Source organism: Simochromis diagramma, unplaced genomic scaffold (genome assembly GCF_900408965.1).
Source record: "Simochromis diagramma unplaced genomic scaffold, fSimDia1.1 OVJJ01000388.1, whole genome shotgun sequence".
NCBI classification, from domain to species: domain Eukaryota; kingdom Metazoa; phylum Chordata; class Actinopteri; order Cichliformes; family Cichlidae; genus Simochromis; species Simochromis diagramma.
In genome coordinates, this window is record NW_024387093.1 from 138203 (window position 1) to 275184 (window position 136982).

The 136982-nt window shown below is 39.2% G+C and overlaps 7 protein-coding genes and 2 long non-coding RNA genes across 10 annotated transcripts; all 9 read left to right on the top strand.

Moving 5' to 3' along the window:
* The first annotated feature begins 2943 nt into the window (after window positions 1-2943).
* LOC120742796 lies at window positions 2944-6916 on the top strand. Of its 2 annotated transcripts, none has more exons than XR_005697959.1 (3): window positions 2944-3351; window positions 3694-3726; window positions 6786-6916. It is a non-coding gene; the product is annotated as an uncharacterized LOC120742796 (long non-coding RNA). The 2 variants fall into 2 exon arrangements; XR_005697958.1 differs by lacking the exon at window positions 6786-6916 and adding an exon at window positions 4620-4935.
* Window positions 6917-7478: 562 nt separating this feature from the next.
* On the top strand, window positions 7479-27791 carry LOC120742786 (Fc receptor-like protein 5). Its single transcript, XM_040046228.1, has 16 exons — window positions 7479-7658; window positions 10753-11034; window positions 12226-12492; window positions 13470-13736; window positions 18497-18760; window positions 18863-19138; window positions 19287-19595; window positions 20605-20862; window positions 21420-21668; window positions 24775-24894; window positions 25054-25069; window positions 25149-25240; window positions 25468-25515; window positions 26287-26302; window positions 26893-26984; window positions 27637-27791. Exons 2-16 carry the CDS (start codon window positions 11022-11024, stop codon window positions 27789-27791), a joined length of 2442 nt encoding a protein of 813 aa, XP_039902162.1. The 5' UTR covers window positions 7479-7658; window positions 10753-11021.
* A 17-nt stretch (window positions 27792-27808) lies between these two features.
* LOC120742798 lies at window positions 27809-32140 on the top strand. Its single transcript, XR_005697961.1, has 3 exons — window positions 27809-27871; window positions 29504-29543; window positions 29652-32140. It is a non-coding gene; the product is annotated as an uncharacterized LOC120742798 (long non-coding RNA).
* A 13202-nt stretch (window positions 32141-45342) lies between these two features.
* On the top strand, window positions 45343-50962 carry LOC120742792 (high affinity immunoglobulin gamma Fc receptor I-like). The gene is made up of 4 exons (XM_040046233.1): window positions 45343-46440; window positions 46797-46829; window positions 49290-49553; window positions 50638-50962. Exons 1-4 carry the CDS (start codon window positions 46404-46406, stop codon window positions 50940-50942), a joined length of 639 nt encoding a protein of 212 aa, XP_039902167.1. The 5' UTR covers window positions 45343-46403; the 3' UTR covers window positions 50943-50962.
* A 12427-nt stretch (window positions 50963-63389) lies between these two features.
* Window positions 63390-73811, top strand: LOC120742791 (low affinity immunoglobulin gamma Fc region receptor II-like). Its single transcript, XM_040046232.1, has 12 exons — window positions 63390-64152; window positions 64710-64958; window positions 67765-67908; window positions 68043-68058; window positions 68138-68229; window positions 68457-68504; window positions 69277-69292; window positions 69883-69974; window positions 70628-70675; window positions 70797-70859; window positions 72491-72530; window positions 72639-73811. Exons 1-11 carry the CDS (start codon window positions 63882-63884, stop codon window positions 72514-72516), a joined length of 1065 nt encoding a protein of 354 aa, XP_039902166.1. The 5' UTR covers window positions 63390-63881; the 3' UTR covers window positions 72517-72530; window positions 72639-73811.
* Window positions 73812-75636: 1825 nt separating this feature from the next.
* LOC120742790 (syncytin-A-like) lies at window positions 75637-79001 on the top strand. Its single transcript, XM_040046231.1, has 2 exons — window positions 75637-76017; window positions 76128-79001. Exon 2 carries the CDS (start codon window positions 76614-76616, stop codon window positions 78174-78176), a length of 1563 nt encoding a protein of 520 aa, XP_039902165.1. The 5' UTR covers window positions 75637-76017; window positions 76128-76613; the 3' UTR covers window positions 78177-79001.
* Window positions 79002-84442: 5441 nt separating this feature from the next.
* Window positions 84443-88767, top strand: LOC120742794 (low affinity immunoglobulin gamma Fc region receptor II-like). The gene is made up of 3 exons (XM_040046236.1): window positions 84443-84721; window positions 85062-85094; window positions 88152-88767. Exons 1-3 carry the CDS (start codon window positions 84685-84687, stop codon window positions 88307-88309), a joined length of 228 nt encoding a protein of 75 aa, XP_039902170.1. The 5' UTR covers window positions 84443-84684; the 3' UTR covers window positions 88310-88767.
* Window positions 88768-88848: 81 nt separating this feature from the next.
* Window positions 88849-115558, top strand: LOC120742788 (Fc receptor-like protein 5). Its single transcript, XM_040046229.1, has 18 exons — window positions 88849-89026; window positions 92072-92353; window positions 95858-96139; window positions 96986-97252; window positions 106702-106968; window positions 107068-107343; window positions 107492-107791; window positions 108811-109068; window positions 109627-109875; window positions 112090-112209; window positions 112369-112384; window positions 112464-112555; window positions 112948-112998; window positions 113117-113179; window positions 113301-113360; window positions 114722-114784; window positions 114865-114927; window positions 115028-115558. Exons 2-18 carry the CDS (start codon window positions 92341-92343, stop codon window positions 115033-115035), a joined length of 2448 nt encoding a protein of 815 aa, XP_039902163.1. The 5' UTR covers window positions 88849-89026; window positions 92072-92340; the 3' UTR covers window positions 115036-115558.
* Window positions 115559-132688: 17130 nt separating this feature from the next.
* LOC120742799 (leukocyte immunoglobulin-like receptor subfamily A member 5) lies at window positions 132689-136918 on the top strand. The gene is made up of 4 exons (XM_040046237.1): window positions 132689-132781; window positions 133137-133169; window positions 135551-135817; window positions 136659-136918. The coding sequence occupies exons 1-4, from the start codon at window positions 132745-132747 to the stop codon at window positions 136913-136915; spliced, it is 594 nt and encodes a 197-aa protein (XP_039902171.1). The 5' UTR covers window positions 132689-132744; the 3' UTR covers window positions 136916-136918.
* The last annotated feature ends 64 nt before the right edge of the window (window positions 136919-136982 follow it).

Below are 136982 nucleotides of genomic sequence, written 5' to 3' on the forward strand. Positions count from 1 at the left end.
AAAATAAAAAATTACACCTTTACTGTAACAGTGTCAGAGCTGACAGGTGGGGAGGTCCAGATTAGGAAGAAGAAATTAACAGAAGGAAAGAGATTTAAAAAAAGAAAAAAGAGGAAATGACACAGAAAACAAACAGAACCTGAAAGAGAGCAGAAGGAAGACGGAGGGCTGAGGACAGGGCCCAGAGCTGTGATCACATGCACATAATATACAAGGACAAACCACCATCCACATCAACCCACTGCTCTAAAACACTTCAAAAACTCTGGTGTGAATGTGGTGTCGTCTTATTCTTGTTATCAAACCTCAGTAAGTGTAAAAAGGAACTGGAAGTTTGGTCCAGTTATAAGTGAACAGTTCAATAGTGGTTTGTTGCAATGCTTTGTGCATTTTCTCAGCATGCTTTCAAGATTTAACCTGTGGCGTCCACATATGTGGACATCACATTTTGTCTTGTCTAGACCACAGTACTCCACAGGACCTGATATCCACTCACGAGCACATTATTCTGCCACTGTTCTATCAAATTTTCAAACAAATGTCCCCATATGTGGATATCAGGCCCTTGTACAGCAAAATCAAGTACAAAGTAATTCTTTGTTTTTACATTCATCAGGTCCCAATCAGCCCAAATAGCAAAGAGAAATAAAAATGCTATGAAAGAGTTCAGGTCTTCGGAGGTTAAAGTTACTATGGCAACATGAGTAAAAATAAAGGTAAAAGTCTTTCAGGAATAATTATGATAAGATCCGTCTACAATCATGCTGTAGGTAATACACCACAGTATCTTCTGATCTATTAGTCTACACATCACTGCATGATTTGGACAGATTAACATTTGTGGAATCACACAGTGTTTAAGTCTGTTATTTATTTATGTTGACTGGAAAGTGTAAGTTGACACTTTTGTGACCTCAATAGAGATTTTGTGATGACCCACAGGTAAGTCTCTGTGTTCCTGTGATCAGTTATCTGCAGTGTTGGGTAAGTTACTTTAAATTAGTAAACTTATTTACATTACTACTTACTTCTATCAAAAGTAACTCAGTTACTTCAAGTTACTCGTTACTTTCAAAGTAACTAGTTACTAGGGAAAAGTAACTTTGGTTCTACGCAGAATTCTCTTGTTAACCGTGTTGTGCTTCCATAACTTTTACAGTCTTCTAGCTTCCTTACTTGCAACAAGTGCACTGTGCCACCTACCAATAGAAAAAATAATAATAATGTGCATATTTACACAGAGAAATCCCACGCCTGTGACCGTCATTGACCGCGGCCATGATTCTAGCCTACGTCACAGCATCATGTGCGCTTTTTACATCCAACACAAAAACTGCAGTCCGGGACAAACTGTGTGTCTTTTCACCTCAATACGAAACGCGTAATATCTTCTCTGAATACGAGACGATTCTGTTTTTACGGGACGGTTGGCAACTCTAATAATTAACCTTATGAACAAAATAAAGTTCAACATCTTCATAGCACCACACCCAGCTGTATAGAAACCCCGTCATGCTAGCTAGTACGCAGTATGGAAAAAGTCAGAATAACGAAAATAAACTCCACCTAAACTTGGTTTATATCTGACTCAGATAGACTGCAGGTCATAACTTCTTACCTGAAGTTCAGTTTCACCTGACACTCGGACCAGCGGCTGCCTCGGGTCTCTGCTCCTCCTCCTGCCTCCCCTTTCCCTCAGCCACCTGCTGCCTCCACCACTTGCTAATGTTACTGAATCTGTGGAAGCTCTGCGATAGCCACCACAACGAAGTAACGAGTAACGAGCCTATCTAAATCCCAGTAACGACTAACGCGTTCCTGATTTTGGCATAATAACTAGTTACCGTGTTCGTTACCACAATAAAAACGTAGTTACTGTAACGCGTTACTTAATAACGCGTTAGTCCCAACACTGGTTATCTGTAACTCAGTTTTCTTCATTTGTTACCATCGAGGCCTGAAACTATCAGCTTCATAATAAAGGTCACCTTTGTTTGGTACTCTGAGTCCTGCTTTGCATGGGTGGCTGTAGTTCAGGTGGTAGAGCTGAGCATCTACTGATCAGAGGGTTGCTGGTTCAATTCCTGGCTTCCCCTAGTCTGCTTATCACATATTCTTGGGCAAGATACTAACCCCAAATTGCTCTCCGAGGCATCCATCGGAGTATGAATGTGTGTGTGAATGTTTGCCACAAAGCACCAAGAAAAATGTGCTAGGTGAATGGGTGAATGCACGAGTTGTGTGAAGCGCAGAAGAGTAGAAAAGTGCTGTATAAGAACCATTTAGCATGTGGGTCTGCTTTTTGAACTGACTCTGAACACAATCACATGATCTGTGTTGGTAACATGTGGTGTTCAACACAAACATCATTATTACAGTGTTTCAATCATTATTTCACATCATCAGTTTGTTTTATTTTATTGTGTTTACATGTAGTCAGAGGCTGAGGTCAGTGTGCATCTGCACAAATACATGTCAAAAGCAAGACAAAGAACAGTCTGGCAGAATAAATGAGTTCCTGCTTTACTTTGAAATGACAACAGATAATAAATATAACTTTGAATTTATCTATGAATTTAATTGTTCTTTAGTTGGTGAAACATAAAGGTCTTTAGTCTCACGTCAGCCACACACTGAGTCATTTCCTGTGTTTGGTCTCCACCAAACTTAAAACCAGAATTTAACCACAAGGTGGAAACTTTCACAGGTCTGAGGTCAAAGGAGCCTTTTCACACTACTATTACTGCATGATGATTGTTTCAGCTAAGAGTCGAATAAAAGAAAAACATTTTAATGCAGCCTAAAGTAAGAATTTAATTTTAATTCAGCAGTTAAACATCAAAAGGAGAATTTTTTTTTTTTTTTTAAAGGCTTTAGTGAAAATACAGGCACCAAAGTAGAAAAGCTGTTTGGTATATTCACTCTCAGTGACTCCCAGTCTGCAGAAACCTGCCAGGAGACAAATATTAGTGGATATTGCACCCAAAAAATACCCCAAAAGGGCAAAACATACTTACATGAAGCAACACAACAACTTTGTATATTATAGAAAAAGGAAACAACACAACAAAAGAAACAAGCTTCTATGTTTGCAGTGGACAGGAAATATAAACATGTCAACCAACTGCTGCGGTCAAAGCTACAGGAGCTGTTTGAGTTTTGTGTGTAACGGCAGGAAGCACAGAGAGACCAATCAGAATAAGAGCCTGTAGAAAAACTCTTGTTGTATCTATATTAAACACAACTTCTCTTTATCTGCAAACTAAAACTGTTTGATTATCTGAGGATCAGAGTGCAGCAGGCTGGATGTGACGATGGGGCACTCTTTGCTCTGCATGATGGGCTTTTTCTGTAAGTACACGTCTGACATTGTTTTGAACGGCAGCGATTAATGAAAATGTTTCTGATCTGTGAGAATTACAGTGAGTCACTGCTTTAACCTGTTTACCTGAGAGCTGGAAACAAAGCAGACTGTGATTCTTTAAGTGTTTTAAATGTTTGATACGCTGCTTCTTTTTGCATCACTTATAGTTACACGCTGTGTTACAACAGTTTGGATTTTTATGTTTATTTCATTTTATTGACAAACAGATTACTGGTTATTACTGTTCATCTTTAATAAAGTCTTAATTTATTTTTGTTTTGATCTTGTCAGTTGTATAATGTCTGATGAGGTTTTATTCATTATTTTAGTGCTCAGTACTGTCATCTGTGGAAATGCTGAAGGTAAGAAATGATTATTTTCTTCCTGTTCATATATGTAGCTGTTATCTCCTATAATGCGCTCAATAATATCCTCCCTGTGTTTACATGTTATCTTCTGCACAGACTCAATGCTTCTATTCAGCCTGTGCAGTTAAACATAAATGGCTTCAGTAAGCGCTCCACGTGGAGACTGTGGCGTTCTTCAGAGCTTTTACTGATGTACCATTTGTACCACTTTCAGTCTGTAAAACTGTAACAACAAAACAGAGCAGGTACATTTAATCTCAGTGTAGATGCACACATGTCACATGACCAATGCAAGATCATAACATCAACAATAAATGGACAAAGCCTGTCAAGTGACGTAAATACAAATACCACATGCTGACATGTTTTATGTTAACAGGCAAAACAAAGCACTAACAGTTAGCTTACAGTAGTAATGTAACAAACTTCACAGACCCACAAGAAGGACAGAGCACTAATATGTAGAAACAATCCATCATCTGCCCAAACTTACACTTTATACCATCTCAAGAGCAGCAGATGCAGAACTATCACAGACACGGAGCTCTAGCCATTATTACTCGGCACTTCCTCCATTTAACCACTAGATGGCGGACTTTGACATGAGCGGACCAGGAAGAAGCGGATGAATAAATGTGACCCGTCATATAACAAACTTGAAACAAACTATATTTCAGGAATAACCTGAGGGACAAAATATTGTATATGATACAGCTCACACTCCACTGCATTTATTGGTTAAAATATTAAAATGATCATATCAAGAGTGCAACCATGTGAGCAGATGTTTCACTCAGCCGATACACAAACTTTATATTTACTAGAGTTTGTTGCCTTGAAACTGACTGATTTCCTTTTCATGAGTATTTATCTGTCCATCCTCACAGATCACAGTTATGATTCACAAGATGCTGATGAACTGGAGGATCAATCTAATTTATTACAGCACAGCGTGATGAGTTTAGGGTAAATGCAGGTAACTCTAACCTGAAAACAGACTCAACCACAGATCAGCCAGTTAAAGTCCTGCCTGAAGACTTTAATCAGTCTTATTATGAGTTTTTACTCTCAGTTATTTATAGTGTCATGGTGTGCTGCCTGCCTCAGTGTCCTCTTGAAAAAACCTCTAAAAGTTGTTAAAGTCATAAATGAATAAGACTTCACAAGAGTAACAAGTAAAACAAACTGGACAAAGTGCCATCGATATAGATTTATTCATTTATGACTGTCATGGTCTTTCATCATTTTACTCTGAGTGCTTCTTCCTCATCTTTGTTTAGCTTTTAAAAAAAGTATTTCCTCTTTAATTTAAAGGTTGTTTTCTTTCCTCCTTTGTGTTATTTTTCTCCTCTTTTATGATTTTCCTGTTGTTTTTAACTGTTTCTCATTCCAGTCCTGTTTAAATAGTCCGGCTGTGTCTTTTCAGTCTTTGTCAGAGCATCTGTGAACACTCAAGTGTGTTCATCTCTTAGTTGTTTCTATTAGTTTTACATTTGATTCTTTGTATGTTTCCATTTTTAGACTATTTAGATATTAAAGTTCAGTTTTATTTCAAGTTATTTTGCTTCCTGCATTTGAGTTCACACCTCTGCCTCCACTCATTGTTACAGAGACACATATTTACAAGTCTGTGGACTCTACTGGGAAGAATGGACACAAAATACTTTTTCTCAAATTTGGTGTTTCTATGATAGTAGCTTAGTTTGGAGATTTTACTGTAGCAAAGTCATGTGTATATATATTAACCCTCGTGTGCATTTTTATTATCTCTGTGTGTGATCAGGTTGTAAATAAGTCAACACATCTGTGTGCACAGATATTATCAGCTGGAAAGTCTTAAAGTTTTGCCTGAAGCACTTAAAATACAGAGATGTGGTCAAGTTTCAGCTCACCTGCTCTCTTTGTTGTCTGTTTTATTACTTGTGACCTTTGCTGCACTTCTGCTGTGACAGATCCACAGATGAGTGTGGAAGGTTTTCTGTAATCGAGGGTTCATTAGCCCTGAGCTCAGGCTCACAGCTCAGGTTTCTGTCACACTCAGAACAAACCACCAGGTGGCGTATTACTCAGCCAGGCTCACCTGCTCTTCACCTTGTAATTGAGTCTCAGTTGCAGTAGGAAATAAAACTGCAGCTGGAACATCTGTGTGGCAGATGTGGTGGGTTTTTCCTTCTTCCACTAAAAGGACCACAATAATAGCCTCATATTTTCTAACTTATAGAAGTTAAAATCAAGGCCATTCTGACAGCAGACAGCACAACCACACCAGCAGGGGGCAGTGTGACACTGACCTGTGATGTGAATTCCTCTGTTCAGAAAAAACCTCATCTGAAAAATGAGATCAATCTCTTTTAGCTCTAAGAGTGCAATCTCTGTCTCTGATGGAGGCATCTACACCTGCAGAGGAAGGAGAAGAAACACAAGTTTAGTCACAACTAAAAGCGATTCAGTCATTATTCAGAAAACTGATGAGTTTAAAAAAAATTTGATAGTTGAAAAAGGTCTTCTCCAAATTGTAATGGAAATCAGTATTCAGTAATCACCAGTACTTAAAGCACTAAATCTGTCAAATTATTAATTATTAGGCTCAGTACAATCGTTTCACCTTTGTTCAGTCTTCAGATCACTTACAGACACAGAGGAGTTCATGGTGCTGTTTTGTATTTTTAGAGTGATTTAAAAAACAGTTTGTGCTCCTTTCCTGGTTACTGAACCTTTACTCTTAGTTTTTCTTTGCCAGTGTAATTTTGACTTTGGTGCCACATGAAAACTTTGTATTTCACCATTTATGAACTAATAATCAGTTTATGAGAGCAGAGCAGCCTCCAGCTTTGAATCCATCACTGGAGGTTTAACAGCATTGTTAGGAAACAACAGTTAACTGATGACTCATGGATTATATGTTTAGAAATGTGTAATATGTAATGTAAAGATGTAGAAAAAAGCGAATAGTGAAACATAAAGATCATTAAATTACCTGGTTTAATGTATTTTTTAAAATGTATTCAAGTCAAAACTATCAGTCTGCTAATGATATATTTGTATTTGATCAGCTCCTCCGAAGGTCACTGTGTTCCTGCAGCCATCCTGGACTCAGATATACAGAGGTGAGACAGTCACTGTCACATGTGAGATTCAGGGAGGTGAAGGAGCTCAGTGGATGTATGAATGGAGACGAGGCCAGTCATTGTTGTTGAAACACCTTGGCTGAACAGATGCTGCCATCAGCTGCTTCTCTGCTGGAACATTTTGGACAATAGAAAAAAAAATAAAAAATAAAATTCAGGAGTAAAACTCAGCTGTATTACTGTCATGTCCTCTCTAGAAGACCCAACATGAAAAGACATCCATTTTCTCTGAGTCACAATCAGCCACAGAAAAAAAAAACCTTGTCTATAGAGAATAGATGTTTTGATTATTCCACAGATTTATAAAAACAACATTAAGACCAAAACACACAAAGTGAGACAGAAACAGAAAACTCGGGGTTATGGATTGTTGTCATTCACTCTGCTGATTCTAAATATCATCAAATCACCTTTTTAATTTTCAAATAAAAATGATTAAAAATTATAATAATCATTAAAATCAATAAAAACCAGGACAGTTTCAATGATGATTTTCTATAATTCTGCTAATGATATGTTTTATTTGATCAGTTCCTCCCAAGCCCACTGTGACCCTGCAGCCATCCTGGACTCAGATATACAGCGGTGAGACAGTCACTGTCAGATGTGACATTCAGGGAGCTGAAGGAGCTCAGTGGACGTATGAATGGAGAGCAGCCAAGTTAAACACACCTCCAACATCCAGCGAATACAGCACCATCACAGTTACTGAGTCTGATGGTGGAGGATACAGCTGCCGGGGCAGAAGAAGCTCTTCCTGGACAGAGTGGAGTGATGTCATCACACTGAATGTAAAATGTAAGTTGGAGATATTTCACTCACACTATGTGTTTTAATTTATATTCCAGAATGTTTCATTAAAAAAGATTAAAAAAATGTCTTAAGGCTTTTTGTTTATTATCAAAAGTAGCAAAAAAAAAGGTTTGATGTACTTATAGAAATAAACAGTTATCACTCAAAATTAAACATCTGAAGACTGAAAAACATTTTGTTAGTATGAAGAAAAAATTAAATACAAATGTAATTTTCCCAGTTCTTCACCCCAGTAGCTTCACATGTGCAGCTACTGAGATCAGTTAGTTCCTTTGTTTTTAGCATTTTTGAAGTTAATTCATTGAAGTTTCAGGTTTGACTGTAATTTGGCCTCATTTTATCAGAGACTGGTTTGCTACATTAGCCTTTCTCATTAGAGGTTACGCTTAGATTGATTCCACTAACTGATGTTCATGACATGAATTTATTTATTAATTTTAAATGAATCACAAATAATGGTTTGTTAGAACATAATTTCTTAAAGACCTGCTTCATAAGGTTTTTATAAGTTATACATTTTGCTGTTTCCTGCCACACGTTTACATTATGATTATTTTACAAAGTCTCAGTATGAAGACACTGCTAAAAAAATAATTTATATCAAATGTTGTAGAAAACAAATGGAGACAATCTACTACTGTGTAGACTAGAAGGGGCTCAGTCTTATTTATGCTTCCTCTTGGACATATAATTGAGACACATGCTGCATCTTTTCATGTTCATGCTAATGACACACATACGCAGTACTTGCACTTAGATCATGTGACCTATGATGATTTCTCTTAATGACTGTCTGTGTGAGGTTCAAACTAAATGTCAGCTAATGTCCTCCAGCTAAACTCAGACAAAACTGTAAACGCTGTCATTGAATCTCCTTGGCTGAACACATGCTGCCACCAGCTGATCTCTGCTGGAAGAGATTTCAAGACAGCAACAACAACAACAACAAAAATTCAGAAGTAAAGAAAAATAAATTTTGTCTCCTTGTCACAAGACAAAAGCAGTCATGTGTTTATCTTTTTAGGAAATAATTCAAAAGAATAAAAAATGTTTTATCATTTTAAGACAAAGACACTATTTACATGTCTTATGTCCTCACACCTGGATTCAGAGGAACCACAGAGACCACGTTAATATTGCAAACCATGCTAATCCTAAAAATATAACACTGTGCAGGCATGGATAAATATTATGATTAAATATACTGTTTTATTTTTCATTTATTTTTAAATTTTGCACAAGACTCATGACATGTGTACAAACTATTTATTACATTTTTATATTTTTAATGATTGAAATTTAAGTTCTTATCTATAAAATGGTGCAGAAGACATTTTTACTGCTTAAAGGTTTGTAATTATGCTATTAAATAGTGGCAAATATAACCTAAGTAAGTCTTTGGATATACATTTTTAAACAAAGCAAAGCCAATTAAAATATGTCTCTGTGCTGAGACCTGGTGGAACTAAAAAGGTTTTAATTCTTTCAGCTGACTTAAAGCTCTCACCACCTGCAACAGTCACAGGCAGCTTCCTGCAGGAAACTGGTTACAGCAGAGGTCTTGCATCTGTTTTAAAACCCCTTTAATATGCCAACACCTCACTGCTGATATTTATGGCAGCTCTGAACTATAATTATTTATGGTGGATCTGTCTCCTCTTGTGCTTGTTTATCATCCCCTCAAGTTAAACAAGGATTTTATTCCCACCCTTTTCTTTGGAATCACATAAAGATTTGACTGCATTCTAACTCTTGGGGATTTTAATGTTAGCTGCCCCTCAAACTCCTATAAAACATCCTTCCAAACAGATGACATTAAAAAAATTTTACAGTCTATTTAAAAGTTTTGCTAGACTGCTGTGATGACATAAAATCATGGTTGCCAATAAATTTTTAAAATATGTAAACAATCAAAAAACAGATTGCATTATTTGAACCTTCTGAACCTCGGTTTGCTCTTAATCTAACCTTGTTCCTCTGAAAAAGTTCAGAACTCCCTTTGTACAAACTCTGGGGGTGATCGTTGATGACAGTCTCTAGTTTGAGAAATAAATAAATTCTGTTGTAAAAGCCAGACTCTGCCTCCTGAGGGCCTTTGCAAAAATGACGTTCGTTATGGGTCAACGACCCAGGCATCCTAACAAACACACCTTTGTGATTGTTTTGCCTGAACTTTGGCACAGTCTGCCTTCAAATTACTCTTTGATTACCAAATAAATAGTGTAAAAAATACAATTCCCAAGGGGCCTCCCTCAACTAGACACATTAACATAAAAGACTCACCTCCTCCTTCAGATATCAGTGGGCTGGTTCAATTTCACATTCAGAGTATTATGTAAGTTGGACACAGTTCACTCATTTTAATTTATACTACACAATGTTTCATCCAAAAACACAACAAAATACTTTGTATTTCAACAACACTGCAGGTTTTGTTTTTCATTTTGTATCAAAAGTAGCATAAAACAGTGTTTTAATTTAATTATAACAACATACAGTTGTAAGAAAAAACATATTCAGTACATTTGTTGAAAAACTAAATTCAGATTTAATTATCCCAGTTTATTCAGCTCAGTTTCTTTTCATCACTGCAGCTCAGTGTCATGATGCAGATCTTTAGTTTTAGCATTTTTACTTTTTCTAATTCCTCAAAGTTTCCCTTTGACTACAATTTGGCCTCATTTTAGGAGAGACTGCTCTGCTATGTTAGCCTTTCTCTAACTGCTGGTATGTTTACTCATAGCAACAGTTTTTTGATTTGTTCATCTTGTAATTCCCAAATTAAATATCATGAATTTATGGAAAAAGAAAGAATTATTTTTTTTTCTGAATGAAGATTATTTGGATATATTGGAGGTTTAACAGCATTGTTTGCAAACAACAGCTAACTTACAGCTCATAGGTTACATGTTCATAAATGTATAAATAAGTAAATGAAAATATGTAGAAATAAGTAAACAGTCAAATATAAAGATCAGTAAATTACCTGGTTTAATTTATTTAATAAAAATAAAAAGTTTTATTGTTGATTTTCATGTCAAATTATCAATCTGCTAATGATATCTGTTTATTTGAACAGCTCCTCCTAAGCCCACTGTGTTCCTGCAACCATCCTGGACTCAGTTAAACAGCGGTGTGATATACAGCGGTGAGACAGTCACTGTCAGATGTGAGATTCATGGAGGTGAAGGAGCTCATTGGACGTATGAATGGAGACCAGCCAAGTTAAACACACCTCCAACATCCAGTGAATACAGAATCATCACAGTTACTGAGTCTGACAGTGGAGGATACAGCTGTCGGGCCACAAGAAGCTCTTCCTGGACAGAGTGGAGTGACATCATCATAATGACTATAATATGTAAGTTGGGCATATTTCACCTTTGTTTTTAATTCTATTGCACAACGTTTGATGCAAAAACACAACAAAATATCATGTCTTTCAATAAAACTGCAGGATTTGTTCTTATTTTAGTATTAAAAGTACCGTAAAACAAATTTTAAAGTTTTACATAAAATCCACAGCAATCACTCACAGTGAAACTGTTATGATACGGCTGTGTGGCAGGGAGGATGTAGGACACAAACGCAAAACAATCATCAGAGCAATGAACTTAAAAGGCTGCTTTACTGCAGCGGTTAATTTTCAGAAAAGAAAAAAAACTTGCAAAAAACAAAATGAAACAAAAAACTGGGAACTAATAACAAAAACACTGGGAAACCTGTAAACTAGTGACAGATCTCAGGGAGCACGGAAACACGCAGCATGGTGAGGGGACGACGTGACACTGACAGAGAGAAACACAGGTCTGAAATACACTGAGCGAAATGAGGGAATGAGACACATGAGGGGAGAACAGTCTGTTGTTGGGATGGCTGAGGTCCTTCACGATCTTCCTGGCCTTGGTCCAGCACCGCCTGCTGTAGATTGAGTGCAGGTCAGGGAGCTCGGAGCGGATGGTGCGCTCAGCTGACCGCACAACCCTCTGTAGAGCTCGTCTGTCCTGCATGGTGCTGTTCCCGAACCAGGTTAAGATGTTTCCCGCCAGGATGCTCTCTATGGTGCAGGAGTAAAAGTTCCTGAGCACCTTGGAGGGCAGTTGGAAGTCTCTCAAGCGTCTGAGGTGGTAGAGACGCTGACGGGCCTTTTTCACCACGGTGTTGATGTGACAGGACCATGACAGGTCCTGCGTGATGTGAACTCCGAGGTATTTGAAGCTGTCCACTCTCTCCACTGGGCACTCGTTGATGACGGGGGTCTGGTAGTTCCTCTCCTGCTTAGTGCTGAAGTCCACTATCAGCTCCTTTGTCTTACTGACGTTTAGAAGGAGGTTGTTCCTCTGGCCCAGTTCTCCAGATTCCTAATCTCCTTTAAGGTTTAAGGTTTAATCTGATTTTTTTTATTACCTTTTTATTGTTGATTTTCAGTCAAATTGTCACTGGGGTGAAAAAAATGTTGTTACCACTAACAAGAGCAATAAAACCAGGAAAGCTTTAATGATCATTTTATATTTCTATAAGTCTGATGATGGGATATTTTCTCTTTGAACAGCTCTGCCTAAGCCCACTGTGACCCTGCAGTCATCCTACACTCAGATATACAGCGGTGATACAGTCACTGTCAGATGTGAGATTCATGGAGGTGAAAGAGCTCAGTGGACGTATGAATGGAGAGGAGGCCAGAAAAACATACATGAAACATCCAGTGTATATACAATCAACAGAGTTACTGAGTCTGACAGTGGAGGATACAGCTGTCGGGGCACAAGAGGCTCTTCCTGGACAGAGTGGAGTGACAGCACCTCATTGAGAGTAATAAGTAAGTTGGACATATTTCAGACATCTTAATTTGTACTGAACAATGTTTCATCAACTCAACCAAACACTTTGTCTTTCAACAGCACTGTAGGTTTATTTTGTTGTTTCGGATAAAAAGTAGTTTCAAATATCTTTTCGTATCATTATAAAGATATTTAATAATCACTCAGTGAAACATCTGAAAAAGATTTTGTTAGTTTGATGAAAGATTTCAGTCCAAATGTAATAATCCCAGTCTGTCCCGTCTTGACCTCATGGCTGCACATGTGGAGTTTATCACTGCAGATCAGTTACTTCCCTTGTTTTTAGCATTTTTACATTAATTCCTCGACGTTTCAGGTTTGACTACAATATAACCTCATTTTATTAGAGACTGTTCTGCTACATTACAGGTTCCACTTAGATTCTTTCATGTAATTATTGTTAATGGCATTCAGTTATTTTAATTAATGAAAAATAAAGGTGTTCATGAGCGTCATAATATGTTTAATGATACGACAGCTAGAAGAACCTCCAGTGTAGAACAGATGCATTAGTGGATCAGTGGTTTAAGGTTCAGTTCATGGAAAATCAGTCAGAGCCACAAGAACCTGTTTGTTATACAATAACTACAAGTGTGACACACTCCAATGTCCCAAATCAGCAACTGCACCAGTTTCACATGATGACCTCATCACAACTTTTAGAAAACATTTCTCACATGATGATTTCTTCCAGTCTTCTTAATCTGCTGTCAACTCATGAAAAAAATAATCTGTAACTTTTTGGAATCTAAACAAAAACTAAAGTAAAGACTTAACCTTTAACATTTTACTGAAAATATTGTGTTACAGTTTGAAACTTTTGTGTTGTGACTTTTTGTTATGTTTAACTTGTTTCTCTGTGAACCAGCGGTTTTGCAATGACTCTACTCTTATGTTATAAACAGCAGAGTTTTTATGTTTCTCTTCTCTAACTGGATCATTCTTCTGTGAACAGTTCCCAGTAAGCCCACTGTGACCCTGCAGCCATCCTGGACTCAGATATACAGCGGTGAGACAGTCACTGTCAGATGTGAGATTCAGGGACGTGAAGGAGCTCAGTGGACGTATGAATGGAGACCAGCCAAGTTAAACACACCTCCAACATCCAATGCCTACAGAATCATCACAGTTACTGAGTCTGACAGTGGGTTGTACAGCTGCCGGGGCAGAAGGGACTATTTGTTAACATATTGGAGTAAAGTTCCTGGACTGACTGTATCATGTAAGTTGAAGATGTTCCGTACAGATAATTTGTTTTGTTAAAATAAGTGAAAACTTGCTTTCTTGCAGATTTGTAGCTGATTCTTTTGTGCTGCTCACTAAAATATTTTGGTTTCAGTTTGACAACAAAAAAACATGAAAAGCAACTTTTTACTCACAGTGAAGACAAAAAACATATCAGAGTATCGTCTCTGCTGTGCAGCTCTACAGAACAGGAAAACAGTGTTTGTCCCAGTTTGGTGATTTTTGTGTGACAGGTTTACGTGCTTACACAGGGGCCTCCAGAGCCTTTTCAACAGTGCTGCGGACCTCGGGGGGGAAAGCAGTGCTGTGGAAATGACAGTCTTCACTAGTGGGGAGAGTTACAAAGCTTTCTTCGTTATGAATTAGCGATACATGTTTTTATTAAACAATTAAAGATAAAACACCACAAACTCTAGTAGAGGACATAAAGTCAGAGCTAGAAACTACAAGGAGCAGGTGCATTTAGTACAGGTAGAGCTCAGTGGCCAGCGCAACAAATTCTGGATCCTTTGCTTTTAGTTAGCATTTAGCATTAGTAGCGCGTGAAAGGGCCTTTATGCTGCGCACTGTGACTCACAGCAATAGTCCCGGGTCAACACTGACTTTGTGTTAAACTAATCCTAAAGTAATAATGGTATTTCTAACCACTGACATACCACAACTTTATTATTTCAACAGCTACCGAAGGTTTCTGGACCTAGCTTGTATGGGATATTTATATAGAGATCCTCCAGCTTTAAACTTTATTAGTGGTGTGCGGATCGATATTGAAATATCAATTCTTCCGATACCTGTAATTTATGTTCTAAAACAAATTCTCATATTAAAATATCGATATTTTAAATATGATATTGATATGATATATATTTCTATATGATTTGGATCGTCTAAATTGGAAGGAATTACTTCCTCTTATGCCTTTCATAATAGTATTATTACAATTACATAATACAATTTAAATATTGCATTATGAAATACAATGAAACATTAAGTTTTTGTACAAAGTATCGGATCAGTATCATCGATACCACCCATAACTTTACTTGGTATCGGATCGGAAAGGAAATCAGTGGTATCGCACATCACTAACCTGTATTACCCTTCCAGGACCTGAAGCTCAGTAAAGCACGACAAGCAGCCAAATCCGTTTTCTGATTGGATTGTTACATTTGTGATTGATATGACATTAACCAATCAGCTGAAAGGAAGAAAAATTAGGTCAAAATTACTGTGTGTAGTATAAAATCACAAATAGTTTTTGCTTTGTTTCAGTAAGCAGACCTTAACAAAAAAAATTGTAACTCGTGTAAATATTTTTATACAAACACAAATCTTTTTCACACACTCACTCACTCACTCACTCACTCTCATCTGTAGATGCACAAACATACAATTTTCACATATTTTGGTTTACAAGGTTACAAAACAAACCTCAGTTCACAAATACACATTTGATTTACAAGTACAAAATATTTATGACCACAATTTGAGCCCGTACATGTTGCCCATTGTTGAAATCAATCTTAGAGGTTTAAGGTTTGAGTTAAAGAGTCTGGTCTCATGATCAACACACACTGCATGTTTTTCACTTAATGAACTATGAACTGCTGTTTCTGCGCAAAGAAAGTTAACATAAGCAGTGCAGCAGTGCATTCACGGTACATGGGAAAACTCAATACTTCACTAAAGGTAAAACAACATTAAAATAAAAATAAAATACCAACCAATAACCAATAATACATACCAGGATCAGGGTGAACTTTGAACTTGTAGGTGAGAAACAGAAGACACGGAAATATACAACAATTTCCAGTTTACATTAAGTTATGCATCCGAAAACCAGAATAAAATATTTAAATAAAATTAAACAACAATATGAATAAATGTCTCTCTCTCTGTCTAGTTCAGGTTAGTTTGACTCTTATCTGTGTTAACTACTTGTTAACCTGTGTTAGCTCCTACAGGGTTAACCAGTTTTCTTTCAGCTGCTCTTCAAACTTTGATCAATATAAGTCGGCTCAGTTTACTCACTAGACCTGCAGAGTGGCTGGTTAGGAATAATCAGTAACACAGTGAGTTACCAGTACAACACCAACACAATGAATGGAATTACAACACTGAACGCACAAAATCAGCTGTCCACAGATTTACAGAGAAACCTTTCACAGTCAGTCTGGTGTGGAATCAGTTCTTGTTAAATCCTCTGTGTGTCGCAGTAACAGAGTTTATGGTGGAGTCGTGTCACAGTTCAGAAGTGTGAGTCAGTTTCCTGATCTCTGGAATATGAGTTGATCCATCAGGAACAGAACCGTCAAGATTCAACAGTCTCAGATTTCAGTTCTGAGATCTGCTCTCGGCTAATAAACCTGATCTGTTTTGCAACACAAACACTGGAGTCTTATTCCAGCATTCCTAACAGCTCAGCTGGAAATCACATCCAAACTGCTCCCTGCAATGTCAGCAGTAGAGTTGACCAGAGGTGGGACCAAGTCATTGTTTTGCAAGTCTCAAGTAAGTCTCAAGTCTTTATCCTCAAGTCACAAGTCAAGTCTCGAGTAATGTCAGGCAAGTCAGAGTCGAGTCTCAAGTCACTGGTGTAAAAGTCCGAGTAAAGTCACAAGTCTGAAATTTTGAATTTCAAGTCCTTTTGAGTCTTTAAAAAAAAAAAAAAAGAAAAAAAGAATGTTGCAGTTATATGTAAATGTAAATATTAGACCATGTAATTTTTAAATCTGTGTTTTTCTCAACGCATGACAAAATAGTGAACTTAGAAAATATACACAAATTGTGAAATTACACCTCTTTAAAATGCAGCTCAATTAAACCTAGCTCCAAGAATAATTTTCACCGACAGTTCTGAGATAAGCTGCATGTTATTCTTGGATGCGGTTGTAGGACCGGCTTTAAAATCGCATGACAAAAATATCATACATATTAAAAAAAAAACTGCATCACCAACGTAGCCTGGACAACATTTGCTAGTTAGATGAAGTCAGCTATCTCATCGTAGCATATTTATATGCATATTTATAATTATACGGTTCTTGGAGTGAGTGCATACACTCGTGAAGTTTAGTAACTTCCGGTCACTGCAACAAGCCCAGGTACAGTTTACCGACGGATGGGTGCAGGACCTTGAAATGCACCGTGTAGAAAGTAAAGACCATCGTACGTATCATAAGTTTACCAGTCTCACAAATCGTCGTCATAAATACACATTCCTTGACCGTTTATTAATAGGACCTTTGAGCTCAATGGTAATTAATTAGTAGTGGAAATAATTTCTGGTAGCATCAGAGAAATGTAGCAGTGACAATAATATTGTATGCTGTAATCGTACTGGACAATTAGTGATACAAAAAACCTGTTTTATCCTGTGAATAAAAGTATATGTTTTTGTCAATGTACCATAATAATAGAAGCGAAACACAATATTGTGTCAGGACAATTTACTATTTATGCACAATAAACAAAGGAGCGACAATTTCTGTTCAGCGCCAGACTTGCTTGTAACCTATATCACCAATTATGTTAAGAAAAATGACGCATTAACTACAACAGCAGACTGACCTTTGTGGAAATGTTTGGAGCAGACTAACCTGTGAGCTGGAGTGTTCTGGGACGTTATATTTGATCTTTGAATGGCTGCAATCCAGGCCATCCGTCGCCTCTTTGTTACTTCGGAAACATGGCTCGAACAATTTCTCTTCAACGACGTAATCCGATAACAACCGATCTCTTTACCCGTCGGCTTCCCGTGGCTGTCATGCGACCGGCTATTGCAGTTAATAATACAACAGCTTCTTGACATTTTTGTGTTTCTTTTTATCGCTGTGTGACTGATTTCAATTGAAAGCCTGCGTGCGCTAGTACCTCTTGCCACGAGTTCCCAGAATCCTTTGTGGTTCTACCCCTGAATGACGTCACATTTTCAATCTCTATATAATATGCATGTTAAATTTTATATTTGGGGTGAAATATCAAGTCTTTTCAAGTAAACCGGTTCAAGTCCAATTCGAGGCCCAAGTCATTGGTGTAAAAGTCCAAGTCAAGTCACAAGTCTTAGAACATTTTTTCAAGTCAAGTCTAAAGTCATAAAATTAATGACTCGAGTCTGACCCGAGTCCAAGTCATGTGACTCGAGTCCACACCTCTGGAGTTGACTGTGCGTATTAGTGTGGTCTAAAGACATCTGTGCGACAGGAAATGTCAGCTTCCACAGCAAAAGAATATAAAACACAAATACTAGGTCTCATCTTAGCTATCAGAGGCTTCAACATCAGATTTAGTAAAGAACACAATGACATAACGTGCTAACTGACACCAAAGAAAACTAACTGTTACTCACCAAATCCCAATACACCAAAAACAAAAGTAAAGAACAACACCAATGAAATGATAACTGCTCACACTCATTTAGGAACAATTCTCACATGTTCAAAATACAATCAGATCATATTAACCTGGGTTACTTCCTCATTATCGATCAATAAACTCAGTCATGCTTCAAATTAATTATTTGAAATGTGCATGTATGTAATAAATGAAAATACACAAAAGTAAATAAAAAAATTCACTGTTTTGATCAAAAGAGTATTACAGAATATTTTGTGTGACACAGTTTGTTTTATCTCAACTATGGTTTTGTGATATTTGATCATTCACATGTTTCCATCTTTAAATTGTTCTGATTCAGTCATTTTTACTTTTATGTTCTTGTTCTAAACTGAACTGCAGCGAAACCAAAGGCTGAACTGAGAGCTGATAGGACAGCTGTTCCAGTAGGGGGCAGTGTGACCCTGACCTGCTCTGTGAACCCATCATCATCATCATCATCATCTGGATGGAAATACTACTGGTACAGAGATGGGAAATCTTATCAACCTGTGACAAATGGACAAATCAGTGTCTCAGAGGGAGGACGCTACAGCTGCAGAGGAGGAAGAGGAGAACCAGTTTACTACACAGAGGACAGTGAGTCAGTCTGGATTGACACAACTAGTGAGTTTAAACTTTAAATTTCCCCACAAAGCACTACATCTGATGGTAACTGAACCTTTTTTCTTTCATGTGTTTTTATTGTACTTTCTTGAACATTAACAGTGTCAAACAGGCCTGTTGTGACTCTGCATCCAAACTGGTCTGAGATATACAGAGGAGAGACGATCACTGTCAGATGTGAGATCCATGGAGGAGACACTGAGTGGGATTATGAGTGGGAAACAAACAGCATCAGAAAACCTCCAAATCAAAATGAATACAGGATTATTTATGCTTCATCATCCAACAGTGGAAACTATCTCTGTAAGGGCAGAATGAAAAGTTCACAGAATAAAACAACAGAGTGGAGTGATTCAGTCACACTGACAGTTTCTGACAGTAAGTCATGTTTGCTTTAAGCTGTTTGAACACTTTGTAAAATGTGTTTCTGTTCATATAGACTGAGATTATTATTCTTTGTATAAACTGAGCTCACTGTTCAGAGACTGTACTACATGTTCACTGAGAGAAAATCTTTGTTGAACAGATGAACCCCGTCCTGTCCTCACTGTGTCTCCATCATGGCTGAGTCCTGGAGCCTCAGTAACTCTGAACTGTGAGGTTGAACATCCGTCTGCAGGATGGAGCTTCTACTGGTATAAAGCTGTTCCTGATCTGAAAACATTCAACTATAAATCCTACAGTTATGAGCTGCTACCTGATGGCAGTGGGACTGCACAGGACTCCTACATCATTCATGGACAGACACACACAGCAGGATATGTGTGCAGAGCTGGAAGAGGAGACCCAGAGTATCACACTGATCACAGTCGACCAAAGTTTGTCTGGTCTGCAGGTCAGTTTGATTCTCTCTGTCCTTTCAATAAGCTCATGTTAGCTCATCATTTTTATTCACCAGGATTTAGACCATTAAAATCTCATCTCCATGACAACCATTTATCTCCGTTTATATCAAAACTCCCCAAAAGAAAAAATGAACTGAATGTTTTCCTTTCTCTCTGTAATCAAACCAAACTGAATTTATTTTCCTTTTCTTATTTTTCAGTTTTATTTAATGTGATAACATGAAAAAAAGACCTCTATGAGGTTTTAAATGTTTTCTATTTAAATACTTTTACTTTGATATTTAAACTCATGTTACTGTTTGTACTGATTATTTTTACTTAGTGCACAGACAGGACTTACACAGTTAAGACTCTTTGTTTAGTGCTCAGGTAGGTGTTCAGATAAAAAAGTCAAATATAGTTAATAAAGAAACAAAGATGTCAGCAGGCAGGTTAACAGCTCTGACAAATACAAGTCAAACACTGACTACAGATGGACGCTAGAAGAAGACGTCACAAATAACAGCTGCTGTTATTGTTCATTTAAAATATACTTCAAAGGTTTTTAGTTTTGGTCCTGCTGCTGCAAAATATCTCACTGTAGAAGGAATCTGTGAAACAGACAATATCACAGAATTATGGCAGAAACATTACAGCAAATGACTGAAGTGTGTTCAGAGTGATCTGTATCAGGTGGATGATGCTGAGAGTGATGACTCAAAGCTCATGATGTCACATGACCTGTACCAAGCTCTACATGAGCTGCCAGCAGATAAAGCATGTGGGTTAGATCATCTTAAACATGTCAGTATTCGGCTCCTTTGTTTTCCATTGATTTGACTGTCTGTGTGATTCAGGGCTTGTTGTCAGACTCAGTGTTGTCTCACCAAACAAACTCTTTATCATATTGAACTATTAAATTTGATCTTCAAAACAAAAGCTTCAAACAAATATTCTCACTGTGATATTTTGAATCCTAACATCTGTGAGCTTTGTCTCTTCACTGCATGTTGTTTCCAGATGTTCATTCAGCAGCGTCTCTCACAGTGAGTCCTGACAGAGTGCAACACTTCACCTCTGACTCTGTCTCACTGACCTGTGAGGGAAACTTCACTGAGTGGAGAGTGAGGAAGTTCTCTGAGGACGGCCGACTCTCTGACTGTAGGAGAATGACTGGATCCACATGTAACATCTACACATCAAAGTCAGATACTGGAGTGTACTGGTGTGAGTCTGGATCAGGAGAGTTCAGCAGTGCAGTCAACATCACTGTACAGAGTATGTTATTATACATTTCCTTCTTGGATCTGAATGATTTAGACGTCACATGAACATTTGTCCCAGCTTTGCTGTATGTGAAGTAATTCTATGTGGCAACACAAACAAAACTGAGAATTTCAGACAGTTTCAGGCAACAAAGCATCAAAATATTCTTGGTTGTTGGTCTAATTTCTCTTCATCCTTTCATAATCCAGTTTGTCATAATTTGCCAACAGTATTTTTTATTTTCTCTGTCAGAATAAAACTCAACAAAGCTCAACATCTCTGTCATCAGATTAGATGAACCTTTAATGTCTCAATTCAGAGAAATTTGTGAAACACATCATGCAAAATAACACAAACATACAAACATTTACAATTTCACCTTCAACCATTCAATAATGTCACCGTCAATAATTTGACTCCTGCTGGGAACATCCCAACTATATTTCCAGTCCTCATAATCACTCAGAAAACCAGGTCTGCATGTAGATCATGAGACACGACTCACAGCTTTTTCTAAAAGTGTGCACCAGCTGATGTGACTGAAACAATTGTGTGTGATTGTTTCACAGATGATGATGATGTTCCTATCCTGGTGAGTCCTGTTCATCCTGTGACTGAGGGAGCTTCTGTTAATCTGAGCTGCAGTTTGAAAACACAAAAAATACTTTCCAATGTGTTTTTCTATCACAATGACAAACTTATTCAAAATGATCCCCGAGGGGAGCTGAAGATCTCTGCAGTGTCAAAGTCTGATGAAGGTTTCTACAAGTGTCAGTACTCAGGAAGAGAGTCAGCACAGAGCTGGATGTCAGTTAAAGGTGAGCAGGATCAAAACAGTGTGTCTTTCTGTAAATGAGTTTCATGACTGAGAAATAACATCATATTATCTCTTTTAATGTTTTGAAGCCACCTGAGTCTATTTAGTCAGAACTTTATAAAACTATTATGTAATATCTCTAAATTGTCAGGTTTGATATCGTTGTGATTCAGGACTCAAGTGATGGACTCAGGTGGAAACAGCAGAGGAAGTAATGAGTCAAAGTTTACTCAAACAAAGGATAAATAATTTAACACAACAGATTGTGAGCTTTGACTCAGTCAACAAGAACAAAACATAAATGAACCTAAACTTAAGGAGTGAGTCCTACAAAAACATCTTAACTGAGGTGAGAGAGACAGGCCAGAGGAGCGGACATAACAGTGTGAGGGCGGCAGATCTGTGGGAGAGGAGAGAGCAGTTCAAATTCAAATTCAAATTCAAATTTTATTTGTCACGTACACAGTCATACACAGTACGATATGTAGTGAAATGCTTGGACAACTGCTCGTGACCTAAAGAAAACAAAAAAGGAAAAGGCTATGAATAAGATAGGAAATAAGTATGAAAAATTAAAAAGGATAAATTTAACTAGGAAGGAATAAAATATAAATTAAGGTTAAAAATGAAATAACTGTACAACACAAATTAGAATGAAGGGTAAATTTAACTGGGAAAGAATAAGATAAAATATATAAATTAAAGTTGAAAATAAAATAACTGTACAACAAAATACCCAATATAGAACTATATAAGAATGTATGAAGAAATATATGGTAAATGGCCTGTACTTGTATAGCGCTTTTCTAGTCCCTAAGGACCCCAAAGCGCTTTACACAACCTGTCATCCACCCATTCACACACACATTCACACACTGGTGATGGCAAGCTACAATGTAGCCACAGCCACCCTGGGGCGCACTGACAGAGGCGAGGCTGCCGGACACTGGCGCCACCGGGCCCTCTGACCACCACCAATAGGCAATGGGTGAAGTGTCTTGCCCAAGGACACAACGACTGAGACTGTCCAAGCCGGGGCTCAAACCGGCAACCTTCCGATTACAAGGCAAACTCCCAACTCTTGAGCCACGATCGCCCATAAATAAATATATACACAATAACAGCAGCTGTACAAGTATTAACTGGAAATGAAGAATATAATGTCCAGTGTTGTGCAATCCACATTATTTAGTAACTTGTGCAGTGCAAATATGCTTAAAGTGATTTAAGTGATGAAGTGAAAACAATGTCCAGAATGTCCAGTGTGTGTGTAAGAACTGTATGTGTGGGTCAGTACTGTGTGGTGGTGTAATTGAGAGACCGTATCGCCTGCGGGAAGAAGCTCCTCCTCAGTCTCTCTGTGTTGGTCTTCAGGGAGCGGAATCGCTTTCCTGACCTCAACAGAGAGAACAGTCTGTTGTTGGGATGGCTGAGGTCCTTCACGATCTTCCTGGCCTTGGTCCAGCACCGCCTGCTGTAGATTGAGTGCAGGTCAGGGAGCTCGGAGCGGATGGTGCGCTCAGCTGACCGCACAACCCTCTGTAGAGCTCGTCTGTCCTGCATGGTGCTGTTCCCGAACCAGGTTAAGATGTTTCCCGTCAGGATGCTCTCTATGGTGCAGGAGTAAAAGTTCCTGAGCACCTTGGAGGGCAGTTGGAAGTCTCTCAAGCGTCTGAGGTGGTAGAGATGCAGTTAGGGCAGGAAATCTGAGGGAATGTGACAAGACAGAGAGTGTTCATAAAGTGGCTGCAACTATGCCTTACTTGGAGTCCAGACTAGCTGGGTTTAGTGGATGAAGGCAGAGGTCTGTGGAAACTGCTGAACGATGGGCAGGCAGGCAAGTGAGGAAGAGGCTCCGAGGGGGGCAGCGGTGGTGGTGAAAAGGGGGGCAATGATCCAAGGTGGCAGGCGTCTGACTGGAGGTGAATGATGGCATGAAAACGAATCTTGAAGCATGAAGAAACTGAAACAAGGGGAAAATCTGTTAGCATACTGTTAGGTTTTGTATTGTTGATTGTCATTTATGCTTAGAAATATTTAACCATATATGCTTAGAGGTGTATAATCAATTGTGCAGTGATAGGACTGTGATCTTTAGCAGGCTGCAAAGGCTTGGTGTGCATTCTAGAGTGGAATGCACACCCACATCCTGGGAGCATAAGAGACATCCTATCTTCTCTTTGTTGATATAGCAAACACACGTATATCTCTTTAAGTATAAGAGCCTTTTGTTCAGATGGACCCGCTAGACTCCTGGCACCAGCTTTGGGGAGTCTTCACAGGGTCACATCTTGACCTCACACACACACACACACACACACACACACACACACACACACACACACACACACACACACACACACACAAAGGCAAGGTACTCTTTGTGTGTATGTAGACGTCATATGTTAATGAACCTATGCATATTCATGTAACCTCAATAAAAGAGCAGAGTTACGGGAGAACGGACGAGAGCAACTGGGGTCAAGCGAAGGAACGGCGTTTGTCCGGTTCTCTCCCGTGCACGAGAAACTTGAAGAACTTTGCCTACTTCGTGTCTTGCTTGCTGTGTAATTATATTGCCTTCAACGTTCCAGCGAATAGGTTCAAGCTACAAACCTATCACATACAAACCTTATTTTCCTAGAAAGGATCCCAGCAGACCTGCCTGGTTACCTCACTGACGAGCTGCAGTCATGTTAACTATCCATTAACATTTGGCTACAGCCACCGAGGTCTTCAAGGTCAACTTTATGACTAAAAAAATCCTTATAACATAAACTATAATTCTTACAAAGGTGTTGTGTATTGTCAACATATAGAAAATACTTTATAAAGATTTAAATTATAATTTGTTTGACCTCTGACCTCACTTTTACATTTCACATCTCCCCTTGTTGTCATGTTGAAACAAATCTGCTTTTGGACTTATTTTACTGAACTACAAACTTCTCACAGTACAAATAAAAAAAAAAAAAATACACTGAAAATACAATTTTTTTTTCTTTGAAAGTAAATGCTGTCAACAGAGTGAGCTGCCTTAGCAGAGATTTGTGCTCTCAGAGTTCTTCTTTTACAGTTTATTAATAATTAATTATTGTTTGTTGCAGTAACTGTGTCAGGAGCTGACAGCTCTTCATCTCCTGTGTGGTTGATGGTTGGACTGGTTTGTGGAGTCTCTCTCATTATTATTCTCCTGCTCTTGTTGTGTCGCTGCAGACAGTCCAAGTGTAAGAGCCCCTTCTTTTCATGCTGTATTAGAGAGTTTATTTACTACATACACTTTAATTATTCACACATATACATGTATTCTGATCTCATGACACTAAATATCAGTGGAACAATTTATACATGACAAACATGTGTAATAACATTTGTCTCTTTCACAGATTCCTGCTTCACCAGGTTGGTAAAATACTTTTTATTATTATTTTAAACAAACATCAGTTACTTTTAAGTTTATTGTGTTTATTTCCTGTTTTAGGTCGATCCAGTCTGAGAGTCACAGTCCGGGCTCCTCCACAAATCATGGAGTCAACCAGAATGAAACTCATGTGTACGGCTCTCTTCAACATGGTCAGCATTTAAACTGATCTTTATTATTATTATTAATATTGACTTTTATTAAACCTCCATTAACATGAACATTTATCAGGTTCAGTTTGAGTTCACGAGTTTTTTAAAGAACATTTAAAGATCTTACAGTCCTGGTTTTGACTCACACAGTGTTTCTGTTTTTGCTCTGATCTTTAGTGTAACTGTAATAAAATGATTAATGTGAGCCTGGCTTGTTTTTTCTTTAGGTACTGCTGACGTCTATGAATCAGTCACACAAGTGACAAACAGAAATGGTCAGTATATGTGCTGAAAATCACAGAGCAGTTAGAGATGAAACTTGTTTTTGATTTAATGAAACTAATTTCATGTGATATGTTTTTACAAACCTTTAAATAAAATATGAACATTTCACTATTAGATAGTTTTACAGAGTTTATTTACTACATTCACTTTAAATATTCAAACATTCATTCTGATCTGATGACACAAAATATCAGTGAAACAATTAAACCTAATAATTGTAATTGAAAGAATCTGAACAGTCTGATGAAGAAGACCAGCTCTGTTCTGGGACGTCCTCATGACCCAGTGGAGGCAGTCAGTGACAGGATGGTGGCTCAGCTGTCACCCCTGTTAGATAACACCTCCCACCCCACGCAGGTCACTCTGACAGCACTGAGCAGCTCCTGCAGTGACAGGCTGCTGCACCCACAGTGTGAAGGAGAGATTTAGGAGATCTTTCCTTCCAGCTGCTGTCAGACTCTACAACATACATCATCATGTGAAAGCACACATGCACACACTGGTGTCTGTAAATATCTCAATGTGCAATACTCTATACTTGCTGCTACTAACATCCATCGACTACACGGTGAAATGCTGCCATTTGCAGCTGGTACAACAGAATTGAACTTCTCTACTTTTTGTGGTGTGCATTATTATTCATACTTTGTGATATATTATATTATTTAGTTTTAGTCAGTTACTGTTCTTACTGTCTTTGAGCCACTGTGACCACTTAGTTTCCTCTGAGATTAATAAAGTATTCTTATCTTATCTTACAGATTCCTGCTTCACCAGGTTGGTAAAATACTTTTTATTATTATTTTAAACAAACATCAGTTACTTTTGAGTTTATTGTTGTCACGTCTGCCGTGGCAGATGAGTGGAGGCTGAGAATTAGGACCCAAGATGCAGGCAGCTGAGATGCAAATGAGTTTTATTCATAAAGAGGTGAAACAAACAGAAACAGCAAAGGCAAAATGATGACGCAGGGAGACACGGGGGACGACACAGAATGATGCAGGGAAAGAACACAGACGAACCAGCAACAAGAACACGAGGACACACACTATAAATACACACAGAGGAAAACGAGGAATAGCAAACAGGAGGAAGACACAGCTGAACCAAATTGAACTGACGAGACAGGGGAAAACATAAACTGAACACACTAACAGAAGACATGGATCTTCACAATAAAACAGGAAATGCACAGAGACACGGTGCAGACTCTAAACAGAGGGAACACAGAAACCAAACTCTAGGAACTAAAAAGTCTAAACCCCAGTACACAAACAGAACAAACACAAGATCATAATAATGAAAAACACAAACCGTTGGGTCAAAAGACCGAGGACCATGACAATTGTGTTTATTTCCTGTTTTAGGTCGATCCAGTCTGAGAGTCACAGTCCGGGCTCCTCCACAAATCATGGAGTCAACCTGAATGAAACTCATGTGTACGGCTCTCTTCAACATGGTCAGTATTTAAAACAATCTTTATTATCATTATTAATATTTACTTTTAGTGGGGAAAGGCTAATTGATCAATCTAAATTGCCCATAGGTGTGAATGTGAGTGCGAATGGTTGTCTGTCCCTGTGTGTGAGCCCTGCGACAGACTGGCGACCTGTCCAGGGATAGCTCAGTAGGTAGAGTGGTGGCCCCATGATCGGAAGGTCGGGGGTTCAACTCCACTGAACGGCTACCCTGAGGTACCCCCGAGCAAGGTACCGTCCCTACACACTCCTCCCCGGGCGCTGCATTGGTGGCTGCCCACTGCTTCACTGGGTGAATGGGTTAAATGCAGAGGAACTATTTCCCTATGGGGACTAACACATACACACACATTAAGGGTGTAGCCTGCCTCTCGACCTATGACAGCTGGGATAGACTCCAGCGCCCCTGAAAAGGATAAGCAGAAGCGAATGGATGGATGGATACTGACTTTTATTAAACCTCCATTAACACGAACATTTATCAGGTTCAGTTTGTGTTCAGCAGTTTTTTAAAGAACATTTAAAGATCTTACAGTCCTGGTTTTGACTCACACAGTGTTTCTGTGTTTGCTCTGATCTTTAGTGTAACTGTAATAAAATGATTAATGTGAGCCTGGCTTGTTTTTTCTTTAGGTACTGCTGACGTCTATGAATCAGTCACACAAGTGAAAAACAACAGAAATGGTACAGTATATGTGCTGGAAATCACAGAGCAGTTAGAGATGAAACTTGGTTTTGATTTAATGAAACTAATTTCATGTGATATGTTTTTACAATCCTGTAAATAAAAATATGAACATTTCAGGATCAGATGAATACGATGACGTCACCTCCTCTCTTATTGAGTTTAAAGAGCTTAGAACTAAGAGTGAGTACACCAAAGTTAATTTTATAAAAAGAAAACCTGGTTTGGAAAGTTTTTTTAATTAGTATGAAATTAATTTTGGGTGGACTTATTAATATAAGTTAGGTCCAGCGGCATTTTTCTCATGTTAGAAAACACAGACATTTATTCAAATGTATTATTTTGTTCTTTTCACCTTTTTAAATCTGTGTATTTAGTGAGATGGGAAAACAGTTAAACACCAAACAAATGAAGAATTAAAACATATGTTCATCGTTCTTTGTAAGCTACACGTTTGCTTTGCAAGCCAAAGTAATCTATTACTGGCATTATTAGCATGACAACACATTACAGTGATATCAAAGTGCCACTGCACTAAGAGCCAATTATTAGTCTGGACCAAAGCTAAGTGGATAATAAAGCTGTATTTTACTCTGATCACTTCCTTCAACATTAAACTCGTCACTTGGACATTTCTGATCAATCTGAACAAAGCATGAGCTTACAGTACCTTGAAAAGTATTCATACCTGTTGCACTTCTACACATTTTGACACCTTTTTTTAAATTGAGATTTTCTGTGATAGACCAACACAACGTAGCACATAATTATGAAGTGGTATGAAAATGATACATGGTTTTCAAAATTTTAAACAAATAAAAATCTGAAAAGTGTGGCGTGCATTTGTTTTCAGCCACCTGTACTCTGATATCCCTCATTAAAATCCAGTGCATTCATTTACCTTCAGAAGTCACCTATTTAGCTGCTCTGTGGAGGCCTCAGTGGTTTGTTAGAGAACATTAGTGAACAAACAGCATCATGAAGACCAAGGAACTCACCAGACAGGTCAGGGATAAAGTTGGAGATAAGTTTAAAGCAGGGTTAGGTAATAAAAAAATATCCCAAGCTTTGAACATCTCAAGGAGTATTGTTCAATCCATCATCCAAAAATGGAAAAAGCATGCTACAACTGCAAACCCAGGGTGATCTCTAAAACCTGCAGGACACCAGCCGACCCCTGGTTTAGATCAAAGAATATTCTTGTGTTAGAATGGCTCAAAGTCCAGACCTAAATCCCACTGAGCATCTGTAGCAAGACTTGAAAAATTGCTGTTCACAGTCTGGCTGAGCTTGAGCCATTTTGCAACAAATAATTGTCAAACATTTCAGTCTGTAGATGTGCAAAGCTGGTAAAGACAAACCCCGAAAGACTTGCAGCTGTAAATGCAGCGAGCAGTGTCTCTACAAAGTATTGACGAAGGTGGGTTGAAAACAAATGCATGCCACACTTTTCAGAGTTTTATTTGCTTAAAATTTTGAAAACCATGTATCATTTTCATACCACTTCACAGTTCTGCACTATTTGTGTTGGTCTATCACAGAACATCCTAATAAAAACATTTAAGTTGGTGGTTGTAAGGTGACAAAATGTGTAAACGTTCAAAGGGTATGATACTTTTTCAAGTCACTGTCAGTTCCCAGGAGAGGTCTTAATGTTTTTTTACTGATACAGAAGAAGATAGAGAAGTGTTTCAGCTTCACATGTTTTGCAAAAAAAATCTTTACAACACAGAACAAATTACAAATGATAAGTTATGTGTCTGAGGCCAGATGTTTACATGAAAGTAAAACCAGATGCTTTCCTCGTCCACACAGATACAGAGTCTGTCTCCGCCTTCTGAACAAATCCTATAAGGTACAGTAACATTACACACCTGTAAAGACTCAAACACAAAACAGAACTTCACTTTGCATCAAGGGGAGACAATGCTTTCATAATAAACCTTATTGTTCTCCAACACAGGTGGGACAGACACAGGGGCAGCCAGTGACCCCTCACACACGTCCTTATGCTGATATCCAGGCAGGTTCTCAGTGTTTGTAGCTGCTGATTTATGCAGCAAACATTTCCACAGTCCTCTGCAGCAGATTATAGAAACACTTCTTCTCTCAGCTCACGACAGAAGATCTACAGCTGGGACACTGTTAAGTGGTTCTACGTGAAAAATAGTTAAATATTTACTCAAACATGTTCTTGTATGTAAAACAGGTTCAAATGCATGAAATTATATTTGTCCTTTATAGTGGACATTAAAAAAACACCACATGTATGAACGATAATTTACATCTTAGAGCCCTGCTCTCAAACACTGACTCAGATGTAACTGTCTGTGAAACTGGATTTAAGAAATAAGAACGTAAAGTTCACAAAACATGTCAAACAGACTCTCCTTCATGAAGTCCTCGTTCATAAAGTGCTTCACAGACCTGAACATTACAGCTAACAGCTGGATTTTCCTGTGTCAGTGCAGCTAACCAAACAGCGCAGAACCTCTTACTGCTAAAGAGACAGACGGTGAAAGCAGACAGTATATCCTCCGTTTTAACATAAAACTCATTGTTGCAGCTGAGAGCAGCACAACAGTGACCCCATTAAACTGATGTTTAGTTTAAGTGTCCTTATTTTCACTGAGTTATTGGTTCTGCTATTAGTTACTTAACATAAACTGATGTGAGTCTTTGACTGAAACGAACCAACTGACCTGGTGATGTGATGCTCTGTACTGACAGAAGATGGCGCTGAACATCTTTTTATAACTCTAAGCACTTATTTCTTAAATTAAGCTTCACAGTCAGAGTTACATCTGTGTCAGTTTTTGAGAGCTGGGCTCCATGATGTACATCAGCATTTATACATGTAGTGTTTCATGTCCCCTTTAATGCTGAACACCTGATGTGACATTTCCACACTTTAATTCTGCTCAGTACCTGATTGTTTTCCATGTTTTCCATCCTCCATCTTCCAGTTTTTGTGATTTGGTTCATGTAAACATTTATGATTTTTTTTTCATCAAAATATTTTAATTTGCACTTAAGTTTGAACTCTTAGAGATTACACTCACTTTGTTTTCACAGACTTGTGACCATGACACAAAACTACAGACAGAAGTGGATAAAATCTCAGTGTTACTGGTTTTAGAAATGCTTTACGATAATAAAAAATACATCATTTAGAGTCAAAATATCATAAATTGTAACAAATATAACTGTTATCTTCGGGTTAGTCACAGTCAAATCATCATCTGCATCAATGAATGTCAGTGAGGCGTCCTGAAAGTCGTCACGTCTCCTGTTCAGTGACCGTCTCTGAGAATCACTCTCCTCTCAATCAAATCACTTTTCTTCTGTTTATCCTCTGAGTTGCTCTTTGATGGTTATGAATCATCGCTCTTCTTTAAACTGTGAAGTCGTTGCTGTTCTTGGGAGACATTTCTCTTTTGTTCTGGTATCAAATTGCTTCGTGTTTGCTGAGCTTCACCATCTTTCTGGTCACCTGTCAAACTGTTGCTCCTGTTTCCAGAGCAGCTTTTCTTCTGCTCAGACTGCATGTGTGTGTGTGTGTGTGTGTGTGTGTGTGTGTGTGTGTGTGTGTGTGTGTGTGTGTGCGTGTGTGTGTTTCCAGCTATACCATACATAGACACGCGACCTTTCAATGAACTTAAACCGTGTGTATGAGGTATGCAGAAAAGCAGAAACAAGCACCTTGCTAAACTATAAAAACAGGAACTTGTAATAAGTCATGTCTCAAACAAACATTTAAAGGTGTGAAGTCTTGCACTTTAGAAGAAACTGAACATGGTGCTTTCCTAATGTATAACATAGCTCATCTCTGGACTAAGCTGCACTCTAAATAAAGAAAGCACATTTTGTCAGCACAGACACAGATAAAGGAAATAGTAGAAGGTTTAAAATAAATCCTCTGACTGTCTGACTTCTTCATAATTATAGCCATATTAGGACAGATAAAGGCAATGATTATATATCTATATATTTTAGCACAAATGACAATATAAAAAATATCAATGCCAACAGAATCTGCCTCTGTTTAGTTTTTCTGTTCATTTGTCCAGACTGACACTTCTTTTGCTCTAAGAAATAAGAACACAATGATCGGGACGGTGTAAGCTACAACCCTATAATCACTTTCTGTCACCGACCTCTCAGCTAAACCTGTGTAGAGTCATCCAATAATAACAACTGGGGTTGCCACGATTCGCTGACTAGTCACGATCAGGTCAGCTAGTGTTCAACACAAAAACAAGAAGAAGCCGTCTCCAGTATCGTAGCTGTGTCCAAATTCAGGGGCTGCATCCTTTGCAGGCTGCATTTGTAGGTCGATAACGTTACAGCAACGCAACGAAGACTGTCCAACCTCAAAGACTCCTCCAAATGTGTCCTTTTCCCTAGATTGGAAGGATGGGTCGGGTGTATTCTTTGTGGCCCGATCTAACCCAGAATTCTAGTTTCCAACAATGGCGGCAGCTACTTTGTTTTAATATTACTCTTTCTTGGTCACAAAATAAATGCTTAAGATATTTTCAGTCGAGAATGTAGCTGTGTAAACTTCAAATATCTGCTCGATTTATCAGGACATTACATATTTGCAAAAGTGCAAAAGTGTTGCGATCTACCCTCATTCATGTTGTGTGTTCTGTCTGCCTGCGTAAGTTTATTTTGTATTTTACTTCAGCCAGTTTTCTGTTTTGTCGTCCAGCATTAAAGCTGTATTTAAGTTCACCTTTTGCTTCCATCTGTGTGCATTTTGGGTGCCACCGGAAGTAGCATATGCTAAGGTGCACATAGTCTTTTCGCATTACCTCAGTAAGACCATGTGAAAATGAAAACAAATCATCCTGGGTGAACTTAAACACATTTGTTCCCCTTTTGTTAAGACAGAAAAACGCAGCACACAAAAATACTGCAAAAGGACGGTCGCCTTATATACATGGTGTATAAACAGAGAATGCACATTTCACTTAAAAATTAAGATGTGAACAAATCAACTTGTTAGAGATATTCTTCTCCTGTTGAACCCCCCCCCCCCCCACCCCCAAAAAAAATAAATAAATAAATAAATAAATACATAAATACGTCTTATCAGATATTGATGCTTCTTTCCTGTGTGATAGAAAATAGGAGACTGATGTTTGTTTGTTTTTTAAGTTGATTCCCAATAAAACTAACTGCTTTGTTGCTAACTACATTGCTGTCTGTATTATTGCTGAAGTCCTAAATGATCACTTTTAAAGTGTTTGTGCTGATAACATCATGCACAGTCAGACAGTCATGGAGAACAGCACTGACTGGGAGGCTTTGAACAGATCACATAGTTCAATTCAACATATGAGACTTTAAGAATGCACAAGCATCTACTTAAAATCTATTTAATTTATCATCTATGATATTATTATGTGCAATTCCAATGTACTTTGTTCATCTCGCTTAAATAAACAGGCACCCTTAAAGTATGAAATATTCATGTACAAACACATATAAATGTGTGAACTGTCTCAGTGGCTGATTGTGCCCCACAGGCCTCAGTGTGAGCTTGAACACATTTATAATGTTTAAGTAGTTTAATGTGTCGGTGCTGACGATAAACACATTTTGAATGAAAGCCGGGGAAACAAGTGGCTATTCTTTGTGAGCATATGGATCAGTCATATTACCATTATTTCACCCAAAGGCACCAAGTTAATACTTAAAAAAGCTGCAGCAATACACACAAATATAAACAGTACTTGGTGACAACTTTGCTTTTAGCCTTTAACCCTCTGGGGTCCAGGGTATAACTGGCCGTTTTTGACTACTTTTGATTCGGCCTCTATATTTCACCTTTAAAAACTGTTTATCTTGCCAATCTGTTATTTACCCATTTTGATATAATGTATCAGCACAATTTATCTAAATTCAGACAAAGTGATATTTTTGACTGTAAAAACCAAAAGCATGTTTAACGAATCATTTTCATAACTTGAAATGCAAATACAAATTGTACATTTTTTAAAAATATGCACAAGTTTTGCAAACAACAAAGTTATATGGTACTATTTACCTAAAAATGCAGCCAAGGCTCAGACGTTTTTTATATAACCATTTAAAACTGTTTACAGAACAATCAGGTGTTCTGCATCAAATAAGAAGAGAACAAATTATTTATGCAACTCCAACAAATAGTTTGTGTCACTATAACACAGATGAGAACAGCACAGGGATAAATCCTGCAGGTCTGACAGCAGGTGTGTTACTCAGCGTTTACACTGCAGTCTGCCTTTGGTGGCTTTAAGACAGCAACTGTGACGTTCACTAGTAGAACTGACACACAAAACAAAACAACGACTACACTACACACTAACTACACAAGACAACAAACTAACTTGAGACTCCAAACACGGTAAACGTCACAAAGCTCTCACCAGTGTTGACTAACGCGTTACAGTAACTACGTTATTATTGTGGTAACGAGCACGGTAACTAGTTATTATGCCAAAATCGGGAACGTGTTAATCGTTACTGGGATTTAGATAGGCTCGTTACTCGTGTGGTGGCTATCATGGAGCCTCCACAGATTGAGTACCATTAGCAAGTGGTGGAGGCCAGCAGGTAAGGCAGGAGGAGCAGAGACCCGTGGCGGCCGCCGGTCCGAGTGTGAACTGAACTTCGGGTAAGAAGTTATGACCTGCAGTCTATCTGGGTCAGATATAAACCAAGTTTAGGTGGAGTTTATTTTCGTTATGCTGACCTTTTCGTACTGCGTACTAGCTAGCATGACGGAGTTTCTATATGTCATCCAGGGAAGGACGGATGTTGTTTTGCTGTGCTGTATTTTAATGTGAAGTGTACTTATTTATTTTTTATATTGCATGTATTGGTTATATTTTGTGCAGTGTTTTATTTAGTTTGCATGTTTTAGTTACCGTCAAATTGTCCTGGAGAGACTCCGCCCTTTCCCCCGTTTTTACTAGTTGGACACACCTGAGAGGAAAGGCAAGGTAATTTACAGAGTGCTCAATGACACATAAGAGGGTTGGAGTTGGCGTTCGACAGCAGATGACCAGCGACTGGGGACGCGCCACCACCAGCGACTAGGGGCGCGGAGCGAACAGGCGGACGGCAGTAGTAACGAGAGCCCAGCTTGTGCACTGCGGGAGAGCAGAGGCGGCGAGACAGCTGGTGCCGATTTGCAGTTTTAAAGAAGCGGCGGGCGGAGTTGAGAGCTCTGCCCACCCGGGGTAAGTCTTCGACTTAGCCCCTTTTATTGAATGAAAATTGCCGAAAAGAATAGTGACTGCCGCTCCCTCCCTTTGTTCAGCGTACCAGGACGCGGAATGCGGGGAGGAAGGCGAGGACTCCGCTGGGTTTCCCTTTTACATCACTTCGCTGGACTTTTTTAGTTCTTTGTGACTTTTATATCGTGGCGGATGCCACTGGACTTTTAATGTGTTTTATTGCTTTTTATTGTGTTACCCCTTGGCCAAGGTTGTTTTAATTCATTTTACATTTTTAACTATTTAAATATAATAAATTATATTTTTAATCTTACAGTTTAAATTGTGTGCTTTCCCTTGGCGGCTCCACTGCTCTGCCCGTTTTGAGGAAGGTTTCCTTCCTTTTAAAAACACAAAACATCTTGGAAATAAAATTCAGCCTTTCCGCTCCGTTACATAATTGGCGTTGTCGACATAGGATACGGAGCCAAGAGCAGTTGGGTTAGCCAGGGGAATAGCAAATATGATGATGCCTGTATATCCCGGAGCCCCGTGGCTGCCAAAGTTTAAAGGGCCTGATCAGGATGTGCAATATCAGGAGTGGAAGGAGCAGATGCGGGGGCTGCTGGGATCTCAGGACTTGCCTGAAGTGAGGAAAGTTGCTATTGTGTTGGGAGCGCTAGCAGGTGAGGCTAAACGTCAGGTCAGTGTTCTTGAAACCAGTGAAAGAGACCAAGTACAAAAAATCTTTTCTTTTTTAGACTCTTTATATGGTGATCGTGTCCCCACCCCAGTTCTTAGGTCACAGTTTTTTAGTTGCACTCAGAACTCAAGTGAAACTGTATCTTCATTTATTTTGCGGTTGAGAGAATTATACTGTAGGTTGCGAAAGCATGATCCAGATAATGTCCCCTCTGATGCAGCCCTGCGAGATCAATTGTTGCTAGGATTGCGGGAGGGCCCTGTAAGTCAGGCACTGAAGGTCTATGTGCGGCGTAATCCAGACCAAGATTTTGCTGCCATACGCCAGGAGGCACTGCTCCTAGACTCAGAACATGTACAGCCCCAGTCTGAGGTAACCTGCCTGTCTGTAAATAAGTCTCATGCTCCTTTTAAGGTTGAACAGAAAGAAGATTGGAGGCAGGTGTTAAAACAGGAGATACTGGAGGATGTTAAGGCACAAATGAAAGGATTGGCACAAGAGCTAGTAAGGGAAATTAGAGGCTCCACTCAGCCAGCTGTAGCTACTCTTCCACCTGCACCTCAGTTTAGGAGAAGACCGCGACAATCAAATGCTAGCTGGGATGCACAAGGTCGGCCTATCTGTCGAAGGTGTAAACAAGCAGGACATATAGCTAGGTTTTGCCAGACCTCCATGTCTTCCCAGCCAAGTTTAAACTAGTTGACCCTGCTGCTGAGGTCCGAGGGGCAGGGGTTTTTGGTTCACCTAAGGAATTAAGGGCCACAGAAACATTTATTGGGCAGTGTCCAACAGTGAAGATAGTGATCGAAGGGGTGGAGCTGCAAGGCTTGTTGGATACCGGGTCACAAGTGACTTTGATACAGGAGAGTCTGTTTAATGAGTATTTTTCCCAGGCTAGGCTTGAGAAAACTCCAACCGCCTTTAGGCTGAGAGCCGCCAATGGTCTGGAAATTCCCTATACCACCTATGCTGTCCTGGACATGGAAATAGAAGGTGTTAAGGTTCCTGGACGCGGGGTTGTGGTGGTAAAAGATGACCATTGCACTCACCCACTGATTATTGGTATGAATGTTGTGACTGCCTGTTGGAATGTATTTAAGTGGCCGGAAAAGACTACTCCTGCCCCACAGCAATTAACGAATCAACAGGCCTGGAGGACTGCCTTCGCAACATGCAGACAGATAGAAGCAAGTACAGTGGAGGACGGAATGGTGGGGTATGTACGGCTAGCTGGCCGACGCAAAGTTAAAGTTCCCCCGAGGAGTGAAATAATGGTGTGGGGCCGGACTCAGGCGGGTCCGCAAGGAACAGATTATTGTGCCCTGGTGGAGGCACTGCCTGAAACCCCTGATGTGGGGGTGGCGAGAACCCTTGTCATGGTAAGGGCCGGGAGAGTGCCAGTGAGGATTTGTAACCCACACCCCTATCCTCTTTTTAATAGGTCGCTACCAGAAACTGGGAAAGCTGTCCTGCGTGGATGAAGCTGACGTACATGGCTCACAGGACCTGAGCCTGTCCCTTGGGACGGACGGTGTGGTGGAGGTGGCTCTGGTCGATAGTGGCGCCCCCACGGAGGAGGAGAGATTACCTGAGGAGATGAGTAAACTGATTGAAAAACCTGATCTGTCTGAACTGCAACAGGGCGAGCTACGTGCTTTATTGCTTAAATGGGAGAAGGTGTTCTCTAAAGATGACGAAGATTTCGGGAGGACTGACCTGGTGCATCATTGTATCCCCACAGGTGATGCAGCTCCCATTAGAGAGAGGTATCGTCCTTTGCCCCCCACAATGTATAAGGAAATGAGGAGTCTCTTGGCAGATATGATGGCAAAGGGAGTTATCCGGGAAAGCTGTAGCCCGTGGGCTGCACCCATTGTTTTGGTGAGAAAAAAGGATGGCGCCTGGAGGTTCTGTGTGGACTACAGAAAATTGAATGCGGTGACGCATAAAGATGCTTTCCCCTTGCCACGAATAGAAGAGACATTGACAAGCCTTACTTGAGCGAAGTGGTTTTCCACCCTGGACTTAGCCAGTGGATACTGGCAGGTCCAAATGGACCCGACGGACAGAGAAAAGACTGCTTTTACGACCCCAGTTGGGTTGTTTGAGTTCGAGCGGATGCCGTTTGGTCTGTGCAATGCACCCGCTACATTTCAACGCCTGATGCAGCACTGTTTGAGTGGACAGATTGCAGAGTCTTTATTGGTGTACTTAGATGACATTATCATTTATTCACCTGACTTTTCGTCTCATTTACAGCATCTAGATGAAGTGTTTCAGAGGCTGTGGCGTCATGGGTTGAAGTTACAGCCGAACAAGTGCGAGTTCCTGCAACAGGAGGTGAAATTTCTGGGGCATGTAGTGGATAAGTATGGTGTAAGACCAGACCCTGATAAGATTTCTGCAGTGATGGAGTGGCCGGTCCCTGATACCATCAGACAAGTCAGATCCTTTTTGGGCCTGGCTGGCTACTACAGACGTTTCGTGTCCGGCTTTGCTAAAATCGCATGCCCTTTAAATGCATTATTGACAGGGGTCCCTGTGAACAAGAAAACAGACCGTCGCAAAGTACAGTGGTCCCCAGAATGTCAAATGGCATTTGAGGCCCTCAAAGCAGCATTAACGCGAGCACCTGTTTTAGCATACGCAGATTACTCCCTTCCCTTTATGGTGTATACTGATGCCAGTGGGTGCGGGTTGGGAGCCGTTCTGGCGCAGGTTCAAGAAGGTCAAGAAAGGGTAATAGCGTACGCCAGCAGAAGCTTACACCACACGGAACGGAATGACGCGAACTATAGTTCCTTCAAGTTGGAGCTGTTAGCCCTTAAGTGGGCAGTTACCGAAAAGTTTAAAGACTATCTGACTGGTGCACGATTCGTTGTGTATACTGATAATAACCCTGTGGCCCATTTACAGACTGCTCGCTTGGGCGCAGTAGAACAACGTTGGGTTGCCCAGCTGGCCTCTTTCGACTACGAGATCAAGTATCGTTCGGGTAAGAGCAATATTAATGCTGATGCCCTTTCTCGATTCCCCACTGTCCCAGCAGAGCACCTGGAGGGGGCTGGATCAGAGCGTGGAGTCACTTCAGCAGCCATTGAATTGACCTGTGAGGTAGAGGGGAGTGACTGGGCAGAAGCACAAGTTCACGATCCGGATATTCAAGTGGTAAAACAACTTCTGGAAGGCCAGGTCGCACCCACAAAGTCAGAACGGCAGGCATTGTCACATGGTGTGCGGCGACTCCTGCAGCAGCAAAAAAGACTTTTTCTTAAAGACAGAGTACTGTGCCGTAAAGTGTCGGACGAATATACCCAGGAGACTCGTTATCAAGTTGTGTGTCCTAGTTCCAGGTGCCATGAGGTGTGGCGGAAGGTCCATGAGGCTGCTGCCCATGCGGGGGTAGATCGAACCCTCTCTCGGATACGGCAGCGGTTCTATTGGGTTAACATGGAAGCGCAAGTACGTCAGTTTCATCTGGGTTGTGTCCCCTGTAGTCTACAGAAGGAGAGAGTAGAACCTAGGGCTCCACTGCACCCTATTTCAGTCTCATACCCTTTGGAGGTTGTAGGCATGGATTTTCTGTCCTTAGGCCGACCAACTGACACTTATCAAAACATACTTGTGGTGACTGATCTGTTTACGCGGTTCGCTTGGGCTATCCCGACAACAAACCAAACAGCAGAGACCACAGTAAAGGCTTTATGGAAGTATGTGATACAGCCGTTTGGTTGCCCAGGCCGACTCCACTCCGACCGTGGGTCTAATTTTGAATCTGCATTAATGAAACAACTCTGTGATACCTATGGTATAACTAAAAGCCGCACGACACCTTACCACCCTGCGGGGAATGGTAGTGTAGAACGTTTCAATCAGACCCTATTGAACATGCTTCGCTCACTAGAATCAGTTAGGCAGAGCCAGTGGGTAGGAAATCTGCCGGAACTTGTTCATGCTTATAACAATACTATCCATAGCTCCACCGGTTACGCACCTGCCTACTTGATGTTTGGTCGGCATTTACGTCTGCCTGTGGATGTGGTGTTAGGTGTGGGCCCCCAATAGGCGAGGCAGGGTTTGAGTGAGTGGGTGTGTTCCCATCATCAGAAGCTCTCCCTAGCTTATCGATTGGCTGGGCAGAAGATGTGTAGTGCAGCCTCCCAACACAAAAACCAGTATGAGAAAAGAGGCTGTACCCTTCCATTGTTGCCCGGGGAGAGAGTCTGGGTACGTGATCGAAACAGACAGGGCAAAGGAAAACTGTGTTCCTGGTGGTCTCCTGAGCCGTATGTGGTGTTGGAACAGGTGGGAGGTACGGGCTTAGTGTATAAGGTCAAACCAGAAAAAGGGGGTAATATACAAACTTTACATAGAAATGCCTTAAAAGTGTGCCTTGCTCCTCAAACAGACTTTACCCCTCCTACGGAGGAGCCGACCACAGGCCCTTCAGATTTCCCAGCGCCAGTGTTTTATGGGTTTTTACCCCTTACTGACTGTGTGTCACCTCACCAGAGTGATTCAGGTATGTCCCTTAGACGCTCCATTAGGACCACGCGTGGGATTCCACCAGAGCGTTATAGAGAGGTAGAGCATTAGCAGGGACTGCTAATGTTTCAGTGTGGGGGGATGTCATCCAGGGAAGGACGGATGTTGTTTTGCTGTGCTGTATTTTAATGTGAAGTGTACATATTTATTTTTTATATTGCATGTATTGGTTATATTTTGTGCAGTGTTTTATTTAGTTTGCATGTTTTAGTTACCGTCAAATTGTCCTGGAGAGACTCCACCCTTTCCCCCGTTTTTACTAGTTGGACACACCTGAGAGGAAAGGCAAGGTAATTTACAGAGTGCTCAATGACACATAAGAGGGTTGGAGTTGGCGTTCGACAGCAGATGACCAGCGACTGGGGACGCGCCACCACCAGCGACTAGGGACGCGGAGCGAACAGGCGGACGGCAGTAGTAACGAGAGCCCAGCTTGTGCACTGCGGGAGAGCAGAGGCGGCGAGACAGCTGGTGCCGATTTGCAGTTTTAAAGAAGCGGCGGGCGGAGTTGAGAGCTCTGCCCACCCGGGGTAAGTCTTCGACTTAGCCCCTTGTATTGAATGAAAATTGCCGAAAAGAATAGTGACTGCCGCTCCCTCCCTTTCTTCAGCGTACCAGGACGCGGAATGCGGGGAGGAAGGCGAGGACTCCGCTGGGTTTCCCTTTTACATCACTTCGCTGGACTTTTTTAGTTCTTTGTGACTTTTATATCGTGGCGGATGCCACTGGACTTTTAATGTGTTTTATTGATTTTTATTGTGTTACCCCTTGGCCAAGGTTGTTTTAATTCATTTTTGCATTTTTAACTATTTAAATATAATAAATTATATTTTTAATCTTACAGTTTAAATTGTGTGCTTTCCCTTGGCGGCTCCACTGCTCTGCCCGTTTTGAGGAAGGTTTCCTTCCTTTTAAAAACACAAAACATCTTGGAAATAAAATCAGCCTTTCCGCTCCGTTACATATACAGCTGGGTGGGTGCTATGATGTTACTGATGTTGGACTTTATTTTGTTCATAAGGTTAATTAGTAGAGTTGCCAACTGTCCCGTAAAAAACTGAATCATCTCATATTCAGAGAAAATATTACGCGTTTCGTGTTGAGGTGAAAAGGAACAAAAAATTAGCAATATAAGGAAAAAATTGTCCCCATCAGCATCTGCACTGTCAGTTCCTACGCCAGTTCGGCCTGTTGTTTTAGAAAGATTTTTACCTGTTTCACTAGCCGAACTGGGAAAAATAGTTAGTGCAACAAAAGTATCCTCTTGTTCACTCGACATTTTACCCGCATCGTTATTCAAAAATCTCTTTTACTCTATTGGTCCCTGTATGCTCACTATAATTAACACCTCTTTGGGATCTGGCAAAGTTCCTGCCTATTTTAAAACTGCTGTTATATACCCTCTGTTAAAAAAGCCTATGCTGGACCCATCTCTCACTATCAACTACAGACCGATCTCAAAAATACCGTTAATTGCTAAGATTTTAGAGAAGATTGTGGCTAAGCAGCTTACAGCAGTTTTAGACAAATATAACATCTTTGATAAATTTCAGTCTGGCTTTCGTAAAGCTCATTCTACTGAAACAGCCCTTCTTAGAGTTTCTAATGACATTCTGATGCAAAACGATGCGGGTAAGTGTTCTGTTCTTTTAATGTTGGATCTCACGTCGGCCTTTGACACCGTTGACCATTATATTTTGCTTGATAGGCTGAAATACTGGGTCGGTGTATCTGGGTCTGCCTTAGAGTGGTTCTCCTCGTATCTCTGTGAACGATACTCTTCTGTGGCAGTTTCTAAGTACAGGTCATCTTCTACGTCCCTGTCCTTTGGTGTGCCACAAGGCTCTGTGCTGGGGCCATTATTGTTTCTAATTTATTTACTTCCTCTCCAGCATATTTTGAGCCCTTTTGAGGATATTTGTTACCACTGCTACGCAGACGACATCCAACTATATATATCTTTTAAACCTGAAGATGCTTCTAAACTGCGGATTTTAAATGTGTGTTTGGAAACCATCAAAGGTTGGATGGCCGACAATTTCCTCCAACTAAATGAAAATAAAACTGAAGTCCTGTTATGTGCTCCAGACAGACATGTACCCAGCATAATGAATGCTCTTGGTCCCCTTTCAACGTTTATGAAACCATCTATCAGGAACCTAGGGATAACCTTCGATCCTGCTCTTACATTGGATACTCACGTCAAATCTCTGGTTCGGTCTTGCTTTTATCATTTAAGAAATATTTCTAAATTGAGCCCCATAATAGCTCATACTGAACTGGAGATTGTTATTCATGCTTTTATTTCATCACGACTGGACTATTGCAATTCACTGTTTACATGTCTAAACAAGAGTTCCCTGGAGCGTCTGCAGACTGTCCAAAATGCTGCAGCAAGGCTTCTGACGAAAACATCGAAATACTCACATATAACACCGCTGCTTATACAGTTACACTGGCTCCCTGTCGAATTCAGAGTCCACTTTAAGATTCTGGTTCTCACATTTAAGGCTCTTCAAGAACAAGCACCATCATACATCATTGAACTCTTACAGCCCTATGCCCCTAGTAGGTCTCTGAGGTCTTGTGGTCAGGGCCTACTTGTTATTAAGTATACGAGACTGAAAACTAGGGGTGATCGAGCTTTTGCTACTGTGGCAGCCAGACTGTGGAATTCTCTTCCTCAGAACTTAAGATCTGCTGATTCACTGATTACTTTTAAAAAACAGCTAAAAACACATCTTTTTAAAATTGCATTTTGTTAACTTTTGACTGTACTTCGTCTTTTTAATCTGTGTCTATACCTTGTAAAGCACTTTGTGATCTCTTATCTAGAAATGTGCTATATAAATAAAATTTTACTTACTTACTTACTTTGTCCCGTACTTCAGCTACAATGAAAACGACACAAAGCTGGAGTTATTCTGTGTCTTGGTTACAGTAACTAAATTATTACATTATTACATTATTATAAAAAAAAAAAAAAATAGGGCAGGGATAGCTCAGTAGGTAGAGTGGTGGCCCCATGATCGGAAGGTCGGGGGTTCAACTCCATTGAACGGCTACCCTGAGGTACCCCTGAGCAAGGTACCGTCCCTACACACTGCTCCCCGGGCGCTGCATTGGTGGCTGCCCACTGCTTCACTGGGTGAATGGGTTAAATCCAGAGGAACTATTTCCCTATGGGGACTAACACATACACATTATTACATTATTATTATTAAACTAAGTACAACAATCCAGCAAAGCCTAAAGCTCAGCCATCACCTTAAGCATCGGATGAGGATGATGAGCAGCAGTTGCTTTGGCCAAAGGCAGGAACCTGGAATGGTGCACCACCCAGGTGGAGAGGACAGCAGGAGAGAGAGAGAGGAACAACAACAGCACTGACAGGAAGTCAGAGAGGACTGGAGGACCATGACATCTGTTTGTGTATGAAATTTAAAGGCATTAAGATCAAACCGCAAAAATGACAATGCAGAATAGCTACAGTGCCGATATGTGTGTGAAGGGTTGTTGGTGGTTACTGTCTGTTCTGCCACAGGTTTATTTTTAATCTACTGAACGGCCTCATTTTCGTCTCGACCACATGCAAAAGAGGAAATGCAGCCTGTGGTTTGAGACAACAGTTTTGTGTGTAGCAGTGTCTTATTTTAAGCCATCAGTATCCAGCAAACATAAGGTCCTAAAGCACACTGCACTTTATTGTCCTCTTCATACCCTGATGAGGAAAATACTTTATAATATTTACATGTCAGTAAGATGTAAAGGTTTAATGATTGAGACCATGAACATATGCAGAAAGTGTTTAGACTCTGACCTGTAGATCAGACTGTGACAGGAAGGATCACTTCTCAAAATGACGTGAATGATGGAAAATATTGTGTAAACATTGTTATTTGTATAACTGCAAGTTCACACGGAGCTGCAGTCTTATGTGCACCATCTCTGCACTGAAACAAACCTCAATGATCTTTTGTTGTTTCCTTCATCAGCCTGCAGAGTTAAAATGAGGAAGAACATTTACACATATGTGGACATCACATTTTGTCTTGTCTAGACCATACTAAATGTTGCTCTACAAGGACCTGATATCCACTCACGAGCACATTATACTGCCACTGTTCTATCGAATTTTCAAACAAATGTCCCCATATGTGGATATCAGGCCCTTGTAGAGCAAAATCAAGTAAAAAGTAATTCTTTGTTTTTACATTCATCAGGTCCCAATCAGCTCAAATAGCAAAGATAAATAAAAATTCTATGAAAGAGTTCAGGTCTTCGGAGATTAAAGTTACTATGGCAACATGAGTAAAAATAAAGGTAAAAGTCTTTCAGGAATAATTATGATAAGATCCGTCTACAGTCATGCTGTAGGTAATACACCACAGTATCTTCTGATCTATTAGTCTACACATCACTGAATCATTTGGACAGATTAACATTTGTGGAATCACACAGTGTTTAAGTCTCAGTTATTTATTTATGTTGACTGGAAAGTGTAAGTTGAAACTTCTGTGATCTGGAAGACTTTGTGATGACCCACAGGTAAGTCTCTGTGTGCCTGTGATCAGTTATCTGTAACTCAGTTTTCTTCATTTGTTACCATCGAGGCCTGAAACTATCAGCTTCATAATAAAGGTCACCTTTGTTTGGTACTCTGAGTCCTGCTTTGCATGGGTGGCTGTAGCTCAGGCGGTAGAGCTGAACATCTACTGATCGGAGGGTTGGTGGTTCAATTCCTGGCTTCCCCTAGTCTGCTTATCACATATCCTTGGGTAAGATACTAACCCCAAATTGCTTTCCAAGGCATCCATCGGAGTGTGAATATGTGTGTGAATGTTTGTCACAAAGCACCAAGAAAAATGTGCTAGTGTGAATGGGTGAATGCACAAGTTGGGAGTTCGCCTTGTAATCGGAAGGTTGCCGGTTCGAGCCCCGGCTCGGACAGTCTCGGTCGTTGTGTCCTTGGGCAAGACACTTCACCCATTGCCTACTGGTGGTGGTCAGAGGGCCCGGTGGCGCCAGTGTCCGGCAGCCTCGCCTCTGTCAGTGCACCCCAGGGTGGGTGTGGCTACAATGTAGCTTGCCATCACCAGTGTGTGAATGGGTGGATGACTGGATATGTAAAGTGCTTTGGGGTCCTTAGAGACTAGAAAAGTGCTATATAAATACAGGCCATTTACAAGTTGTGTGAAGCACTCAGAAGAGTAGAAAAAGTGCTGTATAAGAACCATTTAGCATGTGGGTCTGCTTTTTGAACTGACTCTGAACACAATCACATGATCTTGGTTGGTAACATGTGGTGTTCAACACAAACATCATTATTACAGTGTTTCAATCATTGTTTCACATCATCAGTTTGTTTTATTTTATTGTGTTTACATGTAGTCAGAGGCTGAGGTCAGTGTGCATCTGCACATACATGTCAAAGCAAGACAAAGAACAGTCTGCAGAATAAATGAGTTCCTGCTTTACTTTGAAATGACAACAGATAATAAATATAACTTTGAATTTATCTATGAATTTAATTGTTCTTTAGTTGGTGAAACATAAAAGTCTTTAGTCTCACTTCAGCCACACACTGAGTCATTTCCTGTGTTTGGGTCTCCACCAAACTTAAAACCAGAATTTAACCACAACGTGGAAACTTTCACAGGTCTGAGGTCAAAGGAGCCTTTTCACTATATTACTGCATGATGATGTTTCAGCTAAGAGTCGAATAAAATAAAAACATTTTAATGCAGCCTAAAGTAAGAATTTAATTTTAATTCAGCAGTTAAACAATCAAAAGGAGAAAAATGATTTAAAAAGGCTTTTGTGAAAATACAGGCACCAAAGTAGAAAAGCTGTTTTGGTATATTCACTCTCAGTGACTCCCAGTCTGCAGAAACCTGCCAGGAGACAAATATTAGTGGATATTGCAGCCAAAAAATACACCAAACGGGCAAAACATACTTACATGAAGCAACACAACAACTTTGTATATTATAGAAAAAGGAAACAACACAACAAAAGAAACAAGCTTCTATGTTTGCAGTGGACAGGAAATATAAACATGTCAACCAACTGCTGCGGTCAAAGCTACAGGAGCTGTTTGAGTTTTGTGTGAAAGGGCAGGAAGCACAGAGAGACCAATCAGAATAAGAGCCTGTAGAAAAACTCTTGTTGTATCTATATTAAACACAACTTCTCTTTATCTGCAAACTAAAACTGTTTGATTATCTGAGGATCAGAGTGCAGCAGGCTGGATGTGACGATGGGGCACTCTTTGCTCTGCATGATGGGCTTTTTCTGTAAGTACACGTCTGACATTGTTTGAACGGCAGCGATTAATGAAAATGTTTCTGATCTGTGAGAATTACAGTGAGTCACTGCTTTAACCTGTTTACCTGAGAGCTGGAACAAAGCAGACTTGTGATTCTTTAAGTGTTTAAATGTTTGATACGCTGCTGCTTTTTGCATCACTTATAGTTACACACTGTGTTACAACAGTTTGAGTTATTATGTTTGAGCCTGTTTGACAAACAGAAGCACAGAAATTTGGTGATTACTGTTCATCTGGAAATGTATCTTTAGAAAGTCTTACTTTATATTGTTTTTGATCTTGTCAGTTGTATAATGTCTGATGAGGTTTTATTCATTATTTTAGTGCTCAGTACTGTCATCTGTGGAAATGCTGAAGGTAAGAAATGATTATTTTCTTCCTGTTCATATATGTAGCTGTTATCTCCTATAATGTGCTCAATAATATCCTCCCTGTGTTTACATGTTATCTTCTGCACAGACTCAATGCTTCTATTCAGCCTGTGCAGTTAAACATAAATGGCTTCAGTAAGCGCTCCATGTGGAGACTGTGGCGTTCTTCAGAGCTTTTACTGATGTACCATTTGTACCACTTTCAGTCTGTAAAACTGTAACAACAAAACAGAGCAGGTACATTTAATCTCAGTGTAGATGCACAAATGTCACATGACCAATGCAAGATCATAACATTAACAATAAATGGACAAAGCCTGTCAAGTGACGTAAATACAAATACCACATGCTGACATGTTTTATGCTAACAGGCAAAACAAAGCACTAACAGTTAGCTTACAGTAGTAATGTAACAAACTTCACAGACCCACAAGAAGGACAGAGCACTAATATGTAGAAACAATCCATCATCTGCCCAAACTTACACTTTATCCCATCTCAAGAGCAGCAGATGCAGAACTATCACAGACACGGAGCTCTAGCCATTACTTGGCACTTCCGCTTTTTAACCACTAGATGGCGGACTTTCACATTAACAGACCAGGAAGAAGTGTATTTGCTGAGCAATAGAATCATTTACTTACGGGATGAATAAATGTGACCCGTCATATAACAAACTTGAAACAAACTATATTTCAGGAATAACCTGAGGGACAAAATATTGTATATGATACAGCTCACACTCCACTGCATTTATTGGTTAAAATACTAAAATGATCATATCAAGAGTGCAACCATGTGAGCAGATGTTTCAGCTGCTACACAAACTTTACATTTACTAGAGTTTGTTTCCTTGAAACTGACTGATTTCCTTTTCATGCGTGTTTATTAGTCAATGCTAACAGATCACAGTTATGATTCACAAGATTGCACTTCTGCTGTGACAGATCCACAAGTGAATTTGGAGAGTTTTCTATAAGTAAAGGGTTCATAAACCCTTCGCTCAGGCTTACAGGCTCAGGCTTTTTCTCACGCTTAGAACAAACCACCAGGTGGCGTATTACTCACTCATTTAAGTGACGTTATTCTGCTGGTGGTGGTTATGTCAATAGAAACCAGGCTCACCTGCTCCCAGTCATTTCAAACTATTTACAGAACAATCAGCTGTTCTTTATTCAATAAGATGCCACACAAATTATTTGTGCCACTCCAAAAAAATAATTTCTGTCCACTATAAAGGAGAACATCACAGCCTGATACCTGCAGGTCTGACAGCAGCAGGTGTATCACTCCTGTTTTCTACCTGGAGACAACAGTCGCCTCATTGTTCTGACACACAACACAAAACTATCCACAACACTACACACTAACTACACAAGACAACACTAACTACACGCTCCAAACACGCTAAATGTCACAAATCTCTCACATCTTAAAACTCGCGTGCAACTGATATAAGATGCCGTAAGCTGAAGACAGCTTCAACCGTCTGTTTGTTACGTCGTTACTTATAATGCCGTTATGCCGAAAACTGCAGCTGGAACATCTGTGTAGCAGATGTTGTGGGTTTCTTCTCCTTCCACTAAAAGGATCACAATAACAGCCTCATATTTTTCTAACTTACAAAACTTAAAATCAAGGCCACTCTGACAGCTGACAGCACAACCACACCAGCAGGGGGCAGTGTGACTCTGACCTCTGATGGACTGTGCAGACAGAATCTGATTTCAGAAAAAAAACATCTGACAATGAGATCATCTCTTTGAGCTCTAAGTGCAATCTCTATATCTGATAGAGATGTCTACACCTGCAGAGGAAGGAGAAGAAACACAAACTAAAAGTGATTCATTCGTCATTCAGGAAACTGATGAGTTTAGATATTTTTTCCAAGTTTAAAATGGCCTTCTCCGAATTATGGAGGGAATCACTGTTCAAACCAGTACTCAGAAAACTAAATATGTCAAATTAATAATTTTTAGGCTCAGTGCGTCCTCAATGAAAACAAAACTTGTTTTTGTTGATTTTCAAGTCAAATTGTCACTAGAATACAAAATGATGATTCCCATTAACAATAGCAATAAAACCAGGACAGATATTTATAATGATTTTAGATTTCTATAATTCTGTTTATGTTATATTATTTTATTATTTTATTTTATTTTGTTTCTACCAGAGGGTGCTGTGACACCATCAGCGTCTCTATTTCCCAAGGCCTTGTATCAAAACGAGCTTCATGTACTGACTGTGTATTAGCATAAATCTGTGCATAAATCTATCCGGTGAACGTTTTATGCACCAATCATTATGTTTTAATGATTGGACACTAATTTAAAAACTGAAGTTGTTTGTACTTTAACAACTGCTGGCTGTTTTGTTGTGACTCTACTCTAATGTCGTGAATTTTTATGTTTCTCTTTTCCTAACTGGATCATTGTTATGTGAACAGTTCCCATTAAGCCCACTGTGACTGTGGAGCCATTCTGGACTCAGATATACAGTGGTGAGACAGTCACTGTCAGATGTGAGATTCAGGGAGGTGAAGCAGCTCAGTGGACGTATGAATGGAGTCCAGACAAGTTAAACACACCTCCAACATCCAGTGAACACAAAATTACAGTTACTGAGTCTGACAGTGGAGAATACAGCTGCTTAGGTGGAAGAAACTCCACCTGGACAGAGTGGAGTGATGTCATCACATTGAGAGTAACAGGTAAGTTGGACACATTTCTCTCATTTTAATTCCAAAAAGATTGCAAAATAATTTCCACAGTACTGTGCGTTTCTTTTTTTAGTTTGATATCTAAAGTCATGCACAACAGCTTTTAATGTTATTATATTAATATTAAGTAATCACTCAGGGTAAAAACGAGAAAAAAAATTGTTTCTTACATGAAAAAAATAAATGCAAATGTAATTGTCCCAGTTTCTTCATGTCTGTGGCTGCAAACACACAGTTTTCACCACTATTTCAAAATTGAATGAGAGCTGACGTCCTGCAGCTAAACTCAGACAAAAGTTGTCACTAAATCTCCTCAGCTGAACACATGCTACCATCAGCTTCTTCTCTGCTGGAAAGTTTCAAGACAATAACAACAAAATAGAATTCGAAAAAATAGAAAATAGAAAACAAATGAAGCCATTTGTTTATCTTATCACAAAATAATTTATTTCGTGATAAGATAAAGACACGTGATCATTTAAAGACACAGACACTCGTTTACATGTTTTTATTTCTTCACACACAGATGATTGAAACAGTCTCTTTACTGGCTTTGGAAAAAATCAGTTGAATAACTGCAGACCGTACAGAACTCAACTATATTACTGTTTTGTCCTCTGTAATGGGCTGAGTCCTGACATGAAAACACAACCAGCCACAGAAACAACTTTTCTATATGGAACCAATGTTTTGATAACTCCACAGATTTATAAACACAACTTTAAGAGCAAAACACAGAGAGCTGTCTACACAAAGAGTTAACTCTCTTTGTGGAACAGAAAACTCAGTTTCCCTCATTTCAGGATTATTTGTATGTTTGTTTTCATTCACTCTGGTAGATTCTAAATATCATCAAATTACCTGTGTGTGTGTTTTTAAACAAACCTCCTGAAAGTTGATTTTCAAGGGAAATTTTCACCAGGATGCAAAATTATGACTACCATTAACAAGAGCAAAAAAAAAAAACAACCCAGGACAGCTTTAATGATGATTTGATATTTGTATAATTCTGCTATTGATTTTCAAATCAAACTCACAAGTCAATCTCCTAATCATATATTTTTTATTTAAACAGCTCCTCCTGAGCCTACTGTGACCCTGCAGCCATCCAGGACTCAGATATACAGCGGTGTGATATACAGAGGTGAGACAGTTAATGTCAGATGTGAGATTCATGGAGGTGAAGGAGCTCATTGGACGTATGAATGGAGTCCAGACAAGTTAAACACACCTCCAACATCCAGAGAATACACAATCAGCAGTGCTACTGAGTCTGATGGTGGAAGATACAGCTGCCGGGGCAAAAGAGACTTGTCCTGGACGGAGTGGAGTGACAGCATCACATTGACTGTATTATGTAAGTGGGATTCACTCATTTAAATTTATTTTGCACAATGTTTCATCGAAGAACACAACAAAATACTTTGTCTTTCAACAAACCTCAAGCTTTTGGTTTTTATTTAAATATCTAAATATTAAATCTGATGTACAACAGCTTTTAATGTAATTATAATAATACACAGCAATCACTCACAGTGAAACATCTGGAGATAAAAACATAAATTACCTGATTCAATTAGTTTAATACATACATGTCACGCTCCTGGGTCTTTTGACCCAGTGTTCAGTGGGTTTTCTAAGTTCATTTGGTTATTAGTTTCCCCTTGTGTTTTCAACCCCTGCGTTAAGTCTCCCTTGTTCTTATGTGTTTTGTGTCTGCATGTCTTTTGTTGTCAAGTTCACGTTGTCATGTCTGCGTTTCATTTTGTTTCCTGTTTTATTTTGAAAAAGATCCTATGTTCCTGTGTTTAGTGTGTTTAGTTTTGCACTTCCCCTTTGATGTCGTTATGCTCATGTTTCAGCTGTTCGTCCATGTGTTGCCACTTCTCCTGATCACCTCGTGTGTGTATTTAAGTCCTCCGTCTTCCTGATGTGTTCAGCGTTGCGTCCTCCCTCATATATGTCTGTGTGTTGTGTTTGCCATACCTACCAAGTTTATTTTGAATTGCCAACGTTAGTTTAATTTTTCCAGTGTTCAGCAATAAAGCTCCCATTTTGAGTTTCAGCCTGGCCTCTACGTTTGAGTCTGCATTGTGGGTCCTTTCATGCCTCCCTCCACACAGACCGTGACATTTATTGTTGATTTTCAAGTGAAATTATCCATCTGCTAATGATATATTTTTGTTTGACCAGCTCCTTCTAAGCCCACTGTGACCCTGCAGCCATCCTGGACTCAGATATACAGCGGTGAGACAGTCACTGTCAGCTGTGAGATTCAGGGAGGTGAAGGAGCTCAGTGGACGTATGAATGGAGTCCAGACAAGTTAAACACACCTTTAACATCCAGTGAATACAGAATCACAGTTACTGAGTCTGATGGTGGAGGATACAGCTGCCGGGGCAGAACAGACAGGTTCTTCACAGAGTGGAGTGACATCATCACACTGACTGTATCATGTAAGCTGGACATATTTCACTCTTTTTAATTTACATTGCATGATGTTTCATCCAATGACACAACAAAATATTTTTAATATCAATACTTTCAATAATACTATTTTTTTTAGATTAATATCCAAATGTATCTGGAAGGCAAAACGATTTCCACATGTGGATTCTATTGCTGCAGTTCCATCAGGTCTTTTTTTTTTTTCTTAGCATTTTTACATTAAATCCTCGAGCTTTCAGGTTTGACCAAAATGTAGTTGAATTATATCAGACGCTGGTCTGGTATTTAAGCCTTTCTCATTACAGCTTTCTTTTGGATTCATGTTCAAGATGACATTTTGAAATTGATGAAAACATAGTAGTTGTAGCACTCTGCCACTTGTCCCTGGCACCACACCCCCAAACACACACAAGTAGAGAGCTTTTGGATTCTGTTCTCACTTTTTATTTCTATTTCCGCACACACACACACACACACACGCTGGAGCCATTTGCTCCATTCTGCTCCACTCTGACTCTCAGTCTCAGTCTGACTCCCCTCCTCCAGACCCCAGCAGCTACTAAAATAAGGGAAAAGGTCATTAGTGCGGCTGGGATCAGCTGTTTCTGCCACCCACCCCTGATGCTGTCCCCTCAACCTGCTGCTCCACCCCTGTCCTGCAACTGAGCTCCAAACCACACCCACCACAGGTGTTCACGAGTCTCACCTTCAATGACACAAGAAAAACCTCTAATGTAGAACAGCTCCATATGTGGATCAGCTGTTTATGGAACATTAGTGAGAGTTACCTTGATCTGCTGCTGATGAAGTTTTTAGTAAACTTGTGATTTTTGTTGAGCCCACGTGCTTGTTGTTGTAAACAGTTTCCTGTGACACGTTTACATTCCCGATTATCTTTTTAAAAGTTTGTATGAATTGACTGGTTCAGAAAAGTTTGGACTTGGACTATAAAATTACAAACAGATTTTGGCAAAACTACTGTTGTGTTCAGCACAATAGAGTCAGTCTGATCCTGCTCTCCTTATATGTCCTTAGTATTGGACATGTAATGGAGACACATGGTGCATCTTCTTATTTTGCATATGCTGATGACACAAAGATATGCTGTACTTAGACCATGTGACCCTGGCATGTTGAGTTCTCTTAATGACTGATGACTTTGAGGCTCAAACTGAATGTGAGCTAATGTCCTCCAGCTAAACTCGGACAAAGCTTTAAATGTTGTCACTGAATCTCCTCGGCTGAACACATGCTGAACACATGCTGCCATCAGCTGCTGCTCTGCTGGAAAATTTCAAGGCAATAACAAAAAAAGTAGAATTTGAAGAAACCTACATTTCAGACTCATATGACATCAGAAATGCAATCATGTATTTATCTCTTTAAGTAATAATTAACATGTCAGAACTTTTTATTGCAAGTCATATTTACAACACGATGCAAAAATATTATTCCCATTAACCAGAGCAAAAAAGGCAGGACAGCTTTAAATTTGTATTTCTGTAAGCCTGCTCATGATATATTTTTAACAGCTCCTCCTAAGCCCACTGTGACCCTGCAGCCACCCTGGACTCAGATATACAGCGGTGATACAGTCACTGTCAGATGTGAGATTCAGGGAGGTGAAGGAGCTCAGTGGACGTATGAATGGAGACGAGGCCAGTCAAACATACGTGAAAAATCCAAGGAATACAGAATCATCAAAGCTACTGAGTCTGACAGTCGAGGATACAGCTGCATAGGAAGAAGGGGAAATTTCTACACACAGTGGAGTGACATCATCTCATTATCTGTATCATGTAAGTTGATCACATGACAGGATATTTTAATGTTAATTTATTTCACACATTTTATACAAAATAACAACAAAAGTAGTGTGAATTAATTTTTAATGTAACAGTAATCATTCACAAAAATATATATTCAGTAAATTTGATGAAAAATGAAAAACAAATGTAATGATCCCAGTTTCTTCACCTCAGTTGTTGCACATGTGGAGTTTTCATCACTGCAGCTCAGTGTCATGATGCAGTTCTTTTGTTTTAGCATTTTTATTTTTTCTAATTCCTCAAAGTTTCCATTTGACTACAATTTGGCCTCATTTTAGGAGAGACTGCTCTGCTACGTTAGCCTTTCTCTAACTGCTGGTATGTTTACTCATAGCAGTATTTATTTTATTTTTTTTACTTTATTTATCTTTACATTTTCCAAATTAAACATCTTGAATTTGGGGCAAAAGAAGAATTTAATTTTACTCTGAATGAAGATTATTTTCTGTAAAACTGAACTCAGATAAATGTTTTTACAAAGGTTTTGTGTAGTTTTGTCCTTGTTGCTACATGAAAACTTTGTTTTTCACCATTTATGAACTAATAATCACTTTCTGAGAGCAGAGCAGCCTCCAGCTTTGAATCCATTGCTGGAAGTTTAACAGCATTGTTAGAAAACAAGAGCTAACTGACGACTCATGGATTATATGTTCATAAATGTCTACATATGTAAATATGAAGATGTAGAAATAAGTAAATTGTTAAATATAAAGATCATTAAATTACCTGGTTTAATTTATTTATTAAAAAAAAAGAACCTTTTGATTTTCAAGCCAAATATCAGTCTGCTAATGATATATTTTTTTTTTTTTGGAACAGCTCCTAAGCCCACTGTGACCCTGCAGCCATCCTGGACTCAGATATACAGCGGTGAGACAGTCACTGTCAGATGTGAGATTCAGGGAGGTGAAGGAGCTCAGTGGACGTATGAATGGAGAGCAGCCAAGTTAAACACACCTCCAACATCCAGAGAATACACAATCAGCAGTGCTACTGAGTCTGACAGTGGAGGATACAAATGCCGGGGTAAAAGAAGCTCCTCCTGGACAAAGTGGAGTGATATCACCAAATTAACTGTATTATGTAAGTTGGACATATTCAGTAGGTTTGATGAAAAATGAAATATAAACTGTAATGATCCCAGTTTCTTCACCTCAGTTGTTGCACATGTGGAGTTTTCATCACTGCAGCTCAGTGTCACGATGCAGTTCTTTTGTTTTAGCATTTAGCAAGTTTCGATTTGACTACAATTTGGCCTCATTTTAGGAGAGACTGCTCTGCTACTTTAGCCTTTCTCTAACTGCTGGTATGTTTACTCATAGCAGCAGTTTCTTTTACTTTATTTATCTTTAATTTGCCAAATTAAACATAATGAGTTTGGGGCAAAATAAGAATGTAATTTTTTTCCAGTCTAGTTTCGGTCAATATTTGACTATAAAAATTGTTTATGCAATGTAAAATCTGAGAAACTGAAGTTGTTTACATGATATTGTGTGTTTATGCGTTGATGTTCAGTGTCACACTTTAGATTTGTGCACACCTGGTTGTTTTCAGTCACTTTGCTGGCAGAGTCTAAATATCAGCAAATTACCAGGTTTAATCTGTTTGTTTTTATTAAAGTTTTTTTTGTTGATTTTCAGTCAAATTGACACTGCGATGAAAAAAATGTGATTACCACGAACAAGAGCAATAAAACCAAGACAGCTTCAATGATCATTTCATATTTCTATAAGTCTGATGATGTTATATTTTTTATTTAAACAGCTCCTCCTGAGCCCACTGTGACCCTGCAGCCATCCAAGACTCAGTTAAACAGCGGTGTGATACACAGAGGTGAGACAGTCACTGTCACATGTGAGATTCAGGGAGGTGAAGGAGCTCAGTGGACGTATGAATGGAGACCAGCCAAGTTAAACACACCTCCAACATCCAGTGAATACAGAATCAACAGTGTTAATGAGTCTGATGGTGGAGAATACAGCTGTCGGGCCACAAGAAGCTCTTCCTGGACAGAGTGGAGTAATAGCACGCCATTGAGAGTAATAAGTAAGTTGGACATATTTCACACATTTTAATTTATACTGAACAATGTTTCATCAACTCAACCAAACACTTTGTCTTTCAACAGCACTGTAGGTTTATTTTGTTGTTTCGGATAAAAAGCAGTTTAAAATATCTTTTCGTGTCATTATAAAGATATTTAATAATCACTCAGTGAAACATCTGAAAAAGATTTTGTTAGTTTGATGAAAAAAAATCAGTCCAAATGTAATAATCCCAGTCTGTCCCGTCTTGACCTCATGGCTGCACATGTGGAGTTTATCACTGCAGATCAGTTACTTCCTTTGTTTTTAGCATTTTTACATTAATTCCTCGACGTTTCAGGTTTGGCTACAATATAACCTCATTTTATTAGAGACTGTTCTGCTACATTACAGGTTCCACTTAGATTCATTCCTGTTATTGTTGTTCATGGAATCAATTAATTTTTTTAAATAAATGAAAAATAAAGGTTCTGATGAGGTCATCATGTGAAACTGGTACAGTTCAGTTCATGGAAAATCAGTCAGAGCCACAAGAACCTGTTTGTTATACAATAACTACAAGTATGACACGCTCCAACGTCCCAAATCAGCAACTGCACCAGTTTCACATGATGACCTCATCAGAACTTTTAGAAAACGTTTCTCACATGATGATTTCTTCCAGTCTTCTTAATCTGCTGTCAACTCATGAAAAATAATCTGTAACTTTTGGAATCTGAACAAAAGATGATAACTGTGCAAAGTAAATACTGCAGACTTTGTAAAAAATGTTGTGTTACAGTTTGAAATTGTTATGATGTGACTTTGCTTTAAAGTTTAAACTGTTTGTCTGTGAATCAGCTGTTTTGCAGTCACTCTCCTCTTATGTTATAAACAGCAGAGTTTTCATGTTTCTCTTCTTCTAACTGGATCATTCTTATGTGAACAGTTCGCATTACACCCACTGTGACCCTGCAGCCACCCTGGACTCAGATATACAGAGGTGAGACAGTCACTGTCAGATGTGAGATTCAGGGAGCTGAAGGAGCTCAGTGGATGTATGAATGGAGACAAAACAAGTTAAACACACCTCCAACATCCAATGAATACAGAATCACAGTTACTGAGTCTGACAGTGGAGAATACAGCTGCCGGGGCAGAAGGGACTATTTGTTAACAGAGTGGAGTGATATCATCAGACTGACTGTATTAAGTAAGTTTCATCCACATTATTTGCCATCAAAATAAGTGAAAACACTTGTTTTGCAGCTTTGTTGCTGTTTCTTTTGTGCTGTTAAGTAAAATATTTTTCTTTTATTCTGATAACAAAAAACTGTAAAAAGCAGCGTTTTATTCACAGTGAAGAGAACAAAACATATCAGAGTAACTTCTCTGCTGTGCAGCTCTAATACATGAAGTGCAGAACAAATGCTGAACCTGTTTCAGCTGCTCCACCACATCCACTAAGAACAACAGTTACATCCAATATTTTCTCTTCTGTATTTGTCTTATTTTTATTTTTTACCTGTTGCACCAACATATGATGCAGTTACTTCAGTTGTTTTTAACATGTTACCTCTTTTAAATGAATCTTAGAGGCTTTAGTTAAAGAGTCTGCTCTCATCAGAAACACACACTGCATCTTTTTCACTTAATGAACTCTGAACTGCAGACAACAATATGGCCTCATTTTATAGAGATTGACAGACCACGTGACTTTCACGCATTGCTTTGTGGGTACCCGTGGCAACAAAATCAAAACACTGCATCAAGCACTAGTATTTCCAGCACCGGTAATCGTTAATTCTGCGGTTTTAATCCCTACTTGCATTTTATTTGCCCCAAAAACAGTTATGCACAAAACGACGGACAACACGGCAGGTCCGTACAAAGACAGACTTGACGAAAAGGCAAAAAAAAAAAAGGACAAGGAAAAAATCAAAGGAGAAAAGGGTCAGACCCATACGAGCATACAGAGTGAAGTAAGGACGTTAGCTGCTGCCCAACTTTCATCACGCATATTTTATTATTATATGGTCCTAAGTTTTAATGCATACACTCACAAGATGTTTATTAACTTCAGATCCCTGCAACAAGCCCAGGTCCAGTTTACTTTGGTGATTTGGACTATTCCATTTCACAGCTGTTGTTAAATTATTTTCCTCTATCTCCTGTACAGGCAAACGCAATCTATTTGTCGTTTCAGGTTGTAGTATTACACAACATTTTCCAATCTAATAGAAAAAAAATGAGTGTTTCGTAATTCATTCAATTTATTGTCTTTATTTATAACTGGCATTATTGTTTCATTCTATTATAGAATCTTACAAGAAAGATGCAAAATTGTATTCCATCATGCTTTATTAGCTGCTTCGCTGACTAACAAATCAACAATGCAAAAAAAAAAAAAAAAACCACAACATACTGGAATACAGTTATTCATCACTTGATTGCTTCAATACAACCCTTGGGCACATATATGCGGGACGTTTCGTGGCTGTTTTGGTATCACTCTCTCTCTTAACCGATCAAATCTCGCTGTGATAGCAGCTTTAAACTCGGTATGACCAGGCTGATAGAGGTGCCCAGTCTGGATCGCATTCCAGCATTTTGTAGGCTGGTTTTCCTACAAAACACAACAAACATTAGCCCGCAAAGCCACAGTGAACAAAGCAGCGTAGCGCAACTAATTCAATTCAAATCAATATAAGACTTATTTGTAACCTACATCAACAATTATGTTATGATAAATTACATAATAACTACAACAGAAAACCTATCTTTGTGGAAATGCTTGGAGCAGACTAACATGTGAGCTGAAGTGTTCCTGGACGTTATATTTGGTCTTCGAATGGCTGCAATCCAGGCCATCTGCCTCTTTGTTGCATCGGAAACATGGCTTGAACAATTTCTCTTCCACAACGTAATCCGATAAAAAACTATCTCTTTACCCGTCGGCTTCTCGTGGCTGTCATGCGTCACTATACGGCTAAGCTACTCACCCAGAGAAGAACGGCTGCTGCTGCCATCATCATCCGTCATCATTTCTGCTACCCTGGCAGGGCTACGGGCCAGGACTCTCCTCTTCGGGTTCTTGGGGATGTTGCTAGCTCCGGGTCCGATAACAGGCACCACACCCGCAGTAGATGCGCTGCTCGGTGTGAGGTCTTGCAGCAAGCTATCAAATACGGCGCATTTCTCGGCTTTTAAAAAAACGGTATTCTTCGCCAGGTGTTTCATCAGATTCGAGGTGTTACCTCCTTTGCACAGTATCACAGTATCACCTTAAAGCACTTGTTGCAGGCTGCTGCGTTTGCATATTTTGCTGTGAAGTACAGCCAGACTTTTGACTGCTTCGCCTTGGGCATTTTTAATCTGTAGCTCTGCTCTAAAAGAACATACGTACCTGGGCCCGCCTTCTATCCTTGGAAAGGAAAAATGATTGGCTAGAGTCCAAAGTGTATGACATCTCACGAATAAAAAGCACCAAAATAAAGCACCGAAATGTGCGCTGCTTTTCGGTCTGGTTACTACTGTTTATGTCAGAACCGATACCGGTACCCATCCCTAGTCCTTAGATCGCACCGCTCGGTCCTTGCAGCAGATTTCTACCAAAAAGATCTGCTGCAGGCCGTTTTTTTTTTTTTCTTTAAAATAACGGCCTGCACACAAATCTGCGGAGCAATCACTTCTCTTGTAATAAAGCACATATTTCTACCGACTAATCTTCCCTGTATCCCATTTGTACAAATTTTAAAAAGTAAAATCAAATTCCTCGAAGTGTCTTTACATATCATACATCTATACAGTTCTTACTGGCCAATAACAATGTTATACATTTTAGTGCAAATCAAGTGAACCATGAAAAGTGTCTCATGCAAGCGCATTAGCCCAGGGAGCACATGTGGGTATGCTAGCATACTTCTCACAGGGCTAACACAGCTAAGAAATCCTTAACAGCTTCTGCAATCACATTTCCAACAAAACATCATATCCTGACCGATTTTATAACTTTGAAACCAGACTGTGAATCACAATTCAATTTGCATAATTCGAGACTCACCAGGATATTCTTCACACAATACATTAACTCTGTAGCTCAACAGGATTGAAAGCTCCACAACAGCTTTGTGCATCTACAAAACAAAATCACTGCTCAAAACAAAGTTTCATGGAGCTCTTTTACCCATTAAACACAGTGCAATATACAGAGATGTACCTTGCTCCGCGCAGACAATATGGAGCACATATAATGCACACCGTAGAGCAGCGCTGAGGTGCATTCAAGGTACATAGGAAAACTTAAACTTAACAAAAAGCAAAACTTAAAAAACAAATACCATTTACAATAAAAAAAATAACCATGGGTTACATAGACATTTACAGATAACTAGGACCAGAGTCTTTGTTCTCACCAGCAGTTTATACTTAGCTGCCCTAAAATAACAGACCACAGATCAGGGTGAACTTTGAACTTGTTTTTGGGAAACAGAAGGCACGGAAATATACAAACAGTTTCCAGTTTACATTAATTTATGCATCCAAAAACCAGAGTAAAATAAATAAAAGTAAAACAATAATATAAATAAATGTCTCTCTCTCTGTCCAGTTCAAGTTAGTTTGACTCTTATCTGTGTTAACCAGTGTTGGGACTAACGCGTTATTAAGTAACGCGTTACAGTAACTACGTTATTATTGTGGTAACGAGCACGGTAACTAGTTATTATGCCAACATCAGGAACGCGTTAGTCGTTACTGGGATTTAGATAGGGTCGTTACTCGTTACTTCGTGTGGCGGCTATCGCGGAGCTTCCACAGATTCAGTAACATTAGCAAGTGGTGGAAGCCAGCAGGTGGATGAAGGAAAAGGGACGCAGAAGGAAAAGAGACCCGAGGCGGCCGCCGGTCCAAGTGTGAACTGAACTTCAGGTAAGAAGTTATGACCTGCAGTCTCTCTGGGTCAGATATGAACCAAGTTTAGGTGGAGTTTATTTTCGTTATTCTGACTTTTTCCGTACTGCGTACTAGCTAGCATGATGGAGTTTCTATACAGCTGGGTGGTGCTATGAAGTTAATGATGTTGAACTTTATTTTGTTCATAAGTTATTAGAGTTGCCAACCGTCCGGTCTGGTATTCAGAGAAAATATTACGCGTTTCTTATTGAGGTGAAAAGGAACAGTTTGTCCCGTAATTCAGCTACAATGAAAAAGGCACAAAGCTGGAGTTACTCTGTGTCTTTGCTGCACAGCTGCCTCTTCTTTCATTCTCTCACCCTCCCTCTCCCGTTTCTACTTCAATCCTGAAACTGATCAGTGATCAGCTGATCGGCTCTCTTGTTTGTTTATCGCTCACTTTGCGCCAGAAAGAGGAAACCAGCGGATGTCGCGCTAAACAACAGCAGCACGTTTAAGCTTGATCAGCTGTTGTTAGAATTTATTTAATATTAATTTCTAGTATCAGCTGATGTTTGGTGGAGCCACAGCTGTAAAACTGCTGGTCATGATATGGTTTGGTTATCTGGTGAGAGGGAAACATGAAGATGAAACCAGGAGATGTCCTTACTGGATCATCAGAGCTGAACAGGTGATGGAGAAACAGGTTTACCTTTTAGGTGACATGAATGAGTTGAAGGGAAGTTATGAACTGTTTCTGAGAGACAAATAACACCAGGATCCTTTTTTAGGTAGCTGACAGCTGGTTACTGTGCAGGTGCGGATCTAGCAAAGTGTTGCCAGGGGGGCATGTAGGGCATTAACAGGGAGAGGGGGGCACAAAGAAATACTTTTCTTTCTTATTCTCATTTAAAATGTCTAGCTTTTAAAAAATAATTATCTGAATCTTACAACAAACGATTGATAGATTGATGCATATATACCATCAAAACAGTGTACATCACTGTCACAACAGTGTTTATTTTCATTCAAAGGCTTTATGATTTTTCCTATAATGGTGGGCCGGTCTCTAGTCAAAATGCCCGGGAGGATTTTTTTGTCCCAGTCCAGCTCTGTATGCAGCTCATCTGCAGTCTGGTGTTGCCTTCATCTTCCTATTCAGAAGGCAGAATTTCCGAGTTCTGAGTACAATCGAAAGCACCACGACTGCAGTTTTTGTGTTGGATGTAAAAGGCGCACATGACTCTGTGACGTAGGCTAGAATCATGGCAGCAGTCAATGACGGTCCAGGCGTGGGATTTCTCTCGTGGAAATATGCACATTATCTTTTCCTTTCTATTGGTAGGTGGCACAGTGCACTTGTGGCAAGTAAGCAAGCTAGAAGACTGGCAAAGTTATGGAAGCAACACATTAACAAGAGAATTCTGAGTAAAACCAAAGTTACTTTCCCTAGTAACTAGTTACTTTGAAAGTAACGAGTAACTTGAAGTAACTGAGTTACTTTTGAGAGAAGTAACTAGTAATGTAACTAAGTTACTTTTTTAAAGTAACTTACCCAACACTGGTGTTAACTACAAGTTAACCTGTGTTAGCTCCTACAGGGTTAACCAGCTTTCTTTCAGCTGCTCTTCAAACTTTGATCAATATGAGCCGACTCAGTTTACTCACTAGACCTGCAGAGTGGCTGTTTAGGAATAATCAGTAACACAGTGAGTTACCAGTACAACACCAACACAATGAATGGAATTACAACACTGAAAGCACAAAATCAGCTGTCCACAGATTTACAGAGAAAACCTTCCATAGTCACACTCTGGTGTGGAATCAGTTCTTGGATTAAATCCTGTGTGTGTCGCAGTAACAGAGTTTATGGTGGAGTCGTGTCACAGTTCAGAAGTGTGAGTCAGTTTCTCTGGAATATCAGTTGATCCATCAGGAATCCAGGGGTTTTGTTAAGGTCTTAAGGTCGGGGGCTCTAATCCACTGAACGGCTACCCTGAGGTACCCCTGAGCATGGTACCATCCCTACACACTGCTCCCCGGGCGGCTAGTGGCTGCTAACTGCTTCACTGAGGAGTTTCCCCATGGGGATCAATAAAGTATACATTATTATTAGGAACAGAAGATTTCAGTGGAAGTTCAGATCTCCTAGAGGTGGATCATTAAGGTTCAGCAGTATCAGGTTTCAACGCCAAGATCTGCACTCGGCTAATTAACAACCATTGATGACTGTGTACAATAAAACTCCCCAAAAGAAGAACTGAACTGAATGTTTTCCTTTCTCTCTGTGATCAAACCAAACTGAATTTATTTTCCTTTTCTTATTTTTCAGTTTTATTAAATGTGATAACATGAAAAACAAAAGACATCTATGAGGTTTTAAATGTTTTATCTTTGAATACTTTTACTTTGATATTTAAACTCATGTTTCTGTTTGTACTGATTATTTTTACTTAGTGCACAGACAGGATTTACACAGTTAAGACTCTTTGTTTGGTGCTCAGGTAGGTGTTCAGATAAAAAGTCAAATATAGTTAATAAAGAAACAAAGATGTCAGCAGGCAGGTTAACAGCTCTGACAAATACAAGACAAACACTGACTACAGATGGACGCTAGAAGACGACGTCACAAATAACAGCTGCTGTTATTGTTCATTTAAAATATACTTCAAAGGTTTTTAGTTTTGGTCCTGCTGCTGCAAAATATCTCACTGTAGAAGGAATCTGTGAAACAGACAATATCACAGAATTATGGCAGAAACATTACAGCAAATGACTGAAGTGTGTTCAGAGTGATCTGTATCAGGTGGATGATGCTGAGAGTGATGACTCAAAGCTCATGATGTCACATGACCTGTACCAAGCTCTACATGAGCTGCCAGCAGATAAAGCATGTGGGTTAGATCATCTTAAACATGTCAGTATTCGGCTCCTTTGTTTTCCACTGATTTGACTGTCTGTGTGATTCAGGGCTTGTTGTCAGACTCAGTGTTGTCTCACCAAACAAACTCTTTATCACATTGAACTATTAAATTTGATCTTCAAAACAAAAGCTTCAAACAAACAAATATTTTCACTGTGATATTTTGAATCCTAACATCTGTGAGCTTTGTCTCTTCACTGCATGTTGTTTCCAGATGTTCATTCAGCAGCGTCTCTCACAGTGAGTCCTGACAGAGTGCAACACTTCACCTCTGACTCTGTCTCACTGACCTGTGAGGGAAACTTCACTGAGTGGAGAGTGAGGAAGTTCTCTGAGGATGGCCGACTCTCTGACTGTAGGAGAATGACTGGATCCACATGTGACATCTACACATCAAAGTCAGATACTGGAGTGTACTGGTGTGAGTCTGGATCAGGAGAGTTCAGCAGTGCAGTCAACATCACTGTACAGAGTATGTTATTATACATTTACTTCTTGGATCTGAATGATTTAGACGTCACATGAACATTTGTCCCAGCTTTGCTGTATGTGAAGTAATTCTATGTGGCAACACAAACAAAACTGAGAATTTCAGACAATTTCAGGCAACGAAGCATCAAAATATTCTTGGTTGTTGGTCTAATTTCTCTTCATCCTTTCATAATCCAGTTTGTCATAATTTGTCAACAGTATTTTATATTTTCTCTGTCAGAATAAAACTCAACAAAGCTCAACATCTCTGTCATCAGATTAGATGAACCTTTAATGTCTCAATTCAGAGAAATTTGGGAAACACGTCATGCAAAATAACACAAACATACAAACATTTACAATTTCACCTTCAACCATTCAATAATGTCACCGTCAATAATTTGACTCCTGCAGGGAACATCCCAACTATATTTCCAGTCCTCATAATCACTCAGAAAACCAGGTCTGCATGTAGATCATGAGACACGACTCACAGCGTTTCCTAAAAGTGTGCACCAGCTGATGTGACTGAAACAATTGTGTGTGATTGTTTCACAGATGATGATGATGTTCCTATCCTGGTGAGTCCTGTTCATCCTGTGACTGAGGGAGCTTCTGTTAGTCTGAGCTGCAGTTTGAGAACACAAAAAATACTTTCCAATGTGTTTTTCTATCACAATGACAAACTTATTCAAAATGATCCCCGAGGGGAGCTGAAGATCTCTGCAGTGTCAAAGTCTGATGAAGGTTTCTACAAGTGTCAGTACTCAGGAAGAGAGTCAGCACAGAGCTGGATGTCAGTTAAAGGTGAGCAGGATCAAAACAGTGTGTCTTTCTGTAAATGAGTTTCATGACTGAGAAATAACATCATATTATCTCTTTTAATGTTTTGAAGCCACCTGAGTCTATTTAGTCAGAACTTTATAAAACTATTATGTAATATCTCTAAATTGTCAGGTTTAATATTGTTATGATTCAGGACTCAAGTGATGGACTCAGGTGAAAACAGCAGAGGAAGTAATCAGTCAGTTTCTTTATTCAAACAAAGGATAATTCATTTAACACAACCAATTGTGAGCTTTGACTCAGTCAACAAGAACAAAACATAAATGAACCTAAACATCTTAACTGAGGTGAGAGAGACAGGCCAGAGGAGCTGACATAACAGCGTGAGGGCGGCAGATCTGTGGGAGAGGAGAGAGCAGTTCAAATTCAAATTCAAATTCAAATTCAAATTTTATTTGTCACGTACACAGTCATACACAGTACGATATGTAGTGAAATGCTTGGACAACTGCTCGTGACCTAAAGAAACAAAAAAGGAAAGGCTATGAATAAGATAGGAAATAAGTATGAAAAATTAAAAAGGGTAAATTTAACTAGGAAGGAATAAAATATAAATTAAGGTTAAAAATGAAATAACTGTACAACACAAATTAGAATGAAGGGTAAATTTAACTGGGAAAGAATAAGATAAATATATAAATTAAAGTTGAAATAAATAACTGTACAACAAAATACACATATAGACTATATAGAATGTATGAAGAAATATAAATAAATATATACACAATAACAGCAGCATATACACAATAACAGCAGCTGTATAAGTATTAACTGGAAATGAAGAATATAATGTCCAGTGTTGTGCAATCCACATTTGTCTTGTGCAGTGCAAATATGCTTAAAGTGATTTAAGTAATGAAGTGAAAACAATGTCCAGAATGTCCAGTGTGTGTAAGAACTGTATGTGTGGGTCAGTACTGTGTGGTGGTGTGATTGAGAGACCGTATCGCCTGCGGGAAGAAGCTCCTCCTCAGTCTCTCTGTGTTGGTCTTCAGGGAGCGGAATCGCTTTCCTGACCTCAGACAGAGAGAACAGTCTGTTGTTGGGATGGCTGAGGTCCTTCACGATCTTCCTGGCCTTGGTCCAGCACCGCCTGCTGTAGATTGAGTGCAGGTCAGGGAGCTCGGAGCGGATGGTGCGCTCAGCTGACCGCACAACCCTCTGTAGAGCTCGTCTGTCCTGCATGGTGCTGTTCCCGAACCAGGTTAAGATGTTTCCCGTCAGGATGCTCTCTATGGTGCACGAGTAAAAGTTCCTGAGCACCTTGGAGGGCAGTTGGAAGTCTCTCAAGCGTCTGAGGTGGTAGAGACGCAGTTAGGGCAGGAAATCTGAGGGAATGTGACAAGACAGAGAGTGTTCATAAAGTGGCTGCAACTATGCCTTACTTGGAGTCCAGACTAGCTGGGTTTAGTGGATGAAGGCAGAGGTCTGTGGAAACTGCTGAACGATGGGCAGGCAGGCAAGTGAGGAAGAGGCTCCGAGGGGGGCAGCGGTGGTGGTGAATAAGGAGGTAATGATCCAAGGCGGCAGGCGTCTGACTGGAGGTGAATGATGGCATGAAAACGAATCTTGAAGCAGGAAGAAACTGAAACAAGGGGAAAATCTGTTAGCATACTGTTAGGTTTTGTATTGTTGATTGTCATTTATGCTTAGAAATATTTAACCATATATGCTTAGAGGTGTATAATCAATTGTGTAGTGATAGGACTGTGATCTTTAGCAGGCTGCAAAGGCTTGGTGTGCATTCTAGAATGGAATGCACACCCACATCCTAGGAGCATAAGAGAGGTCCTATCTTCTCTTTGTTGATATAGCAAACACACGTATATCTCTTTAAGTATAAGAGCCTTTTGTTCAGATGGACCCGCTAGACTCCTGGCACCAGCTTTGGGGAGTCTTCACAGGGTCACATCTTGACCTCACACAAATCTCACACACACACACACACACACACACACACATGCACACACACACACACATGCACACACACACACACACACACACACGCACACACACACACACAAAGGCAAGGTACTCTTTGTGTGTATGTAGACGTCATATGTTAATGAACCTATGCATATTCATGTAACCTCAATAAAAGAGCAGTGTTACGGGAGAACGGGCGAGAGCAACTGGGGTCAAGCGAAGGAACGGCGTTTGTCCGGTTCTCTCCCGTGCACGAGAAACTTGAAGAACTTTGCCTACTTCGTGTCTTGCTTGCTGTGTAATTATATTGCCTTCAACGTTCCAGCGAATAGGTTCAAGCTACAAACCTATCACATACAAACCTTATTTTCCTAGAAAGGATCCCAGCAGACCTGCCTGGTTACCTCACTGACGAGCTGCAGTCATGTTAACTATCCATTAACATTTGGCTACAGCCACCGAGGTCTTCAAGGTCAACTTTATGACTAAAAAAATCCTTATAACATAAAAAACTATGATTCTTACAAAGGTGTTGTGTCTTGTCAACATATAGAAAATACTGTATAAAGATTTAAATTATAATTTGTTTGACCTCTGACCTCACTTTTACATTAAACATCTGCCCTTGTTGTCATGTTGAAACAAATCTGCTTTTGGACTTATTTTTACTGAACTACAAACTTCTCACAGTACAAATAAAAAAAAAATACACTGAAAATACAAATTTTTTTTCTTTGAAAGTAAATGCTGTCAACAGAGTGAGCTGCCTTAGCAGAGATTTGTGCTCTCAGAGTTCTTCTTTTACACTTTATTAATAATTAATTATTGTTTGTTGTTACAGTAACCATGTCAGGAGCTGACAGCTCTTCATCTCCTGTGTGGTTGATGGTTGGACTGGTTTGTGGAGTCTCTCTCATTATTATTCTCCTGCTCTTGTTGTATCGCTGCAGACAGTCCAAGTGTAAGAGCCTCTTCTTTTCATGCTGTATTAGAGAGTTTATTTACTACATACACTTTAATTATTCACACATATACATGTATTCTGATCTCATGACACAAATATCAGTGGAACAATTTATACATGACAAACATGTGTAATAACATTTGTCTCTTTCACAGATTCCTGCTTCACCAGGTTGGTAGAATACTTTTTATTATAATTTTAAACAAACATCAGTTACTTTTGAGTTTATTGTGTTTATTTCCTGTTTTAGGTCGATCCAGTCTGAGAGTCACAGTCCGGGCTCCTCCACAAATCATGGAGTCAACCAGAATGAAACTCATGTGTACGGCTCTCTTCAACATGGTCAGTATTTAAACTGATCTTTATTATTATTATTAATATTAACTTTTATTAAACCTCCATTAACATGAACATTTATCAGGTTCAGTTTGAGTTCACGAGTTTTTTAAAGAACATTTAAAGATCTTACAGTCCTGGTTTTGACTCACACAGTGTTTCTGTTTTTGCTCTGATCTTTAGTGTAACTGTAATAAAATGATTAATGTGAGCCTGGCTTGTTTTTTCTTTAGGTACTGCTGACGTCTATGAATCAGTCACACAAGTGACAAACAGAAATGGTCAGTATATGTGCTGAAAATCACAGAGCAGTTAGAGATGAAACTTGTTTTTGATTTAATGAAACTAATTTCATGTGATATGTTTTTACAAACCTGTAAATAAAATATGAACATTTCACTATTAGATAGTTTTACAGAGTTTATTTACTACATTCACTTTAAATATTCAAACATTCATTCTGATCTGATGACACAAAATATCAGTGAAACAATTAAACCTAATAATTGTAATTGAAAGAATCTGAACAGTCTGATGAAGAAGACCAGCTCTGTTCTGGGACGTCCTCATGACCCAGTGGAGGCAGTCAGTGACAGGATGGTGGCTCAGCTGTCACCCCTGTTAGATAACACCTCCCACCCCACGCAGGTCACTCTGACAGCACTGAGCAGCTCCTGCAGTGACAGGCTGCTGCACCCACAGTGTGAAGGAGAGATTTAGGAGATCTTTCCTTCCAGCTGCTGTCAGACTCTACAACATACATCATCATGTGAAAGCACACATGCACACACTGGTGTCTGTAAATATCTCAATGTGCAATACTCTATACCTGCTGCTACTAACATCCATCGACTACACAGGTGAAATGCTGCCATTTGCAGCTGGTACAACAGAATTGAACTTCTCTACTTTTTGTGGTGTGCATTAATATTCATACTTTGTGATATATTATATTATTTAGTTTTAGTCAGTTACTGTTCTTACTGTCTTTGAGCCACTGTGACCACTTAGTTTCCTCTGAGATTAATAAAGTATTCTTATCTTATCTTACAGATTCCTGCTTCACCAGGTTGGTAAAATACTTTTTATTATTATTTTAAACAAACATCAGTTACTTTTGAGTTTATTGTTGTCACGTCTGCCGTGGCAGATGAGTGGAGGCTGAGAATTAGGACCCAAGATGCAGGCAGCTGAGATGCAAATGAGTTTTATTCATAAAGAGGTGAAACAAACAGAAACAGCAAAGGCAAAATGATGATGCAGGGAGACACGGGGGACGACACAGAATGATGCAGGGAAAGAACACAGACGAACCAGCAACAAGAACACGAGGACACACACTATAAATACACACAGAGGAAAACGAGGAATAGCAAACAGGAGGAAGACACAGCTGAACCAAATTGAACTGACGAGACAGGGGAAAACATAAACTGAACACACTAACAGAAGACATGGATCTTCACAATAAAACAGGAAATGCACAGAGACACGGTGCAGACTCTAAACAGAGGGAACACAGAAACCAAACTCTAGGAACTAAAAAGTCTAAACCCCAGTACACAAACAGAACAAACACAAGATCATAATAATGAAAAACACAAACCGTTGGGTCAAAAGACCGAGGACCATGACAATTGTGTTTATTTCCTGTTTTAGGTCGATCCAGTCTGAGAGTCACAGTCCGGGCTCCTCCACAAATCATGGAGTCAACCTGAATGAAACTCATGTGTACGGCTCTCTTCAACATGGTCAGTATTTAAAACAATCTTTATTATCATTATTAATATTTACTTTTAGTGGGGAAAGGCTAATTGATCAATCTAAATTGCCCATAGGTGTGAATGTGAGTGCGAATGGTTGTCTGTCCCTGTGTGTGAGCCCTGCGACAGACTGGCGACCTGTCCAGGGATAGCTCAGTAGGTAGAGTGGTGGCCCCATGATCGGAAGGTCGGGGGTTCAACTCCACTGAACGGCTACCCTGAGGTACCCCCGAGCAAGGTACCGTCCCTACACACTCCTCCCCGGGCGCTGCATTGGTGGCTGCCCACTGCTTCACTGGGTGAATGGGTTAAATGCAGAGGAACTATTTCCCTATGGGGACTAACACATACACACACATTAAGGGTGTAGCCTGCCTCTCGACCTATGACAGCTGGGATAGACTCCAGCGCCCCTGAAAAGGATAAGCAGAAGCGAATGGATGGATGGATACTGACTTTTATTAAACCTCCATTAACACGAACATTTATCAGGTTCAGTTTGTGTTCAGCAGTTTTTTAAAGAACATTTAAAGATCTTACAGTCCTGGTTTTGACTCACACAGTGTTTCTGTGTTTGCTCTGATCTTTAGTGTAACTGTAATAAAATGATTAATGTGAGCCTGGCTTGTTTTTTTCTTTAGGTACTGCTGACGTCTATGAATCAGTCACACAAGTGAAAAACAGAAATGGTACAGTATATGTGCTGAAAAGCACAGAGCAGTTAGAGATGAAACTTGTTTTTGATTTAATGAGTCTAATTTCATGTGACATGTTTTTACAATCCTGTAAATAAAAATATGAACATTTCAGGTTCAGATGAATATGATGACATCACCTCCTCTCTTCTTGAGTTTAAAGATCTTAGAACTAAGAGTGAGTACACCAAAGTTAATTTTATAAAAAGAAAACCTGGTTTAGAAAGTTTTCTTAATTAGTATGAAATTAATTTTGGGTTAACTTATTAATATAAGTTAGGTCCGGCGGCATTTTTCTCATGTTAGGAAACAGACATTTATTCAAATGTATTATTTTGTTCTTTTCATCTTTTTAAATCTGTGTATTTAATGAGATGGGGAAACAGTTAAACACCAAACAAATGAAGAATAAAAACATTTATTCATCGTTCTTTGTAAGCTACACGTTTGCTTTGCAAGCCAAAGTAATCTATTACTGGCATTATTAGCATGACAACACATTACAGTGATATCAAAGTGCCACTGCACTAAGAGCCAATTATTAGTCTGGACCAAAGCTAAGTGGATAATAAAGCTGTATTTTACTCTGATCACTTCCTTCAACATTAAACTCGTCACTTGGACATTTCTGATCAATCTGAACAAAGCATGAGCTTACAGTACCTTGAAAAAGTATTCATACCTGTTGAACTTCTACACATTTTGACACCTTTTTTTAAATTGAGATTTTCTGTGATAGACCAACACAACATAGCACATAATTGTGAAGTGGTATGAAAATGATACATGGTTTTCAAAATTTTAAACAAATAAAAATCTGAAAAGTGTGGCGTGCATTTGTTTTCAGCCACCTGTACTCTGATATCCCTCATTAAAATCCAGTGCATTCATTTACCTTCAGAAGTCACCTATTTAGCTGCTCTGTGGAGGCCTCAGTGGGTTGTTAGAGAACATTAGTGAACAAACAGCATCATGAAGACCAAGGAACTCACCAGACAGGTCAGGGATAAAGTTGGAGATAAGTTTAAAGCAGGGTTAGGTAATAAAAAAATATCCCAAGCTTTGAACATCTCAAGGAGTATTGTTCAATCCATCATCCAAAAATGGAAAAAGCATGCTACAACTGCAAACCCAGGGTGATCTCTAAAACCTGCAGGACACCAGCCGACCCCTGGTTTAGATCAAAGAATATTCTTGTGTTAGAATGGCTCAAAGTCCAGACCTAAATCCCACTGAGCATCTGTAGCAAGACTTGAAAAATTGCTGTTCACAGTCTGGCTGAGCTTGAGCCATTTTGCAACAAATAATTGTCAAACATTTCAGTCTGTAGATGTGCAAAGCTGGTAAAGACAAACCCCGAAAGACTTGCAGCTGTAAATGCAGCGAGCAGTGTCTCTACAAAGTATTGACGAAGGTGGGTTGAAAACAAATGCATGCCACACTTTTCAGAGTTTTATTTGCTTAAAATTTTGAAAACCATGTATCATTTTCATACCACTTCACAGTTCTGCACTATTTGTGTTGGTCTATCACAGAACATCCTAATAAAAACATTTAAGTTGGTGGTTGTAAGGTGACAAAATGTGTAAACGTTCAAAGGGTATGATACTTTTTCAAGTCACTGTCAGTTCCCAGGAGAGGTCTTAATGTTTTTTTACTGATACAGAAGAAGATAGAGAAGTGTTTCAGCTTCACATGTTTTGCAAAAAAAATCTTTACAACACAGAACAAATTACAAATGATAAGTTATGTGTCTGAGGCCAGATGTTTACATGAAAGTAAAACCAGATGCTTTCCTCGTCCACACAGATACAGAGTCTGTCTCCGCCTTCTGAACAAATCCTATAAGGTACAGTAACATTACACACCTGTAAAGACTCAAACACAAAACAGAACTTCACTTTGCATCAAGGGGAGACAATGCTTTCATAATAAACCTTATTGTTCTCCAACACAGGTGGGACAGACACAGGGGCAGCCAGTGACCCCTCACACACGTCCTTATGCTGATATCCAGGCAGGTTCTCAGTGTTTGTAGCTGCTGATTTATGCAGCAAACATTTCCACAGTCCTCTGCAGCAGATTATAGAAACACTTCTTCTCTCAGCTCACGACAGAAGATCTACAGCTGGGACACTGTTAAGTGGTTCTACGTGAAAAATAGTTAAATATTTACTCAAACATGTTCTTGTATGTAAAACAGGTTCAAATGCATGAAATTATATTTGTCCTTTATAGTGGACATTAAAAAACACCACATGTATGAACGATAATTTACATCTTAGAGCCCTGCTCTCAAACACTGACTCAGATGTAACTGTCTGTGAAACTGGATTTAAGAAATAAGAACGTAAAGTTCACAAAACATGTCAAACAGACTCTCCTTCATGAAGTCCTCGTTCATAAAGTTCTTCACAGACCTGAACATTACAGCTAACAGCTGGATTTTCCTGTGTCAGTGCAGCTAACCAAACAACGCAGAACCTCTTACTGCTAAAGAGACAGACGGTGAAAGCAGACAGTATGTCCTCCGTTTTAACATAAAACTCATTGTTGCAGCTGAGAGCAGCACAACAGTGACCCCATTAAACTGATGTTTAGTTTTAGTGTCCTTATTTTCACTGAGTTATTGGTTCTGCTATTAGTTACTTAACATAAACTGATGTGAGTCTTTGACTGAAACGAACCAACTGACCTGGTGATGTGATGCTCTGTACTGACAGAAGATGGCGCTGAACATCTTTTTATAACTCTAAGCACTTATTTCTTAAATGAAGCTTCACAGTCAGAGTTACATCTGTGTCAGTTTTTGAGAGCTGGGCTCCATGATGTACATCAGCATTTATACATGTAGTGTTTCATGTCCCCTTTAATGCTGAACACCTGATGTGACATTTCCACACTTTAATTCTGCTCAGTACCTGATTGTTTTACATGTTTTCCATCCTCCATCTTCCAGTTTTTGTGATTTGGTTCATGTAAACATTTCTGATGGGTTTTTTTTCATCAAAATATTTTAATTTGCACTTAAGTTTGAACTCTTAGAGATTACACTCACTTTGTTTTCACAGACTTGTGACCATGACACAAAACTACAGACAGAAGTGGATAAAATCTCAGTGTTACTGGTTTTAGAAATGCTTCACGATAATAAAAAATACATCATTTAGAGTCAAAATATCATAATGGTAACAAATATAACTGTTATCTTCGGGTTAGTCACAGTCAAATCATCATCTGCATCAATGAATGTCAGTGAGGCGTCCTGAAAGTCGTCACGTCTCCTGTTCAGTGACCGTCTCTGAGAATCACTCTCCTCTCCAATCAAATCACTTTTCTTCTGTTTATCCTCTTGAGTTGCTCTTTGATGGTTATGAATCATCGCTCTTCTTTAAACTGTGAAGTCGTTGCTGTTCTTGGGAGACATTTCTCTTTTGTTCTGGTATCAAATTGCTTCGTGTTTGCTGAGCTTCACCATCTTTCTGGTCACCTGTCAAACTGTTGCTCATGTTTCCAGAGCAGCTTTTCTTCTGCTCAGACTGCATGTGTGCGTGTGTGTGTTTCCAGCTATACCATACATAGACACGCGACCTTTCAATGAACTTAAACCGTGTGTATGAGGTATGCAGAAAAGCAGAAACAAGCACTTTGCTAAACTATAAAAACAGGAACTTGTAATAAGTCATGTCTCAAACAAACATTTAAAGGTGTGAAGTCTTGCACTTTAGAAGAAACAGAACATGGTGCTTTCCTAATGTATAACATAGCTCATCTCTGGACTAAGCTGCACTCTTAATAAAGAAAGCACATTTTGTCAGCACAGACACAGATAAAGGAAATAGTAGAAGGTTGAAAATAAATCCTCTGACTGTCTGACTTCTTCTTCATAATTATAGCCATATTAGGACACATAAAGGCGATGATTCTATATCTATATATTTTAGCACAAATGACAATATAAAAAATATCAATGCCAACAGAATCTGCCTCTGTTTAGTTTTTCTGTTCATTTGTCCAGACTGACACTTCTTTTGCTCTAAGAAATAAGAACACAATGATCGGGACGGTGTAAGCTACAACCCTATAATCACTTTCTGTCACCGACCTCTCAGCTAAACCTGTGTAGAGTCATCCAATAATAACAACTGGGGTTGCCACGATTCGTTGACTAGTCACGATCAGGTCAGCTAGTGTTCAACACAAAAACAAGAAGAAGCCGTCTCCAGTATCGTAGCTGTGTCCAAATTCAGGGGCTGCATCCTTTGCAGGTGCATTTGTAGGTCGATAACGTTACAGCAACGCAACGAAGACTGTCCAACCTCGAAGACTCCTCCAAATGCGTCCTTTTCCCTAGATTGGAAGGATGGGTCGGGTGTATTCTTTGTGGCCCGATCTAACCCAGAATTCTAGTTTCCAACAATGGCGGCAGCTACTTTGTTTTAATATTACTCTTTCTTGGTCACAAAATAAATGTTTAAGATATTTTCAGTCGAGAATGTAGCTGTGTAAACTTCAAATATCTGCTCGATTTATCAGGACATTACATATTTGCAAAAGTGTTGCGATCTACCCTCATTCATGTTGTGTGTTCTGTCTGCCTGCGTAAGTTTATTTTGTATTTTACTTCAGCCAGTTTTCTGTTTTGTCGTCCAGCATTAAAGCTGTATTTAAGTTCACCTTTTGCTTCCATCTGTGTGCATTTTGGGTGCCACCGGAAGTAGCATATGCTAAGGTGCACATAGTCTTTTCGCATTACCTCAGTAAGACCATGTGAAAATTAAAACAAATCATGCTGGGTGAACTTAAACACATTTGTTCCCCTTTTGTTAAGACAGAAAAACGCAGCTTGTTTCCAGTTTCACAAAACAGGCGGCTTGTAAAGGGCCCACAGGAGAAGGAGAGGTCCCGGACGCGAAGGCAGTGTGGCTGAGAGTCATCAAACGCAAGTGAAGGAACCCCGCTGGATTGGTCCATATGAGGTATCGGCTCGGACGGCGACAGCGGTCCAACTGAAGGGGAAAGGCGACACCTGGTACCACTGGACGCAGTGCGCAGCCGCGCACGAGGGCTTGGTGGGGAAGGATCAATCTCCACCCAACACAGGTGAAATTGAGAGGCAGAATAAACCCTCACACCTGTGCAACGGGCCGACCGGTGGTCTACCCGGAAGGTCGAAGAAAGAAGAGCAGCCTAGGAGGAGATCGCCGCGCCAACGAAAAGGAGCGGTACCACACTGAACACCTAGAACAAGAGAGAGGCTCTGATAAAGGGCTTTGAACTTTTTACTACACCATAACATTCACATACCACCATGCCATCACAACAATCAGACACTGGTGATGAAAGAAGAGTTTCAAAAGTCATCACAATGTTCAAAATTATTATGAGTTTGATGTCGATTATGTTGCTAATCATGGCTATTTGTTTTTTGATTTGTTTGTTGCAGACCGACCCGGGAAACCAGTCTGAGCACGGAGGCCATGCCAGTCCGGCGTTGTTTGATACACCAACTACACCACGCGTGATCCATAGTGATTTAAAGCTGCGGGCAAGAGTGAAGCGCGAGGTCTCTGGTAAAAAGGATGAGTGTCTCAGCACATATGGTGGTTTAGAATTAGATTATGTTATTGGCTCTACAACTTCTTTTACATTTGATCTGTGTGATGTTGTCAATTGTAGGGACGCCGGCAGTGCTTGGAGGGGATATAATGTGTGGCTCTGTTGGGATTATTGAGTGAGTACACACTGCGAGAGGGGAAATCGTCCATATGACAGCTGGTGCCGTAACTGGGACCAGGTAAGGGGTTACACTGGGCAAAATTGGGAACCGTTAGAACTAGGATCAGAAAACGAGCTTAAACTACAGAGGGATTTTAGCCCCTCTGGAAACGCGTTAACCTTATCATTGGGGAATTGGCATCGCAAACAATCTATGTATTTGGTTCTGGGGGTGGAAACAGCGGGGGTTGATCCAAAAGGGTTAATTAAAGTTAATTTCTTAGAAAAAACTAATCGCGTACCGTCAGGTAGAGAAGACATGATAACTCGTGTGATTTCCAGTCCCCCCAGCTCTGTTGCATCTTTTACAGGGCAGGAGGGGAGTGGGTCGTCGGAAGCTACACCAGAGGAGCACGAACCAAGGGAGAGGCGAGTAGTGTCGGTGGACTACACCACCTTGAAACCTCAGGATTTGATTGAACGCGCTACCGGGTTCAGTGACAGTAACATCTGGCTGGACTGGATAGCTCAAAATGCTAGAGAACAAAAAGTGGCTAATTGTGTAGCTTGTGCTTCTGCAAGGCCGCGTTTATTTATAGAGCCTGCACCTCTGCATCCAGAGGATCAGTGGGGCTATGATTGTATGCTGCGGATGACTAGAGGAGCTGTGAATACGGGGAACTGCACTGTGTTGTCCAGTCTATTTCCCCCTATTGGCAAGCTCACGCAAGTAGGGCCGTTTATGCCCCGGAAAGATAATTATACGTGCTTTAAGTTTTCCACAGATAAAGTTAAATATCGGTTGGGGGAAATTGACCCCAGTTGGTGTTCGGTCACCCAGACGGGGAGGACCACCAACAATGTGAGTGATGCAGCCACCCTAATTGGGACTTGGGCTAGGAGCGGGCTGTATTACTATTGCGGGCACAGGACTCTACTGGTCAGTGTTCCTCTTGGGAGCGTGGGGACGTGCGCGATGGTGAGACTAGGAGCGCCACTTATGCTAATCGGAGATAAGGTAAAATCAATTCCCCCACACAATACGCGCACATTGGCAGCCAGGCGTAAAAGACACATTTTGAGGAGAAGAGGAATTCATGACACATACGCCTATGACCCTAGGATGAATTCCCCCACCTGGGTCGACTCCATTGGAGTGCCCAGGGGGGTTCCAAACGAATTTAAACTTGTTGATCAAATAGCAGCCGGGTTTGAAAATATTCCAATAATTTCTGCTTTCTTTCCAGTGACCCCAAACAAGAACGTAGATAGGATCAATTATGTTCACTATAATGTACTGAGACTCTCTAACCTCACCAGAGACGGCATGGAGGGGTTGGCGGAGCAGGTGGGTCCGACCTCGTTAATGGGAGTGCAGAATAGAATGGCCCTTGATATGTTGTTAGCGGAAAAAGGGGGCGTTTGTGCTATGTTCGCCGATCAGTGTTGCACCTTTATTCCAAATAACACTGCTCCAGATGGGTCGGTAACCAAGGCTCTGGAGGGCCTAAAGAGCCTTTCTGAAACTATGCATGATCACTCCGGTGTTGATAGTCCGTTGGAAGGCTGGCTGACCTCAGTGTTCGGACGGTGGAAGGGGGTTATCGCTTCGGTCATGTTTTCTTTATCTGTTGTGGTGGGTATTATGGTTATTTGTTGTTGTCTCATCCCTTGTGCCAGAAGAATGTTCAAAAGTATGTCTGTGAGGGCAGTGGACCCTGGAGTCATTACTCCAATGTCCATGATGCCAATGATGCATGTGGAACTGAATGTGTAGGCCACGGAGGGAAACAACTGTTTGTGACCTCTGGATTCTCCAGAGGTCAACAGAGGGAATTGTAGAAAAAGGAGGGGATGTTTTTCTCATTTTCATTCAATATTTTAATGTGGCATTATTAGTTCATTAGAAGTATATAACCAGCTTTGCATTAAACATAAATTGAAGTTTTTGACCTTATATTATTCTTTGCATTACAGTGATTGTTATAACTTTAGTTTGAGCTTCTCTTACAGGTACCAGAACAATAACATGATTTTCCATTGCAGGTGTAACTATGATCATTCCATACACATTGCAGTTTGTTGCTTATTCTAGAGTTGTGCTCAAGGTAATTAAAGGTTAAAAGCTACAGCCAGCGTGATGTCTGGCTGATCTATGGAGGGCAAAGGCTTTGAGCTTGGAAGGCCGCACCCGCTTACACAGCACTTATAAGATGTTATTCTTGGTGATTTTGTGCTTAGTCATGTTCTAATATGTTTTAAGTAGAAGTAGCTGATCCAGCAATATTCATTTAATATTATATGCTTGATTTAGAGCAATACACACTGATGGTCTTAATAAATGAAAGAGTCCTTGTAGCTGCCATGTTGTGTCTTAGCAGGGTACAGATGGTTCCAGGAGACGGGGGGCAGTCAGCGTCTGCCCTCGGGAAGGAGACAATGTTATTCTTTGTGTTAAATAAAATTGTCAACATTGATTGTATTACACCTGTCACTACGCATGAAGGGGCGTTCTAATACCCTGATTTTACAAAACTATGGTGATGTGTTTTTTTGAAGAGAGATCTGAGACTGTCTGCATACAGTGTCCATCTCCCACGTGTGTGATCATTAAATCATCGTTTGACTCAACCCGACCGGACCAGTGTTGTTATTGTGGGTTTTTCCTATGGTGTCCATCCCCAATATTTTGAACTCGTAACAGTGCTGACGATAAACACATTTTGAATGAAAGCCGGGGAAACAAGTGGCTATTCTTTGTGAGCATATGGATCAGTCATATTACCATTATTTCACCCAAAGGCACCAAGTTAATACTTAAAAAAGCTGCAGCAATACACACAAATATAAACAGTACTCGGTGACAACTTTGCTTTTAGCCTTTAACCCTCTGGGGTCCAGGGTATAACTGGCCGTTTTTGACTACTTTTGATTCGGCCTCTATATTTCACCTTTAAAAACTGTTTATCTTGCCAATCTGTTATTTACCCATTTTGATATAATGTATCAGCACAATTTATCTAAATTCAGACAAAGTGATATTTTTGACTGTAAAAACCAAAAGCATGTTTAACGAATCATTTTCACAACTTGAAATGCAAATACAAATTGTACATTTTTTAAAAATATGCACAAGTTTTGCAAACAACAAAGTTATATGGTACTATTTACCTAAAAATGCAGCCAAGGCTCAGACGTTTTTTATATAACCATTTAAAACTGTTTACAGAACAATCAGGTGTTCTGCATCAATAAGAAGAGAACAAATTATTTATGCAACTCCAAAAAATAGTTTGTGTCACTATAACACAGATGAGAACAGCACAGGGATAAATCCTGCAGGTCTGACAGCAGGTGTGTCACTCAGCGTTTACACTGCAGTCTGCCTTTGGTGGCTTTAAGACAGCAACTGTGACGTTCACTAGTAGAACTGACACACAAAACAAAACGACTACACTACACACTAACTACACAAGACAACAAACTAACTTGAGACTCCAAACACGGTAAACGTCACAAAGCTCTCACCAGTGTTGACTAACCGCGTTACAGTAACTACGTTATTATTGTGGTAACGAGCACGGTAACTAGTTATTATGCCAAAATCAGGAACGTGTTAATCGTTACTGGGATTTAGATAGGCTCGTTACTTCGTGTGGTGGCTATCATGGAGCCTCCACAGATTGAGTACCATTAGCAAGTGGTGGAGGCCAGCAGGTGAGGCAGGAGGAGCAGAGACCCGAGGCGGCCGCCAGTCCGAGTGTGAACTGAACTTCGGGTAAGAAGTTATGACCTGCAGTCTATCTGGGTCAGATATAAACCAAGTTTAGGTGGAGTTTATTTTCGTTATGCTGACCTTTTCGTACTGGGTACTAGCTAGCATGACGGAGTTTCTATACAGCTGGGTGGGTGCTATGATGTTACTGATGTTGGACTTTATTTTGTTCATAAGGTTAATTAGTAGAGTTGCCAACTGTCCCGTAAAAACTGAATCATCTCGTATTCAGAGAAAATATTATGCGTTTCTTATTGAGGTGAAAAGGAACAGTTTGTCCCGTACTTCAGCTACAATGAAAAAGACACAAAGCTGGAGTTATTCTGTGTCTTGGTTACAGTAACTAAACTAAGTACAACAATCCAGCAAAGCCTACAGCTCAGCCACCACCTTCAGCATCGGATGAGGATGATGAGCAGCAGTTGCTTTGGCCAAAGGCAGGAACCTGGAATGGTGCACCACCCAGGTGGAGAGGACAGCAGGAGAGAGAGGGAGGAACAACAACAGCACTGACAGGAAGTCAGAGAGGACTGGAGGACCATGACATCTGTTTGTGTATGAAATTTAAAGACATTAAGATCAAACCGCAAAAATGACATACAGAATAGCTACAGTGCCGATATGTGTGTGAAGGGTTGTTGGTGGTTACTGTCTGTTCTGCCACAGGTTTATTTTTAATCTACTGAACGGCCTCATTTTCGTCTTGACCACATGCAAAAGAGGAAATGCAGCCTGTGGTTTGAGACAACAGTTTTGTGTGTAGCAGTGTCTTATTTTAAGCCATCAGTATCCAGCAAACATAAGGTCCTAAAGCACACTGCACTTTATTGTCCTCTTCATACCCTGATGAGGAAGATACTTTATAATATTAACATGTCAGTAAGATGTAAAGGTTTAATGATTGAGACCATGAACATATGCAGAAAGTGTTTAGACTCTGACCTGTAGATCAGACTGTGACAGGAAGGATCACTTCTCAAAAAGACGTGAATGATGGAAAATATTGTGTAAACATTGTTATTTGTATAACTGCAAGTTCACACGGAGCTGCAGTCTTATGTGCACCATCTCTGCACTGAAACAAACCTCAATGATCTTTTGTTGTTTTCTTCATCAGCCTGCAGAGTTAAAATGAGGAAGAACATTTACTATAGAAACTGTGCTTTAACTGCTACATTAACTATTTGCAGGTATTAAAGTAAAATAAAATAAAAAATTACACATCTTTACTGTAACAGTGTCAGAGCTGACAGGTGGGGAGGTCCAGACTAGGAAGAAGAAATTAACAGAAGGAAAGAGATTTAAAAAAAGAAAAAAGAGGAAATGACACAGAAAACAAACAGAACCTGAAAGAGAGCAGAAGGAAGACGGAGGGCTGAGGACAGGGCCCAGAGCTGTGATCACATGCACATAATATACAAGGACAAACCACCATCCACATCAACCCACTGCTCTAAAACACTTCAAAAACTCTGGTGTGAATGTGGTGTCGTCTTATTCTTGTTATCAAACCTCAGTAAGTGTAAAAAGGAACTGGAAGTTTGGTCCAGTTATAAGTGAACAGTTCAATAGTGGTTTGTTGCAATGCTTTGTGCATTTTCTCAGCATGCTTTCAAGATTTAACCTGTGGCGTCCACATATGTGGACATCACATTTTGTCTTGTCTAGACCACAGTACTCCACAGGACCTGATATCCACTCACGAGCACATTATTCTGCCACTGTTCTATCAAATTTTCAAACAAATGTCCCCATATGTGGATATCAGGCCCTTGTACAGCAAAATCAAGTACAAAGTAATTCTTTGTTTTTACATTCATCAGGTCCCAATCAGCCCAAATAGCAAAGAGAAATAAAAATGCTATGAAAGAGTTCAGGTCTTCGGAGGTTAAAGTTACTATGGCAACATGAGTAAAAATAAAGGTAAAGTCTTTCAGGAATAATTATGATAAGATCCGTCTACAATCATGCTGTAGGTAATACACCACAGTATCTTCTGATCTATTAGTCTACACATCACTGAATCATTTGGACAGATTAACATTTGTGGAATCACACAGTGTTTAAGTCTAGTTATTTATTTATGTTGACTGGAAAGTGTAAGTTGACACTTTTGTGACCTCAATAGAGATTTTGTGATGACCCACAGGTAAGTCTCTGTGTTCCTGTGATCAGTTATCTGCAGTGTTGGGTAAGTTACTTTAAATTAGTAACTTAGTTACATTACTACTTACTTCTATCAAAAGTAACTCAGTTACTTCAAGTTACTCGTTACTTTCAAAGTAACTAGTTACTAGGGAAAGTAACTTTGGTTCTACGCAGAATTCTCTTGTTAACGTGTTGCTTCCATAACTTTTACAGTCTTCTAGCTTCCTTACTTGCAACAAGTGCACTGTGCCACCTACCAATAGAAAAAATAATAATAATGTGCATATTTCCACAAGAGAAATCCCACGCCTGGACCGTCATTGACCGCGGCCATGATTCTAGCCTACGTCACAGCATCATGTGCGCTTTTTACATCCAACACAAAAACTGCAGTCCGGGACAAACTGTGTGTCTTTTCACCTCAATACGAAACGCGTAATATCTTCTCTGAATACGAGACGATTCTGTTTTTACGGGACGGTTGGCAACTCTGATAATTAACCTTATGAACAAAATAAAGTTCAACATCTTCATAGCACCCACCCAGCTGTATAGAAACCCCGTCATGCTAGCTAGTACGCAGTATGGAAAAAGTCAGAATAACGAAAATAAACTCCACCTAAACTTGGTTTATATCTGACTCAGAGAGACTGCAGGTCATAACTTCTTACCTGAAGTTTGGTTCACCTGACACTCGGACCAGCAGCTGCCTCGGGTCTCTGCTCCTCCTCCTGCCTCCCCTTTCCCTCATCCACCTGCTGCCTCCACCACTTGCTAATGTTACTGAATCTGTGGAAGCTCTGCGATAGCCACGACACGAAGTAACGAGTAACGAGCCTATCTAAATCCCAGTAACGACTAACGCGTTCCTGATTTTGGCATAATAACTAGTTACCGTGTTCGTTACCACAATAAAAACGTAGTTACTGTAACGCGTTACTTAATAACGCGTTAGTCCCAACACTGGTTATCTGTAACTCAGTTTTCTTCATTTGTTACCATCGAGGCCTGAAACTATCAGCTTCATAATAAAGGTCACCTTTGTTTGGTACTCTGAGTCCTGCTTTGCATGGGTGGCTGTAGTTCAGGTGGTAGAGCTGAGCATCTACTGATCAGAGGGTTGCTGGTTCAATTCCTGGCTTCCCCTAGTCTGCTTATCACATATTCTTGGGCAAGATACTAACCCCAAATTGCTCTCCGAGGCATCCATCGGAGTATGAATGTGTGTGTGAATGTTTGCCACAAAGCACCAAGAAAAATGTGCTAGTGTGAATGGGTGAATGCACGAGTTGTGTGAAGCGCTCAGAAGAGTAGAAAAAGTGCTGTATAAGAACCATTTAGCATGTGGGTCTGCTTTTTGAACTGACTCTGAACACAATCACACGATCTTGGTTGGTAACATGTGGTGTTCAACACAAACATCATTATTACAGTGTTTCAATCATTGTTTCACATCAGCTTGTTTTATTTTATTATGTTTACATGTAGTCAGAGGCTGAGGTCAGTGTGCATCTGCACATACATGTCAAAGCAAGACAAAGAACAGTCTGCAGAATAAATGAGTTCCTGCTTTACTTTGAAATGACAACAGATAATAAATATAACTTTGAATTTATCTATGAATTTAATTGTTCTTTAGTTGGTGAAACATAAAGGTCTTTAGTCTCACTTCAGCCACACACTGAGTCATTTCCTGTGTTTGGGTCTCCACCAAACTTAAAACCAGAATTTAACCACAAGGTGGAAACTTTCACAGGTCTGAGGTCAAAGGAGCCTTTTTCACTATATTACTGCATGATGATGTTTCAGCTGAGAGTCGAATAAAATAAAAACATTTTAATGCAGCCTAAAGTAAGAATTTAATTTTAATTCAGCAGTTAAACAATCAAAAGGAGAATTTTTTTTTTTTTTTTTAAAGGCTTTAGTGAAAATACAGGCACCAAAGTAGAAAAGCTGTTTTGGTATATTCACTCTCAGTGACTCCCAGTCTGCAGAAACCTGCCAGGAGACAAATATTAGTGGATATTGCACCCAAAAATACCCCAAAAGGGCAAAACATACTTACATGAAGCAACACAACAACTTTGTATATTATAGAAAAAGGAAACAACACAACAAAAGAAACAAGCTTCTATGTTTGCAGTGGACAGGAAATATAAACATGTCAACCAACTGCTGCGGTCAAAGCTACAGGAGCTGTTTGAGTTTTGTGTGTAACGGCAGGAAGCACAGAGAGACCAATCAGAATAAGAGCCTGTAGAAAAACTCTTGTTGTATCTATATTAAACACAACTTCTCTTTATCTGCAAACTAAAACTGTTTGATTATCTGAGGATCAGAGTGCAGCAGGCTGGATGTGACGATGGGGCACTCTTTGCTCTGCATGATGGGCTTTTTCTGTAAGTACACGTCTGACATTGTTTGAACGGCAGCGATTAATGAAAATGTTTCTGATCTGTGAGAATTACAGTGAGTCACTGCTTTAACCTGTTTACCTGAGAGCTGGAACAAAGCAGACTTGTGATTCTTTAAGTGTTTAAATGTTTGATACGCTGCTGCTTTTTGCATCACTTATAGTTACACGCTGTGTTACAACAGTTTGGATTTTTATGTTTATTTCATTTTATTGACAAACAGATTACTGGTTATTACTGTTCATCTTTAATAAAGTCTTAATTTATTTTTGTTTTGATCTTGTCAGTTGTATAATGTCTGATGAGGTTTTATTGATTATTTTAGTGCTCAGTACTGTCATCTGTGGAAATGCTGAAGGTAAGAAATGATTATTTTCTTCCTGTTCATATATGTAGCTGTTATCTCCTATAATGTGCTCAATAATATCCTCCCTGTGTTTACATGTTATCTTCTGCACAGACTCAATGCTTCTATTCAGCCTGTGCAGTTAAACATAAATGGCTTCAGTAAGCGCTCCATGTGGAGACTGTGGCGTTCTTCAGAGCTTTTACTGATGTACCATTTGTACCACTTTCAGTCTGTAAAACTGTAACAACAAAACAGAGCAGGTACATTTAATCTCAGTGTAGATGCACAAATGTCACATGACCAATGCAAGATCACAACATTAACAATAAATGGACAAAGCCTGTCAAGTGACGTAAATACAAATACCACATGCTGACATGTTTTATGCTAACAGGCAAAACAAAGCACTAACAGTTAGCTTACAGTAGTAATGTAACAAACTTCACAGACCCACAAGAAGGACAGAGCACTAATATGTAGAAACAATCCATCATCTCCCCAAACTTATACTTTATACCATCTCAAGAGCAGCAGATGCAGAACTATCACAGACACGGAGCTCTAGCCATTATTACTCGGCACTTCCTCCATTTAACCACTAGATGGCGGACTTTGACATGAGCGGACCAGGAAGAAGCAGATGAATAAATGTGACCCGTCATATAACAAAGTTGAAACAAACTATATTTCAGGAATAACCTGAGGGACAAAATATTGTATATGATACAGCTCACACTCCACTGCATTTATTGGTTAAAATATTAAAATGATCATATCAAGAGTGCAACCATGTGAGCAGATGTTTCACTCAGCCGATACACAAACTTTATATTTACTAGAGTTTGTTGCCTTGAAACTGACTGATTTCCTTTTCATGAGTATTTATCTGTCCATCCTCACACATCACAGTTATGATTCACAAGATGCTGATGAACTGGAGAATCAATCTAATTTATTACAGCACAGCGTGATGAGGGTAAATGCAGGTAACTCTAATCTGAAAACAGACTCAACCACAGATCAGCCAGTTAAAGTCCTGCCTGAAGACTTTAATCAGTCTTATTATGAGTTTTTACTCTCAGTTATTTATAGTGTCATGGTGTGCTGCCTGCCTCAGTGTCCTCTTGAAAAAACCTCTAAAAGTTGTTAAAGTCATAAATGAATAAGACTTCACAAGAGTAACAAGTAAAACAAACTGGACAAAGTGCCATCGATATAGATTTATTCATTTATGACTGTCATGGTCTTTCATCATTTTACTCTGAGTGCTTCTTCCTCATCTTTGTTTAGCTTTTAAAAAAAGTATTTCCTCTTTAATTTAAAGGTTTGTTTTCTTTCCTCCTTTATGTTATTTTTCTTCCTCTTTTATGATTTTCCTGTTTGTTTTTAACTGTTTCTCATTCCCAGTCCTGTTTAAATAGTCCTGCTGTGTCTTTTCAGTCTTTGTCAGAGCATCTGTGAACACTCACGTGTGTTCATCTCTTAGTTGTTTCTATTAGTTTTACATTTTGATTCTTTGTATGTTTCCATTTTTAGACTATTTAGGTATTAAAGTTCAGTTTTATTTAAGTTATTTTGCTTCCTGCATTTGAGTTCACACCTCTGCACTCCACTCATTGTTACAGAGACACATATTTACAAGTGTGTGGACTCTACTGGAAGAATGGACACAAAATACTTTTTCTCAAATTTGGTGTTTCTATGATAGTAGCTTAGTTTGGAGATTTTACTGTAGCAAAGTCATGTGTATATATATTAACCCTCGTGTGCATTTTTATTATCTCTGTGTGTGATCAGGTTTGTAAATAAGTCAACACATCTGTGTGCACAGATATTATCAGCTGGAAAGTCTTAAAGTTTTGCCTGAAGCACTTAAAATACAGACATGTGGTCAAGTTTCAGCTCACCTGCTCTCTTTGTTGTCTGTTTTATTACTTGTGACCTTTGCTGCACTTCTGCTGTGACAGATCCACAGATGAGTGTGGAAGGTTTTCTGTAATCGAGGGTTCATTAGCCCTGAGCTCAGGCTCACAGGCTCAGGCTTTTTGTCACACTCAGAACAAACCACCAGGTGGCGTATTACTCAGCCAGGCTCACCTGCTCTTCACCTTGTAATTGAGTCTCAGTTGCAGTAGGAAATAAAACTGCAGCTGGAACATCTGTGTGACAGATGTGGTGGGTTTTTCCTTCTTCCACTAAAAGGACCACAATAATAGCCTCATATTTTTCTAACTTATAGAAGTTAAAATCAAGGCCATTCTGACAGCAGACAGCACAACCACACCAGCAGGGGGCAATGTGACACTGACCTGTGATGTGAATTACTCTGTTCAGAAAAACCTCATCTGAAAATGAGATCATTTCTTTTAGCTCTAAGAGTGCAATCTCTGTCTCTGATGGAGGCATCTACACCTGCAGAGGAAGGAGAAGAAACACGAATTTAGTCACAACTAAAAGCGATTCAGTCGTCATTCAGAAAACTGATGAGTTTAAAAAAAATTTGAGAATTGAAAAAGGTCTTCTCCAAATTGTAATGGAAATCAATATTCACTAATCACCAGCACTTAAACCACTAAATCTGTCAGATTATTAATTATTAGTCTCAGTGCATCGTTTCACCTTTGTTCAGTCTTCAGATCACTTACAGACACAGAGGAGTTCATGGTGCTGTTTTGTATTTTTAGAGTGATTTAAAAACAGTTTGTGCTCCTTTCCTGGTTACTGAACCTTTACTCTTAGTTTTTCTTTGCCAGTCTGTTTTGACTTTGATGCCACATAAAAACTTTGTATTTCACATTTTATGAACTAATAATCAGTTTATGAGAGCAGAGCAGCCTCCAGCTTTGAATCCATCACTGGAGGTTTAACAGCATTGTTAGGAAACAACAGCTAACTGATGACTCATGGATTATATGTTTAGAAATGTGTAATATGTAAATGTAAAGATGTAGAAAAAAGCGAATAGTGAAACATAAAGATCATTAAATTACCTGGTTTAATGTATTTTTTAAAATGTATTCAAGTCAAAACTATCAGTCTGCTAATGATATATTTGTATTTGATCAGCTCCTCCGAAGGTCACTGTGTTCCTGCAGCCATCCTGGACTCAGATATACAGCGGTGAGACAGTCACTGTCACATGTGAGATTCAGGGAGGTGAAGGAGCTCAGTGGATGTATGAATGGAGACGAGGCCAGTCATTGTTGTTGAAACACCTTGGCTGAACAGATGCTGCCATCAGCTGCTTCTCTGCTGGAACATTTTGGACAATAGAAAAAAAAATAAAAAATAAAATTCAGGAGTAAAACTCAGCTGTATTACTGTCATGTCCTCTCTAGAAGACCCAACATGAAAAGACATCCATTTTCTCTGAGTCACAATCAGCCACAGAAAAAAAAAACCTTGTCTATAGAGAATAGATGTTTTGATTATTCCACAGATTTATAAAAACAACATTAAGACCAAAACACACAAAGTGAGACAGAAACAGAAAACTCGGGGTTATGGATTGTTGTCATTCACTCTGCTGATTCTAAATATCATCAAATCACCTTTTTTAATTTTTCAAATAAAAATGATTAAAAATTATAATAATCATTAAAATCAATAAAAACCAGGACAGTTTCAATGATGATTTTCTATAATTCTGCTAATGATATGTTTTATTTGATCAGTTCCTCCCAAGCCCACTGTGACCCTGCAGCCATCCTGGACTCAGATATACAGCGGTGAGACAGTCACTGTCAGATGTGACATTCAGGGAGCTGAAGGAGCTCAGTGGACGTATGAATGGAGACCAGACAAGTTAAACACACCTCCAACATCCAGCGAATACAGCACCATCACAGTTACTGAGTCTGATGGTGGAGGATACAGCTGCCGGGGCAGAAGAAGCTCTTCCTGGACAGAGTGGAGTGATGTCATCACACTGAATGTAAAATGTAAGTTGGAGATATTTCACTCACACTATGTGTTTTAATTTATATTCCAGAATGTTTCATTAAAAAAGATTAAAAAAAAATGTCTTAAGGCTTTTTGTTTATTATCAAAAGTAGCAAAAAAAAGGTTTTGATGTACTTATAGAAATAAACAGTTATCACTCAAAATTAAACATCTGAAGAATGAAAAACATTTTGTTAGTATGAAGAAAAAATTAAATACAAATGTAATTTTCCCAGTTTCTTCACCCCAGTAGCTTCACATGTGCAGCTACTGAGATCAGTTAGTTCCTTTGTTTTTAGCATTTTTGAAGTTAATTCATTGAAGTTTCAGGTTTGACTGTAATTTGCCCTCATTTTATCAGAGACTGGTTTGCTACATTAGCCTTTCTCATTAGAGGTTACGCTTAGATTGATTCCACTAACTGATGTTCATGACATGAATTTATTTATTAATTTTAAATGAATCACAAATAATGGTTTTGTTAGAACCTAATTTCTTAAAGACCTGCTTCATAAGGTTTTTATAAGTTATTCATTTTGCTGTTTCCTGCCACACGTTTACATTTATGATTATTTTACAAAGTCTCAGTATGAAGACACTGCTAAAAAATTAATTTATATCAAATGTTGTAGAAAACAAATGGAGACAAATCTACTACTGTGTAGACTAGAAGGGGCTCAGTCTTATTTATGCTTCCTCTTGGACATATAATTGAGACACATGCTGCATCTTTTCATGTTCATGCTAATGACACACATACGCAGTACTTGCACTTAGACCATGTGACCTATGATGATTTCTCTTAATGACTGTCTGTGTGAGGTTCAAACTAAATGTCAGCTAATGTCCTCCAGCTAAACTCAGACAAAACTGTAACGCTGTCATTGAATCTCCTTGGCTGAACACATGCTGCCACCAGCTGATCTCTGCTGGAAGATTTCAAGACAGCAACAACAACAACAACAAAAATTCAGAAGTAAAGAAAAATAAATTTTTGTCTCCTTGTCACAAGACAAAAGCAGTCATGTGTTTATCTTTTTAGGAAATAATTCAAAAAGAATAAAAAATGTTTTATCATTTAAAGACAAAGACACTATTTACATGTCTTATGTCCTCACACCTGGATTCAGAGGAACCACAGAGACCACGTTGATATTGCAAATCACGCTAATCCTAAAAATATAACACTGTGCAGACATGGATAAATATTATGATTAAATATACTATTTTATTTTTCATTTATTTTTAAATTTTGCACAAGACTCATGACATGTGTACAAACTATTTATTACATTTTTATATTTTTAATGATTGAAATTTAAGTTCTTATCTATAAAATGGTGCAGAAGACATTTTTACTGCTTAAAGGTTTGTAATTATGCTATTAAATAGTGGCAAATATAACCTAAATAATTCTTTGGATATACATTTTTAAACAAAGCAAAGCCAATTAAAATGTGTCTCTGTGCTGAGACCTGGTGGAACTCAAAAAGGTTTTAATTCTTTCAGCTGACTTAAAGCTCTCACCACCTGCAACAGTCACAGGCAGCTTCCTGCAGGAACCTGGTCACAGCAGAGGTCTTGCATCTATTTGAACCCTTTTATATGCCAACACCTCACTGCTGATATTTATGGCAGCTCTGAACTATAATTATTTATGGTGGATCTGTCTCCTCTTGTGCTTGTTTATCATCCCCTCAAGTTAAACAAGGATTTTATTCCCACCCTTTTCTTTGGAATCACATAAAGATTTGACTGCATTCTAACTCTTGGGGATTTTAATGTTAGCTGCCCATCAAACTCCTATAAAACAAAAATATGGTTGCCAATAAATTTTTAAAATATGTAAACAATCAAAAAACAGATTGCATTATTTGAACCTTCTGAACCTCGTTTTGCTCTTAAGTCTAACCTTGTTCCTCTGAAAAAGTTCAGAACTCCCTTTGTACAAACTCTGGGGGTGATCGTTGATGACAGTCTCTAGTTTGAGAAATAAATAAATTCTGCTGTAAAAGCCAGACTCTGCCTCCTGAGGGCCTTTGAAAATGACGTTCGTTATGGGTCAACGACCCAGGCATCCTAACAAACACAGGCTAAGACTAAGACTGGGCCTTTGTGATTGTTTTGCCTGAACTTTGGCACAGTCTGCCCTTCAAATTACTCTTTGATTACCAAATAAATAGTGTAAAAAAAATACAATTCCCAAGGGGCCTCCCTCAACTAGACACATGTAACATAAAAGACTCACCTCCTCCTTCAGATATCAGTGGGCTGGTTCAATTTCACATTCGGAGTATTTTGTAAGTTGGACACATTTCACTCATTTTAATTTATACTACACAATGTTTCATCCAAAAACACAACAAAATACTTTGTATTTCAACAACACTGCAGGTTTTGTTTTTCATTTTGTATCAAAAGTAGCATAAAACAGCTTTTAATTTAATTATAACAACATACAGTTGTAAGAAAAAACATATTCAATACATTTGTTGAAAAACTAAATTCAGATTTAATTATCCCAGTTTATTCAGCTCAGTTTCTTTTCATCACTGCAGCTCAGCGTCATGATGCAGATCTTTAGTTTTAGCATTTTTATTTTTTCTAATTCCTCAAAGTTTCCATTTGACTACAATTTGGTCTCATTTTAGGAGAGACTGCTCTGCTACGTTAGCCTTTCTCTAACTGTTGGTATGTTTACTCATAGCAACAGTTTTTTGATTTGTTCATCTTGTAATTCCCAAATTAAATATCGTGAATTTATGGAAAAAGAAAGAATTAATTTTTTTTTCTGAATGAAGATTATTTGGATATATTGGAGGTTTAACAGCATTGTTTGCAAACAACAACTAACTTACAGCTCATAGGTTACATGTTCATAAATGTATAAATAAGTACATGAAAATATGTAGAAATAAATAAACAGTCAAATATAAAGATCAGTAAATTACCTGGTTTAATTTATTTAATAAAAATAAAAAGTTTTATTGTTGATTTTCATGTCAAATTATCATTCTGCTAATGATATCTGTTTGTTTGAACAGCTCCTCTTAAGCCCACTGTGTTCCTGCAACCATCCTGGACTCAGATATACAGCGGTGTGATATACAGCGGTGAGACAGTCACTGTCAGATGTGAGATTCATGGAGGTGAAGGAGCTCAGTGGACGTATGAATGGAGACGAGGCCAGGTAAACACACCTCCAACATCCAGTGAATACACAATCAACAGAGCTACTGAGTCTGACAGTGGAGGATACAGCTGTCGGGGCAGAAGAGGCACTTCCTGGACAGAGTGGAGTGACATCATCACAATGACTATATTATGTAAGTTGGGCATATTTCACCTTTGTTTTTAATTTCTATTGCACAACGTTTAATGCAAAAACACAACAAAATATCATGTCTTTCAATAAAACTGCAGGCTTTGTTCTCATTTTAGTATCAAAAGTAGCGTAAATTAAATTTTAAAGTTTTACATAAAATACACATAAATCCACAGCAATCACTCACAGTGAAACTGTTATGATACGGCTGTGTGGCAGGGAGGATGTAGGACACAAACGCAAAACAATCATCAGAGCAATGAACTTAAAATGCTGCTTTACTGCAGCGGTTAATTTTCACGAAAAGAAAAAAATTTACAAAACAAAATGAAACTAAAAACTGGGAACTAATAACAAAAACACTGGGAAACCTGTAAACTAGTGACACTGATCTCAGGGAGCACGAAAACATGCAGCACGGTGAGGGGACGACGTGACACTGACAGAGAGAAACACAGGTCTGAAATACACTGAGTGAAACGAGGGAATGAGACACATGAGGGGAGAACAGTCGAGACCAGGGTGAAGCAAAACTAGAAACAGTGACAAAGGACAAGCGACCGTCAAAGTAAAACAGCAAGTATAACACAGACACGGACGAGACACTGAACAAAGGGAACACGGAGCACAGAGACCAGAGAGACTAGGGTGGGTTTTGATCATCTATTTTCCGATTAAAATCGATTCTAGCTTGAATAACTTGATATCGATTCAATAAAATCCTGAATGGATTTTCTAAATATAAATGTATTTTGCCCGAAACGCCAGAATCTCAGGTTAAACCACAAGATTTCAACAGCCACCAACCAGCTAAAACAGTAAATGAGAGCAGGCACCTGCTGTGATGCTCACACCTTTGATAAAGTCTCACAAGTGTCAGCTTTGTTTTTATAGATATAAAAATATGGATATGTACTGATAAGTGATTAGAATTATAATATTTCTGACTGTCTGAGGCAAAATTTCCCACATTCAAATCGAATCGACTTCTAGAAATCAGTGACGATACCCAACCCTGGACACGACTGACTGGGGAACAAGAAAATACAGTGTCCCCTCGTTTATGTCGGGAGTTAAATTCTATAAATAATCCACGATAGGTGAAATCCGCGAAGTAGCCAACTTTATTTTTACAATTATTATAGATGTTTTAAGGCTGTAAAACCCCTCACTACACACTTTATTCACTTTTCTCAGACAAGCACGAACATTTTCACAGTTTTCTCTCTTGTTTAAACTCTCAAAGTTCAAACCTTCTAGAAAAATAAGTCCAAAATTAAAGAATGAAACCAAACACACCCGCGGTTGCCTTTGACGGTGCAACACGTTTTGTCGCCAGTGTTGTGTTTGTTGGGGAGAAAACTTACAAACATACAGTGCAGCACTTCAGAGTCACACTGCTAGCGATCAAAGATTTATGTAAATTTGACAAGCTGAACGCATTCTGTACTGGACAGCAGCGTCCTTTATCGCAGTCTTTCTTGCGCTACGGACCGGATAATGTCAGACAGTATTTTCACGGACCGACCTTTAAGGTGTCACGGATAAACACATCAAATTAAAATGATACGACCAAGACAAAAACTGTGGTGTTTTGTAAATCTAATAATAAACATGAATTCACTGTGTAATTGTGTAACTTTATTAGCGGCGTCCTCCTGAAATGCGCCAACAACATTGAGAGTAAGATCCTCCTCTCTCTCCTTGATGCTCTCTGATCACTATGGTAACAAGAAAATATTTATTTCAAAATAAGACACAAAACTACAAAAAGATAAAAAATAAAGTACATGAAAATATATAATTCACCATAACGCTGAATCAGTGAGAGCCCTGTGCTTGTTTTTCTGCAACGAGCCGGTCCCACCTGGGCATAATGGGGGACAGTGACACCTGAAGTGTGTTGCTTTTGCTCAGTCTGCGCCGCAATTTTGTTTTGGAAGCTGTAACTGTAGAAAACTCCGCTTCACACAGTTGTGACGTCGGAAATGGCAACAGCGTTTTTAGTGCTGTTGTGGCAATCTCGGGGTATTCTCGGGCGACACCGGCAAAGCTCATAATTTACTCATAACAACCAGGAAAAGATCCAGGGAAACCGAGCTAACAATAAAAACTCTGAAAACCATAAATTTCACACTCCAGCCTCAACTCTCGCTGCCCGGTAACCTACCAAATGACTCACGGTCCCGGCGAGGCCGCGAAAGGTGAATTGCATTGTAGCGAGGGAGGGACCACTGTAATACAAAATCAAAACACTGGTTCACAGACCCAGGACTGTGACAGAAGCATGTGGAGTTGAAAGACATATTCAGTAAATTTCATGAAAAATGAAACACAAATGTAATGATCCCAGTTTATTCAGCTCAGGAGTTGCACATGTGGATTTTTCATCAGTTTTCAGCAAAGCGGAAGCAGGCAGTGGTTTAACCCACTTTTGTTTAACTCAGTTTTCTCCTGTTTTGTGGACAGCCAGGTCAGGCATTGCATCTTCCTTTTCTTGATCAGGGAAGTTTTACCCTGTGTTTTGTTTCTAGGAAGGGGGAGAGTTTTTGTTTGTTATTTTGGCCTCGGAGACCCTGATGCTTTTAGCTTCCTGGCAGCTGTGTTTATTGTGAGTCTTTTCCTTTTTTTTTCAGCTTTGTAAAAATAAACCTCGTCACTTCAGCAGCAGCTGTGTGGTTTTTGCGTGCGTTACACACTTTTCCCGTGTTGTTTTGCGTTTCTGTTTTGAGGGGCGTAACAGTCGTTAAATTATTTCTACTTGGTGTTCTTAATGTGAGTGAATAATCCAGCACAGCCAGTTTACAACATAGCACACATATTAAACAGGTCAATACTGATAGATAGATACTTTATTGATCCACAAAGCAGATTGTGTTAGAGCAGCATGATAAAAAGTGAAAATAGGGCCTTACACTATGAGACGGCGCAGGAACTTTTATATTTACAACAGTGAAAAAGAAAAGTAAAAATTAAATTTGTTGAAAACAGTTAAAGTAAAACGGATATTGTGTATAATATGTTAGGGATTTTATACCTGACAGGAAAGTAAGGTCTCAGGTTAATCAGAAAAATAACAGCCCACCGACAACTCTGGATTACATGTTCATAAATGTATAAATATGCAAATGTAAAGATGTAGAAATAAGCAAATAGTGCCATGTTTGAGTATAAAACTTCTTTTTTACAATGTAAAATCTGAGAGACTGAAGTTGTTTACATGATATTGTGTGTTGATGTGTTGATGTTCAGTCGCACAGTTTAGATTTGTGCACACCTGGTTGTTTTCAGTCACTTTGCTGGTAGATTCTAAATATCAGCAAATTAGGTTTAAGGTTTAATCTGATTTTTTTTTTATTACCTTTTTATTGTTGATTTTCAGTCAAATTGTCACTGGGATGAAAAAAATGTTATTACCACTAACAAGAGCAATAAAACCAGCAAGCTTTAATGATCATTTTATATTTCTAGAAGTCTGATGATGGGATATTTTCTCTTTGAACAGCTCCTCCTAAGCCCACTGTGACCCTGCAGTCATCCTACACTCAGATATATGGAGGAGAAATATACAAAGATACCTCAGTCACTGTCAGATGTGAGATTCATGGAGGGGAAGGAGCTCAGTGGACGTATGAATGGAGAGGAGGCCAGAAAAACATACATGAAACATCCAGTGTATATACAATCAACAGTGTTAATGAGTCTGATGGTGGAGGATACAGCTGTCGGGCCACAAGAAGCTCTTCCTGGACAGAGTGGAGTGATAGCACCTCATTGAGAGTAATAAGTAAGTTGGACATATTTCACATATTTTAATTTGTACTGAACAATGTTTCATCAACTCAACCAAACGTTTTGTCTTTCAACAGCACTGTAGGTTTATTTTGTTGTTTAGGATCAAAAGTAGTTTCAAATATCTTTTCGTATCATTATAAAGATATTTAATAATCACTCAGTGAAACATCTGGAAAAGATTTTGTTAGTTTGATGAAAGAATTCAGTCCAAATGTAATAATCCCAGTCGCTCCCGTCTTGACCTCATGGCTGCACATGTGGAGTTTATCACTGCAGATCAGTTACTTCCTTTGTTTTTAGCATTTTTACATTAATTCCTCGACGTTTCAGGTTTGACTACAATATAACCTCATTTTATGTCACGGTTCGCTTGAGGACTCACACGCAGGACTCAGAGGCACAGTCAGTATTTATTACAGTTCCACCAGGTGTACATACAAACAGTGCAGGGGATAGTGCTATATACAAAGCGGTGACAGGGCTCTGGGGAAATCCAGGTAGGGAAAAGACACTTGCTCCTCTTCTGGCTCTCTCTCCAAACACTCACACAAAAGGGAATCCACTCGGGGAATGCAGGGTCGGGTCCAGGGGATCTATGTACAGAAGGAAACACACGTTAGACGTTTTGCACAGGGAAGCAAAAGAGAACTTGCTCAGAGCCGGGCTGCACTGACGCGAGTCACACACAACGATCCAGCGATGAGTAGAAGCCACTCCCTGGCTTAAATGCTGGCTGCGCTGATGAGGCCCAGGTGTTTCCTCTTCAGAGGGGGCGTGGGCCGAGGGCGAGCAGAGTTTTTATGTTTCTCTTCTAACTGGATCATTCTTATGTGAACAGTTCCCATTACGCCCACTGTGACCCTGCAGCCATCCTGGACTCAGATATACAGCGGTGAGACAGTCACTTTCACATGTGAGATTCAGGGACGTGAAAGAGCTCAGTGGACGTATGAATGGAGTCCTGCCAAGTTAAACACGCCTCCAACATCCAGAAAATACAGAATCATCAGAGTTACTGAGTCTGACAGTGGAGGATACAGCTGCCGGGGTAGAAGAAGCTTTTCCTGGACAGAGTGGAGTGATATGATCCCATTCAGAGTATTATGTAAGTTGGACACATTTCACTCATTTTAATTTATACTACACAATGTTTCATCCAAAAACACAACAAACTACTTTGTATTTCAACAACACCGCAAGTTTTGTTTTTAATCTTGTATCAAAAGTAGCATAAAACAGTGTTTTAATTTAATTATAACAACATACATTAATCATACAGTAAAGTTAAACACACCTCCAACTTCCAATGAATATAGAATCATCACAGTTACTGAGTCTGACAGTGGGTTGTACAGCTGCCGGGGCACAAGGGACTATTTGTTAACATATTGGAGTAAAGTTCCTGGACTGACTGTATCATGTAAGTTGAAGATGTTCCGTACAGATAATTCATTTTGTTAAAATAAGTGAAAACTTGCTTTCTTGCAGATTTGTAGCTGATTCTTTTGTGCTGCTCACTAAAATATTTTGGTTTCAGTTTGACAACAAAAAACATGAAAAGCAACTTTTTAGTTACAGTGAAGACAAAAAACATATCAGAGTATCGTCTCTGCTGTGCAGCTCTACAGAACAGGAAAACAGTGTTTGTCCCAGTTCGGTGACTTTTGTGTGACAGGTTTACGTGCTTACACAGGGACCTCCAGAGCCTTTTCAACAGTGCTGCGGACCTCGGGGGGAAAGCAGTGCTGTGGAAATGACAGTCTTCACTAGTGGGGAGAGTTACAAAGCTTTCTTCGTTATGAATTAGCGATACATGTTTTTATTAAACAATTAAAGATAAAACACCACAAACTCTAGTAGAGGACATAAAGTCAGAGATAGAAACTACAAGGAGCAGGTGCATTTAGTACAGGTAGAGCTCAGTGGCCAGCGCAACAAATTCTGGATCCTTTGCTTTTAGTTAGCATTTAGCATTAGTAGCGCGTGAAAGGGCCTTTATGCTGCGCACTGTGACTCACAGCAATAGTCCCGGGTCAGCACTGACTTTGTGTTAAACTAATCCTAAAGTAATAATGGTATTTCTAACCACTGACATACCACAACTTTATCATTCCAACAGCTACTGAAAGTTAATGGACCTAGCTTGTATGGGATATTTATATAGAGATACCCCAGCTTTAAACTTTATTAGTGGTGTGCGGATCAATATTGAAATATCAATTCTTCTGATACCTGTAATTTATGTTCTAAAATCGATTCTCATGTTAAAATATCAATATTTTAGTACTTTGGAGTAAATTTGTAGTTTTTCATTAACAGGAACACAGTGGAAAGAAACTATCATTCGGATCGTCTAAATTGGGAGGAACTACTTCCTCTTACGCCTTTCATAGTCATATGTGAAATACAGCGGTATAAATGTGTTGCAGCGTCTCACAACTCACAACAATGGCTGCTCCTAAACGGAGTGATGTGTGGACATATTTTACCTCGACAAAAAGCCAAGATGCGGTATTTGATACATGTGGCATCACAGTGAGGTTTTGTGGCAACACCACTAACCTCGTCAAACACCTCAGAGTAAATCATATCACAGAATATGACGAGCTTATGTTGAGGTGAACTGAAGAGGAGGAGAGGGACAGGTGCTGCTAGGGCGAGACAGACGTCTCTCGCGGAGTCCTTTAGTGCTGCAGGCAGCAACATGTTCAAATAGCGCACAACTTTTTTTTCAACAAGTTTTTTTTTATTTCTATATGATTATTCTGCATTATTAAGTAATAAGAACAAGTAGTCTGATGTCCTGTAATTATTATGAAGCTATATTATTACAATTACATAATACAATTAAATATTGCATTATGAAATACAATGAAACATTAAGTTTTTGTACAAAGTATCAGTATCGGATCAGTATCGTCGATACCACCCGTAACTTTACTTGGTATCGGATCAGAAAGGAAATCAGTGGTATCGCACATCACTAACCTGTATTACCCTTCCAGGACCTGAAGCTCAGTAAAGCACCCCAAGCAGCCAAATCTGATTTTTGATTGGATTGTTACATTTGTGATCGATATGACATTAACCAATCAGCTGAAAGGAAGAAAAATCAGGTCAAAATTACTGTGTGTAGTATAAAATCACAAATATTTTTTGCTTTGTTTCAGTAAGCAGACCTTAACAAAAAAAATTGTAACCCGTGTAAATATTTTTATACAAACACAAATCTTTTTTTACACACACACACACACACACACACACACACACACACACACACACACACACACACACACACACACACACACACACATTCTCATCTGTAGATGCACAAACATACAATTTTCCCATATTTTGGTTTACAAGGTTACAAAACAAAACTCAGTTCACAAATACACATTTGATTTACAAGTACAAAATATTTATGACCACAATTTGAGCCCGTACATGTTGCCCATGAATTTAAGTGCCAAACCATCCTACCTTTGTGAATGTGACCTACAAGCATACTTTAACAGCTAAAATTAAGTGTCAAATCATCCTACCTTTTTTAATAAGAGCTGGAAACATACTCTGACGGGTAAAATGAAGTGCCAAACCATCCTGGCTTTATAATTGTGAGCTACAAGCATACTCTGATGGGCAAAGTTAAGTGGTAAACCATCATACCAACTTAAATTTGTGCTGGAATTACTCTGTGACAGCAGAAATGTGCATAAACTACTTACGGTGGGACGGTTTGTCAAAGTAGGATGGTTTGTCAGAACACGCTGGTCTATTAATTCAGGTTAGGACTGGGCGATACGGACAAAAATCCATATCATGGTATAATTTGAAGCATGTGCGGTAATGATATATATTGCGATATATTATTTTCTTCTGTATACTGTATTTTCCACACTATAATGCGTACTTAAAATCCTTTAATTTTCTCAAAAATCAACAGTGCGCCTTATGGCTCAGGGGGTTGGGAAGCGTATCTGTAACCAGAAGGTTGCCGGTTTGATCCCCGGGCTCTCTGTCCTGGTCGTTGTGTCCTTGGGCAAGACACTTTACCCTACCGCCTGCTGGTGTTGACCAGAGGTGCCGATGGCGCGATGTGGCAGCCTCGCTTCTGTCAGTCTGCCCCAGGGCAGCTGTGGCTACAACCGTAGCTGCCTCCACCAGTGTGTGAATGTGAGAGTGAATGAATAGTGGCATTGTAAAGCGCTTTGGGTGCCTTGAAAAGCGCTATATAAATCCAATCCATTATTATTATATATGAATTCTGGCTGTGCTTACTGACCTCGAACCAATTTTATGTGGTCCACAGCGCTCAAAAATCTGTCAGAAAATGGTAAGCTACGAAGCCGCATTGCTTGGTGATTGTCAGAGCATTACTGCCATAGTCAGGAGCCTCTATGTGTGCTTGTGGAAAACATGTAAAGCTTCTTTACAGAATCTTTGAAACAAGCTAGCTTAAAACATCTTTAGAATATAAACAGAGCACTCTGCTCTGTACGTACTGCAGCAGTCACTCAGACAACTGGACGGTCCAAAAGTTGGCCCAATCTATTATTACCTGAGGTTTTAGTAGAGTTGTGACTGAACCACATAAAAATATATCATTAATTTTAATCTCCCCAATCAATGATAATGTTGTGTTCAAAAAATGTTTCAACACAGTTTGTTTTGCAGATTCTGTTTAGCATCTTTAACATCAGGAGAACACAACTTCCAGATTTTATGAGTAAAATTTGTTTTTTTCTCTTTGTCAGTTTAACAGTTTCTGTTGTGCCTGTCACTGTTCCCTGTCTGTTTTCTTACCTGGTTCTTCCTGACCTTGTACTTTCTCCTCACGTTCCCCTCTTTCCTCTCTCCCTCTTTGGACTGACAATCATACACAAATAGATTCAATTAGATGAAAAAATTACATTAATATGAAAAAATACTATTAAGATCACTAACAAGAAGTCCTCTCTCAGTGTACTTTCAACCAAAAGGCAAATAACCAAACCACATGAACATCTAATAAAAGATATAAATATTGAAACACTGATCCAACATTATTCTTGATTGATGAATCATTTGATTTTACACTTTTACCTGAATGTGGCTCCTTTTTTTGTTGAAAACGTCCTAATATCCATTATGAACCTGGCTGTCTCTCTGTACACAAACACACACGCACATACACACAGTAAAATATAAGGTTAATGGGCACCCAGTCAGTTAGCTAGTTAGTATCCATTTCAAACAGGACAGTGGTAACAACAGCAGGCTACAGACAATTTTAAGTTTTAGATTTTAAAAAGGCTGTATACATTTCAATGGGAGCAACAGGACGGTCAAATGTAGCTGATTTTACTACAGAGCAGGACGCATTGTAGGGTAGCAAACGTCGGGAAACACGTTTTCAACCCTGCAGGTTACCTGGGTGTAATGTTTTTCAGTTAAAAAGAAACATGGTCTGACTCCTGCCTAACTATATAAAGAGTAACTGATGGTTAAATGCAGCTAATATGTCCTGTTTTAAGCCAGGCACTTCCACCTCCGCTCCGCTGCGTCTCAGCCACATTCGGTTTGGCAGAAAGGGCGCTAGAGTCAGAGCAGGGGAGAGGCGAGCTGGAACAAACCATTTTGAGAGAGGGGGGTATCTATACTTTTGTTGTTAAAATATTACGTCTCAACCAAGTACTGTATGGTTTTTATATTTTTAGTAGTGTGTCAAACAAACAGCAAATATTGTAAAAAAAAAAAAAAGATTTTGCTTCAGCACCCCCAAAAATTGGCTAAAAAAGGCCCTGCTACCGACTAATTTTCCCTGTATCTCATTTGTATGAATTAAAAAAAGAGTAAAATCAAATTCCTCTAAGTGTTATATTTTTTCTTTAGATATCATCTATACAGTTCTTACTGGCCAATAGGGATGGGTATCATTTAGGTTTTATCCGGTGCCAAACTGTTACTTTTGAAACGTGCCGGTGCTTAAACGGTGCTCAAACCGTTGCTTAAAGAATGGAGAACACAAACTTTGTCCAAAAGCCTCTTATATTTTTATTTTTATGTCAGAAATCATATCGGTACCCATCCCTACTGGCCAATACCAATATACCAACAACAAAAATACATTTCAGTGCAAATCGAAAAAACCATGAAAAGTGTTTCCAATGGTGAGTTAGTTAAAACCTCACATGTAAGTTATGGCGTTATTTTTGTGCCACTATTTTAAGCGCACGTATAAAAGATTTTTGCAGGTGCAAGTGTTGCATTTTGAAGAGAAATTTATTTTGAGCGAAGATAAGCTAAATTTGAATGAACAAAGATTTATTGCTGCTTCATTTCAGTGTTTGCAATTATCCATATCCATAATTTTGCAATTGTCCATATACACACACAACAGCAGCCCTTCTCGCTCAGTTTTTGCATTTGCTCTTGCTCAGATCTCGGACCTGCTCACAATGTGTTGCTTGCGCTTCTCAACATTTCTACCCCTGCACGTTCAACTGTTTCTGTATGCTTTTATATTTGTGCCACAAAACCAACCAATCACAGACTTGGATGCAAAAAATTCTGATTGGCTGTTTTGGTCTCCAATCAGCTCACTAGCTGCTGTAGCTAAACCTAGGCAAATATCCCAGAATGCATTTCATCCAAAACTCAAACGAGGCAGTGGCGGAAGAACGCAGAGTGGCGGAGTTTAAAATATTACTCTGTCTGGATCACAAAATAAACTTTTACGATATTTTCAGGCGAGAATGTTGCTGTGTAAACTTCAAACATCTGCTCGATTTAACAAGACATCACATATTCGCAACAGTGCTCTAACGTTTTCAGAGATGCCTGTTACCCACCAGCTGACCGGCTGGTCAAGGCTCCCGGCACATTGTTTTCAAACCCCCCGTGGTCTTTCCCTACTCGGGTTAAACATAATATATAAGTCACTTAGATCAGCGGTCCCTAACATTTTTTTGCGCCACAAATTGGTTTAATGTCAGACAATATTTTCACGGACTGGCCTCAACGTGTCGTGGATAAATACAACAAAATAAAATGATAAGACCAACAACATAACTCTGGTATTTTGTAGATATAATAATAAACGCAAATTCACTGCGTAGTTGTGTAACTTTATTGGCAGTGTCCTCCTAAAATGTCCTCAACTAAAAAACAAATATAAAGTACATGAAAATATAGAATTAGTCATAACGCTAAATCAATGAGAGCCCTGTGCTTGTTTCTCTGCAATGAATGTAATGATGGACAGTGGAGGACAATGACATCCCGTGTATTGACTAGACCACCAGGTATTATAGGAAAAACCATAAATCCTTTGAATGAAAACAAACGCTTTTGTGACAGTGATATACAGTCTTGTTGGTATATATATATGATTTGTATACAGTGTATCACGTTCATGTTTCCCTCTCACCACATATCTAAACCAATATCATGACCAGCAGCTTTTACAGCTGTGGCTCCAGCAAACATCAGCTGATACTAGAAAGTAATATTAAATAAATTCAAACGACAGCTGATCAAGCTTAAACATGCTGCTGTTGTTTCGAGCGACATCCACTGGTTTCCTCTTTTTGGTGCAAAGTGAGCGATAAACAAACAAGAGAGAAAAGCCGATCAGCTGATCATTGATCTGTTCCATGACTGAAGTAGCAACAAGAGAGGGAGGGGGCGAGAATAAGAGAAGAAGAGGCAGCTGTGCAGCAAAGGCACAGAATAACTCCAGCTTTGTGTGTGTGTGTGTGTGTGGGGGGGTGTTCATTCTAGCTGAAGTACGGGACAAACTTTTCATCTCAATAGGGATGTATTGTAATTGGTCCACCCAGACTTGATCATGACCAATTGGCTAACCCACCACCTTTCATTGTTTATACCGTTACAAAAACAAACGAACATGAAAAATGAAAAATTGCCATCGGCCAACCGGGCAAATACCCGGTATGGCCGATGACCAGTCCAGCTATGCGGTCAGCTGGTGGGTAAAAAGCATCTCCGAAAACGTTAGAGCACTTTTGCAAATATGTGATGTCTTAATAAATCGAGCAGATGTTTGAAGTTTACACAGCACCATTCTCGCCTGAAAATATCTCAAAAGTTTATTTTGTGATCCAGAAAGAGTAATATTTCACTGCCTCGTTTGAGTTTTGGATGAAATGCATTCTGGGATATTGCATTTCGCTATTTTGAGCTGATTGAAGAACAAAACAGCCAATCAGAATTTTTTGCATCCCAGTCTGTGATTGGCTGGTTTTGTGGCACAAATATAACGGTGTACAGAAAGAGCTGAACGCACAGGGGAGAAATGTTGAGAAGCGCAAGCAACACACTGCGAGCAAACGCAAAAGAAACAAAAAAAAAAACATTGCGAGCAAACGCAAATGCAAAAACAGAGCGAAAGGGGCTGCTATTGTGTGTGTGTGTGTGTGTGGATAACAGCAAACACTGAAATACATTTTTGCACGCAGCAATTCATTTTGTTCACTCAAATTTAGCTTTTCTTTCCTCAAAATCAAATTCTCCTCAAAATGCAACACTTGCACCTGCAAAGGTAGCACATGTGGGTACACTAGAATACTTTTCAAGGTGCTAACACATCTAAGACATCGTTAACAGCTTCTACAATCACATAGAAGCTGTTTTATAAAGTTTTATAAATTTTATAAGTTAGAAACCGGACTGTGAATCAAATTTAATTTGCACAATTCGAGACTCACCGGAGTTAATGTATTGCTCACACAATACATTAACTCTGTAGCTCAACACGTTACAGGATTGCAAGTTCCACATGGTAAATGGACTGGTTCTTTCTACTCTCCTGGAGTACTCAAAGCACTCTATACAACACACCCATTCACACAGGCATTACTATCTATACTTTAAGTGCTTTCTAACTATCAATCATACGCATTCATACGCCATAAGTATCTTGCCCAAGGATATTTGGCATGCAAACTAGGGGAGCCAGGGATCGAACCACCAACCCTCCTGAGCTACAGCCACCCCACCACAGCAGTTTTGTGCATCTGCAAAACAAAATCAGTGCTCAAAACTACGTTTCATGGAGTTCTTTTACCCTTTAAACACAGTGCAATATACAGAGAAATTTACCTTGCTGCGTGCAGAGAGCTGCAGTGAAAGAAAGTTAACATGAGCAGTGCAGCGGTGCATTCATGGTACATGGGAAAACTCAAGACTTCACTAAAGATAAAACAAAATAAAAATAAAAATAAAATAACAACCAATAACCAATAATACATACCAGGACCAGGGTGAACTTTGAACTTGTAGGTGGGAAACAGAAGACACGGAAATATACAACCAGTTTCCAGTTTACATTAATTTATGCATCTGAAAACCAGAATAAAACATTTAAATAAAATTAAACAACAATATGTAAAAATCTCTCTCTCTGTCTAGTTCAGGTTAGTTTGAACTTTTATCTGTGGAAACTACAAGTTAACCTGTGTTAGCTCCTACAGGGTTAACCAGCTTTCTTTCAGCTGCTCTTCAAACTTTGATCAATATGAGTCGACTCAGTTTACTCACTAGACCTGCAGAGTGGCTGGTTAGGAATAATCAGTAACACAGTGAGTTACCAGTACAACACCAACACAGTGGATGGAATTACAACACTGAACGCACAAAATCAGCTGTCCACAGATTTACAGAGAAAACCTTCCACAGTCACAGTCTGGTGTGGAATCAGTTCTTGGATTATGGGGGAGTCGTATCACAGTTCAGAAGTGTGAGTCAGTTTCCTGATCTCTGGAATATGAGTTGATCCAGCAGGAACAGAAGATTTCAGTGGAGGTTCAGATCTCCTAGGCGTGGATCACCATCAAGATTCAACAGTCTCAGATTTCAGTTCTGAGATCTGCTCTCGGCTAATAAACCTGATCTGTTTTGCAACACAAACACTGAAGTCTTATTCCAGCATTCCTAACAGCTCAGCTGGAAATCACATCCAAACTGCTCCCTGCAATGGCATTGGTGAAGTTGACTGTGCGTATTAGTGTGCGACAGGAAATGTCAGCTTCCACAGCAAAAGAATATAAAACAACCTTACTAGGTCTCATCTTAGCTATCAGAGGCTTCAACATCAGATTGAGTAAAGAACACAAGGACATAACGTGCTAACTGACACCAAAGAAAACTAACTGTTACTCACCAAATCCCAATACACCAAAAACAAAAGTAAAAAACAACACCAATGAAATGATAACTGCTCACACTCATTTAGGAGCAATTCTCACATGTTCAAAATACAATCAGATCATATTAACCTGGGTTACTTCCTCATTATTGATCAATAAACTCAGTCATGCTTCAAATTAATTATTTGAAATGTGCATGTATGTAATAAATGAAAATACACAAAAGTAAACAAAAAAAATCACTGTTTTGATCAAAAGAGTATTACAGAATATTTTGTGTGACACAGTTTGTTTTATCTCAACTATGGTTTTGTGATATTTGATCATTCACATGTTTCCATCTTTAAATTGTTCTGATTCAGTCATTTTTACTTTTATGTTCTTGTTCTAAACTGAACTGCAGCCAAACCAAAGGCTGAACTGAGAGCTGATAGGACAGCTGTTCCAGTAGGGGGCAGTGTGACCCTGACCTGCTCTGTGAGCCCATCATCATCATCATCATCATCATCTGGATGGAAATACTACTGGTACAGAGATTGGAAATCTTATCAACCTGTGACAAATGGACAAATCAGTGTCTCAGAGGGAGGACGCTACAGCTGCAGAGGAGGAAGAGGAGAACCAGTTTACTACACAGAGTGGAGTCAGTTAGTCTGGATTGACACAACTGGTGAGTTTAAATGTAACTTTCCACAAAGCACTACATCTGATGGTAACTGAACCTTTTGTCTTTCATGTGTTTTTATTGTACTTTCTTGAACATTAACAGTGTCAAACAGGCCTGTTGTGACTCTGTATCCAAACTGGTCTGAGATATACAGAGGAGAGACGATCACTGTCAGATGTGAGATCCATGGAGGAGACACTGAGTGGGATTATGAGTGGGAAGCAAACAGCATGATAAAAGCTCCAAATCTAAATGAATACAGGATTAGATCTGCTTCATCATCCAACAGTGGAAACTATCGCTGTAAGGGCAGAATGAAAAGTTCACAGCATGAAACAACAGAGTGGAGTGATTCAGTCACACTGACAGTTTCTGACAGTAAGTCATGTTTGCTTTAAGCTGTTTGAACACTTTGTAAAATGTGTTTCTGTTCATATAGACTGAGATTATTATTCTTTGTATAAACTGAGCTCACTGTTCAGAGACTGTACTACATGTTCACTGAGAGAAAATCTTTGTTGAACAGATGAACCCCGTCCTGTCCTCACTGTGTCTCCATCATGGCTGAGTCCTGGAGCCTCAGTAACTCTGAACTGTGAGGTTGAACATCCGTCTGCAGGATGGAGCTTCTACTGGTATAAAGCTGTTCCTGATCTATCAGAGAAATCCTTCAGTTATGAGCTGCTACCTGATGGCAATAGGACTGCAAACAACTCCTACATCATTCATGGACAGACACACACAGCAGGATATGTGTGCAGAGCTGGAAGAGGAGACCCAGAGTATCACACTGATCACAGTCAACCAAAGTTTGTCTGGTCTGCAGGTCAGTTTGTTTCTCTGTCCCTTCAATGAGCTCATGTTAGCTCATCATTTTTATTCAACAACATTTAGACCATTAAAATCTCATCTCCATGACAACCATTTATCTCCGTTTATATCAAAACTCCCCAAAAGAAGAAATGAACTGAATGTTTTCCTTTCTCTCTGTGATCAAACCAAACTGAATTTCCTTTTTCCTTTTCTTATTTTTTTCAGTTTTATTAAATGTGATAACATGAAAAACAAAAGACATCTATGAGGTTTTAAATGTTTTCTCTTTGAATACTTTTACTTTGATATTTAAACTCGTGTTTATGTTTGTACTGATTATTTTTACTTAGTGCACAGACAGGATTTACACAGTTAAGACTCTTTGTTTGGTGCTCAGGTAGGTGTTCAGATAAAAAAAGTCAAATATAGTTAATAAAGAAACAAAGATGTCAGCAGGCAGGTTAACAGCTCTGACAAATACAAGAGAAACACTGACTACAGATGGACGCTAGAAGAAGACGTCACAAATAACAGCTGCTGTTATTGTTCATTTAAAATATACTTCAAAGGTTTTTAGTTTTGGTCCTGCTGCTGCAAAATATCTCACTGTAGAAGGAATCTGTGAAACAGACAATATCACAGAATTATGACAGAAACATTACAGCAAATGACTGAAGTGTGTTCAGAGTGATCTGTATCAGGTGAATGATGCTGAGAGTGATGACTCAAAGCTCATGATGTCACATGACCTGTACCAAGCTCTACATGAGCTGCCAGCAGATAAAGCATGTGGGTTAGATCATCTTAAACATGTCAGTATTCGGCTCCTTTGTTTTCCACTGATTTGACTGTCTGTGTGATTCAGGGCTTGTTGTCAGACTCAGTGTTGTCTCACCAAACAAACACTTTATCATATTGAACTATTAAATTTGATCTTCAAAACAAAAGCTTCAAACAAACAAATATTTTCACTGTGATCTTTTGAATCCTAACATCTGTGAGCTTTGTCTCTTCACTGCATGTTGTTTCCAGATGTTCATTCAGCAGCGTCTCTCACAGTGAGTCCTGACAGAGTGCAACACTTCACCTCTGACTCTGTCTCACTGACCTGTGAGGGAAACTTCACTGAGTGGAGAGTGAGGAAGTTCTCTGAGGACGGCCGACTCTCTGACTGTTGGAGAATGACTGGATCCACATGTAACATCTACACATCAAAGTCACATACTGGAGTGTACTGGTGTGAGTCTGGATCAGGAGAGTTCAGCAGTGCAGTCAACATCACTGTACAGAGTATGTTATTATACATTTACTTCTTGGATCTGAATGATTTAGACGTCACATGAACATTTGTCTCAGCTTTGCTGTATGTGAAGTAATTCTATGTGGCAAAACAAACAAAAATGAGAATTTCAGACAATTTCAGGCAACGAAGCATCAAAATATTCTTGGATGTTGGTCTAATTTCTCTTCATCCTTTCATAATCCACTTTGTCATAATTTGCCAACAGTATTTTTTATTTTCTCTGTCAGAATAAAACTCAACAAAGCTCAACATCTCTGTTGTCAGATTAGATGAACCTTTAATGTCTCAATTCAGAGAAATTTGGGAAACATGTCGTGCAAAATAACACAAACATACAAACATTTACAATTTCACCTTCAACCATTCAATAATGTCACCGTCAATAATTTGACTCCTGCAGGGAACATCCCAACTATATTTCCAGTCCTCATAATCACTTAGAAAACCAGGTCTGCATGTAGATCATGAGACACGACTCACAGCTTTTTCTCAAAGGTTTGCATCAGCTGGTCTGACTGAAACAATTGTGTGTGATTGTGTCACAGATGATGGTAATGGTCCTATCCTGGTGAGTCCTGTTCATCCTGTGACTGAGGGAGCTTCTGTTAATCTGAGCTGCAGTTTGAAAACACAAAAAATACTTTCCAATGTGTTTTTCTATCACAATGACAAACTTATTCAAAGTGATACCCGAGGGGAGCTGAAGATCTCTGCAGTGTCAAAGTCTGATGAAGGTTTCTACAAGTGTCAGTACTCAGGAAGAGAGTCAGCACAGAGCTGGATGTCAGTTAAAGGTGAGCAGGATCAAAACAGTGTGTCTTTCTGTAAATGAGTTTCATGACTGAGAAATAACATCATATTATCTCTTTTAATGTTTTGAAGCCACCTGAGTCTATTTAGTCAGAACTTTATAAAACTATTATGTAATATCTCTAAATTGTCAGGTTTAATATTGTTGTGATTCAGGACTCATGTGTGGGACTCAGGTGAAAACAGCAGAGGATGTAATCAGTGAAAGTTTCTTTACTCAAACAAAGGATAAATAATTTAACACAACAGATTGTGAGCTTTGACTCAGTCAACAAGAACAAAACATAAATGAACCTAAACTTAAGGAGTGAGTCCTACAAAAACATCTTAACTGAGGTGAGAGAGACAGGCCAGAGGAGCAGACATAACAGTGTGAGGGCGGCAGATCTGTGGGAGAGGAGAGAGCAGTTAGGGCAGGAAATCTGAGGGAATGTGACAAGACAGAGAGTGTTCATAAAGTGGCTGCAACAATGCCTTACTTGGAGTCCAGACTAGCTGGGTTTAGTGGATGAAGGCAGAGGTCTGTGGAAACTGCTGAACGATGGGCAGGCAGGCAAGTGAGGAAGAGGCTCCGAGGAGGGCAGCAGTGGTGGTGAATAGGGGGGTAAGTAAGTAAGTAAGTAAAATTTATTTATATAGCACTTTTTAAGACAAAAACGCTGTTACAAAGTGCTTCACATGAAGACATGTCAAACAAACAATATAGCAACATAGAGGAAATATAAAAGCATATCAAACAAGCAATAGTACAATATAAATATAAAATAAAACAACATATTACGCATTAACATTACCCAAATGCCTGTCTAAACAGATGAGTTTTAAGCTGTTTTTTAAAAGAGGCCACCGTGTCGATGGTGCGTAGTGAGGAGGGTAAACCGTTCCACAGTATTGGAGCCAGGGTTTGAAAAGCGTGATCCCCCTTTGTTTTCAGACGAGTCCGTGGAATAGATAGACGACCACTATCAGTGGATCTAAGAGTCCGCTTTGGAGAATAGGGTTGGAGCAGCTCCGAGATATAGATGGGGGCCTCACCTTGTAGAGACATAAACGTAAAGGTGAGGATTTTAAACTTATATCTATACCCAATCGGAAGCCAATGCAAGGATTTTAGTATAGGAGTGATATGGGAAAATTTATTGCTGTGGGTTAAAAGCCTTGCTGCAGCATTTTGAACCGCTTGGAGCCGATTTAGTGAGGCCTTAGATACACAGGAGAAAAGTGCATTACAATAGTCTAGCCGGGAGGAAATAAAGGTGTGGACAAGCATCTCCAGTTCGGTTGTGGAGACAATAGTCCTGAGTTTGGCAATATTTCTTAAGTGAAAAAAGCAGGAGCGGGTCACGGATTTAATATGAACGTCAAAGGACAAAGATTGGTGGAAAATTATCCCAAGATTCCGAGCAGTGGCTTTTATCATCGATGAAAAAGCACCCAGATGTTGACTAATTTGGGGCTTGATATTCTCTGGGGCAAGGATTAAGCACTCGGTCTTGTCTGCGTTCAGTTGCAGGAAATTGTTTGTCATCCAAAGATTAATTTCCTTAAGACAGTCCATAAGAGTGGATAGCTTGTCTAATTCCCAAGATTTAAAAGAAATGTATAATTGGATAATGATCCAAGGTGGCAGGCGTCTGACTGGAGGTGAATGATGGCATGAAAACGAATCTTGAAGCAGGAAGAAACTGAAACAAGGGGAAAATCTGTTAGCATACAAACCTTATTTTCCTAGAAAGGATCCCAGCAGACCTGCCTGGTTACCTCACTGACGAGCTGCAGTCATGTTAACTATCCATTAACATTTGGCTACAGCCACCGAGGTCTTCAAGGTCAACTTTATGACTAAAAAAAAATCCTTATGACACAGAAACTATGATTCTTACAAAGGTGTTGTGTATTGTCAACATATAGAAAGTACTGTATAAAGATTTAAAATATCATTTGTTTGACCTCTGACCTCACTACATTTCACATCTGCCCTTGTTGTCATGTTGAAACAAATCTGCCTTTGGACTTATTTTTACTGAACTAAAAACTTCTCACAGTACAAATAAAACAAAATAAACACACAGAAAATACAATATTGTTTCCTTAAAAGTAAATAATGTCAACAGAGTGAGCTGCCTTAGCAGAGATTTGTGCTCTCAGAGTTCTTCTTTTACACTTTATTAATAATTAATTATTGTTTGTTGTTACAGTAACTGTGTCTGGAGCTGACAGCTCTTCATCTCCTGTGTGGTTGATGGTTGGACTGGTTTGTGGAGTCTCTCTCATTATTATTCTCCTGCTCTTGTTGTATCGCTGCAGACAGTCCAAGTGTAAGAGCCTCTTCTTTTCATGCTGTATTAGAGAGTTTATTTACTACATACACTTTAATTATTCACACATATACATGTATTCTGATCTCATGACACAAAATATCAGTGGAACAATTTATACATGACAAACATGTGTAATAACATTTGTCTCTTTCACAGATTCCTGCTTCACCAGGTTGGTAAAATACTTTTTATTATTATTTTAAACAAACATCAGTTACTTTTAAGTTTATTGTGTTTATTTCCTGTTTTAGGTCGATCCAGTCTGAGAGTCACAGTCCGGGCTCCTCCACAAATCATGGAGTCAACCAGAATGAAACTCATGAATACAACTCTCTTCAACATGGTCAGCATTTAATCCATCTTTATTATCATTATTAATATGGACTTTTATATCTGTCTTCATTAACACGAACAGTTTTTAGATTAACTTTGTGTTCAGCAGCTTTTAAGAGAATATTTGTCAAAATCCAGTTGGACAAACATCCAAACAGTAAACTGACACATTAAATGAGAAACAAAAAAAATTTTACAAACCTGATTGTGTCTTTAACTCGACTGAAAAAATCCATAATGTTGTTGTTTCATATCAGAACAGCACAAACAGTAACAACATTATGGTTTTATTGTCTGAAAACATCTTACAGTCCTGGTTTTGACTTAAACAGAATTATTTAAACTCTCCTCTCCAGGTTTTTATTAAAATGATTAATTTGACCCTGGTTCATCTTTTTTTAGGTACTAATAACCTCTATGAATCTGTTAGCCAAGTGGAAGACGACAGAAATGGTGCAGTATATGTGTTGAAAAGCACAGAGCAGTTACAGATGAAACTTGTTTTTGATTTAATGAAACTAATTCCATGTGACATGTTTACAATCCTGTAACTAAAATATGAACATTTCAGGATTAGATGAACATCAAGATGTCACATACGCTCTTATTGAACTTAAAAACTTTGAAAAGAAGAGTGAGTACATAAAACATGTGCAATTAAATGTAAATGTAATGTAAAATAAAATAAATAAATATTTAAAAAAATCTAACAGTTAATTATTTTCTCATGATAAATAATCTGATCATCGTCACAGGGAAGCATCATGAACCAGAGCAGAGTGCTGTTTACTCTGAGGTGAAGACGGGAGCTGCAGGTACAGTCACAACAGTCTCATTCAGTGTTTGTACTGAAATGTGTCATTTCATTATGTTGCAGCTAATTATAGGTCAACATGGAGTTTAGTTATTCCCTTACCAAGCTTAGCTGCTACACATCAGCAGAGTTAATCTGCAGTCATTTAGGGTTTTGGTGGGTTAGTCATTAAATCAGGTGTATTTGTTTAACATGATACTGTGTTGTTGTGTTGTTGTCGTTGTTTAAAGCACTCAAACACAGACACACTGTAGAAGTCGAACAGATTTATTGAGTGATTCAGAAACACAGCAGGTCAGAATGTTTGCAAAGAACGAAGAAAACTCAAAACAAACTTCTTCCACAGTTTGAGTTCAGTCTCTTCATCAGATCACAGGTTAATCTCTAATCTAAGGCCTTTGATCAAAGTCTTTAATCTGGGAGGCAAAAAAAGTCCCCTTTCAGCTGGATTTACTGAATCACAGCATCCATAGATCCTGAACCAGACCAACGATCAAAAAACCAAACACCATCAAATAAAACGCATAATCTGAGTGTGCTCGATCACTGGAGGCACAGCAGAGAACTGTTTAAGATGGTTTTTTGATACAGGAAAGTATCAGATGTGCCGATAGCATGGAAAGTGTGTGTGAAATAGATGTAGGGCATATAAAATATGAGTAAGGGATGAAAGAAGGGAGTGATGCAGACGGGCAGATAAGTATAAATGGAGCTGTTTGGGAAAGTTCGAGGTTCTTTTTGTAGTTTGCTGCAGATGAGTAACATCAGTAACATCTGAAGAAAGCACTGTGGAGTCACAGTCAAAAGTTTCAGTTGACCAATCACTGTGGACTTATGAAGTGAAATGATCATTTTTTGTCTCTCAAAAGACTTGGAAGACTTTGTACTGTGTTACTGTTTCCTCATTTGGACTTTCATGCACAGGATGGAGAGGAGTGCAGCACTGATTACCCCTCTCCTCACCTCCACACTATATCTGAAATCAGCAATAGCACTGAGTAGATTAGTTATATTTGGATAAAATTCAGGTGAATGAATCAAGTGATTATTACTAGTTGATTAAGATTTTTGTTTTGCTAATTTGCTTAAATAAAATATCCTGTGTTCAAAAGTCTAAATTGTTAACTTTTTTTGTAACAGTAAAAGAAACCTTGTGACGTATCACATCTCGTCAATGGTTCTTACATGCTGCTCTTAGCACTTAAAATAGTCTGTTCTTTACTTGGCAGCTTAAGTAATAATCTAATGGCTGCAGCTGACAAATCAGACTTGATCTGCAGAGTTTAAATCCACATGTGTGCAACAGCTCTGTGTCATATATCTGCTGATCAAATGTATCCTGAGCTCTGACTTCTCTTTTAGAGGACAGTCTGATGTATGCTGAGGTCAAACGCCCCAAAAAAGGAAAAGCCAAGAAGAAAGCAGGTAAACAAAGTCTGCCATCACCTCCAGTGAATGTTGTTCAACATGTTTATCTGGTCTTAAAATCTTCTTTCCACTCACAGGAAAATCAAGTCCTGCAGCTGATGCAGCAGTTTATTCTGAAGTCACGTTAGGAAGCTTTCCTGGTAATTATGCTTCTGTGCAGGATGAGTTATTCTTCAAGTTATTAAATGTCTAACATCCTGAAACTTGGACATTTGTGTTCTTTGTGTGTTTGTCTTACAGGTCAGTGAGGAGAGCTGCAGCAGCAAAAAGGAGCATTTTATGAATCCACTGTTGCTCCTCTGCTGCCCAAATATCAGACGTGCTCACTTTTTAGTGTTTATGAAGATGATATTGAATAATAATATGATATAGATTCTTTTAGCAAAAAGCACACAGAGGTGTGTCCTGTTTCAGATCCATGCTCTATATATTCAGCTGATATTTTATATTCATTTTTAAGCTTTAATGTAAAATTTTGAATGTATCCTGTTCCAATAGCAAGTGAGAAAAAAGTTTGAAGTCTGTGATTTTTATTACCTGAAAGCAACAACTTAAAGTCAGCAGAGTCACATTAGTGCTGGTATGAACACCAACAAATACATTTACTGTCTGAGTTTAAAGATCTGCATCATGCAAAAATGAATTATTTGTTATAAAAACATGAAAAAGCTGAGCTTGATTCATTTGATGTCAGATACTGTGAATTTTATTTTTTATTTAATTTTATTTTAATGTTGTTTGTTGTTCTCACTTTTTCTGGATTTAACGTTTTACTTTTTTTTAAGGTTATATATTTTAAATGTAGAGCGCTGCGATCAGCTCTGTTGTTTTAAACACATATGAATAAACTTAACCTTGACTTCACTTTCTCTTATATTTTCATCAGAGTAAAGATTTAAGATTGTTTGTGCTTGATTAGATTTTCTGGTTTGGAAGTGGACCACAGAACTCTTCATGATTGGCTGCTTTAAAGTTTTTATTGAAGCTATATTGTGATGTTACCTTTTATTTTTTCAATAAGGTGCTCTCCATTTAGAAGTACTCGTACACATTATTACTATTTCTTATTATTGAAGAAAGAATAAAGGCCTGGTCATCAAAACAAGTTGGTTGGGTCCCAGCAGACATTTGTGTCCAGAGCTCTGTGAGTTGATGATGCAGCCTTGAGTTTTAAAGATGTTGAGGCATCACTGGCTGCCTTTACATTTGTGCTCGTCCCACATGTGGCTTTCTAGAAGAACAAAACACAGCTGGGTCCAAAAATATCATCAATACAAACTGTGAGGTGCAGCTCTGCTTTCTTTGTCTGTTTGTTTTTAAAATATTATTACTCCTCAATCCAGAAGCAGTGTACACCTGGACAAGTCACAGTTGTGTCATATGACTATCAGACAGAGACACACAAGCATTCAGGCTCACATTCACACCTATGACCACTTTAGAATTACCAGTTAATCTAACATGCAGGTCCCTGGGCTGTGGGAGGCAGCTGGAGTTCCCAGAGAGGGGCCACGCAGACCCGGGGAAAACCCAGTCAGGACCTTCTTGCTGTGAGGAGACAGTGCCAACCAGCACACTGCTGCCACCTGCTGGTTTCTTATTGCATTACTCTGGAACAGTAATCCCAGGAATGCACGTGTGCAGTTTATCCACACACTTTTTTTGTCCACTAAATGTTACCTGTAAATAATCCCTCACCACTTGAGAGTAACGTCCTCTTTTGAGTCCATTTAAAATAATGAGAATAAAACACAGATCAAAATGATCATTGTGGGCTAAAAAGAAAGGAGCCAGTTAAAGTGGTTCATCTGACCAGGACCAGGTGTCTCCTACTATAACCTTCATTCACTGCACATTTCCACAGCCTATTTCATTCTAAACATTCTGCATGTTTTCCAGACATGTTTCTCCTGGTCATCAGGAAATCACAATATTCAAAGAGTCAGCAGCACATTCAGATCAGATGTCTTTTCTAATCACCTGCATGTCTGGACTTTGGGATGAACTTGGATGGAGAAAACACTGAAAACATGAACATAACTTTTATGAGCTGATCATTCAACAGCTTAATTATAATGAATCTGCTGATCTGCTTTGACAGGACTGTGATCAATAAGTCGATGTTATAAGTCGAGACGAGTCAAAATGTTTCCAAATGAAAGAAGATTTATAAAAAAGACTTTCGGAGCAGTTTAGCATGTGAGCAGTGTTACAACCCAGAAGACTTTACACTTATGTTTGTGGACGGAGATGATGAGTCCTCAGTTTCCTGGCATCATTGAACCATCTGGGGTGTAGTGGGCTACAGATGCTGAGGACACTGTCAGAGTAATACTTGATATCCCTTTATTTAAAGTAGCCAGTGAAACACCACAGTACAGGAGTTTTACTTTGTTGTTGTTTTGTAGTACTTCACAATACACTATATAGTTGTTGGTGTTATTTCCACCATTTACTGTGTGACTTGGTGAATTTATGGAGATACTGTATTTAACTGTAGTGAAACCCTAAACTCAGAGATCCTGGTCTAACTCCAAAGATCTCCTCTGGAACCACAGCTGCTGACCAAACTTACAGATTTATACTTTTATTTTTTTTACTTGTTTAAGGAAATACTGCACACTGCTGCTACAGGACCAAAACGCTGCATCACCATGGAGGCTGCTGGTATTTGCCTAACATGATAGCTCATGTACCCCAAGCTCACTGTAACTGCATCATGTCTGAATGTTAACAATACAGCAGTGCCCGACTCTTTAAACCTACAATCTTGACCTCAGCTGCTTCTACAGCTTTAAACACAGCACTTTCAGACTCTCAGGGCTCATATCAGTCAGTTTTTACCCTGACTGGGAACAAATCACTGTCAGTGCCTTTACTCTCTGCACCTCAGACTTATAGAAATCAAGAATACTCCCATTCAGTAGCATTTTTATATTCAACATATTTCTCATCTCATCTTTATGCTGTTTGTGCATCTTGAGCCTCTTCACACACATCTTTAAATGCAACAAGAAATTTAAATCCACTGACTCAAATTTAGACACTATTTCATGAACACCAACACTCCCACTCCTGCTCTCAGACCCATCCCTCTCTGTGGTTTGGCTCTTTTGACCCTACTTCTCTTCCTCAGTTTGATTCCCCGCTGTGCCATAATTAGCCTGTAAGGTTGTCCAAAGGAACTTAATCCAAGATCATAAAACACAAAATGCTTAGTTTGTTCTTATATCCATGTAATCAATCATTTTGTATAAAAGTAATTAAAAGTCAGTCATCTCTCCTTCCTCCAACTTCCTCATCTGCCATTCCCATTAAGTCAGGGCAGGTGGAGCTTATTGACTTGGTAGCTGTCTTGATGGGGCATTCCAGCTGAAACTTCCGACTTCAACATGAACACATCATTGTTCTTTAAGCCGAGTTTCCATTACAACAAACAGAAAGGCGCAGTTTTACTCCTTCGGGAACCTGACAATATCTGGAGCTCATCAAGTTTGTTGCGGAGTGATAACACAGGCGAAGATAAATGTGGAAAGAGGTATCTGTTGGTGGTCCTGTCTCATGACGACCGACAGTTTAGAGGTCTGATTCCCTAAAAGGATCCAATTGGATGATCTCTGCCGGAAGATTTGGAGATGAGTCCAAGGTTTCACCAAAAAAAGAGAAATTCGTGGCTATGAGTTTCAACATGTGGCCTAAAAGTATAAAAAGGGAAAGAAAGCCGTCACGCTGAGGTGAGTGACTATTACTTCTGTCTCTAAAACCACACTCACTGACTTTTACTGCAGCACAAACAAACATGTCTCTTAAAGAAACAGCAACAGTGCACAGAGATGCTCAACCTATCACAGCAAAATAACCTTTAACATTCGTTACACTATTATATGCTGTACAATTCAGACAGCCTAAATATTTCCGGTCTTTCTGGTTCGCATCAATTGTAGCAGTTTGACAGATGCTTAAATGTTGTCCGTCGCAGATGTGACAGTGATCTGTGGTGTTTCAGAGCTGGATGAGTGTACTCTCATATCCTGGACCCTGACATTGTGGTGGCTTATCAATGACTTTCAGTTTCAAAACACACAATAAGAGGGAGAAATCACGGGTGGATGACTCAGAGATATGGGTGCAGTGCTAGTCCATTCCAATAATGATACATGGATTTTGTTGAAATTGAACAGAATTAAAGCTGATTTCAGGTTTCAGAGGAAGAAGCAACTCTCGGCTCTTCACAGTGTCGTCACATGACTGTGTTAGTCTGTCAGACTTTCATAAATACCTGCAGCCTCACAAAGCCCACAGGAAAATAACACAAAAACAAGATTGATGTGTGTATTTATGCTCATGGCACAGGAACATGTTCTTCATTAACACACGGATTTGATGCTAAATAAAATTTGATGTTCTTCTACACATCACCCAGGTCAGCTGTCACAGGTAGTTTTCAGGTTTATGTGGTGGAACAGTTTATAATAATGCAGCTCCTCTCCTGTGGAAACATCATCGTGCTAATTTGGCCGACAGCTTTCAGTCACAAAACTGACTTTGGTGAACCTGGACACGAGCTGCTCATTTTACATTTACGTTACAGTTTAGGTTTCTTGCATGACATATGAAATGTTACTTTTTAAGTGACAGCACAATTTGAATGAAGTAAAATGTGAATATTTTATATTCTGTCTGGAGAAACAAAAACAAACAAACCAAAAGGCTTCAGTTGGTCCAACCAGCACCTGTGTGTGTGACACATGAGGTGACGCTGGTGAGGTTGAGAGTTGATTCAGACATACTGTAGGGACACCACAGTATACTCTGACATATTATTCTTCACATAATTCAATGGTTTATTCTCTTCTATTTTTGCATAGTAGTGTTGTTTTTAGGTTTGCTGCATTTATTTATTCCTGCCCTGTTTACTTTGCTGCTGTAACAAAGTGAATTTCCCATCTCTGGGAATAATAATAGTTTATCTTTTACAGGCGGCTTACTTTTGTAGATTTGTACAGTATATACATTTCATTTATTTGAGGTTGACTGGAGGGCTGTAGTCAACATTTTTGCAATTTAAATATAGAAGTATCAATTTAATTGTTCAGGGAGGGGCTGCCCTGTACTGTGACCAGTTGGGTGGGAGGAGAGAGAGGAGAAAGAAAACAGCATAATGAGTGAAAAGGTGAGTGGACAAGAAACACCCAGTGCATCATGGGAAGCCTGCAGTAGGTTACACTAAAGGAGGATTCTGGGTCACGTGATCCAGCCCTAACTATAAGCTTTATCAAAAATGAAGGTTTTAAGCCTTTAAATACTCACACTGTATATAGTGTGGATGGGACTCATGGATTCATGGCTGACACACTCTTGCAATATTGTGTGGGAGTTGGGGACAGCGCCTTTGGATTGGCAGACTGGGGTGAGGGTTCTTCTCTTCAGGCAGGGAGACTGGAGAGTGTATTCCAACTTTAGAGGATCACAGCTCGCAGCCTGTCCTGGAAGATCTATGCCAGATTACTGGAGAGGAAAGTCCATCTGTTATTTGAGCATCAGATTCTGTAGGAACAATATTGTTTTCTTCCTGGTTGTTGCATGTTGTAAATGTATTTAAATGTTTTTAAATTCAACAAGGTTCAAATCCTCTGGCTTAAGAGTGAAGTAAAGGACATACTGTAACATCCACCTCCTTATGGTTAGCGTAACACTGAGTGCTAATTATATCTATATGTGATTTTGCTAATGGTTAATCATGTGATACAGGTACCGAGTGGCAGCACCTGTAGACAGCTATAAGTGTCCTGCAACCAGGAACAAAAAGATCAGACAGGGAGACGTGGCATGTCGTTCCTGATTACTCTACCATGAGTGTCTTTATAGTTTAGTATCAAAAGTAGTGTAAAACAGTTTATTGTAGTTATAAAATACTATTTTATTTACAGAACTATTTAGTAGCATTTTTATAGTTCAACATATAAAACTGTTGTAACAGTTTTATATGTTGAATATATGGCAGGGCCGATGGCGCTGCCATATCGCGCCATCGGCCCCACTGGCCAACACCAGTAGGTGGTAGGTGAAGTGTCTTGCCCAAGGACACAACGACCGACACTGTCTGAGCCGGGGCTCGAACCGGCAACCTTCCGAATAACGTTAACTCCCCAGACGAACACCCAACTCTTGAGCCACAATCGCCCTTTTCCTGTTCCTAGCCCATGTAATTGCTTACAGATCCATATCTAGAATTCAACATTATTTGATCCATACATGTTTAACTACACTCAACAAAAATATAAACGCAACACCTTTGTTACTGCTCCCATTCCCCATGGGATGGACGTAGAGACCTAAAATTCATTCCAGATACACAATATAACCATCCCTCCCAAACAGTGGTCACAAATCAGTCCAAATGTGTGGTAGTGGGCACATCTGCTATATTGAGATAATCCATCCCACCTCACAGGTGTGCCACATCAGGATGCTGATCTGACATCATGAGTAGTGCACAGGTGTACCTCAGACTGCCCACAACAAAAGGCCATTAAAACGATTTGCATTTTTTTATGTCACTGGTGTCTTTGTCATAAAATTAATATAAATTTAATCCTGTCAGACAGGACAGGATTGGAAGGTTGATGGTTCGCTCCAGTCTGCGTGCCAAATATCCTTGGGGAAGATACTAACCCCAAGCTGCTCTCTGATCCGTCTACTGAAGTGTGAATATGTGATAGAAAGCAAGTAAATAGAAAAAAGTGCTTGGGTAAATTGGGCAAGTTGTGTAAAGTGCTTTGAGTGCTCAGAATAAAAAGTGCAGTATAAGAACCAAACCATTTATCAGACATTCCTCAGAGGTTCCTCACACCTCGATGCTCTTCCTGGTTGTGTTGTTTTGTCTGTGGCCCTCTCTTTTTTATGCCCACTTTCTGTATCACTTATTCTCTGGTGTAGCAGAGAAACATATAATCAGTAGTCAGGGAGTGAATGTTAGTTACAGATGATCTTACACACCACCTCAACATAGTACAGTATAGATTGTATAGGCGTATAGGTTAACTTGTAAGCCTCTGTATACACACACAAACAACAACAAAGTAAAGAATCAACAGCATAATGTAGTGTTTGGGATTTCTGAGGTTCAGCAGTGCTGGGAATAGTGGGAGTGTTACTGGGAGGTGCTTGGGTAACAAAAGGCCATGCACAGGTGTAGTTGGCCTCTTTGTCTTAGTTTTGTTGTGTTAATGAAGCTAAGTTTCTCCTCACAAATCAGCTCTGAGCCTGAAGGACTGAAAATAAACAATTTAAACTTTCACAGCTGCAGAAAAAGATTCAGTGACTTTGTGATTATTTCCTTATTTTCCAACAAAGACCCGAAATTCAAACTTGTGGCTTCAGACATTTTCACATATCTCAATTCTGTTAAGGAGAGATGCTGACACCATGTGGACAAATGCTATTATTGCTGGTTTGTGGGTTACAAATGTTTTTATCATGGCAAACCATATAAGTAAATAGTAATACTGGTTCAGTGTGGAAATATCTGTGTGTCCGTTGTTTAAATGTTTTTTTTTCTTTACAGATCAAACTTTTGTTTAGTTTTAGAAATTCAAATTTATATGTCACCTTTTCTAAAAGTGTGCACCAGCTGATGTGACTGAAACAATTGTGTGTGATTGTGTCACAGATGATGGTAATGGTCCTATCCTGGTGAGTCCTGTTTATCCTGTGACTGAGGGAGCTTCTGTTAGTCTGAGCTGCAGTTTGAAAACACAAAAAATACTTTCCAATGTGTTTTCTATCACAATGACAAACTTATTCAAAATGATCCCCGAGGGGAGCTGAAGATCTCTGCAGTGTCAAAGTCTGATGAAGGTTTCTACAAGTGTCAGTACTCAGGAAGAGAGTCAGCACAGAGCTGGATGTCAGTTAAAGGTGAGCAGGATCAAAACATTTGAGATTCACCTTCCAGCAAGACAATGAACTAAACATGTGGCAAGAGATACAATACAATGGTTTAGATCAGGGGTGGGCAACTCCTTGCTTAAAGGCCGGTGTCCTGCACGTTTTTGATGTGTCCTTGATCCAACACAGCTGATTTCAATGGCTAAATTACTTCCTCAACATGTCTTGAAGTTCTCCAGAGGCCTGATAATGAATAATCATTTGATTCAGGTGTGTTGACCCAGGGTGATATCTAAAACCTTCAGGACACCAGCCGACCCCTGGTTTAGATTAAAGAATAGTCTTGTGTTAGAATAGCCCAGTCAAAGTCCAGACCTAAATCCCATTGAGCATCTGTGGCAAGACTTGAAAATTGCTGTTCACAGATGCTCTCCATCCAGTCCGTCTGAGCTTGAGCAATTTTGCAACAAAGAGTTGACAAACATTTCAGTCTCTAGATGTGCAACGCTGGTAAAGACATACCCTGAAAGACTTGCAGCTGTAAGTGCAGCAAAAGGTGGCTCTACAAAGTATTGACGCAGGGGGTGCTGAAAACAAATGCACTCCACACTTTTCAGATTTTTATTTACATAAATTTTGAAAATGATTTATCATTTTCATACCACTTTACAGTTATGCACTATTTGTGTTCTATCACATCCAATAAAAACATTTAAGTTTGTGGTTCTAGGTAACAAAATGTTGTAAAAGTTCAAAGGGTATGATACTTTTTCAAGTCACTGTCGGTCAGTTTCATTTAGTCGAGTAACAGCATCACCGTACAAAACACACCATGTTTCAAGTATCCCAGGTGAGGTGTTAATGATTTTTTACTGATACAGAAGAAGATAGAGACGTGTTTCCAGCTTCACGTGTTTTGCGTAAAAAATCTGTAAAACACGGAACACGTTACAAATGATAAGATGTGTGTATGTCTGAGACCAGATATTACATGAAGTAAAACCAGGTGATTTATCCTCACACAGATACAAAGTCTGTCTGCGCCTTCTAAACAAAGTCTGTAAGGTACAGTTAACTTTACACAATTTCTGTAAAGACTCAAACACAAAACAGAACTTCACTTTACATCAAGGGGAAACAATACTTTTAAAATATACTTTATTGTTCTCCAACAGGAAGCCACAGGTGGGACAGGGCATGTGGGGGCAGCCAGTGACCCTCACACAACGTCCTTATGCTGATATCCAGGCAGGTTTTCAGTGTTTGTAGCTGCTGATTTATGCAGCAAACATTTCCACAGTCCTCTGCAGCAGATTATAGAAACCCTTCTTTTCTCAGCTCACAACAGAAGTTCTCCATCATATCGGAGACTATCTTTCCACTCCGTTGCATATTCCCTATGTACGGGGTACATGGTCGTGGCGTGTAGACACTTCTTTAAGATGTCATCTCCTGGCATATTGCCCGTGGGTTCGCCAGACCTTCGTGTTGAGTCCCACGCTTGGCCTTCAGTGGGCTTGGCCACCAGTCCCCTTCCCAGGCTGCGGAAGGCACGGGGTGTTTCGCAGCTCTGGGGCTGGACCCTTCGGGTGACCTCCCTACCTCGGCCCCTACACTTTCAGACAGCTGTGCTGTTGCAGGCTGTGTTCCCCTGGGACACAGGCGGCAAGTGAGTGTTTTCCAGCCAGCCAGTGCCGGCTCATGTGAGGGGTTATTGCCTACGTGCCGCAGTTTACTGCGGCCAGCAGGGACTCACTCAGTGAGCTGGAACCTCCTGGCTGTCTATAAGTGTCTCGTTCGCGAGTTCACTCTTGCTGCTCCCCTGTCTGTGGATGTGTCCTGTCAGGCTGTGTCACCTGGCATATTGCCCAGCAGTTTCGCCGGTTTTAGATACTTAGATAACTTAAAAATGTTCTTATTTGGCTTTTTTTCAGTGTTTTACATTGTTCCTGAGTAGATCAGTTTAGCGGAGATTAAAGTTATAGTTTCACACAGTGAAAATAAACGTCAAACAGAAAACTGATTAACAGAAGTGTGACATGATTGAGAATTTACTCCAGTGTAGTGTTATATTTAGGGAGCAAAGAGCAGATGGCTGAGTTTATTAAAATCCACCGACACAATCTGCAAATTTAATTAAAAGTTTAATGAACTATCATCTCGTCCTTTTTATAGTGAGCACAGACCTTAAACACTTCCAGCTGTAAGCTAGTGATAGTTATATGAAAGCAGATTCTGCTGGTGCAATAAGCTGTACGTTTTACGTCCAGTGGATGATGATCTGATTAGTCGACTAATCAAAAAAATAATCGGTGACTAGTCGACTATAAAAATAATCATTTGTGACAGCCCTAATAACCATCTTCATAAATTTTCCCTATACAGTATTATACTATTATACTAAACAACAGTAAACTGGTCTGTTTCCTGACATCATCTGATGTTTTTAAAATCTTTGGTTGTGTTTTTCTGTTTTTCCGCTGCTCTCTGTAAAATTATTAAAAGACAGTTTTGGTAATGAGCTGGATTAGAAACATATGACTGCAACACTTAAATATGTGTTACACACACTCCACTCTTTACTGTTTTATCTAATATTTTGGAAAAGAAGAATTGGCTTTTTTTTATTCATAACAACAGTTATTTACTGCTTGACTTGTTTTTGTTTAAATCTCTTGCCTAATAAAATTATATAAATACAGTTTGTTGTCAGTAAAACTGTGAAGAAATAAAATCCTTGTTGTTTGAGAGCTGACATTTTTTGTTCTTTGGTGTTTTGTTTTGTTTTTCACGCCTCTAAGCAAACTTAAAGGCAGCATCCTGCAGTAAACAATAGCAATCTTTTTTTAAAAATCGATTCTTACTTTTTTTTTCTTAATAAAAGTGTTAAAAGTGTGATTTTTTTGTTTGGGATTTTTTAAAACTGTCTTACTTCAAAATAATCTCTCTTTCAAATGTAATTATTTTAAGCCTACTTTTGTTTCTGGCCTAAATAAAAACAAGTAATGTTATAGAGGAAAAGGTTAAAAAAAATTAAATATATGTTAACAAATCTCCCAATCTTATCTTGAGTTTTGACCTTTTGCACCAGTTAAGCCTTCGAAACAATCCTCGTCTTAAATCTTGAAGATTTTGGGTTCACCAATTTAGAAATAATCTTACTGCTGATGCAACAGACGCCAGTGCGCTTAAAACATTTCCTCTGGATCACTTTTGTCTCCTTACAGGATTAAAAACATGAAAAAGTCTGTGATTGTTTGTATGAGTGAGCATATCACTTCTGAATTATACAATCTACAGGTCACAACACTGACATCACAAACATGCTGATGTTGTAATTTAAATATGTTTGTCTGAAACGGGTCTCTGTTGTAAATGAGACATTGGGTATCAGTTACTGTACTGCAGGCGATGGCAGTTCGGCACTAAAGGGCCACTTTTTTCTCATAAATTTGTCACTTTAATGTCGAAACATTTTCCCTTCTTCTTTTCCTCATAGAAATGATGAATAAAAACACTTATTGGAACAACGGACACACAGATATTTCCACACTGAACCAGTATTACTATTACTTATATGGTTTGCCATGATAAAAACATTTGTAACCCACAACCAGCAATAATAGCATTTGTCCACATGGTGTCAGCATCTCTCCTTAACAGAATTGAGATATGTGAAAATGTCTGAAGCCACAGTTTGAACTTCGGGTCTTTGTTGGAAAATAAGGAAATAATCACAAAGTCACTGAATCTTTTTCTGCAGCTGTGAAAGTTTTAAATTGTTTATTTTCAGTCCTTCAGGCTCAGAGCTGATTTGTGAGGAAAAACTTAGCTTCATTAACACAACAAAACTAAGACAAAGAGTCAAACTACACCTGTGCATGGCCTTTTGTTACCCAAGCACCTCCCAGTAACACTCCCCACTATTCCCAGCACTGCTGACCTCAGAAATCCCAAACACTACATTATGCCTGTTGATTTCTTTACTTTGTTGTTGTTTGTGTGTGTATACAGAGGCTTACAAGTTAACCTATACGCCTATACAATCTATACTGTACTATGTTGAGGTGGTGTGTAAGATCATCTGTAAACTAACATTCACTCCCTGACTACTGATTATATGTTTCTCTGCTACACCAGAGAATAAGTGATGCAGAAAGTGGGCATAAAGAGAGGGCCACAATCCTGCAGGGAAAGACCTGGAGAAAGACAAAACAAGCAACAATCAGGAAGAGGCATCGAGGTGTGAGGAACCTCTGAGGAATGTCTGATAAATGGGTTTGGTTCTTATACTGCACTTTTTTATTCTGAGCACTCAATGCGCTGTACACAACTTGCCCAATTTACCCAAGCACTTTTTTCTATTACTTGCTTTCTGTCACATATTCACACTTCAGCAGACGGATCAGAGAGTAGCTTGGGAGCTTGGTTAGTATCTTCCCAAGGATATTTGACACACAGACTGGAGCGAACCAGTCAACTTCCAATCCTGTCCTGTCTGACAGGATTAAATTTATATTAATTTTATGACAAAGACACCAGTGACATAAAAAAATGCAAATCGTTTTAATGACCTTTTTCTTAATGTTGGTCCTGGCTTGGCAAAATAAATTATAAAAACTGGAAACCCTCCTAAAACTAAAACTATTAATGTAGCAAACTCAATGTTTATGAGGGGAGTAGATGAAGAGGAAATTATTGATGCAGTTACATCCTTTAACTCTAAGAAATGAACTGACTGTGATGGCATTGATATGGACTTAATTAAAGATATTATTGGATGTATTGTGAAACTATTTACCTACATTTGTAATCTGTCATTACAAAGTGGTTTATTTCCTGATATGATGAAAATTGCAAAAGTAGTTCCAATATATAAGCTGGAGATAAACATCTTCTCACAAACTATCGGCCCATCTCTCTACTACTGCAGTTCTCTAAGATACTGGAAAGAATATTTTACAATAGATTTTACTTTATCACAAAAACAATGTACTATATGAAGAGCAATATGGATTTAGACCCTAAAGGACCACAACGCTTGCCTTAATGGAGTTCATAGGTACAGTAAACACTGTTTTGAAAACAAAGAATATGCTGTCAGAGTTTTTTTTAGATTTAAAGAAAGCATTTGATACAGTTGATCACAACCTTTTACTTAACAAACTATGTACATATGGAATCAGAGGGGTGGCATTATCATGGGTTAACAGTTACCTTAAAAACTGTAAAAATAAATAAATAAATAAATGCCAAAATTGTGTGAGGGGTTCCCCAAGGATCAGTTTTGGGGCCGCTGCTTTTCATATTGTACATTAATGAGATATGTGCAATTTCAAACTCTTTGAAAGTAATATTATTTGCAGATGATACAAACTTACTGTGCTGTGGAAGTAACTTGGAGCAACGTTTGAATGAACTATAAAATGAATTAAATAATCTGAAGACCTGGTTTGACCTTAATAAATTAACATTGAACCTGAGAAAAAAAAATCGTAATATTTGGGAATCGCACATATTCTACCGATAGTAAACTGACAATAAATAACATTGAATTAGACAAAGTATCTGAAATAAAATTCATCGGTGTGATAATACATCACAAACTATGCTGGATTCACCACACTTATATCAAAGGCAAATATCAAAGTCTCTGGCAATTCTCTACAAGGTTAAGGATCTCATCAATCAAACATCATTATATTATCTATTGTTCTATTATGCTGTACATGACATACTGTGTGGAAGTGTGGGGAAAGACGTATAAAACACACACCCATCCAATATAGATTCTGCAAAAAAGAGCAATAAGCATAAGAAATAAAACTAGTTCAAGAGAACCATTAAATCCACTTTTTATCAAATTAAATAGTCTCAAATTTAAAGATTTGGTTGACCTCAGAACTGTGCAAACAATGTACAAATTAGCAAATAAATCTTTGCCCCACAAATTCAGAACTTGTTCCATATAAGACCAAATACTCATGAGAGGAATCCTTATGTTCAGCAAGCCAATAGTAAGGACAAATGTAAAATATCACAGCATTACAGTCAGAGGAGTTAGTGTGTGGAACACCTGTACAGATGAAATCAAGACAAGTACATCAGTACAAAAATTCACACAATTGCTTAAAATTATAAATTGCATGAATATAGGAAATCTTCCTCTCAGTGACTGAGTTGTCTCATTGTGTCCTCATTCTAATAGATCAAGGCCAGAGTAACCAAAGCTTAACCAAAGTATTTATTAGGGTGTTTGTCACATAAAATAAGATCAGAGATTAAGCAGATGTTAAACACAGGATGCTTAGTTTATGTAAAAATGTTGTTTGTTGTTGTTTTGGTTTACATGCTGCAAATGGTTTTATTTGTGTATGTTCATGTGTTAGACTTGTACATAGTTAAACATGTATGGATCAAATAATGTTGAATTCTAGCTATGGATCTGTAAGCAATTACATTTGCAATTACATGGGCTAGGAACAGGAAAAGGGCGATTGTGGCTCAAGAGTTGGGTGTTTGTCTTGTAATCGGAAGGTTGCCGGTTCGAGCCCCAGCTCAGACAGTCTCGGTCGTTGTGTCCTTGGGCAAGACACTTCACCTACCACCTACTGGTGATGGCCAGAGGGGCCGATGGCGCGATATGACAGCCTCGCTTCTGTCAGTCTGCCCCAAAGCAGCTGTGGCTACAACTGTAGCTTGACTCCACCAGTGTGAATGTAAAGGTGAATGAATAGTGGTATTGTAAAGCCCTTTGAGGGGTCCTGAAAAGCGCTATATAAATGCAAACTATTATTATTAAAAGTGTAAACTTCATCCTACTCCTTTTCCAGCACACACATTCATAAATATATATATATATATATATATATATATATATATATTCTAACTATCTATAAATTAAAGATCAAACTGCAAACATGACAATACAGAATAATGCCGACACACAGGGCGGCAGCTACAGTGCCCACATGTGTGTGAAGGGTTGTTGGTGGTTGCTGTCTGTTCTGCAACAGGTTTATTTTTAATCCACTGAATGGCCTCATATTCGACTGGGCCACATAGAAAAGAGGAAATGCAGCCTGTGGTTTGAGACAACAGTTTTGTGTGTGGCAATCTCTTATTTTAAGCCATCAGTATCCAGCAAACATAAGGTCCTAAAGCACACTGCACTTTATTGTCCTCTTCATACCTTGATGAGGACAATACTTTAGACCAGCGGTCCCCAACCCCCGGGCCTCGGACCGGTACCGGTCCGTGAGTCGTTTGGTACCGGGCCGCAAGACTTGAGGCTGAGGTGTGAAATGTATGGTTTTCAGGGTTTTTATCGGTTTTCAGCGTTATTTTGTTATCGTTTTTATCGTTTACTCGGTTTTCCTGGGTCTTTTCACGTGTGTTATGAATAAATCTTCTTTTTTTCGGTACCGGTACTAGTTTTATTTTGTTGTATTCATCCGCGACACCTTAAAGGCCGGTCCATGAAAATATTGTCGTGCATAAACCGGTCCATGGCGCAAAAAAGGTTGGAGACCGCTGCTTTAGACTATTAACATGTCAGTAAGATGTAAAGGTTTAATGATTGAGACCATGAACATATGCAGAAAGTGTTTAGACTCTGACCTGTAGATCAGACTGTGACAGGAAGGATCACTTCTCAAAATGATGGAAAATATTGTGTAAACATTGTTATTTGTATAACTGCAAGTTCACACAGAGCTGCAGTCTTATCTGCACCATCTCTGCACTGAAACAAACCTCAATGATCTTTTGTTGTTTTCTTCATCAGCCTGCAGAGTTAAAATGAGGAAGAACATTTGCTATAGAAACTGTGCTTTAACTGCTACATTAACTATTTACAGGTATTAAAGTAAAAGAAAAAAAGATTACACATCTTTACTGTAACAGTGTCAGAGCTGACAGGTGGGGAGGTCCAGACTAGGAAGAAGAAATTAGAAGAACGAAAGAGAAGGAAAGAGAGAGAAAGAGAAAAAAGAGGTAGCGATACAGAAAAAACAGCACCTGAAAGAGAGCAGAAGGAAGACAGAGACCCCATGAGGAGAGCTTCTGAGAACCAGAGGCAACGGGCAGCCGACCCTCCCAGAGACCAGGGACCCGTCACAAGCTGAGGACAGGGCCCAGGGCTGTGATCACATGCACATAATACAAGGCAAACAATCATCCACATCAACCCACTGCTCTAAAACACTTCAAAAACTCTGGTGTGGATGTGGTGTCTGGTGTGGTTACTTACTCGTTATCAAACTTCAGTAAATGTAAAGAGGAAGTGGAAGTTTGCTCCAGTTATAAGTGAACTGTTTAACACAATGAAGCAACATGTGGTTTGTTGCAATGCTTTGTGCATTTTCTCAGTAGACTTTTACGATTTAAAGTTACTATGGCAACATGAGTAAAAAAAGGGCAAAGGTCTATCAGGAATAATTATTATAACATTAGATACACAGAAAAAAACATCCGTCTACAGTCATGTTGTAGGTAATACACCACAGTATCTTCTGATCTATTAGTCTACACATCACTGAATCATTTGGACAGATTAACATTTGTGGAATCACACAGTGTTTAAGTCTCAGTTATTTTTATGTTGACTGGAAAGTGTAAGTTGAAACTTCTGTGATCTGGAAGACTTTGTGATGACCCACAGGTAAGTCTCTGTGTGCCTGTGATCAGTTATCTGTAACTCAGTTTTCTTCATTTGTTACCATCGAGGCCTGAAACTATCAGCTTCATAATAAAGGTCACCTTTGTTTGGTACTCTGAGTCCTGCTTTGCAAGGGTGGCTGTCGCTCAGGTGGTAGAGCTGAGCATCTACTGATTGGAGGGTTGCTGGTTCAATTCCTGGCTTCCCCTAGTCTGCTTATCACATATTTTGGGCAAGATACTAACCCCAAATTGCTCTCTGAGGCATCCATCGGAGTGTGAATGTTTGTCACAAAGCACTAAGAAAAATGTGCTAGTGTGAATGGGTGAATGCACAAGTTGTGTGAAGCGCTCAGAAGAGTAGAAAAAGTGCTGTATAAGAACCATTTAGCATGTGGGTCTGCTTTTTGAACTGACTCTGGACACAATCACATGATCTTGGTTGGTAACATGTGGTGTTCAACACAAACATCATTATTACAGTGTTTCAATCATTATTTCACATCATCAGTTTGTTTTATTTTATTGTGTTTACATGTAGTCAGAGGCTGAGGTCAGTGTGCATCTGCACATACATGTCAAAGCAAGACAAAGAACAGTCTGCAGAATAAATGAGTTCCTGCTTTACTTTGAAATGACAACAGATAATAAATATAACTTTGAATTTATCTATGAATTTAATTGTTCTTTAGTTGGTGAAACATAAAGGTCTTTAGTCTCACGTCAGCCACACACTGAGTCATTTCCTGTGTTTGGGTCTCCACCAAACTTAAAACCAGAATTTAACCACAAGGTGGAAACTTTCACAGGTCTGAGGTCAAAGGAGCCTTTTTCACTATATTACTGCATGATGATGTTTCAGCTAAGAGTCGAATAAAATAAAAACATTTTAATGCAGCCTAAAGTAAGAATTTAATTTTAATTCAGCAGTTAAACAATTAAAAGGAGAAAAATGATTTAAAATGGCTTTAGTGAAAATACACGCACCGAAGTAGAAAAGCTGTTTTGGTATATTCACTCTCAGTGACTCCCAGTCTGCAGAAACCTACCAGGAGACAAATATTAGTGGATATTGCACCCAAAAAATACCCCAAACGGGCAAAAGAAATATCCTGACATGAAGCACAACAACTTTATATATATAGAGAAAGGAAACAACACAACACAAGAAACAAGCTTCTATGTTTGCAGTGGACAGGAAATATAAACATGCCAACCAACTGCTGCGGTCAAAGCTACAGGAGCTGTTTGAGTTTTGTGTGTAACGGCAGGAAGCACAGAGAGACCAATCAGAATAAGAGCCTGTAGAAAAACTCTTGTTGTATCTATATTAAACACAACTTCTCTTTATTGCAAACTAAAACTGTTTGATTATCTGAGGATCAGAGTGCAGCAGGCTGGATGTGACGATGGGGCACTCTTTGCTCTGCATGATGGGCTTTTTCTGTAAGTACACGTCTGACATTGTTTGAACGGCAGCGATTAATGAAAATGTTCTGATCTGTGAGAATTACAGTGAGTCACTGCTTTAACCTGTTTACCTGAGAGCTGGAACAAAGCAGACTTGTGATTCTTTAAGTGTTTAAATGTTTGATACGCTGCTGCTTTTTGCATCACTTATAGTTACACACTGTGTTACAACAGTTTGAGTTATTATGTTTGAGCCTGTTTGACAAACAGAAGCACAGAAATTTGGTGATTACTGTTCATCTGGAAATGTATCTTTAGAAAGTCTTACTTTATATTGTTTTTGATCTTGTCAGTTGTATAATGTCTGATGAGGTTTTATTCATTATTTTAGTGCTCAGTACTGTCATCTGTGGAAATGCTGAAGGTAAGAAATGATTAGTTTCTTCCTGTTCATATATGTAGCTGTTATCTCCTATAATGTGCTCAATATATCCTCCCTGTGTTTACATGTTATCTTCTGCACAGACTCAATGCTTCTATTCAGCCTGTGCAGTTAAACATAAATGGCTTCAGTAAGCGCTCCATGTGGAGACTGTGGCGTTCTTCAGAGCTTTTACTGATGTACCATTTGTACCACTTTCAGTCTGTAAAACTGTAACAACAAAACAGAGCAGGTACATTTAATCTCAGTGTAGATGCACACATGTCACATGACCAATGCAAGATCACAACATTAACAATAAATGGACAAAGCCTGTCAAGTGACGTAAATACAAATACCACATGCTGACATGTTTTATGCTAACAAGCAAAACAAAGCACTAACAGTTAGCTTACAGTAGTAATGTAACAAACTTCACAGACCCACAAGCAGAGCACTAATATGTAGAAACAATCCATCATCTGCCCAAACTTACACTTTATCCCATCTCAAGAGCAGCAGATGCAGAACTATCACAGACACGGAGCTCTAGCCATTATTACGGCACTTCCTCCATTTAACCACTAGATGGCGGACTTTGACATGAGCGGACCAGGAAGAAGCGGATGAAAAATGTGACCCGTCATATAACAAACTTGAAACAAACTATATTTCAGGAATAACCTGAGGGACAAAATATTGTATATGATACAGCTCACACTCCACTGCATTTATTGTTTAAAATACTAAAATGATCATATCAAGAGTGCAACCATGTGAGCAGATGTTTCAGCTGCTACACAAACTTTACATTTACTAGAGTTTGTTTCCTTGAAACTGACTGATTTCCTGATTGAAACAGTTATGATTCACAAGATTGCACTTCTGCTGTGACAGATCCACAAGGGAATTTGGAGAGTTTTCTATAGTAGAGGGTTCATAAACCCTGCGCTCAGGCTCACAGGCTCAGGCTTTTTCTCACGCTCAGAACAAACCACCAGGTGGCGTATACTCACTCATTTAAGTGACGTTATTCTGCTGGTGGTGGTTATGTCAATAGAAACCAGGCTCACCTGCTCCCAGTCATTTCAAACTATTTACAGAACAATCAGCTGTTCTTTATTCAATAAGATGCCACACAAATTATTTGTGCCACTCCAAAAAAATAATTTCTGTCCACTGTAAAGGAGAACATCACAGCCTGATACCTGCAGGTCTGACAGCAGCAGGTGTATCACTCCGTTTTCTACCTGAGACAGCAGTCGCCTCATTGTTCTGACACACAACACAAAACTATCCACAACACTACACACTAACTACACAAAACACACAACTACACACGCTCCAAACACGCTAAAAGTCACAAATCTCTCACATCTTAAAACTCGTGTGCAACTGATATAAGATGCCGTAAGCGAAAGACAGCTTCACCGTCTGTTTTTACGGCGTTACTTATAATGCCGTTATGCCGAAAACTGCAGCTGGAACATCTGTGTGGCAGATGTTGTGGGTTTCTTCTTCTTCCACTAAAAGGATCACAATAACAGCCTCATATTTTTCTAACTTACAAAACTTAAAATTAAGGCCACTCTGACAGCTGACAGCACAACCACACCAGCAGGGGGCAGTGTGACTCTGACCTCTGATGGACTGTGCAGACAGAATCTGATTTCAGAAAAAAAACATCTGACAATGAGATCATCTCTTTGAGCTCTAAGTGCAATCTCTATATCTGATAGAGACATCTACACCTGCAGAGGAAGGAGAAGAAACACAAACTAAAAGTGATTCATTCGTCATTCAGGAAACTGATGAGTTTAAATATTTTTTCCAAGTTTAAAATGGCCTTCTCTGAATTATGGAGGGAATCACTGTTCAAACCAGTACTTAGAAAACTAAATATGTCAAATTAATCATTTTAGGCTCAGTGCGTCCTCAATGAAAACAAAACTTGTTTTGTTGATTTTCAAGTCAAATTGTCTCTAGAATACAAAATTATGATTCCCATTAACAATAGCAATAAACCAGGACAGATATTATAATGATTTTACATTTCTATAATTCTGTTTATGTTATATTATTTTAGTTTTTATTTTATTTTGTTTCTACCAGAGGGTGCTGTGACACCATCAGCGTCTCTATTTCCCAAGGCCTTGTATCAAAACGAGCTTCATGTACTGACTGTGTATTAGCATAAATCTGTGCATACATCTATCCGGTGAACGTTTCATGCACCAATCATTATGTTTTAATGATTGGAAACTAATTTAAAACTGAAGTTGTTTGTACTTTAACAACTGCTGGCTGTTTTGTTGTGACTCTACTCTAATGTCGTGAATTTTTATGTTTCTCTTTTCCTAACTGGATCATTGTTATGTGACCAGTTCCCATTAAGCCCACTGTGACTGTGGAGCCATTCTGGCCTCAGATATACAGCGGTGAGACAGTCACTGTCAGATGTGAGATTCATGGAGGTGAAGGAGCTCAGTGGACGTATGAATGGAGTCCAGACAAGTTAAACACACCTCCAACATCCAGAGAATACACAATCAGCGGTGCTACTGAGTCTGATGGTGGAAGATACAGCTGCCGGGGCAAAAGAGACTCGTCCTGGACGGAGTGGAGTGACAACATCACATTGACTGTATTATGTAAGTGGGATTCACTCATTTGAATTTATTTTGCACAATGTTTCATCGAAGAACACAACAAAATACTTTGTCTTTCAACAAACCTCAAGCTTTTGGTTTTTATTTGAATATCTAAATATTAAATCTGATGTACAACAGCTTTTAATGTAATTATAATAATACACAGCAATCACTCACAGTGAAACATCTGGAGATAAAAACATATAGTATATTACCTGATTTAATTAATTTAATACATTTTTTTTAATTGTCACGCTCCTGGGTCTTTTGACCCAGTGTTCAGTGGGTTTTCTAAGTTCATTTGGTTATTAGTTTCCCCTTGTGTTTTCAACCCCTACGTTAAGTCTCCCTTGTCCTTATGTGTTTTGTGTCTGCATGTCTTTTGTTGTCAAGTTCACGTTGTCATGTCTGCATTTCATTATGTTTCCTGTTTTATTTTGAAAAAGGTCCTATGTTCCTGTGTTTAGTGTGTTTAGTTTTACACTTCCCCTTTGACTCGTTATGCTCATGTTTCAGCTGTTCGTCCATGTGTTGCCACTTCTCCTGATCACCTCGTGTGTGTATTTAAGTCCTCAGTCTTCCCGTGTTCAGTGTTGCGTCCTCCCTCATATATGTCTGTGTGTTGTGTTTGCCATACCTACCAAGTTTATTTGTATTGCCAACATTAGTTTAATTTTCCAGTGTTCAGCAATAAAGCTCCCATTTTGAGTTTCAGCCTGGCCTCTACGTTTGAGTCTGCATTGTGGGACCTTTCATGCCTCCCTCCACACAGACCGTGACATTTATTGTTGATTTTCAAGTGAAATTATCCATCTGCTAATCATATTTTTTGTTTGACCAGCTCCTTCTAAGCCCACTGTGACCCTGCAGCCATCCTGGACTCAGATATACAGCGGTGATACAGTCACTGTCAGATGTGAGATTCAGGGAGGTGAAGGAGCTCAGTGGACGTATGAATGGAGACCAGACAAGTTAAACACACCCCAACATCCAGAGAATACACAATCAGCAGTGCTACTGAGTCTGATGGTGGAGGATACAGCTGCCGGGGCAGAACAGACAGGTTCATCACAGAGTGGAGTGACATCATCACACTGACTGTATCATGTAAGCTGGACATATTTCACTCTTTTTAATTTACATTGCATGATATTTCCAATGACAC

Coding starts and splice junctions, on each gene's coding strand:
- LOC120742791 (XM_040046232.1), top strand. CDS start 63,882: ATGTTGTTTCCAGATGTTCATTCAGCAGCGTCTCTCACAGTGAGTCCT. Junction 64,959..67,764: donor GAGCTGGATGTCAGTTAAAG/GTGAGCAGGATC, acceptor TTGTTGTTACAG/TAACCATGTCAGGAGCTGAC. Junction 68,230..68,456: donor GTACGGCTCTCTTCAACATG/GTCAGTATTTAA, acceptor TTTTTTCTTTAG/GTACTGCTGACGTCTATGAA.
- LOC120742790 (XM_040046231.1), top strand. CDS start 76,614: ATGTATTTGGTTCTGGGGGTGGAAACAGCGGGGGTTGATCCAAAAGGG.
- LOC120742788 (XM_040046229.1), top strand. Junction 96,140..96,985: donor CACCTCATTGAGAGTAATAA/GTAAGTTGGACA, acceptor TTATGTGAACAG/TTCCCATTACGCCCACTGTG. Junction 109,876..112,089: donor GAGCTGGATGTCAGTTAAAG/GTGAGCAGGATC, acceptor TTGTTGTTACAG/TAACTGTGTCTGGAGCTGAC.
- LOC120742799 (XM_040046237.1), top strand. CDS start 132,745: ATGGGGCACTCTTTGCTCTGCATGATGGGCTTTTTCT. Junction 133,170..135,550: donor CATCTGTGGAAATGCTGAAG/GTAAGAAATGAT, acceptor TTATGTGACCAG/TTCCCATTAAGCCCACTGTG. Junction 135,818..136,658: donor CATCACATTGACTGTATTAT/GTAAGTGGGATT, acceptor TTGTTTGACCAG/CTCCTTCTAAGCCCACTGTG.
- LOC120742792 (XM_040046233.1), top strand. CDS start 46,404: ATGGGGCACTCTTTGCTCTGCATGATGGGCTTTTTCT. Junction 46,830..49,289: donor CATCTGTGGAAATGCTGAAG/GTAAGAAATGAT, acceptor TTATGTGAACAG/TTCCCATTAAGCCCACTGTG. Junction 49,554..50,637: donor CATCACATTGAGAGTAACAG/GTAAGTTGGACA, acceptor TTATTTAAACAG/CTCCTCCTGAGCCTACTGTG.
- LOC120742794 (XM_040046236.1), top strand. CDS start 84,685: ATGGGGCACTCTTTGCTCTGCATGATGGGCTTTTTCT. Junction 84,722..85,061: donor CTGCATGATGGGCTTTTTCT/GTAAGTACACGT, acceptor TGATTATTTTAG/TGCTCAGTACTGTCATCTGT. Junction 85,095..88,151: donor CATCTGTGGAAATGCTGAAG/GTAAGAAATGAT, acceptor GTATTTGATCAG/CTCCTCCGAAGGTCACTGTG.
- LOC120742786 (XM_040046228.1), top strand. Junction 13,737..18,496: donor TCCTGGACTGACTGTATCAT/GTAAGTTGAAGA, acceptor ACTGAACTGCAG/CGAAACCAAAGGCTGAACTG. Junction 21,669..24,774: donor GAGCTGGATGTCAGTTAAAG/GTGAGCAGGATC, acceptor TGTTTGTTGCAG/TAACTGTGTCAGGAGCTGAC.